General features: G+C 34.4%; 4 protein-coding genes across 4 annotated transcripts; all 4 read left to right on the forward strand.

The window, feature by feature from the left end:
* The first annotated feature begins 6,895 nt into the window (after window positions 1–6,895).
* Window positions 6,896–9,322, forward strand: LOC128210394 (uncharacterized). The gene is made up of 5 exons (XM_052914736.1): window positions 6,896–7,505; window positions 7,693–7,770; window positions 8,126–8,239; window positions 8,554–8,616; window positions 8,749–9,322. Exons 1-5 carry the CDS (start codon window positions 6,902–6,904, stop codon window positions 9,021–9,023), a joined length of 1,134 nt encoding a protein of 377 aa, XP_052770696.1. The 5' UTR covers window positions 6,896–6,901; the 3' UTR covers window positions 9,024–9,322.
* Window positions 9,323–9,549: 227 nt separating this feature from the next.
* LOC128210393 (protein mono-ADP-ribosyltransferase PARP12-like) lies at window positions 9,550–79,304 on the forward strand. The gene is made up of 14 exons (XM_052914735.1): window positions 9,550–9,752; window positions 19,304–19,365; window positions 26,946–27,063; window positions 27,840–27,998; window positions 30,314–30,474; window positions 31,163–31,256; window positions 32,957–33,105; window positions 33,806–33,860; window positions 34,507–34,623; window positions 35,203–35,402; window positions 36,333–36,545; window positions 76,436–76,650; window positions 77,577–77,801; window positions 78,124–79,304. The coding sequence occupies exons 1-14, from the start codon at window positions 9,689–9,691 to the stop codon at window positions 78,551–78,553; spliced, it is 2,262 nt and encodes a 753-aa protein (XP_052770695.1). The 5' UTR covers window positions 9,550–9,688; the 3' UTR covers window positions 78,554–79,304.
* Window positions 79,305–83,917: 4,613 nt separating this feature from the next.
* Window positions 83,918–93,382, forward strand: LOC128211902 (uncharacterized). The gene is made up of 3 exons (XM_052917020.1): window positions 83,918–85,944; window positions 91,466–91,753; window positions 92,423–93,382. Exons 1-3 carry the CDS (start codon window positions 84,720–84,722, stop codon window positions 92,755–92,757), a joined length of 1,848 nt encoding a protein of 615 aa, XP_052772980.1. The 5' UTR covers window positions 83,918–84,719; the 3' UTR covers window positions 92,758–93,382.
* A 15,921-nt stretch (window positions 93,383–109,303) lies between these two features.
* LOC128211166 (bis(5'-adenosyl)-triphosphatase enpp4-like) lies at window positions 109,304–120,129 on the forward strand. Its single transcript, XM_052915622.1, has 4 exons — window positions 109,304–109,752; window positions 111,170–111,903; window positions 112,480–112,584; window positions 119,512–120,129. Exons 1-4 carry the CDS (start codon window positions 109,521–109,523, stop codon window positions 119,719–119,721), a joined length of 1,281 nt encoding a protein of 426 aa, XP_052771582.1. The 5' UTR covers window positions 109,304–109,520; the 3' UTR covers window positions 119,722–120,129.
* The last annotated feature ends 5,234 nt before the right edge of the window (window positions 120,130–125,363 follow it).

The raw sequence follows: 125,363 nt of genomic DNA on the forward strand, positions 1-125,363 counted from the left end.
CCGCAAAACTGGTCTCAACCTCCGCACGTGTTGAGTAATCTTCAACACCAGGGACCGCATTGTACGGTATTTTGGCGCCATGTTGATCCTATAGAAGAATACCGGAAACGCACCATAGGTCTTTTCGGGTCCCTTCTGTATACGTCCCCCATCTTGTGCGACCGCTCTATGTACATGTCATTCGTGTCAATTTCTAGCTTATTGTCCATGAAATCAAGAACCAGCTGTTTTCCACGCAGCCTTTATGTCAACCCATACACTACTCATTATTCCTCATGCTTCGTGCTCCTGCATCAATTGATTTGTATTTTATTACCTTTAACCTTCATTGTTTATCTGTGTTTTACAAGGTTCCTCCATACGTTTCATTTGCAAATCCGTCTCCTGGTAACTTTTGTTTACGATTTGCAGGTCGGAACTACATGCTGCTTGTTTTACTTCAACATCACTTATCTTGTCATAATTCTGGTGAACTTGTTCATATATACACACCAGCTTGAAATCCAATGTCATACTGACAAATGGATAACAGATCAACTAATTTTCTTCTTTCTTTTCCTGCTTATTATTTCAAATCCCGTGCGTCCGCCATCTTGCCTTAGTTTGTATACCTGTTCTCGGTAGAAACGAGGTAATCAACCACCATTTCTTTGTCCCCCTCTTCCTGACTGAAATCCAAGACCCATCGATCCTCCCCAGAATTACATTTATTAGTCATTGTTTACAAATAATACACTGCTATCTTCCCGCTGTGGCATTACATTCCTGAAAATAATATACTTGTATGACCACTGACATAGTAGGAAATAAAAGAAGGTCTTGTGATGGGTACGGCAATATGACAACGTATTATTGACCAGATATTTAAGGGCATATCCGGAACCAACTGCATACTGGAAGACATGATTATCACACGCAAAACAGAATAAACAAAGGTTGAGCAAGTACAATCTGCACGCATGATTGGATAATCCCGATTTTTTTATGGAAAATGGTACCCATTAATTACAAGAGAAGATTAACACAATTGTGACCGCTCCAAGGTAACGGAATATAACACAGCTACGAGTATGGCTCGGAATGGCAATCTATTATGGAAAAGTTGTCAAGGACATGGCTACAAGCTTTTACACAAGAATGTGACGTTTAAATGTACAAATCAAGCTCAGAGTGCATTTGACAAAATCCAATTGCTTGGAATAGTTCAGTTTACGAGCTAGGTTCCGTCCTCTCGCACATCAAGCCTGACTACATATTCGGACAAATGTTCACATTTGTAACGAATAATCAAGCGGTTTCAACTATCTTCGGTCGTCGAAAAGGCATACATGTGACCACGCACCACGTTTGCAACAGTCCGCTATAGCGTTGCAAGGATGCGACTATGAGTACGAAACATCGAAACAAAATACCAATGCCGAATGATTATCGAGATTTCCATGAAAATAAGATCATAAAACACCAATTGAAGTTGACAGCAAATTGAAATATTGCATATAAACGTAGCAGATGTCCAAAGAAAAACGCTTCATAACATATGGTTATTAAAGGTTCTAGGCTATACGCTGGTTAATGGATATGGTTGTGTAAACAAACCCATATACACATGTCAAGTAAGAAGTGTGCAGGTTATGGCGTAATTAGTCAGATTGTCAGCGACAAGGTGCCCGGATTCAAGAGAAAATATTTTGATCGTTTCTATAACAATAATGAAATTGTTCATAAAATGTCAGCGACGTACAAACCGAGAACTAACAGCCAATCTGAACAGTTTGTCTAAAGTTTCAAAAGTGCTATAAAGTCATCATTCCGCGAGATTGGATCTTTACACCAGAAACTTGCTTCTTTTCTGTTGGCTACAAATAATACAATGCACAACACTACAAACTAAACACAAGCAAAATTGTTTATCCAACGACACTAACTTTATCGTCCGGACCTCGTGAAACCAAATGTGAAAATATGGAAAATCAACAGTTCAAAACATTAAAAAGTCAGAGAAAAACACAAGATTTTGAGCTGATGGAAATGAAAACAAATGGACCATGCGACTATTTAAAATCGCAAGGGACCTTTAATGTACGATGTTAAAATTAGTCAAACCAGAAGTTGGACACGTTACGTTGATCAATTCGTAGGCACGGAAGTACGAAAGAACAACATTGATACGAAAAACGTTTACATCGATAAAAATGTGTCAATCACAATCTTTATTTACTTATAATTTACAGAAAATCGACATGTTTTTGTTTTATATTGAAATTTCATTCTCGTAAAACATTCTTCCGTTTGTTCATGTACATTGGGTTGGTTTAAATATCAAAAATACTCCAAAGAATTTGAAGTTTAATGACAAATGTGTGTTGTTTTTTGTTGTTTTGTTGTTGTTGTTTTTTGTTGCATTTTTACTTTTTTTCGGAATTACATAAAATTTTGACAATGTAAACATATCTTGTCACAACTCATATACAAATTCGGTAATAGACGTAAGGTTATATCAATAATACGATGAAAAACTACAAGGACAACCCATTATTCGAACATTCCAAAAAAAACTGTTTAAGACACAAGGCAAGGGAAACTTATACCATCGGCTTTAAATGCATGCATATATCTTCCACGTTTGGGTAGGCATATTGAGCTTGATTGTAAGAGAGTTTAACAAATCTAAACTCTTTTGAATATTCTTTTACGTACCGTCCAAAATAAGAGCCTGTTTTATCCAGACTTTAAGGACATGAAAATGCTGAAAAGGGCTGGATTATATAAGGCAGAAATGGGCAAATGTCGAGTTGTAAAGAATTCAAACTATATTATTTTGATAATGGAAATGACGATCGAAATTGTGTTTTATTGAAATAGTTTAATGTTTCAACAGTCAAATAATTAAAGTTTGTATGAAACTATAATAATACAAGCTTTTTCACAAAGCAAGATAAAATTATCACAGGTATTGAATGAAATGACGTGAAGGCAATGCGTGCAAAGTTGGGAAAAAGGCTGAAAGAGCGGTCAACATCCAAATCATAAAACTTTATTGCTAAAGTATAACATTAACTGAGGCTCTATTCCCTCTTTTTCAAACGAGGAATTCATGGTCTCAAACATAAGCATTGATCGATACTCAGATAATTATTTATTATTTGCTAAGCTATATTCGGGTACACAATGAACTTGAATGAAGGAGTATTCGGTTCGCAAAAGGGAACTGAAATGAAATCGATTTCCCGTTTTTAATAGTATTGCCGACATACAAACTGCACTTGCCAAATGTAAACAGATGATTTATGAAAGCATACACAATTTTGAATATCATTGCACAATTTTATGTTTTACAATTATTAAGTTTTGTCGTTAATCTGTCGAAGTTCATGTTTTAAAATTATATTCCAGGCTTCACTTTGTTGTTATCTCATAAGGAAGAAACCGTTCTTAAAACACAAAAAGTTATGACAATGCTTGTAATTTAATTTCTCACAAAATGAAACAAACATTAAAATACGTGATTTTAGAGGAAGTATTTGACATCAACGTTGCACTAAAACAAATACTCACTATGATGTCAGTAAACAGCAACGCATCCGCCATTTTGTGAAATGTACAAAAAACGTTCTTATATGTATTTTTTTTTTACATAAATTGATAAATTAAAGTATGCCAAAAAAATCCAGCGTATCATGAATAAGGCACTGGATATACATCATTGCATAGTCAGCATAAGGGCAATGGCCCGGTACCGGGTAGATCGTCGGCCCAATGTGCCGGACCTGAACCGGTCAGGTACCGGCAAAAGGTGTTAAACATTGCGCCGTTAATGGCCCAATACTTAGTATTGGTTAATCATCACAGACCATCGCCGGTCCACTATCGAAATCAATCAATGGGCCAGCAATGTCCTAGTCGGGCTAGCAATGGCCAGAATTGGCCCATTACTGGTAAATCATTGGGCCATTGCTGGTTGCCCTTACCGGGGCAGTACAGGCATCCGGTACGTACCCTGTACCGGGATTGAATAATTTTGTCTCAATTTGCATTGTTCTGCAACTTATGTCTACGATACAGTATGGCTTTACATTCCAAATAGTTCATGTATTTGACAGAAAAAGTCATAAAAGTGTTTTGTTAATTTAAAAATGCATTCGGAATGCGAATCGAAATATAAAAAAACAAATATATTTTTGTGAAGTCTTGCTTGCATCACACGACGCATTTTTAAGATTGAAGTCGTACATCAATGCCTTCAAAACATTATTTTCGTTCTTTACCTTAGAGCAGCAACAAGCGACGATAGCCCATAAGTAAATTTACTGTTTTTATCAGTACTTTTGTTTTTGATAACTTAAATAATGGCGAAAAAATCAAAGACCAAATTCCTGTGACTCACCTGAAAGACAACATAGCATAATAGCTTTTATATTAATGACGTTCTGTAAATATTTTATAACAGTTTTGTTCTTGAAAAATATCTTATTTATGGCTTCCATAACTTTAATGTAGGTATTTTTTGTTTACTACACATGAAAGTTATGGCTTAACCCCCGTATCAAAGTCAACCAATGTCAACTGACTACGGTGGTCCTTTAAAATGAGACATACAAAGTAAGAAAGTACATCACATTCAACACACAAGCATAAATAAGTGACTGTCCTACTATAAAATAATAACATTAATTTAATCAACACTTTTTTGAGTAGATTGTCAGCATTTCCTTTGATTTTCAGGACCCAGACTCTACTATCACTGACGAACTTTAGGATCGGAATCACTTTGTTTATTTAAATGAAACCCCGATGTTGTTAGATTGAAAAGAGTTTTAATAAATAAAACAATTAATATATTACAAATCTGTTATCTGTTAGATTTCTTAGCATTCAAAGTAGAAAAATAACAACCAAAAAACTTATAATGAACTAATAATTTTGCGGTCAAATATAGGTCAGGTGGTTTTTTTCTGAAATCTTGCTATTACGTGATTAATTTTGAACGCAGCTATGATCTAAATAAGGAATGATTATACTCGGATTCATCATAAGGTAAACATATACTTGTTTAGCGTTCTTTTGTTTGTTTTGAATATGTGTTTTTGAACTACATTTACTTCATTTACATAAAAGTACTTTCATTTTGTCTGTTCAATGTATACATGTGGACTAATAGTGTGACATAAAATGTCACAAATTCTGTCTGGGTTTGGAACCGGTGGTCTCTTCAACGAACACGTCCTAAAACGTTATATATTACAGGTTCGCTGAACTGTTCTAGCTTAACACATATATGTATTAAAATGTACATGAACATTATGCATTTATTCATTATTATCCATGATAAATATGTGATAAAATTCGTATACAAATCATTCACACAAACATCTAGTAGATATCAATGGAGCTAGAAGATTAAAGTGCACATAATGCTTATTCAATTATTATGTTTGCATGAAAAGCGAAATGATATTTAATGAAGTAGTAGAGTTCAAGGGAAGTAACCCGTAAATGAGGACACACTAGGTGGTTGGGAATTACAAACTGTGCTGTCCGGATACGTTTTAATTAAAAAATACTATTATCTCATTCCTAAATATAATATTTTTTAAACATATTAAATTTGCTAAGCTTGAATGAACGTCATCGTTCTTAATCAGGGATTTAAATCTGACATATTTTTCACCTCCATTTCCATTCTTTAAATGAACTGCCTGTTGGCAAATGCGAATATTTTCCGATGAACGCAACATCTTCGGATATGTTCGGACCGCGAATCATCGCTTATTAACATAAATGAAAATTGAAAATTGGTGATCTTGTTGTTGTTTGTTTTGTGTCAGCAGGCGACGAAAACTTAAATCAACAAATTGTGAAGTGTTTATTTATGTAATAGATAGATAACATTAAGTAACTTTTTAATGAAGGTCACGATCATATTTCAAGTCAATACTGCGTACATATTATAGCAATAGTTCATGCCACAGTCATATACTAAAATAAATGTTAATCGAATAAAGTTCCACATACGTGTAGAGAACCATGGGAAGGAAAGTGTCGAGTCAAAAAATCAGTATCTTATATCAAAGGTTAATATCACACTTGGATGTTTATATACCATTTGGATCTCGTAAAATCATCCGTGTCTCAGGAATGCATTCAATTCCAATACCTTTCCATGATGCTCGGCAAATGTGTAGAAATTTTTCACACATTTGTAAATCATCATTCATTGAAAGGTATTTCGCGCACAACATATTGCTCTTATGTCAAAGGTAGAGGTCACACTAAGAGGTCAGTGTGATACAATATGGACTTTATAGCATTAATGTACGTGTCAGTTATATGCCTAACTATTAATGGACATTTAATCCATTTCCACTCATTTGTAGAGCTCTATTGGAACCTTACGCGCATAAAATTCGTTCTCATAAAATGTAGGGTCATTGTCGCATTTCGGGGTCAAAGTTATTCAATATGGATATTGAATTCAAAGAAATAATTCGATTTCGAGCTGTTACTTGGTCACAAAATGAGTGTCAGTATGATATTTGATGAGACATATATATTTACCATTTATATTTTTGCCATGTGATCATCCCATGCTTCAACTGTGATTATTCAATGCTTTATCTGCTAAAACGTTATATGAACATATGAAAACAGCAGTATGTGCATGTATGCTGTCGACAATTTTACAGTAATAGTAATTAAAACACTGTCTTTTTTCCTTTGGCACACTCTGTGGGGCAGAACTATATTTTTAAATAGTCAATTCTTCAATGATCAGTATAGATAAAAAGAACATAAGTAAATGTTCTGTTATTAGACGTTTTAAAAACTCTCAGCAGAACTTAAAACCAGTAATGATACATGAATTCTTAGAGTACCCCGTATTATTTTTTTCAGATTGGACAGTATGGCAGAGGCAGGAAATACGGCGGATGAAAAAAAAGAATACTTTTCCAGAGTAAATCTTGCACTGACCGACTGTGGTAGACGAGTGTTATTACATCTTCTACAAATAAGAGTTAGGGAACTCACACCAAAAGACCATCAGGATCAACACTGGTCACTAGATGAATTTTTGAATCATAACATGGAAGATATATTGATATGCATTGGTAGAGATAAAAGCAAGAAAAATATTCTGTATCCATTCAAACAAGACACAGATTTGACCAAGTGGGATATTCCCCTTTTTGTTTTTGTACTTCTAAATGCATGCGAACTTAACGATCACGAATCTCTTTACTGTCAACTTATACATGACATCCGTAATCTTATTGATTTGAGGAATAAAATGCTACACAAGGGAACGCCAACATTGGACGAGCAAATTTACCGCAAATATTTTGGCCGTATTGTCGGTGCTGTGCAACGAATATGTGACTATATGCAAGAGCCGGACTTGAAAGAATCACTTTCAAAAGAACTTGATAAGTACGAAAGCCTGAAACACGTCTATCCCAACGGTCTTATATCAGAGTTGGGTTGCAAATCAGTTGACATGATGAATGAGGGTGAGTATGCTTTCTTAGTATTCATAAAACAAATGACTTTCAATATATATTTCAATAATGAGTTTTTATAATTTTAAAATACACATTGACCAGTCAATGACATACTTCTGCTAGTGGAGGATTCCACAGCTTTTTTCGTTTTTCGTAAAATTCTGTCTTGATATAAAATAACACCTTCCTGTTTTAGCTGACGCAGCGGTTGTAAACGGTTTGCAGCAAATACAGATGATCATTCAGAAAAAGGGGTTGTCAGTAAATATACCAAGTAATCTACCGTTCCCTAACTAACGTTAAACTTACTAGTATATGCTTTGATATTTTAGGGACCTTCAACACGTTTACCTCAATTAACAAGATTTTTTTCCTGGTTGAAACGTGCACATATGATTTTCAATCCAGCAAGGGTCAAGCACCATGTATTAAAAATTGTTGACTGGTTTAATAAGTATTTATTCATGCATTATGGTAGCGAGATCATTCGAATAGAAGTGTGAAAACAGCTATCTGGTGTTTATTCAAACTGTTCACTGAATTATTGATGCATTTTCGTTGTTTAATATTGTTTTGTACAAACCTCTTTCAAGAATGTATGTTATATGTACAATATTTTACTTTTTAAGTTCTCGATGTCATGGTCATGTTTCGCAACTACAATAAAGAAGACGAACGCGCCATTGCGGAACGACTTCATGGACCATTTTCACAGGCATTAGAGCATGGTGAAGCGATGCCAGGTAAAAGAAACTAATGTATTGAGTATGTTAGCATCTGCGTGAGAAATCAAGCAAAATGTCAAATATGACAAAGGGTCATTGATATTAATGATCTTGAAAACGAGTGATGAGGGAAAATATTAGTAAGTTTGCACATGGGTAACTACATGCAACTTTCACTGCCAGTTCTGTTCTGTATGCAATTTATCAAGCTAAGATATACAGGTTTGCGTCTTGTGTCTAAATCTCATACTCTCGATGTTACAAAAATATGGTCTACAGTTTTAATAAAACGGCATATTTGCATATAGCTTATGCGTCCTTTTTGCTTATAGCTGACCGGAGTTCAAGTGAGCTGGACGTTGAAGTCAAGTCCCTTGTTCGTAAGTTATTTGACGGTAAGTTTGTTCATTTGTCAAAACTGTCTTTGTAGTTTCAATTGTATTTCTGCACTAATTCTCTTCATATTTTAAACCAAAACATATTAGTACATAGTTACTTTAATAAAAAAGTTATTTTTTCTTCTTTAGAAAAAAGAGAGATAACGAAGGTCAGCACGGGTTGTCTCGTTCTATCAATCCAGTGTCACGATATAGGCGCAGTTATTTCTCTAGTACAAGACAACCTTTCGGGAAAGTTTGGGAGTTTATTTGAACCTCTTGAAGAGGTAATGCGGACTTATGACGACCATGCTCTCTTTGAAGTTTATGTTGGTATTACAAGGCAAAGCTGTTGGGCTCTCCTTAACGAAATGTGTAAGTTAAGGAAGAAAAGTATAGATTTCCATTTGTCATTTGCCATATAATTTGAAACTGGGCATCCTCATTTGATAATCGGTTTTTGTATTTTTGCTAGTTTGGATGTTCACATGAACTGATAAGAGTTACTCTAAGAGTCTATTTATTTGTTTGGACACATATTATAATCGCCTAGGCAGTGATCTCTCTTGATGAGCAGATTCAGGAAACCAAGCGCGAACAAATTTGGATTTACGAAAAACATCGTTATTTACACATATCTACATTTACTGTACGGCAAAAATAAGTTTCCGCTGTGTGGAGTTTGACATTGGTATCTAAATATGACCTAGTTTTGGGGATCAGAGTTGGAAATGACAGTATTCTATGCGTTGTCGTAAAATCGCGCCTAGGATATTCATTGGGCAAACTGTAAAATAACAAGAAGTTGCAGCCTGTCAGCAATAACATTATAGTGAAAATTATAGTTGATATAGCAAGGTACTGACTTATTTATAAGTGTATGTTTTATTTATTCATTTAACCTTATTCTAGTCTGTCAAGTGTCCGAAAAATGTGGGAAATGCAGTTACACTGTGGAAAGCACAGTACAAGATGATGGCATTGTCGTTAAAATTCAACGCTTTCTACAAAGTTTCACAGAGAAAGAAAACTTAGAAGAGTCATTTTCCTCGAAAGAAAAACAAGATATATACAAGACTATTGCGGAAAAATGACATTAAATCTTAAACAACCTGGCATGGAAATGGTTGTTTTGTCACCGAAGCACTCTAAAGGTATTAGTTTATTTTGTTATAAAGCTATGTGTTTCTGATGTGCAACGTTTAATTGGCTTCAAGTTTTTGTTTAATTAATAAATAAACGCATTTTGGAATCTACAATGTATACAAATTTTAATATAACTATTAAGTTAGATTATGTTACGACCATCAAACTAAAACATCTTTTCATTTCATAATGTATTTTTTCAATAACACTGTACAATGAAAACAACAGGGACAAACCAATTAATAGCATTTTCAAATAATAACCCCGTTCTGAGGCATAGACGAAACTGAATGAGGGGCACAGACGTCACCAACATTTCACACACGTATCGAAATAGCGAAAACCGGTAAAAATGGGATTATCGCCATTGGACGTTAAGTGAAATTCGAGTTCATTGGAACACGAGTCTACTGGGAGATTTAGACTAGTTTATATGGATATTTAGAAAAGTTTATATGGAGATTTAGACTAGTTTATATGGAGATTTAGAAAAGTTTATATGGAGATTAAGACTAGTTTATATGGAGATAAAGACTAGTTTATACTGAGATTTAGAAAAGTTTATATGGATATTTAGAAAAGTTTATATGGAGATTAAGACTAGTTTATATGGAGATTTAGAAAAGTTTATATGGAGATTTAGACTAGTTTAAATGTAGATTTAGACTAGTTTATATGGAGATTTAGACTAGTTTATATGAAAATTTAGACTAGTTTATATGAAGATTTAGACTAGTTTATATGGGGATTTAAACTGGATTTAAACCTCACACGTGTCTCATAACTGCAAAAAAAAATTAAAAAATATAAGCTTGTTAAACCCAGCATCGACTTAAAAAACAATGAAGCAGAAAATAAAACTAACATATAAAGTTTATAAACTGATAACGTAATTTCAAGAACTCAACGGCTGAATACAACATTACCTGAAAATGAATTACTTAAGCCGGAGCAGAGGTGCTAAATCTTAAAACGTTAAAATTGGATACCAAACTGTGACTTTCCATATCATTTTCAAAGATTTGTTAAAACGATGTTTTGACCAAAACTCTAACCGAAAATTTAAAGCAGCAATATTTTAAACCCGGTCTTATAGTTTGTAATTAACATATGAGCGAGTGAAGCCATCGAGAAAAAATCGAGCAAGAAATGTATCTAGCAACGATTGCGTTGATTAGACAGAATGCTAGGAAATTCCGCTCATATAAGTTATTCAGGGATCTATGTACACAGGACATTCTCCATATAAATATTTAAACGCAAATAACGTTGGGGTTCGGAAAAACGTTGGCGTTTGGTAATTAATAAGGGCTCTAAATCGAGCGAAGCTCGCTAGAGCCCTATTAAGGCTACGCGCGTAGACACTGGGCACTACTTTCTTTCAAAAGTGCAACCATTATGTCCGTGAGAAAAGACGTAAATGTGATAGAAACAGCAATGTTCGGTTCATAAACCATATTGACGCTTGAATGCCGGACACCAAATTTCCTTGGAGCGTGACGAACTTTCGTTCGGTAGTTTTCGTCATCGTTTACTTGGACGTTTCCGTAAACAAATATTTACATTGAAAATGCAGCCACCAGATGCAAATTGTAGGCTTTGGGAGATATATATATATTGTATTCAATTTTTCGTTGAAGATATTCATACGAACGAAAAACGAAGGTCATTATTTAGTTTAAGTTCTTTGGTACGCCTAATTCTTACTTTGGAATTCGGAATATATTTCGGACGATATTTGTCATGTATTTTTCCTGATAATCGATTTAATTTCGACCATTGCCAACATATAGCAAAGCTGTTCACGGAAATATACTGATTGCATATTTTGTAATCCATACTGTCAGTTTGACAGTTGGGATGATCATGAATTTGTTTAACATAATGACGTTCTAATTTTGCATCACTTTGACTAAATGAGTGACTCAGTTAGTGAGACATTTACTCATTTTAACTGAAAAGATGGATTGGTTGATTGCAGGCCACTACCAGACTGAGTGACTATAACGAATAATAATGAAAACACCACAGAATGGCTGATAGATGGATTGAAACTAAGAGTACGTACGGGAATAGTGTGGCGAGATTTCCCACCTACCATGCAACAACGATTCTGAATGAGAGAAAAATTCTAAAAGGTTTAACGGGGAGGGGTGTCCCCTTCCGCCGGGAAGCACCGTGTCTTGTTTGAGAGATTGTAACAAATGTAGCACCTCACTCCAATTCGCATTTTATACACTAAGCCAATCGTATGTTTATAAAGTCAAAACAAGTACGTCCGGTGATATAAGTGTTATTGTTAGCAGTTATTTATTTCTTAGTAAACAGTTTTGTTCTATTTAACGAGAGTAAAGCTGACTCTCAGATCTTAACACGGTCCGTAGACCTCATATTTTAACCCAATTACATTATTCCAGATTTTAACCACTTTGCAAAAATGATCCAAGACTCAATTTGACTGACTCACTCTAAACTTTGTAGCTTCGGATTTGTGTTTTATACTTCCCAATTGACCTCAATTGCAGTTCACCATTAAGGAAGTATTTCTTAATTCACCTTAATAGTTTGATGACTTCATCGGATACCTTTAACTTCAAGTGACAATAATGAAAGGGTTTAAATGGCTATCGCCACAATCAGGAGCTGGTCAATCAATAGTTACAGTGATATCAAGTTAAGCTGGGCCCTTTGTGACAGAAATTTAGTGATCAGGGTAATTCATTTTGTTCATGGACAGTACTTAAATTAGCTATTTGCGGTTGATCTAGGGTTGAAGTCGATTGGTCTTCGATGGTACCAAGTAAGATATGAGTCTAGCAAAAGGCAGGTTCTTTGATAATTATTATTTAAGTCTTCTAGCCATCCTTAACATATGCTTAATCGTTTGACTGTTCCATCTTTTCTTAGAATATCTAATCGACACCTGCCGGTAACGGTAATGGAACTCATATGAAAATGGTTTGACCACTTAGTAAGTAAAGATATGAATGATGACATAAACAGTAACTTAATATTGGCGAGGGCCATTGTGTTACACTAACAAGGTGGACGTGTAGTCTTGGGAGCGGCATGTAAGGATTGGCAGCCGGGTGCTTGGTTGGTTGGGGCATGGTGCTTGCGTTCTGGTGTTCATGGGTTCATACCCCATACCGGGCACACACTTCCTATCAGGTTTACTTTAACGGGGAGGGTGTCCCCTCTTGCCATGTAAGACCGTGTTTGTGTGACAGATTGTAACTTAAAGTTTGAAAGGGAGGTGCGGTAGAGGTCTCCCCTCCCGCAATGCAAAACCATGGCTTAGTGAGAATTTATGACAGCAATACAATGGATGCTTCATAGCATGCGGGCCGACACTTTGGCTGTTGAGTTATTGTGACATACTCATAGATGATAAACAAATAGATGTGTCAACATCTGTCAACTAACAGCATGGCTGATTAAAAGATTGAAACTGAAACAGCGGGAGGTTTGTTCAAGTGTTTGCCGCATCATTGAGGCCAAACGTAGCTTCTGCCAGTTATAATGTATAAAATAGAGGAGCACCAATGCAATCACATCACCCACAAACCTCCTGATTGAGATTATACCATATAAACTTTCGTAAAAGAGCTCTTGTACAAAAACGGTCATTCAATTTTTAATATCCAAACAAAATTGGTCTCCTTTTTTATCTAAACCCGGCGAATAAGATTAAGCTATGGCACGATTTGTCTTTTGACAGATGCATTCGCGCTTCATAGATTAACAAAGTCCCCCTAGGTGTAAATACTATTAATTATAGACCTGTGAGTTTCAAGATGCCTTTATTATTTATAAAGTAGGAGTCAATTTCCTTGGAGGCCTGTCAATGGGCCTTGTCAAATGATTAATTCCCAGACAAGTGTAACTTTCGTGAACATTTTCACATAATTGGCTTCGCAGAATTTATACCATTATCAAATTGTTTGCTTCAATTTTCATTTTCAAGACTTGCACACAGTAAAACGCTTCAACCGATACCCGAGCATTGGCATTTTAATGACATTCCATGTTCAACCAGTTCTTAGTCCAGGGAAAATAAAAAAAGGAGGAAAAATATGCACTGAAATATTTTTGGAGGATTTGTGTCATATCAGGCAGCACATTTGATTAACTAAATGGATAGAACAATTACATCGTGCAAATTGTGATTTGGGTGGTAAATTGTTGGAAAAATAAACAAAAGCGAGAATTTCCGGAATTTGCCAATGACTGTCTCTAATTTTGCAATACCATTACCAGACTTACTATATTTAATAGATATCATATTACATTATAATATACCTTATAAGTATAGAAACACCGTATTTTGTAAATTATGATTTTTGGGATAAAATGTTTGTAAAAGTAAACGAAAATGAGAATTTCTAGAATTTTCAAAACTCTTTGTCAGCTTTACAAAGCTTACACAAAGCTGACTCCTTTGCATGCGGAGGAAGCCTTACATAATCAAGTCCAACGTTCTTGCAGCTTCATGCTACTGTATGGTAGCTAGTTTGACAAATGCACCGAACAACATTCATAATGTGAGCATGAGCTGGTGCTCTTTCAGTTGTCACTTGATATAGTTAGTTGTTACTTACTAGTTCCCAACACCATTCTAGCGGGTTCAAAACAGTGAGTGTGTCCTTTCCAGACCCGATCTTGTAGAAATACCCGCTAATTGTAGTTTTTAACACAAAGTTTTGACCCTAGAATTGTCATTCATTAGCACCACAGCGTCTTTCACTCTAAACATGAATTCTCTCATAGTTTTGCAAACCACTGTAGCTACAACATTTTCACCAATCAATGTTTAAAGCGGTAAAGTATAAGACATTTTCAATGGTATACCTTTTGTTTCAATAGGGAAGCTAAACCGAATACTAAAGGAGTTTATTATTTTAAAGATAGATAATAGTGAACATGGATTTCAGAGAAGCAGGCGGATCTTTGGTCCATTATTTTGAACTGAAGACAAATTATTAGATGTAGTGAATTAAAACACCAATGGAAATATTTCAGTTAAGATGAAAATAAATTAAATTCCATGCAAAGAATATCGTATACATTATGTATTTAGGTAATAGTTAATTAATTACAAATTAAATAAATTTGTTCAAAGGAGCAACAGCAACTGCTGGAATAGTAACGTTGTTGAATTTGTATTTGTTTCGCTCACTCCGCCCATTCTTAGCATTAAAACTTTACTTCATGTCATCTAGGTTCATGTCATAAATGAGCTTTTAACGCTCGAACACGTCTTTTTGTTTTGTTTTACTCCCGGTCTACATTTTTGCAATGCATGGCATGTAGCTTGTTAATAACATATTGCTTTGGGGTTTTCGGCTCATCAAAAGCGCAGTTGAAAGAGTTGGTCTTTATATTATTTCACAGGCAAAAGCATATAATAAAAAAATCATATCGCCTCGGTCAATAAGAATTTTTAGTCAATATGACAGCATAGTTCACAGTTAATAAGTAACTAAATGAATATGAGTGAACAATTAACCACCAATCATCTTCTAATATTTTGTAAATATTTTCACTCAATAATTGAATAGTTAGTACTGAAGGTATTTCCCTAATGAACTTAAAAGCCCATTAGCTGAAGTATTCACTATTGATCTAATTATAATTTATGTAAAAAATATCTGAATATTTTGAAAAAGAAAAAAGACAATTGTTTATGTTTTAAGTTTTGTAGAATGGTTGATTTGAACGAAGTAGTCCTTTTGGCGATAGGTTTAGTCAGAAAAATGTTATTAAAAAGTTTGTCAACCAATATACATGGCAACGAGTCATTTATTTCTTAAGTTGCTTGCAAACATGGTAAGATACTCAGGTCAAAATAAATTGTGGGCTTTTAAGCCTTTATAATTATGCATCCTAAATTGCGTAAAGCCTTTGCACTTTTAGTAATTATAAACTGTGTAACATTATTTTCTTGGGTCTTTCAAGTAATTTTATACTGTGTAAAACCATTGAATTGCGTATTTGTCCGGTGTTATGTAATAATAAAGGTCTGTGACAATTTAATATTTTTTAATAAAAACATGTCAAATTGAAGTCAGCCAATTTGCTGTTCCAGAGTTATCTCGTAAAGTAAATCTCTCCAATGGTTTAACATTTAAGTGTTATGTTATTTATATCAGGATTGTTAGGATGTCAATTGTCAAGGTAACTAATGCAATATTTGGACAAGAATTCCATTACAGAATTGAAACCATGCAGTGCAAGCATGTATTTGTTAATACTAAAGTAGGGCAGCTGCTGATTTAAGCAAAAGAACTCTGTTCAATGTTTCTAAACACCATTTGAGAAATGAGAAGTCTTCATGTCATTTGAGATATTTGAAAAACGGGTAGCCTTCATGCCATTTAAACTAATAAAGCAATGGTTTGTCTTCACGTCATTTAAAATATTTAAGAAATGGGTCTTCTTAACTTCATTTGTAAGCCTTTTCAGAAACATTGTATGCATGTAAATGATGTGTTTGGATCAAAATATTCATTTTCAATACATATCTTTTACAGGTTACAAGCACACGAGTTGCTGGATGCAACAAGACCTTTCCCCTACTTTTTGAGATTAAGAACCGTTTCCACACTGATGAAGATAAATTATGGAAATGTTTCTGATAATTTCACAATTTGTTCATCAAGGAGACTCACTCAATTATGTTGGTTCAGCAATCATTTCTTCAAACTTTGTTCAAATTGAGTTTTGTTATTTTATTTATGAAGAAAACCTCAGAAAGCACTGATAGATGTTCATTTTAATAGAATTTGGTAAATCAAAGCCTAAAATAATTAAGTAGTGTTACTAACGCTTCTCGGGCCATTTCTTTAGATACACAATATCAACAAAATTAGTTTCCCTGATAACTTTTGATAATTTTTTTATCATAAATATAGTCTGAAACACAAAACCTTGAATGAACAAGTCCCTCTAAAATGGCACTGTAAACAAGAAAACAAACTGGACACGATATTATTTGAATGAAATATATATATTAAAAAAAGTGTTGTATGTATTTAAGTCCGTTTCTTAACCCTGTCAAGCATACACAGTTTCTGAATTTGTGTTATGAAAATTACATACTGCGCTACTCATTAAACAAAAAAGTAAATTTAATTCCTTCAATAGAATTTAAACATAAGAAGATTGCAATATTCAATGTACAATCTACTAATGCTTATTTTCACATTGTTTTAACATGTTTGAAAAATAAATGATTATAATGAAATTAATTTTTATTATGATTTTCCTGCTCTGCTATGAATCATCTTTGGTTGTAGTTGTTTTATTGCAAATAAAAGGCATACCCTTGGTATTATCAAAACCTTGACCTTGGTTTTAACTCGAAATTTAAGTTATAACAATTCAGATATACACAGGTTACCAGTAACAATTATTCAGAGCTGTAGTAAGGCTCATATTTTTCAATTGTTGTGGAGTTACGCCCTTTGATTGTTTGCAAACAACTGTTATTTTCAACTAACCTCACACCTAGTACTCCTTTATTCAAGTATTTAAATGAAGCATCGTAATAATGTTACCAGTGACCATAACCATGCGAGTACGAGTTGTGACCAGTATGAATTAGAGTAACGAACAAGTCAAATTCGTTGAAAATATGTATACATCCGGTTGCATTACTTTGAGAGCACGCCTTATTTTATGTTAGATTTACGAATAGAAAAAATCGAGAATATTGTCAAAATTAAATTGTAAAGGCTATTGAAAATATTTAGAAAAATTGGGGTATTATTTAAACTATCGGACATCAATTTATGAGCATATTACCTGGATTGGCACAACATCATGTAACACGTGTAAGAGCGTATTTTCTTAAGCGCCTATTTGCTTTAAAACTTAAACTTAATTGACATTAAGCTTAGCAACAAAACTTAATTTGAATAGGCATTAATTGTTATTTTTTAATAAATGTACGTAAAAATAGGACATTCTCAAGCCTTTTAGGTGTATAAGGTATGTTTTTTTATACAAACTCTGTAATCGATAAACAAAATATAAATAAACATACAGTCGAAGGCCGTTAAGTCGAACTCTGTATTCTAGATTTTCAGGTTATGTCAATGTTTGTTGGATGTTGCAAGTTTTTTGTATTTCGGCTATGTCGAGTGTTCTTTTGAAGTATTTATCATGGTCCCGACGACTTCGATATGACGATTTTCGACTGTATCGAGTGTTTTCGATTGTATTTGAAAGTAGATTTAAGAAGAAATCCGATAAGAATCGCAATAAAACCTGCGAAATTTTAATACAATTAGCTTCGTTAACTGTGAAGATGTACACGTTTAATTAATATGTTATGTTCGTGACGTCATCAAGAGAGAAAGGGGATCATTTTTTTATAAGCCAACTTAACAGATAGACATTGTGTTATGAAAAAGAAAAAACGTATGAATTGCAAAAATGGTACAATTAAGCAATTACTTTTTCCAATTCAATTATTCAGAAACATGCAAAGTTGTATTTCATCTAACAGAATCGAGCCAGCGTTATATAAGACATGTGTTTATTTTTTACAACAATAATTGTATTTAACCAAAACCATAGCAAATCTGTTTTCGGACCGACCTAAACTTGACATCCGACCTTATTTTTATTAAGGCTTCCAGCCCTTTTTCTTTTTTCTTTTATGTACAATGTATATATATATTTGTTATTTTTTGAAGCGGCATCACGCGTTAATACACAAAATATCAGCATTACCGCAAAATCATGCACTTAAGTAAGATTGTATACACACGGGGGTAACGAAAGTAATTTCTAAAAAAGACTCATGACCCATAAGCCGTTAAATAACGCTAACTGAACAAACTATATTGGATAAATGTTTGATATATTTAACACTACGTAAATTTGTAACTCTCATTCTGAATCATTTACTTTGTTCGGAGTTGAACTGTTAACCTACATTGACATTCTTTTGCATTATGCTTGTCGCATCAGGTGTGATTATTCTATTCATCGTTTTTAATATTATTCGACAGCAGCCGGTCATCAAACCAAATTGAGTCGTTTTATGTACGCAATGCTCTTAATTACACTTATATCAACCCACTCTTATTCTTATTCTTCAGCAAAAGAAAACTGCATGAAACTTCCACGTAAACAAAAAGTTTAAAAAAACAACACAATTGCCCAGATTATACTAATATTAAGAGCACAAGACGACGTTAAGAAACAGATGCAAAATATATAACATTTAGCTATAATAGGTTCATGAACAGTATATTTTAATTAAAAACACGGTTTCAAGCCACGCAATTTTCTATTTTCACTTTGTAAACAAACAATCGTTCAGCTTATACATTTAATAACTTTTTTGTTAATGCCTCTAGAAACATAGGTTAAAATACTTCTGACCCCTTGGAAGGCGTATTTATATTGCGATAAATATCCTTCGAACAATCCAATATACTCAAAGAATTGTGCTCCGCCTTGAGTATGTCCCTCACTTAAAATTTCTTAAAATGTTTTACGTTGGACCCCCTGCTAACGCTTTTTTGTATTTCTTATACTTTTGCAGAAAAATTGCAAAGGGTGGCACAAAGAAGCAAGGTTCAAATCGAAGAGATGGACTCTGATTTGGTATGTCAACCATTTCAAATAGCCCGTTTCTTTACTAAGTTAATATAAAAGAAGTATATACACCATACATTGAAATAACACTCATCTTATTGTAATAATATTGCCCTTTACGTATTTAACCTTTGGGTTGTCGTCAGATATATATATTCAATATATATATTATAATTATAATTTAAGACAAGTAGCACTACTTAGTGAACAATATGCAGAGGGTAAAACGCAAAACAGGATGCAAAAGGTAAAAGAAAGACAGCTGAAGTAAGCAAACAAATGTGTAAAGTCTGCGAAGTCTGGCAGGATAAAACAGATTAAGGATATTGAATAGTTTAGAATGGGCAGTACGTTTTACCATGAAACCAGTAATAAATATTTATATGCCAAACAACAATGTGTTCCCGAAAACTCTTATACAACCGTTTTTGGGCTTTGTTGACAATGTTTTCTTCATCAAGTCAGGCAATGACTTAAGTTTAAGGTAAAACAAAATGTTTAAATACATTTTTGGATTTTGTTAAATATTTTTGCATTACGATATTGATGATAATCAATTTAATGATTTATATATCGCAAACTATACATTCATTCGACAAGATAGATACAATCAAACATGTGGTGGAAGTCCCATCTGTATGAAAGATCACTTGCCTTTCAAGCACATATAACTGATAAATGAAAGTGTAGATTCGTTATGGATCGAAATCTTATACAAATTTTTAACATTGTTTTTTCAACATCGTTTATCGCCGACCAGGTTCTACACACATCGGATCACCTCGGCCTTCTTTTATCGAAAACAACCTCAGATGTTATGGACGAATTCAGAATTATTTACAGTTAACAGTTCTACAATTTCAATTTAGCAGTTAGCAGCTAAAGGACTTAATTGTTTATGCTATTATACACTTAAGTGAAAATCAAGTAAATGTAAATACTACAAATACTACACTTGATATTATTTTTATTATTCGAACTACTTTTACTAATGCACCGGCATTCGTCCGGGGATTTTGTCGATGGAAAATGGCCGAGGTGTTCCGATTGGCAGTACACAGGAATGGATTGACACATGAAAAAATATAGCTCAGCCTATTTAACATTTCAGAACTCAAACACCAAAATATCTGCGATTTCCATATTTTTTTACGTGTTTTTTATTATTATTTTGGTTTTATGTGATTTTATTTATATTTACTATGTTAACATAAGAGTCCTACAAGTCACATATCGCTTGTGACATTTTTCGTATTAATCTGGTTGCATTTTAAATGCTTTTATTTTTTAGGGGTCAGACAAATTGCCGTGGACTGCGTGTTGATTAAATTCCCCTTTAGCTCCTTATTTATATAAGATGTTATTTGCTCTACAAGAAATACATTACTTCTTGAATCACTCAAAGAAATATTTTGTCCCGTATGAGGAAAATATTAGAGTTCTTTCGGGAAAATGGACACTTTGTAGCAAGGGGAAACGACCTTTAGAAGGCGGTTAATAAGACCAAGAAAAATCACGGACTTGTAATGCAAATCACAATTTCAGATCATGGAGATTCTACCAAATAAATTTAGGAAACATTAAAATACTATTGTTTTAACATGTTTTTTGTTAACATGATATCAACTTTATGTTTATAACTTCAACTTGGCCGATAAAACCAGAAGTGAATTATCGCCTGCTTGGAGCGCCACCTTTTTGAAATGTATTAAATAAAAATTAATAATAAATTTGACTGACGTAAATGAAATACCCCAGTTAAAGCTGCACTCTCACATATATACCGTTTTTATATTTTTTGTCTTCGAAAGAGCAAATTCTGGAGTGAATATCTGCAAACCAATGATATAAGATTGCTGACAAAATATTAGATCGTAGATTTTCATTAGTTTTATGGCTTAAACTAACGGTTTACGTAAAATGCATTAAACATCAATTTATGAACTTAAATATAATTTTTGTCAGCAGTCTTATATAACTAATTTCATGGATTTTTGCAAAAATTGGCTCGTTCCAAGGCAAAAAATAAAAAAAGTTGTCAAAACGTTCAATCTGGGAGAGTGCAGCTTTAAAAAGCAGACAATGTGAATTTAGTCAACATTTGAGAGTTGAATGTATTACTCTGGGGTCTATAGTGTGATTTTCAAGCTGTAAATTCGAAATTTAATGCCCATAAACAAAGTTATCAAAGTCGGTTAAAATTGGATGAGAAATGCTCAAGTAAGAGATTTGGTATACATCTATAATATTAGAAATGAGAATAGGCTGTTTATCGTACTCAGTCGAGAAAATATTCAAAACAAACATTTTGACAGCATTTGGTAAGAATTAATAATACATGCCAGTTGAAGAGCGGCCATGAACGTTTGATGTCGCCAACAACGACGACGCAAGAATAACGACATTGGAAAACATAATTTCCATAGATATTAACAGTATGTAAGATAATAACGTGTGTTTTACCGTACAGCGGATATAATAGCCCTAGTTAGACGTTAACATTGCAATTAGGCAGTACAATTCATTTATGAAACGTAACAGCTCGCTCAAAATTTTCATAATGTCTCTGAATTGAAGTTAATTTGTACAATGACATCAATGTTTGAACTCTACAAATACTTTATTTTCACAAAAGTTAGTTATATGCCAAATTTTGTCCGTGAAAACTTGTTCCTTATTAAGATACAGCCTTGATATGTTCACATTATATAAACTGGTTATAGTGTTTTGTGTACTAGGTATAGCCGTTTATTAGAAAATGGTGTACTGTGGATAACAGTATACTTATTGTGTTATATATATTTACACCTCAACTTCCATTCCTTAAATGAACTGCCTTTCGGCAATTGGGTTCATCAATCGATGAACGCAGCATCTTCGGATATGTTCGGATCGCAATTCATCTCATAACAATATACATGAAAACTATTGTTCTTGTTATTGTTTGTATTGTGTCAGCAGATCCCGTAAAATATAAATCAACAGTTTAGACAGTGCGAAGTTATTATATTTTAAACTTTTTGTTGCCAAAAGTGTTTCAGTTTTACGTTTAAAAGTGATTTCAAGTGGTTGATCTTTTCCCGCGTTATTGTGACGTCATTTGAAAAAAAAATGTTTCAGGTAACAGTCGGGTCGTCCTATTAACAGAATGAGTTAGAAAGGATTACTGAAAGGTAATCCGAAATGAAATTAAGTATTTTTTAACGTTTCTTGAATAAAATAATGGTGTAAATATAAGGAATGAATTGCGGGGTTGATGTCATTATCGGGGATATGAACATCAACCCCGCAATTCATTCCTTAAATGGTCGTAATTATAAAAGCATTCACACATTGCTAATTTAATAAATTTTAGGATCTAGAGGTCTATAAAATTTAAACCTCATTTGACAAATAGTGAAATATTTGATTTCTTTTCATATCAAGTATTTTAAGCCTCAAATGGGGGCAAATATATATTGCTTTGTTGATTTAAGGCTGTTAGCTGTTAGCCGCAGACCTACATACTTAAGTACCTCAAATCGAAATCAGGTAGTTTATGATCTATTTTTTACATGATATGCTTAAATTATTATATCGGCGGGGTTACAAAATGGGACGTACGGTGTTTTGCGGTTTAAAATCATAGTGCAAACTAAACAACACTTTATTTAAATACGTTCATAAATTTGCAACGCGAAGGTGAATTTGAAAGCAAGCCAAATTATCTTAAATTAATATTGGTGAGGAACCGAGGGGAAAAGATATTTATAAATAATTACGCAGAAAATGGAAATGTGTTGACAAAAGACCATGCCTTTTTTACGTACTTCAAAAAGAAAAACCGTCCTCATTCAATATCGGGTTTCATCGGGATTAATTTTACTCTTACAATAAACTTGCAATATGAAAACAATGCTCATATATCCTAGTACATAGTTAAAACAATTAGCTAATTCTGTTAAAAAATCGTGATGATTGTGTCACAATACTTTTCTGCTTATTACATAATTACAAACCAAAGTGATCACAAAACACGGTGTAAATGCAATAAATGGCATAGTTACCTATACTTATGCAAAAAGTAGGTTTACCTAATTGCAAAATCCTTAACAGTTAAAGGGATTCGCTCATTTTAGATTAGTTATCCCACTTATACGTATGAAAACACTTATTTTATCATTATTTTACTATGTGATATCGAAACTATAATACGAAATACAATTATAGTACAAAAAATATTTCGTTTAGTGACTGCAAACCAACGCTGGTATAATCAAAAACCGACCCTTTAACAACAAGGCCACCACGACTTATACAGACGTGAGAGATACTTCGACCTTTTAACAATGCATTGATATTATCATGTGATAATTTCAATCAACTAATCACACACCAGAAAATATTGGTCTTCAAAGACGATATTTGAGCAAATATCAAAACTTTTGCTGATGGAGTCCAGCTTTTTGTATTTTAGTTTTAACGCTCCTAATTATTTGCACCACTTTATTTGATCATACCAAAAGTGCCTGAAAAAACATGAGCGAGTCCCTTCAACAAAAATAACTTTTAAAAGGTATAAGTACTACAATGGCTCATTCCTAGACATAAAAAATAATAAAACATTCAAAACGGTAAATCTGTGAGAGTGCAGCTTTAATGGTATATATGTTAATGTTTATAATGTAGGATCAGGTTAATACAACACATTTAGAAAAAAAAAACAATATCAACAGCAAACAAACACAGTTTTAATGCAATATATGTGATATTTACCTACAAGTATGTAACACTTTTATTTGCCTTATTGCGAAAATAATAACAATCATCAGAATCAGAAAGCAGTTTTAATTTATATAATACCGTTTCAAATTTAAATACAACGTTATTTTCAATACCCATTTAAGTATTTATTGTAAACGTCAACTCATGAATACGGCTATTGGTTTGGCTGTGTATAGGCAATCGATGAGTTTGAAGTAGGTTATCATTATTATTGTTACGGGAAGCGATATCGAAACTATATTGAATACATGCACATTTTTTTTGAAAATGATGCACTGTTTACATGCACCTGTAATAAGCACAAGACACGGTATAAAATTACAAAGAAACGGTTTTTAAGTGGCATAGCTTGTATATATGTGAAAAAAAAACTTACTAAACACACTATTTAGTAGGTTTAGTATATTTTTGTTTGTAAAATATGTATATGTTATAGCTAATCAAAATCAAGAAAGTACAATGTTTACAGTAAATGTAGTATATTGTATAGAATGAAGATTTCTAGTCATTATTTCAAAACACAATTTATCAGACATTTTATCACTCAGTGTAACTAGTTTAAACTAAAATAGGTTTGTTAAAATGCTTATACGACCATACCCCCAGCAGATCTATTGAAAAAGTGTCTTCTTACGGTTGTAAGCAGACCGTGCACGAGAATTTCGAGTTATCCCACTAGCAGATGCATTTTATTTAGAAATGCCGTGATAATAATCTAATGTTTATCTTTCGAAAATAATATTTCTATTCATCTATTTATAAATCTGTATTCATTTATTTATTAATGCATTTATTTGCTCTCTAATATGTATGCAATACACTTATCGTCATATAAGTCGGATACAATTACTCATTTTAACTTAAAAAGTGTCCTTTTACGGACGTAAGAAACCGTTTCGCTAGGACGAACACCAATTTTAGCCTCGGCTTCGCCTCGTATTGTATCTGTTACATACGTTAAATAGATTTAGATCGTTTACGGGCAGCATTCAAATCCTAAAGCAGTTGTTACACGACATGTTTAAATCAAAAGCAGATTGCACAATTTGCTTTTTAATGGTTTGTTTTTTGTTTGTTGTTGTAGCCACAGTATGCGTTTGGATCGTTATTATAACATATACATGAAGATACACAAGTTATAAAAAAAGAACATGTAAAGAATGGACGAGAATACTCTGGAAATATTCCAACCACAGTGGAGATGTGGTCAACTGATAGATGCAACAGAGAAGGTTATTCTGTGTGTGTCGCAAACCAAAGAAGCAAATTTTCCTCTATGTTATTCATTTGATTTCAGTCTTTTTGCAAAGAAATTTGAAGAAAGTATTGTTTTGTGGATTTCAAAGTTGACACTGTACCTTGAATTGTTCATATAAATTTTGAAATTAAGATTTTGAAGCGATAAATCGATTTTGATGTGGAATTTTCTCCAATTTAATTACATTTCAAACCGATTCAACAAATCAATAAAAACTAAACGACATAACTAAATCAGATATCCTTGAAGTTTAGAAGTAGCTGGGTTTTTTCGACCAAATGTATTTTCCAAAACCTGAAGGTTGGCCATGACCCGAAAATAGTTCACATTACCGTTCAAGGGATTCAAATGAAACAAATGCAGATGTATATCAAGGCCCATAAGTTACATTTATTCTTGTCCAGTTAAGCCTCTTTTACGAAAACACGAAGAACCGTATGACCTTCGATCCGGGGCGCTTTTGTTTAGTTTCACTATTCAGAATGGAACCTGAATTTTCAATGAAATTGTGATATTATTTGAATTAAGAAAAATAAAAACTTTTTTAAACATCAAAAACCTTAGTTATACATTATTTAAACAAAAATTGTTGTTGCTTTTATTACTGTACATTAAGTCCACTGGTCTTAGAATAATATCAAAAATCTTTAGTATCTATATTTAGATTTAAACATTACGATGGAAAGGCGACATGGAATATACACATATTTTAAGCCAATTGGTAACACACAATGGTAAAGTGTTATTCGGGTACGTGAAGGGGTAAATCAACGATAAACATACCAAGGAAATGGCATACCAGTTCACGTTTATGTATGATAAGTATGCTATATCGCATATACAGGAAAATATATCTTGGATATAAAAGTATTCGTATTATCATTTGTCTTATTTTTCAGTATTGAATCGCTCCATTTTAGTCGTTAACATGTCCATATTGACATATTGACAAACAGTCTATAACATGAAATGTTGTGCACACCTTTATGAACGAAACCTTCATATTTTGATTGATAAAATTTTTGATTGTTTTGTTGATGAGTTTGTCGATACGTTCAAGTGATATGTGTAACAAACAATTCAAATTTTACAACCACAATGAAGCTTTTTCGCATAAGTATTTATCTTACAAAAAAAACAGACCTCGTGTGCAACACATTTGGAAGGATTTCGATTGTTTGTCATTTGGTCGTCGCACGTTAACTTTCTGATTTTATATAAAATAACTTTTTTACCCCCAAATTACTTATGCTTATTTAGGCAAGTGTTTCAAACATTGGATATTTCTACAAAAGATTTTTTATATATATATATTGTATTTTGTTTTGTTTTGTTTCGTTTTTGCAGTATCTGCATTTTACTCTTTTCAAAGACACTAAATTGGGTTTTTTCAAAAAAAATGTTTGTGTCTTATATATAAACGCATGAACATCATAAACCAAACCATGAAAATAGTATCAGTTTTATTAACAAGTGAAATCTCTTTCACATATAACAAAGATGATATCCGTATAAGTACAGTTATCAATTAAGTGTAACCTTATTTTTTTAAATAATATATTTTAAGACAAACAAGGAGGCGATACAGGAGATGATAAAGGACTATGAACATGACCAGGAAAAACAATGCTCACGGGGCAAGAGCTTGTTGGAACAAGTGGACCAGATCTTGGAGAAGGAAGAAAGTAAGAGTAGTGCAATTTCTATGATAATAGAGAAATATAAGAGTAATATGATAAATGCCATGATTACAGGAAGAAAGTAGCAGTCATGCAACACATTTCCTTTATTATAGGAATAAACCAGGAGTAATGTAATGCAATTCTTTGAATATCTGAAGAACGATCACATTCCATTATGAAAGAAACAAAATATCATTCAGTGAAATCATATGATCATAGAAGAAAATGAGCGTTATGCAATGAAATTCCATTATTGGAAAGAGTAAGAAAAAAGCAGTAAATTTCTTTGATCACAGCAGAAAGTAAAAGCGTACAATTATGGCATCACATGATCATAGACAAAACAGTAGTAATGCAATTAAATTACCTAATCATAGGAAGCCAGTTAGAGAGAAGCAACGATTCGTCATTATAATTTCAGTCAAATCAGTAAAACATAATCATGCATTAACATAAATACGTTTATTTTGTTAATCTATCTCGAGGATTTGAACCTTTAAAACGAGACAGTATAAGTGTCGCTATATACATATCTAATATCGGGGTGCAATTATAATAATCGAATCTATATTATTAATGTTATCAAATGAATGTCATTCCACTGTGCAAATTCAAATGGTTTACCGTGTCGGCACGATCAGAACAAAATAATACATAGTGAAAAGACCGAACTGAAAAAACTATGTTCTTTCGTTTTCAATTGGCATATATTCGGAACAACGCTGTTTTGGATGAGTCAGGAATCGTAGACTTATTACACAGCATGAACGTTGCTGCAGACTATCCCCATGTTGGTCGCTTTGACATTGGCGTCGCACCTGACAAAGAAAAAAAGGAGAAGAAACGTCATCGATGGCACATTGAACTGCACACCGACGTCAGGCGGAGGCATCCCATCGTAAAATCTGAACCAAGACACGCCCATTTAAGTGTTTCAGGTAGTGTCAATCTTATTGTATCTTCGTAGATGGGAACGCTTATATAAATTCATGAATAATCATTAAGAATTTATGATCATCTTAGAAGTTTAAAGTCAGTATATTTTACGTCCATTGGTCGTTAGGTTATCATGTCGAGAAAAACTTTTCCGATCCATGGTTATTATCATGAGTCGAGTAACATATATTGGTATGACAGTTGTGAGTAAAATGAAACAAACTAGACAAACGGACACTGGCTTTATCAAACCTACCCAGGTATTATTAGATAGATAGTTTGATTTATTTCTGTACACAATATGAAGCATTATAAATGAAATAAAACAACAAGCATAAGTTAGAGAATGTCACAATACACAAAGGTTGTCACAAAACAGAAATTGCTTATCCCTTATTTCCATTGTGGTTTTTGTTGGAAAAATAGTTTGACATACAGTTAAATATATATTACAGTAGCAAAGAAAAACATTTATTAAAAAGGAAATCATCAATCTATATATTTTATCATTGCACGGACAGATGAAATAATCACAGATACTAAACATTGAAGTGTTATGCTGAAGGTGTAAAATTGCAAAAAAAATCTAACTTATTAAACCTAACACAGTTTTACCACAGAAAGTGTGTAACAAATAATTCCTACGATAAAAACACTAAAACTCTATGAAAAGAAACCAAATTAAAGCAAATATAATGAAAAAAAGAATTGATTTATTCCAACATTGCGTTTTAACAGAGGACTTTTACTATATATGGACTTATTATTACTCGTATATTGCGGTAACTCCCTCTACAATGAACAACCACGATAGGCAAAGGACTTTTTGCCAAAACCCTTGACCTTTGGGTAGGAAAATCGACCACTTTATCAATGTATCATTTACACAAGTTGATCTGGTCTCTCTAAACCTAGTGCTACAATCATGAACTGAAGTTGCAACGTCTTTTATAAGGAGCTGTTTTCAATGATACATTATACCATGACAGAGAGCAATACAAACAAAGGACTTGACACAGGTAGCCAATTTAGATATTAAGTGAAAAGCTCCATAAATTTTAAAACAAATCCAATAAGTTGATTTTGGGTAACTTGCAGCTTGTTTTTTAATCCTTGAGTAATAGAATAAAACTGAACAATTGAAACATGGTCAAAAGGACTGTGAACAGAGGACATAATCAGACATTGCATGGTATGTTTTGTAAGGAAATCACGTTTTCTATACAGAATATTTAAGCTTGATAACATGCATAACCATAACATAAAGCCATAAACTCTTACCAAATGTTGTACCTGAGTATTTAACCGAATCATTGGACTAGTTTGTTTCTGATGAGCCACTCACTAACAATTAACAGCTCAAAGCGTTGACTCTATCTCATTTTAATGCTTGCCGGATCCTGAAGTAGTAGAATCATCTGCATATAGGAGCCAATTGTGCTTAACAAAAGCTGTCCTATAAAATACATATGAGAAGAAATGAGATCATATGGCCACAAACAGTCAACATATGTAACAAGTATTATATATAAACCGTTATAATAGACATCCAACTCCAGCATCAAACATACTAAACGGCCATTTCGGCCAGTTCGGCCATTTTTGCCATCATCGGGTTGTATATAAATACAGGATATCACATTCACATTATTTTACACCGAATAATACAATGAAAACGTCACGGACAAGCCCAGTAGTCAAAACATCAAATATAAACGCTTCTTAGAAGCACATGACAATGATCCTTAAGACATTGATATAAATACACAAACCATAACTCACTTCCAAATATAAAACATGAGCACACAAAGTGAATCCACTAAAATTGGAAAGAAACGTGTAAATAAGGTAGTACTCATACAACATTTTAAGTTATTTCATAACATAAGTCGATCTCATAGTCAAATTAAAAAAGTAAAGATATTTTCAATATAATAATATGTATTTTCAATTAATTCAACGAAAATGAACTATTTAATAGATCGTTATATCATTTGACCAGTGAGATATTACAGGAAAAATAGCTCAAATTAGGAGTTGCCCTGATATATTTTATGAAAATCTGTCCAGTCCTGCTACAGGAGGAGAGTTTTTACCTACCCTTCAATGTAAACTGCAGGAACAAGCTTAGGTGCAAACATTTACAAAGGTCAAAGGCTAAGAGACAATCAACGATAGATACGAAATAAAACTGTAGTCAGTAAATATGTTTTGGTTACCGCTATGGAACGGTCTACATCTGAATCAATTATATGAAACACGTTGAGGCACATGATTGTTGTACAACAAGTTAGTTTTAACATTCTGTATTTGTCAGACCTGGCGGCAATCTTAAGGGAGGAAACCTCTGGAACCACGACAGAATTTGTCCCCGTTACTGGATTATACACGTCAGTAAAGAATGGGGTGCTTCAAAATGAAAACGTATCGTATCAGTGCATTACAATGATGGAAGACTATAAAGAATTCTCCTTAGAGGTGTGTATAAACACTTATTCATTGAGCTTATCGTAGTTTATGAGCTGTTGTTACGCCCCCCCCCCACACACACACACACTCTCTTCACTTCGAAGAAGCGGCGGGTATTTTGCTTTGCACATGTTGGTCCGTCTGATACCTAGAAAACGCTTTGGACTAAGGTTTTCAAATTTGGCAAGGTAAGATGATTGCCTTTCAGTTGACCCAATTAATTTAGAGAGCATTTTGCGAAAGATAACATTCGCACTGAATTTGAACACAAAAAAGCTTGTACACATCATATTTAGAATAAAGCCAACCGTCCTCAAACGTTTAAGGGTGGTTGGTCATGACAAGCAGATGGACCATATTTATTGAGGTCAGTAGATCAAAGATCACGGCCACAGTGACCTTCAACACAAAAGCTTGTCCTATGAAAACTAGAGTATCCTCAGTCACGTGACTCTAACAGCTTTTTCATTTGTTTTTGCTCATATGGAGTTATCTTTTAAAGGATAAAACTTAAAGTGTATTGGGTTATTTTAAGATATTTATTATTAGAGATTGAAAAAAGAAGTTGCTCTGCAATGGTTTGCTGCTCAAATTGCCACAAAAGTGAGCATTTGAGAGGGTAAACATACCATTCTTGTATCTGACAGGTGTTTGTTGACTTGTCTTTAGCTGTATACACTCTAATGTATTTTTACAGGAATTGCGATCCGAGGATTACTTGTTTAACAGAGGGAAACCAAGGCCTCCAATGGGAATAGAAACGTCGTTAATTAAAAGGCTCCACGAAGGACGTGAGTTTTGTCAATCTTAAGCTAATTTCATAGAGACATAGTAAGATATTGCAAATGTTCATTAAAGGGACTCGTTTACGTTTTAAAGGGTCGGACATTGATAAAAATAAGTCCATGTGGAATGTGAAAAGATGATTGTAACACACAATATGCCTTTTTGCCGATAAGCGTTAATAACGCTGATACAAATTGAATGAATTGATGCTTTGATTTACAAAATTATGTTCAAATTAGTATTTGTCCGTTGCTGTGTGGTATATGTTTATAAAAGGAAATTATCTAAATCGATTCGAACATATAAGCCAGTTTCTAACATTATATATTTGAACGAGTCCCTTTACTATTAAAAACCTAGTTATTTTTCCAGAGCAGTAAATATTATAGGGTCCTCGAGTGCCGATCTTGCTATAACAATTGCATCATGATATCAACCGTTACCTTCAAGTTTAGACAGTCTGAGCTCAATATATATATCGCGATCAATTTAGAATGAATCTCATTTGGCTGACGATTATTTATGTGTTTAAATTATACTGTTTGTGGAGTTTTGGGCTGTTCTTCCATCTTTCTTGTTTGTGATTTTATGTTCTATGTCTTTGGCGTTTACCCAGTGCCATTAAACCGGGTTTATGTTTAAACGTTTTGCTACTGAGCTTGTTTCTGTAGCTTTCAACATTTTAACATGCACTAGCAAAAACCTGCTGGGAAATGCAGAAATAATGTTCTATTTAGTAAAAGTAATAGGTAAGTGTACACACAACTAATTTTAGCCTTTAAAATGAAAATAAATTGTTTGCTCTTATTCAATCTTTAAGTTCTTTTTAAAATTTAAACTACAACAAGTCCTAGTCACCCGAGCGACTTATGTTAATGTTTTTGTAAGAGTTTGTGTACCACCTCAAATATTTTCAAAGTCCATTAACATACGTCTTTGAAACTTTGCACACTTGTTCACCATCATGCCCCCAACCTGTACACAGGAGGTGGTAACTCTATCAAGCATTTTGACAGATTTATGCTCCTTTTTCGACTTAGAATTTACGTTAAAGTTTGCGTACCACCTAAAATAATTTTGAAGTCAATAGACATCTGGCTTTGAAACTTTGCACACTTGTTCACCATCATGATCAGAACCTGTGAGACTTTTAACACAATGGTATTCAACCACCCAGCCTTATTGAATAACCAAGTTAGATGACTGTATTTTGCAAATAATGGCCCTTTATTATTAGAATTAAAATTCTTGCTAAAATTTTGCATGTTATCAATTTATGTTAATATCTCAGCACATCATGTATTGCATTGAAATCTAATCTAAGAGGGATCCATGCATGTTACGCCAACATTTTTCAATCCTTACACTGAAAAGCGGCGGAATAGTCGAGCGCGCTGTCTCTGTGACAGCTCATTTTTCAATGGCATGCAACTTTTTAAGTAATTCGTGAATATAAACATTATTTTCTTAAATAAATACTGCTGCTAAGAAACAAGTAGCTGTTTCATTGTTTTAGTGCTTGTACATGAGAGTTTATGATAATAGGCAAGAATAATGTTACTGCCAATCCATCTCTTATAATTATTAAATAACATGGTTGTGTACATATTAATCATATAGTATTGAACAGTATCTACATGTTTGAGACGTAAGTACATTTTTACATAACTTCATTCTATGAAACATCGAGTTGCTAACATTTCAGGCATAACACTGAGACGTTTCCCAGAAGTTGTGAAATTTGATCCACTTACTGGCCAGGACACTTTAGTTAAAAATGGACTAACACAGACCGTCAACACACTACATAACTGTATCACCGCCATGGCGGAGTACACACACACAAGTTTAGAGGTAACACATATATAACTTGATTAAAGATACATTTATAACAACCATTATAGCAGTTTATTTTGACGAACATTTTGTTTTTTTCAAAATATGCAAGAATATTCTTAGTTATTCAAAAACACCGCTTAATTGTTTTTAAATTAAAATATCCCTAAGCTCAAATGAGCGCATGTTGCACAGACGCTGTTTTTTTATATTTGAGTGATCAAAGTCACAAGAAAATGTGTTTAAATGCAATATGTGGCATAAGATAGAAATTACTGCAATACCCAGTCAAATACAGATATTAAAAGACTTGAAAAAGAAGACAGAGAGACAAGATATCCTAGGCGATACGCTAGCCCTTTGCGAAGGACCTCATTGTTCTTTAGCTTGTTTTGTGTATAACTCCGATACACTGGATACAACTTTCCTGGGTTTGACCAGTACTGTGTTAACCATAACCAAGAACTAGCCTTTTTATGCCGAGCGCTGTTCTAGTGGGCTACTGGTTCCATATTTTAACGTTTTTCGTTTTTGACGCGACCGGGACTCCCACTCTCAGCACTCGAAGCAAACACTCTTCCAATAAGCTATCTGGGCGGTATACACTGACGCTGTAGGATATGTTTTATCTTTTAAGGGCATATATATTTGAGATTTTTGAGTTACTGGTAGGCATTTGTAGGCATTTCTCGTGTAATTTTGAAACATCGCAATTCAGGAGCTGAGAGTCAAAGATTATGAGCGATGGCTAGGTAACGAATATCTTCCGCAAGGTAATATTTGAATTTCATATTCAAACGAACGTCTTATTTTATCGCCATCAGTGATACGAAAACATTACATTAATATCTGTTCGCTTGATTTGGCTATCCCTTGTGCAATAACAAAACTAATTTTAAGTCCTCTTTTTGACGCACACGTCTGACTGTATATCTCTATCAAATGGATATTAGCATGTATTTATAAAACCCTATATTGTATGAATCGTTTTAGGGATAAATCAAACTAAAAACTTCGTAAGATTTGAACTGTCTTTGAAATATATACGCGGATCATTTATAATAATATTTATTTGAATGACATTATTCTGGTCAGTCTATATATAAGTAAAGGGCCCAATTACTTGAAAAGGTTCAAGCGAAACAAGCTTTTAGTCTCTTAAAGTGATATAATTAAGCCAGAAATTTTATAATTTGTAAAATAATAAAAAATACTTTATCTAAAACAACTATAAAATATTTTCTATTAAACGTCTTAACACATTTTAGAATAAGAAAATTACAGAAAGCATTAGTAAACCAAAACAAAATTATTTGGCTTAACTTAATCCTATCTTAAGTCACTTAAACTTGTTCGGTAATTGAGCCAATGTGCATTTTTTTTTCAAATTTAAAAGTAAAATTACTCAATTTATTTTAGAAGAGGAGATAAGGCCTCGAACTGAAACTAAAATGGCAACCGACACAGAATTTTTGCCGGAGACGTCGACATCAGTGGCTGCATCGATGATACATTACGGAAAATCAGGGAAACGTGGTTTGTTTATATTTGATCATCCTTGTACTCTACATAACAAGTGCCAATACCGTTAAAAGTAAAGGTTGCAAAGCATTATGCGTATGTATACTTGAACATGTGTGAACTTTTATGCCACTACGTCACCCAGGTATGTGCACTTTGTACTAGCTTAGTATATCATGTATGAGTACACTTGTCCAACATATGCAAGTACTGGAAAAAAACGCAAATGCATCTTAAACTTAACTGCAACTTTTACCTGTACGTGCTATTTCTCGTACGCGTAATTCAGTCTTGATTAGAATCAAATTATCCCCTGGCATGCCTTTGAATTCTCCACTTATTAACGTATCACTTATTTTGTATGCATAACATATGAAAAATATTAGAATATTACTGAAAATTAACGATGTAGTGTAATACATGCAATACAAATATTGTACTGAAAGGGGATTAAATCACATGTACTACAAATATATGAAGATACAATTTTAAGACTGTATTAACAGTATCAATTCCACCTAAGGATCAGCTTTAAACTGGTTGTAATTTTCAAACTGTAATATATGAATAAACAATAAATGTTTTTTTCTGTAGATGGCGCGGAAACCATTTGCACACAATATCTTGAAGATCGCTGTAAGGACCAAAACTGCCAATTTCTTCATCCGGATCAGAAATTGCCGTATGTGTGGCAAATAAATTTGGCAGATAAAAGTTGGGCTAGTTTGCCCATGAATGTGAAAATCGAGGACAAATTTTGTGCCAGTGCAGATAGCACGGAAATATACAATATCGTGAGTAGAACGTTTTCATATTCTGGATCCATACTTTGTATTCAATGCAAGTACAATTCAAAGTTTGGCTTATCAAATTAAATAAGTGAATTCGAGTACAAATCATATTTTGGCTAATCAAATTAAATAAGTAAATTCAAGCACAATTCATTGTTTTTCGAAATCAAATTTTAGGGCTACATATTGTAAATTAGCCATTATAGGTTTAAATAAGTATGCTATCTGGCCCTGTTTCTTTTCTATTCGGCGTAAGGCACACGATGTAAAAATCAGCTTGACATTTTATGAGACGTGGAGTAAATAATAAATTCTGATGCCTGGTGACCCCTTATATTTTATTTTTCATATGAAAGGATATTGGTTGCTGAGGACACAAGGCATTTAAATCTTAAATTATTTTGCATCGAATACCCTAAAACCCCAATCATAGGATAAAACTACGCTTTCTATATTTGTTTTGGTATCATTGTGTCTTATTCCTACTTTTGTAAACGTCTGGACTTTATATGGAATAAAACGTTATGTTAATCGCAATCAACTCATTTTTTTTAATTAAGAAAATCACGATTAAGTAACAATTAAACTTAAAATTGCTACTTGTTGGAGCCAATTTTACAAAAGAAGTTACAGTCTTTTATTACATTAAGTCAAAATACTCAAACAAAATATAATTTAAACAAATACTCAACAGTTTATTGTCACTAAGGTCAAATTTATTTAAAATATTAAAATTGAGAATGTTACACATGTTCCACTGGAACAAAAATTGTGAGGTAGCAGGGGTTTAAGTATACGGAAACACATTGTTTTCCTTCAAATTTGACTTTGGTAATTTCTGAAGAACGACTTAATTTTAGGGATGACTCATATGTATACAGGCACAATTTTGATGATAAACAATTGATCAACCAATTTATATTTTTTTTTCAGAATGTATTGAACAAGGAAGTAGTGTTCCAGATTCAATTTAAAGCGAACCTCTATGCCGTTCAGGCTGGGTCAAGCCAGCCGGTGGCTGTTCGTCGTTTGTCAACACCAGCTTACACACTTGAAAAGGACGTTTGGGAAGCTCCAATAAAATTTGATACACAATGGAGATGGTTTTGGCAAGACGACGAGGAAGAATGGAATAAGTTTACACCTGTACGTTTACAAAAGATGCATTTTATATAATCGCTTAACGAAGGAAGTCGTCTGGGTCTTGCTGTAAAGTTTAATTCAGAGCGACATGTTTTCTTCGTAGAAAAAAAACCCAATTCAAATGATGAATACTATTGTTGAGCACATTTGGTCTGGCAACAGTGTGGTAATGATATCGGTGACAATGAGGTAGTTTACAAAGTCTACATAAATATTCCTCTGATTGAATTATGAATATGACGGTAAAGTTGTAAGGTAGTTGAGGAATCGAATATCCAACTACCTACTAGTTAGATGTAAGTTATTTGAATATACAGCAATTGCCAGTTGAGGAATCGAAAAAGGTTGATATTGATGTTTAGCTACTCGTCCCTTTTCAGTAATTTGCCAGTATCCAACTATCAACCAGTTGGTATTGTTGGTATTTGGAAATTGAGATTTGTCATATTTTATGGTTGCACGGTACACATGTGAAGAAACTACACGCCAAATGTATTTCATGCATGTACACAGATGGATATTCGTGTGAAACACTGTTTTATTTGAATATTTTTTCTGCATTCGCCAGTTGGATATTCAACAATTGCCGGTTGGTCATATGCTAATATCCAACTAATTTTCAATAAACCAACTGGCAATTGTACGAAAAACAGGATGTGTAATAAAAAAAACATACGTGTACATGGGTAAATAGACAAAATACGTGATATTTCTTTACAACCTTTGACTTAAGAATAAGGTGAAGTCTGAATCTCCAACGACATACTTTTTAATAGTCGAATAACCAGCTGGCAGGTGTTTGTTTCGAATATAAAATGCATTTTGGTATGTTTCTTCACATGTTTATTCATAGACAAGATATAAATGCCAATTTTCATGGAATGAATGTTCCTATTGTTCATATTTGATGAATTTAAAATTGAGTTGCACACAAATCTTTGCAGGACTCGTTACAGCAAACGTTAGAGATAAGATACCGAACTCAACAAACTGAACAACGATACTATAGCTTCTTTCTTGAAGATGGGACCTACTTATATGATGTGGACTTGCAGCAGATGACACAAACAAATATTGTCACTAGCAAGACACGCGAACTTCGAAGACGTCCTTTGCTCGTTATGCCTAACGACATTATTTATCAAACTGGGTATGTATTATTGATCAAATGTTTGAAAAATCATATTTTATTTCAGCGTGTAATTTGTTTAACACTTTTTAGCTGTTGTAACTCATAAAGTATTCCGAGTTTATTATTCCATTTTTGCGTGTTTATTTTATTTATTAGTTTGTTTCATTTCAAAAACACTATATAATCCAACTATATTAAGTTCCTTGTAGTATTATCGATCAACGTACATATGGGCGTAATAACCAATAGCGCAAATAGTGTTAAAGAATTGTTTTCTAAATTTAAATACATTTTTGTAAACATAGTGTTCATACCTCAGCCACTTTCACTACTTGAACCCTAATCATGCTTATTTCAGACCTAAGCCACTTCCACTACTTGATCCCCTAACATGCTTATTTCTGAACTGAGGGTTTTCCACTACTTGATCCCCTACACATGCTTATTTCTGACCTGGGCCTTTTCCACTACTTGATCCCCATAATCATGCTTATTTTTACGCTTTGCCTTTTCCACTACTTGATCCCCATAATCATGCTTATTTCTGACCTGGGCCATTTCCACTACTTGATCCCCTAATCATGCTTATTTCTGAACTGAGCCTTTTCCACTACTTGATCCCCAAAGCATGCTTATTTCTGACCTGGGCCATTTCCACTACTTGATCCGCATAATCATGCTTATTTATGAGCTGGGCCTTGTCCACTTCTTGATCCCCATAATCATGTTTATTTCTGACCTGAGCCATTTCCGCTACTTAATCTCCTAATCATGCTTATTTTTGACCTGAGCCATTTCCACTAATTAATCTCCTAATCATGCTTATGTTTGACCTGAGCCATTACCACTGTTTGATCTCCTAATCATGCTTATTTCTGACCTGGGCCTTTTCCACTACTTGATCTTCTAATCATGCTTATTTTTGACCTGTGCCACGTATACTACTTGATTGCCTTATAATGCTCATTTCAGACCTGAGCCATTTCCACTACTTAATCTCCTAATCATGCTTATTTCTCACCTGATCCATTTCCACTACTTAATCTCCTAATCATGCTTATTTTTGACCTGAGCCATTTCCACTATTTGATCTCTAAATCATGCTTATTTCTGTCCTGAGCCATTTCCACTATTTGATCTCATAATCATGCTTATTTCTGACCTGGGCCTTTTCAAATACTTGATCTCCTAATCATGCTTATTTCTGACCTTGGCCTTTTCCACTACTTGATATCCTAATCATGCTTATTTCTGACCTGGGCATTTTCCACTACTTGATTTCCTAATCATGCTTATTTTGACCTGAGCCATTTCCACTACTTGATCCCTTAAGCATGCTTATTTCTGACCTGGGCCTTTTTCACTACTTGATCCCCTAATCATACTTATTTCTGACCTGAGCCACGTCCACTACTTGATTACCTTAAAATGCTCATTTCTGACCTAAGCTGCTTCGCTACTTGATCCCCTAGTTATGCGTATGTCAGACCTAAGCCACTTCGCTACTTGATCCTCTAGTTATGCGTATGTCAGACCTAAGCCACTTCGCTACTTGATCCCTAAGCACGCTGATTTCAGACCTAGGCCAATATCACAACTTGGAACTCTTGATCTTGCGTATTTCAGACCCGAGTCACTTTCACTTATTGAACCGATGCAGGCAGATATTGAAACACCGCACCACTGGTCACCACAGGACAGTATCCACTCCTTTGAGCTTGTAAGAGTGTCCCTAGGTCAAGAATACACAACTGTGGCAGACAAGTTCTTTGAAACTATGTCATGGGATGACATACATAACCCTGCAATCTATAGAGTTCAAAATCTTGACCTATGGGGTCAATACATTAGGTCAGTTGGGTTTTATCTTTTTTAAAGATTCTGATAGAAGATGAATTGTCTTCATATTTGGTAGCATGCATTTTTGTAAATCTCAAATTATCATATTTCGGCGTTAAATGTGTTTTGTTTATAAATCTTATAATTGTTATTTTACAATTTCATAATTAGTATGTTTACGTATCATGTTCTAATCAGCTTGAAGCTAAAAACGTTTTACTCGTTGAATTTCCTGACTGACTACCATTGTTTCTATCAATTGTATCAGTTTTCCTGTATAACATTATCATTATTATATTAAACCGTGTGATTTCTTGCGTAGCAAACGAAAAAGTATGCAGATCAAGGCAAAACGACTTGGAAGAGATAAAGATCTTGAAATACGAGAGCTGTTTCACGGAACGGACACTTTAGAAGCAGCAAGAGGAATATGCATCCATAACATTGACCCCCGCGTTTCAGGAAAACACGGCACTGCTTTCGGACACGGTGCCTACTTTGCCAGAGACGCTTCTTACAGTGACAGATACACAACGGGAGGGTCAAGATTTGTGTTTCTAACGTCAGTTCTCGTCGGAGATTACACAAGAGGAAATAATGACCACAGAAGGCCACCGAGCAAACCAGGAACCATGCATGATCTTTTTGATACATGTGTTGATTCTATTACTGACCCTGCTGTCTTTGTTGCGTTTGACAGAGCGCAGTATTATCCGGGGTATCTAATTGTGTACAAACATTGGCGATGAATTTAAATTACTTGAATTTGTATTTCCAACTCGAACATTTGGAGCAACTTAGGACTGAATGTGATACAAACACTTTTACCGCTTGAACAATAATGTATAATTATTATTATATTATGTTTATTTGTTATGTTTCTGATTTTGAGTGGCATCCTTTGTTTGATCTGATAACATTTAAATGGTATCTTTTCGGATATGTTAGTATCTGGTTTAGTAAAGTACTCACAATGGGTGAATGCAGTGTCGCATCTCAACAGGAATTTTTATTTTGACAAGTAACATTTTGCAGCAGGATGTTTCTATATAAATGTAAAGGTAAATGCTGCTGACCCATAGTTTCAAGGATTCCACATAGTTGATGACCCGAGATGACCCAAATTCACACTGGTCCTAAATATTATGATGAGAAACAAACTGAATTAATTTCCTGAAGATTGGAAAAAAACATTGTTGAATTTGTAATAGAATTAAAAAAAACTTGAACACAAGTTTTTTTTTCTAATATTTGACCTAAAGACCTAGTTTTTGACCAAAGAATACCTATATTTACATTGCCCTTAAACATCATATTGAAAAATATTCTGCCTAGGTTTCATGAAGATTGAATAAATGCTGAAGAATATATGAAAGCATTTATGTTTACCTTGTAGTTTTTTACCTGTCTTGAGATGAAACATATAAACACTGGATCTTAATGCGTCCAAAAAATATCAAAGAAACAAAATCAAAATATTTCTTTACCTCTTAAAGGATATGGAGAAATCTGAGAAATCTGTTTTTGTGGATTCATAAATGAATAGATATAAGTGTTCTTTTCAAGAACTTGCTCACTTATAAAATAATTTGTAATTTAATATTTATATTTTTGTGTAGTTTTTCAATAACTATCTTGTGGAAAAAATTCCATCAGAACTGACATGTTGTAAATATGTTATAATTATGTGATTCTGATTATAGTGCGAATGCATATAATAAATCGACATATCTAGGTACATAACATAAATTTCGAATAATGCGGTATACTAAATAGCATTTGATTACAGCTCCGACAATGAACATGGACGCCGTTGGAAATAAGAATTAAATATAAAAATTCATCTAAACTAATTCATATTCTAGTAGTATGTTTTAATTTATGTTAACTTTCTGTGATATAAGTCATACAACTGCAAACTGGTATTTGGTTGTTTTGTTGTAAAATGTACTGTTATACTATGATGTAATGACATTGCATGCGTAAATCTACTAACTTCTTATGCTAAACTGTTATCATTTACAAGGTTGGTGCCTCATGGATACAATTAAGTCGGCCGAACACGAGATGTTCCATTTAAAGGGGCGCAAAATAGGTTGACGCTAACATTTGTTTTTGATTTTCATGCAGTAGTATGTAGTACTCCTTTGACTGTTATGATCAGAACCATGACAAGTTTATGATTTGTACAAAGATAAAAATATCTGTCAAAGATGTAGCTGTAAAAGATATCAAAGAAGTACACAAATCATATGTTTTGTGTGTTTGTTTTTGTTTTGAACATTGAAGTGAAATATGTTTAACATGATTAATTCATTAAAATAAAAAAATAAAGGTTTTATCAAACTTTATTATGACTCTTCAATTGAGCATCTGTGAAACATCAAAAGGCAGTTAAGTTAAAACTCTGGGTACCGTTGCAATCCAAATTTGTATCTGTTTAAGGCTGCACAGATATACCATTTTTACAACTTCTTTATTTTTTTGTCTTGGAAACAGAATTTTTTGGCGTAAATATCTGCAAACCAATGATATAAGATTGCTGACAAAAAATCAGATCGTAGATTTCATTTTTATGTTCGAAAATTAATGTTTAATGGCTTAAACCGTTACTAACGGTTTAGAAAAAAAATGCATAAACATCATGTTTTTTAAATTAAATTTAAAAAGCTGCGATCTAAAGTTTTGTCAACAGTCTTATATAACTGGTTTCCATGGAAATTCTCAAAAATTGGCTCGTTCAAAGACAAAAAATAAAAAAGTTGTCAAACGTTCAATCTTTGAGAGTGCAGGTTTAAAGAAGTTATTATAAAATAAATGTTTTCAATAACAACACTCATTCATTACTCGATACATGTTATTATGGAAAGTATTGAAGAACAGTTAATGATTAAACATTCGTCGAAAATTATAAAATGCTAGTTATTACTACAAGTTTGCTTTTTAATGTTATTACTAACGGTCGATTACTTGGGCCTGTTATTCCCTTTCTCTTTTGAATCTTACCACATAGATGTCGTATAGAAATTAAGCAATTACATGGTTTACTTTAACATGCCGTTGAAAGTGGAAACATTTTGTGTATATTATATGCTAGTGCCGTCCGGTTTAAATCCATAGTTTAAAATATGTTTTCTTCAAGAACTTTTTCTGCTGTACAAATGATGAGATGAGGTATGGAAATATGAATACTTTTAATTTATATTATTTTATTGGTGTATACGTTACATAGGGAATCGAGACACCTTAAGACTGGTCCCGACCTCCCCGCATTCGTGGTTCCGCTGATATCTCCGACATTACCTCCCCATTATAAGGTATGGCAGAACCGGCTGAAAAGTAACGTTTTGGACGCACTTTGCGGCCTTAGAAACCGGTGACCGAATCCAAGGCACGCCGAATGTAGCGTAACGTAGGTTTTAGTGTACCGTAAAACTGGTCCCAACATTCGCACGGGTTGAGTAATCTTCGACACAAGGGACCGCATTGTACGGTATTTTGTCGCCATGTTGACGCTATAGAAGAAACCGGTACGGGAACGGAAACGCACCATAGGTCTTTTCCGGTCCCTTCTGTATATGTCCCCCATCTGGTGCGCCCGCTATATGTACATGTTATTCATGTCGATTTCTAGCTTATTATCCATGAAATCAAGACCCAGCTGTTTTCCACGCAGCTTTTATGTCAAACCATACGCTACTCATTATTCCTCACGCTTCGTGTTCCTGCATCAATTGAGCTCCATTGTTAATCTGTGTTTTACAAGGTTCCTCCATACGTTTCATTTGCAAATCCGGCTCCTGGTAATTTTTGTTTACGATTTGCAGGTCGGCACTACATGCTGCCTGTTTTGCTTCAACATCACTTATCTTGTCATAATTCTGGTTAACTTGTTCATATATACACACCAGCTTGAAATCCAATGTCATACTGACAAATGGATAACAGATCAACTACTTTTCTTCTTTCTTTTTCTGCTGATAATTTCAAATCCCGTGTGTCCGCCATCTTGCCTTTGTTAATATCTGTTCTCGGTAGAAACGAGGTAATCAAACACCATTTCTTTGTCCCTTTCTTCCTGACTGAAATCAAAAACCCATCGATCCTCCCCAGAATTACATTTACTAGTCATTGTTTACAAATAATACACTGATATCTTCCCGCTGTGACACTACATTCCTGAAAAAAATACTTGTATGACCATTGGCATTGACCTTAGCCATAGTGGGAAATAAAAGAAGAACGGTCTTGTGATGGGTACGGCAATATGACAACGTATTATTGACCAGATATTGAAGTCATATCCGGAACCAGCTGCATACTGGAAGACATGATTATCACACGCAAAACAGATGACAAACACCTTTCTTGAATAAACAAAGGTTGAGCAAGTACAATCTGCACGCATGATTGGATAATTGCCGATTTTTTGAGAAGCAGATAACATTCAATGGACACTTTTTTATGGAAAATGGTACCCATTAATTACAAGAGAAGATTAACGCAATTGTGACCGCTCCAAGATCACAGAATATAACACAGCTACGAGTATGGCTCGGAATGGCCAACTATTATGGAACATTTGTCAAGGACATGGCTACAAGCTTTTACACAAGAATGTGATGTTTAAATGTACAAATCAAGCTCAGAGTGCATTTGACAAAATCCAATTGCTTGCGATAGTTCAGATTACGAGCTAGGTTCCGTCCTCTCGCACATCAAGCCTGATTACATATTCGGACAAATGTTCACATTTGTAACGAATAATCAAGCGGTTTTAACTATCTTCGGTCGTCGAAAAGGCATACATGTGACCAAGCACCACGTTTGCAACAGTCCGCTATAGCGTTGCAAGGATGCGACTATGAGTACAAAACATCGAAAAAAAATACCAATGCCGACTGATTATCGAGATTTCCATGAAAATAAGATCATAAAACACCAATTGAAGTTGACAGCAAATTAAAATATTGCATATAATCGTAGCAGATGTCCAAAGAAAAACGTTTCATAACATATGGTTATTAAAGGTTCTAGGCTATACGCTGGTTGATGGATATGGTTGTATAAACAAACCCATATACACATGTCAAGTTTTTTGCCGTACTGCACTCAAAGAAACGGACAGTTTAGTAAAATAATAGTAAAAAAAGGAGATTACGTTGAAATGATGAATCCTACAGCTAACGAGAGCACCGTTGCTGTGTTACGTAAGTAGTGTGCAGGTTATGGCGTAATTAGTCAGATTGTCAGCGACAAGGTGCCCGGATTCAAGAGAAAATATTTTGATCGTTTCGATAACAATAATGAAATTGTTCATAAAATGTCAGCGACGTACAAACCGAGAACTAACAGCCAATCTGAACAGTTTGTCTAAAGTTTCAAAAGTGCTATACAGTCATCACCCCGCGAGAATGGATCTTTACACCAGAAACTTGCTTCTTTTCTGTTGGCTTCTAATAATACAATGCACAACACTACAAACTAATCACAGGCAAAATTGTTTATCGGACGACACTAACGTTATCTTCCGGACCTCGTGAAACCAAATGTGAAAATAAGGAAAATCAGTTCAAAACATCAAAAAGTCAAAGAAAAACACGAGATTTTGAGCTGATGGAAATGGAAACAAATGGACCATGCGACTATTTAAAATCGCAAGGGACCTTTAATGTACGATGTTAAAATTAGTCAAACCAGAAGTTGGACACGTTACGTTGAGCCTTTTCCTCTACTTGATCCCCTAATCATGCTTATTTCTGACCTAAGCCGTTTCCACTACTTGATACACCTAATCATGCTTATTTTTGACCTGAGCCTTTTCCACTACTTGATCCCCTAATCATGCTTATTTTGACCTAAGCCAATTCCACTACTTGATACACCTAATCATGCTTATATTGACCTGAGCCTTTTCCACTACTTGATCCCCTAATCATGCTTATTTCTTACCTGGGCCTTTTCCACTACTTGATCTCAAAATTATGCTTATTTCTGACCTGGGCCTTTTCCACTACTTGGTCACCTAATCATGCTTATTTCTGACCTGAGCCACGTCCACTACTTGATCCCCTAATCATGCTTATTTCTGACCTGGGCCTTTTTAACTACGTGATCCCCTAATCATATTTCTGACCTGAGCCACGTCCACTACTTGATTCTCTTATCGTGCTTATTTCAAACCTCAGCCTCTTTCACTACTTGGTCCCCTAATCATGATTATTTATGACATGAGCCGCGTCCACTACTTAATTCCCTTATAATGCTTTTTTCAAACCTAAGCCACTTCCACTACTTGATTCCCTTATCATGCTTATTTCAAATCTCAGCCTCTTTCACTACTTGATCCCTTAATCCTGTTTATTTATGACCTGAGCCGCGTCCACTACTTAATTCCCTATCATGCATATTTCAGTATTGAATCACTTTTACTACTTGATCCCTAAGCACGTTGATTTCAGACCTAGGCCAATGTCACAACTTGGAACTCCTGATCTTGCTTATTTCAGACCCGAGTCACTTTCACTTATTGAACCGATGCAGGCAGATATTGAAACACCGCACCACTGGTCACCACAGGACAGTATCCACTCCTTTGAGCTTGTAAGAGTGTCCCTAGGACACGAATACACAACTGTGGCAACCAAATTCTTTGAAACTATGTCAATGGATGATATAGATAACCCTGATATCTACAGAGTTCGAAATCTTGACCTATGGAGTGAATACATTAGGTCAGTTTGGTTTTATCTTTTTTTAAAGATTCTGATAGAAGATTAAATTTCTTCATATTTGGTATCATGTTTTTTGTAAATCTGAAATTATCATATTTCTGCGTAAAAAGTGTTTTGTTTATAAATCTTATAATTGTTATTTTACAATTTCATAATTATCATTTTTAAGTATCATGTCAGTTTAAAGCTGAAAACGTATTACCCGTTGAATTCCCTGACTGATTTCCATAGTTTCCATCAATTGTATCATTTTTGCTGTATTACATTATTATTATTATATTAAACCGTTTGATTTCTTGCGTAGCAAACGAAAAAGTATGCAGATCAAGTCAAAACGACGTGGAAGAACTAACGATCTTGAAATACGAGAGCTGTTTCATGGAACTGACACTTTAGAAGCAGCAAGAGGAATATGCATCCATAACATTGACCCCCGTGTATCAGGAAAACACGGCACTGCTTTTGGACATGGTGCCTACTTTGCCAGAGACGCTTGCTACAGTGACAGATACACAACGGGTGGGTCAAGATTCGTGTTTCTAACGTCAGTTCTCGTCGGAGAATACACACGAGGAAATAAGGACTACAGAAGGCCACCGAGTAAGCCAGGAACCATGCATGGAGATATTTTTGATACATGCGTTGATTCTATTACTGATCCCGCTGTCTTTGTTGCGTTTGACAGAGCGCAGTATTATCCGGGATATCTTATTGTGTACAAAAATCGGCGATTAATTTAAATTACTTTAATTTGTATTTCCAACTCGAACGCTTTGAACAGCTAAGGACTGAATGTGATACAAACACTTTTACCGGTTGAACAATACTGTATATTATATAATGTTTATTTGGTATATTTCGATTTTTGAGTGGCATCCTTCGTTTGATCTAATAACATTTAAATGGTACCTTTCATATATATGAGCATCCAAACTGGTTAGTAAAGTACTCACACGGGGCGAATGCAGTTTCGCATCTCAACCGGATTTTTCAATTCGACAATTACTATTTTGCAGCAGGATATATGTATATAGATGTAAAGGTAAATGCTGCTGACCCATATTTACAATGATCCTACAAAATTATGACCCGAAATGACACAAATTCACACTGGTCCTAAATATCATAATGAGAAATATACTGAATGAATTTCCTGACGATTGGATAAACATTGTTGAATTCATAAAGGAATAAAAAAAAACTTGAACACCAAGTTTTTTTCTTAATATTTGACCTAAAGATCTAGCTTTCCTACTGACACTTCAATTGAGCATCTGTGAAGCATCAAAAGGCTGGCCATGAACACATAACTCTGCGTAACGTTGCAATCCAAAATTATTTTCTGTTTAAAAGAAGTTTTAACAGAACAAATATTTTCATTAACAACAATCATTCATTACTCGATATATGTTATGGAAAGTATTGAAGAACAGGTTATGATTAATCATACGTAGAAAATTTTAAATATCTAGTTATTGCAAATAGTCAATTACTTAAGCCTGTGATTCCTTTCCACTCTTAAATCTTACACCACAGATGTCGCAAGGTAATTAAGCAATTACATGTTTTAATTTAACATGCCGTTGTAACTCAAAAATATTTTGTGTATCTTATATCGCAATGCACACTTTGTCCCTTGTTTAAAGTATATAATGTTGTGTAACCAGTAACTTCAACTAGCATAACAGTGAGATTGTTCATATTTGGATGCATAACCTTATCCTGATGAGTCTGATTCTGTTTTGCTGGTGCCGTCCAGTTTATATGCGTAGTTTGAAATATTTTTTCTTCAACAACACTTTCTGCTGTACAAATGGTCCAATTGTGTTTAATCGGGTATCGGCCGTAGTGTCAACTATTTCAGATATATATAGTAATGTCAGTTTTTGAATATCGGTCATGACTTGATCGATGACAAACTATCTTAAAAATTAAAATAGGTCAATACATGTCATGAGAAATATTCCTACCAAGTTCGAAGACTATGATTTAAAGTTTTATACAAAGTCATATATTAAATGTCACTACGTCTTTGACCTTGGACAAGGTTATCATAATAATCAATAAGGGCAACATTCTAGTCATGGTCAATTATCATATAAAATTCAAACATCTTAGATATGTTCATTCAAAACAAAGTTTACCACGTCAGTGACCTTTGACCCACTGACCCCAAATTCAGTTACAGTTAGAGCACTCCACAACAAATCGTTCCAAAATTATTAATTTCATGGTGAAGGTCACCATGACCTTATCTTTTGGCATACTGATCATTAGTGATCACCTACTGACCATAACAAATGAGCCTTCAAGTGAGGCCGTACATGTCGTACATGTCATCGCCATGTGTTTGCCATGCTTCGCAGACGATGCAAAGACCTTGATTACAAATCAAATATGGCGCGTAGCAGTATGATAAATCGGCGTTGTGCGCAGAAATAACGCGTTGATATAAGTCACCGTAACTTCCTATTAAGAATGGCACATGAGGAAAGCTATAACAATACAAGTGTTGTATATATCGCAAATGCGAATTATATCCGTACTTTTATAATAGAAAGCCGAACGGGTAAAGATGGTAGTTACTTTGAGTGAAAGTAAGTGAAATAACACTGTATATTTCGGATTCGGATTTCGGAGCGCCCCAAATTGTTCGTGTAAAGATTACTATGACCTTGACCTACAACATTTGTTTCAAAGGTAAATGAATTAGAAACGCCATGAATGTTTCAAGTATAGGTCACCAGGGTCTTGGCCATTAACCTATTGGCCCCGAATCTAAAGGGGTGATATGCTAATCATGGGCAATGTGCATACCAAATAGTTTTAAATTTATTAATTGCCAGCGAAAATTTGACTCCAACGGCGAGGACAACACCTCTGGACAAAGCAACCCAATATATATGTGTTTGCAATGCTTCAAGGGAGACACAATAAGTAAAATCACAGCAACGGATAAATCCTCTTTGTATGCAACTGAAGATAACGTCGTTACTAATTGGACACAAGGTTATTGGACATTTCTAAAATATCGAATATTTCTCATGTTTTAAATCGAAACAAATCATTTTTGTTGTGTGGTTTTTATACAAAAAACATATTTACATATACTTTTTATAGGCCTGGTATAGCTATAAGTTGAGATATTTAGACCATATAAAATCGTTTTAGTGATAAAACAACATTGCGTGAAATTGGACAGTTTTAAAACATTACATTTCTTAATAAAACCAGTAAACTTATTATATTCAAATGCAAAATATACCCGCTAATCTATTAGAAAAATGTGAAAAAAGATTCAATGGGAACAATGGAACTACAAGAAAGCTATTATACTTATGAGGTATTTGAGATAAACAGACGAAAAAAATAACATATAATACACTTAACGGTTGAAAATGATGTCATGTGTTTCTTGGCGTCTGCCGAGAAAAGAGACGTAATTTCAACTTGAATATTGCTATTTCTGTTTTTTTACGACGTTTTTTTTCTGTATTTTTGTCGCATGTGCATGGTTCACAACACCTTCGTTTTTTATGGAAAATATGCATCAAAACAATAAATAAAGGGTCGTTCAAAAAATGTATTTGAGACACATGGCTGAATGAGCATTTTATTACTTATCGATTTTTTACGTAATCCACTCAGCTGAGAAAAGTAGTGATTAAAAATGCGATATTTAACACAACTATGTTGGACGCCTGACCTATTGACGTTACGCTGAACCCAGAACATAAAAAAGCAGTAGAACAAAGCAAATATATATCAAATGTTAAATGGTTAACATTTTTAAAGAGCTTGGTTTAACCAGTATTTATTGAAGAAAATATTGAACAAAGTAAATATGCATTTGAGCTACAGAAGTGTATAATATACATACCAAATATATAAAGGAGTGATAAAATGCATAAACAGTGAGTAAATTACAGAATTAAGAATAAACCATAATTGGTTTTACTAAGTCTTTCTTCTGTTTTAATTTTCGAGATATTGTGAGTACAAATAATAATAAAAAATCAGGAATTGTTTGATACACTACTTTGGTACGAAGTGATATAAATATACAACAATAACTGGTACAATATGAGTATTACGCCATGTTATGGTAGGATGCTATATTTATAGAAATATAATTTTTAACAAAAGTGGGTTGAGAAATACACGTGGTTAGGGGGAGCGGGGATGATAGTAATGATAGAAAAGAGGAAAGGAGGGGAGAAGGAGGGAGGTGTAGTCACCCGCAGTACTCTGAGATTGTGGGAATGCTCGTAATCGGTATGTGTTAGCGCTTAAAGCGTTTTGTAATAGATATGTATGTGTGTAAATGTTAGAAAATAGTCTTGTTTACATCTGATGGGGCATTTTTATCGCCAAATAACAACAGTTGCAAGTGACGTTATATTGTGGTCTTAGGCTAGTAAGCAAAGCAATTCTCTGGTCGACATATGGAGGACAAGTTAAAAAATAGTGATATGAATCTTCGATTTCTCCACAGACACATAAAGGACTGTCAATGATATTCTTTGAAAACAGATGTTCATGTAAAGAACTACAGTGTATGCGAAGTCGTGCGTGTTGAATGGATATATCTCTGGTTCCAACATAAAATGGAACGACCGGGTTATTTTTATTGAGTGTATGCTTAAAAGAACAAAGCGATTTTGATTATCTAGTTGAATCGGACAGAGAATTCCATAACGATATGGTTGAAGGAAGAAAGGATTAGGCAAATTGTTGAGATTTACATTGAATATTGCGTATATTGCGAGCGTTTCTTTATCTGTATGTCGTTACATCACCAACAAATGATGGCAACATGTCGTTTAAATAAGAAGGTGCAAGTGAATGGTGCATTTTAAAAAGTAGGCAAAGTTTATGTTTTTAGCGTCTATATGTAAGGGATTCGAGACCAGTTTCCCTGTAAAGATTGTTTAGCGACACCAACTGCAGTGCTCCTGATATTATTCCAGCTGCTTCAGTTTGGAGTCAGTGTAGATCTTCAGTTTTGGCCTGAGTTATGGTGTTCCACACAGTGTCGGCATATTCCAGAATGGGCTCGATAAATGTTTTGTAAATAATTTCCAATGATTTTCGATCGTGTGTAAACTTGACTTGCCTCTTGATATTGGTTCGTTGCCATTTCTTCTTTTTGATGGTGTTTATGTGTTCATGTTAGGTTGCTTTTGATGATGTGATTCCAAGGTGCTTATGATTTTCGACTTCCTCAATCGGGACGTTGTTCATAAAGGAAGGTTGGTGATATGGCCTGTTATGTTTTCGTGAGATGAGAAGTGATTCGTTTTTTGATGGATTGAAAGTGACAAGCCAAAGTTTAGCCCATTTCGTTGATTTTGTGCAGGTCGGAATTAAGAGTGATAACAGCTGCTCTAGGATCGTCAACAGCATTATATAAGGTAGTATCATCAGCAAAAAGCTTAATAGTGGATTTGATATCTTTGACAATGTCGTTAATATAGACGAGAAATAAAGGTGGCCCCAAAATCGATCCTTGGGGAACACCAGCAGTAATTGAAACAGTGTCGGATTGAACACTGACAACACATTGTTTTCTATTAGAAAGATAATCATGAAACCGATTAAGAAGGCGTCCAGAAATACCATTTTGTTGGAGTTTTGATAGAAGGCCTTGATGCCAAACTCTATCAAAGGCTTTCGATATATCACAGAAAATGGATCTCATTTCTTTGCCTTGATCGAGGGCTTGACAAAATGAATGATAGACAGATGTAAGTTGTTTGACAGTGGAGTCGTTTAGGATGAATCCAGATTGAAATGACGTAATAACATTGTTTTGCCAAAGGAATTTAAACACGTGTTTATGGATAATTCTTTGTAGAACTTTACTAATGACACTTAGCAAAGATATAGGTCTGTAGTTTCCAACATCCTGGGGGTCATTTTTCTTAAAGATTGCACAAACATGTGCGAGTTTCCATTGTCGAATGATTGAACAACCATGCTAAGGGAGTTGAGAGCTCTTTGGAAACATCTTTAAGAATTGTACCGTTTACAAGATCTGGTCCAGAGGCTTTACCGTTCTTAAGAATATGAAGACGTCAGACACTTCCTGTGTAGTAGTAACGATATCAGATAATAAGGCAGTGTCTCCTTGTTATCGATATTAGGAAGGTTTGCATTGGAGCTGTCGAGGTTACTTTGAGATTGAAAATACGTGTAAAGGATATTTGCTTTGTCATAGTTGTCATCATATATTTGACTATTGTGTATCAAGGTAGGGATATTTTGTTTTGCGTTCGTAGGCTGCGTAAAGTGCTTGGTAAGTTTCCAAAATATCAGTGTTCTGATGTTGTTCCTTTAATGCAGATGCTAATTTGTTTAAATGAGAGTGCTTTGCTGAGCGAATTAGATGATTTGCTTCATTGCGTAACTGCTTATAAGTTGCCAGATGTGCCGGGCCCTTGGTTGTCTTGGCTCTCTTGTATGCCCTTTTACGACGACGGATAGATGTACGAATTTCCTTGTGAAACCAGGGAGGGTGTGATGTTCAAATAGTGACAGTTTTGTTTGGGATACGAAATTCACAGACGAACAAGAGTTGTTTAGTGAAATTTGTTGCATGGAAATCAATATCCTGATGAAAGCATGTATTCCAGTCAAATAAAGAAATCTTATTACGAAGAAGTTCATAGTTTCCATCCGAATATTTCCATATTGTTCGCTTTAACGAGGTGTTAACTACTTTATTGTATCTAAGATAACAATAGATTGGACATTGATAACGTATTGACTGGCCAAGAAACGGTTCACCAAGTCCAGATGTTGGAATAAGCTCAGGTGAGTAGACTTAAATGAGGTATATGGTGATTGAGATTTTTTTGTGAAGTGAGTGACTTCATGAATAACTTGAGAAAGACCATATTTCAAGGAAATGTCGTTGATCTTCTGTTTGGTTGATTTTTTTTAATTGATCAAGATTAAATTCACCAGTAACAAGAATATCTTTAATTCCAGTATCAAACGCGAGACCAATTGACTGGTTGATGAGTTTCAAAACCATTGCGTTTGCATAAGGTGGTCGATAAAATAAACCAAGAAGTATATATTTTTTTCTAACTATGATTTCAAGCCAAATAACTTCGATATCACCTAGTTCAAGATCAGTTCGACGAAATGCTGTTATGCTGTCCTTGACATAAATTAAGACCCCGCCATGGCTTTCTGAAGGACGATCTCGCCTGAAGGGAATACTGTAGTTAGGAAAATGTATGTCATGAGATGCAAAACTGTCGTTCAATCATGTTTGAGTAAATGCCAGTGAACCATGGATAGATTTGAGTCTGATAACTGGTAGTTCGACGAGCATGTCGAGGAGGAGAATGAGGGACCCGAATTTTCGTGAATATCGCCATAGAGGATTAATAGCATACTTAACCATGTCAACAGTTCGAAAGAGTTTACGAATTTTAGACCTTTAGTTCGTGATTGATAGTATTCGAACAATCCCACCCGTAGCCTATATATGTGCAAATATCGAATTCATGTTATTGCCGTGTGAAAAAGAATATATACAGTGGTATCCCTGTGTACTGAGTGACAAAGGAGGGTTCGGATAAGAAAGAAAAAGTGGTAATGGAGGTCGGAGGAAGAGTAGTGCACATTTTAAGATGTGTTATAATAAGGGGATAAAAGGTTACTCGGTGGAGAAAAATTGATTGGATGTTGAATTTAAAATTAGCTGTCTTTAAATCTAAGAAGTAATTAAATTAAAACTGGAGATAATTGAAGTAACAATTTACAAATTTTAGGCCACTCCTTTTTTATGTTTTGGTTATCAAGAATTTTTGGAAAATATGTCCACCGGGTGGTGGGAAAAAAAGGGAAAAAAGTCACAAAACAAACTCTTAAAGGGTGAAAATCAGAGAACAACATTAAAAATTTATATCATTTACTTGACATTTTAAATTCTTAAACTGCTATTAATGCATGTTTTAATACACTTAAAGTTTCAAAGTTCTAATTAAACACACAGTTTTAATCTTACATACTGTGCATATAAAACATCAATGAAAATTGACCATAAAACATGTACACATGTATAAACTACATTTTTTATCAAAGATACATTGAATTTCACTCAGCAAGACATTTGTTTAGATTTAAGGGTATGCTAAAGCAAAAGTGAATGCAGAACACTTAAAAACTGACCAACTTTAAATTAAAAAACAAAGAGATGGCGCATTTTACGCAATAAAATACACAAAAATTGCACTGTATTAAAACAACACATTACATTTTCTAAACATTGTCTTAGTTATTTCAATATTGGAAAATGTCAATAAAGTGAAATAATAACCAATTTTGTAAACAAGAGGTAACATTTTATGAAGACATTTGAGCTTTTATATTGTGAAAACAATTCCTGAAAACTAAAAGCCAAACTAGACCTAGATTTGAGTTTTAACCCTTACCATGCGGGGTCCGAATATATATTCGGACCTAGTTGTGTGTAACCCGATCCATGCTTAGTCCGGATATTTTCGGACCGGGATATTTACAATGGGATGTTCACCAAATCCATTTCAAATTCAAATCTTGCAGCAAATTACCACATCAGTACATAAAAATCACATAGCAAAATAAGAAATCTAGCATGTGACTTAACTTTATGTACCAATTATAGTAAACTGACAGAGAAATCCATAATTATATATCGGATATTTTCATTTTCTCCCAACTCCGCCATTTTGTGTATATATGCGTTCACAGGGCATCTACATTTTGTATACTTCATGTTTGTTTATTTTTCATTTTAAAGAGTATTCCTTGATTACAACAACAAATCTCATGTATAGTAAAATATCAAGTTCATTACAAATTGAAATGGACTTATTCAAAATAGTTTTCCGTGTTGTTTTATCTAAATGTTTTGCACAGTTACAACTCCCAGCATCAGTAAATGTCATTGACACATGTGTTCAACTCGTTCATTGTTTTTACTCTACTATTATTCCAAACATGAATAAACATTTAATCTAGAATAAACACAAGCTTTACATTGACTCAATGACAAGTATTTCAAACCATTTTGTGATTTAAAATCCATAAACACCACCAACCGAACTTGAGATTAAATTGTGAAACTAGGTCACCGGTGTCAACTTAGAAATTTTACTTTCGATTTCACCACTCACACTTGTGCACTGTTATTTGATATTTAACTATAAAACGTGATAAAATGTTTTTCTTACACATAATTTATAGATATTTGTGTCTACTAATTCGATGGCAGCTGCTGACACTTTTATTTTTTATCTATAAACAACACTATTTTCATGACCTAAATTGGCGGGGAAAAACAGCAATCACGTGACAGTTACTGTTTGTGTCAGCTGTTACATTTGTCAATGCGTATAGCTATTGTTATTTTAACAACTCCTTCATATTTTAATTATTTTTTTCATACAAAGAATGATATGACTGCTATCGTTAATTCCATCATTGCCAACGGCGCTGCCATATCAGTTCACTGGCTCACATGCTATCACTATAAATTAGCGAATACGGCTACGGAACAACAAACTAGTCGAGATCTACTGCATTCGTACTTTTATCTGTTCTCTTTTTTTTTCGTTTCGCACCAAAATCAGTACGGTTGGGAATTTTTTTTTTTTTTAAATAGTGAAATTCATTTTTATTTTTTTTGTGCTTTTCGGAAAATTAGACCCGCCGGTTTTGTAAACCAATTTATATAAAAGTAGTGGCCTTAAATGTAAACCAATTAATCTCAAGGGGATATAAGTATATACTGATATCATAAAAACTACTGATGGTTTCAATCGCAGCAAAATCGGCCACACGCGCCGGTGATTGATAGGTGTCATTAGCTTTTTGGTCAGGGAGTGCAGACAGCGAGCAGACAGGGGTCAAGGCTAAGAAGTGGAGCATGCGATAATAAATAGTTATTACTTAAATGATTGGAATATTTCCTAAGAAGAAGGTAAGTGTATTTTTATGATTATTATAAGTGTTGAATATTTGATTTAATAATTTAATTTAATAATTTATTCGATAACATAGACATGCTCTTAAATTTGGGGTATTTTTACTTATAAAAAATAATGTAATATGTTAAAAGATCATTTTTGAAAATGTACAATAATTCACATGAAACAGCTTAAAAGAAAAAAGAAGTCTTGAGTTTTGAAGCAAATTAAAAGGTTGAGGAACATAACATAATCTTTAAAAGATAAAGACTCACAGTTCCATTTCGAGACAATAAAAGAAATATTTGCGTCAAGTACAGAAACAGGGAATTTTTATGCCACAAGAGGTAACAAAAACTACTTATGATTTTACTCTATCATATGCTACATGTACATTATATGTATTTTATTATATAATTAAATTATTATATGCAAATATATATGTGCAAACTAATTTTAAAAGAATAAGCAATAATAGTCATAGATGATAGAGTACTTTTTGGCAAGTTCTTCTGATTTCGATACTTGTGAAACAATATCACAGACACAAAACTAGCCATGAATTTAATACTAAACAGAGTAAAAAAAAGTAAAAAAATATTGCCACATTTCTAATATATTCTGATCTGAGAAAACCGACAGGGCTAGCTATAGGTACAGATAAAACATGTTGGAAATAAACATTTAAGTACAGACAAATCAAACATGTTAATTTTTTAAATTAGTTATATTTAGATAGATATACTGTTTACATCTATGTGAAAATCAGATACTAGCCAATATCACAATATATCACAAGAAGCAAATATAACAAGTAGGATTCAATCTTTATAATGCCATGATTAAAGTGTTACTCAATTTAAATGTCTTAAATGTAACTGAAATATAAAGCAACAACAACAACAAATGTTCAAGTTCTAAACTGGACTGTTTAATCTTCAGTGAGAAAAGTTTCAGAGATTAAAGGGACATGTAGGCACATAGCTGTAAGAGGTCAGCTACATGGGATGATATATGGTCTTGCTATAGACATGTATACATATGTGAGACGAGCCTACACTGATTCAAATATGATGTATATGTATTACAAACAAGGAAATGTGGATATAACATATATGTTAATCGTGCTGTACTGATTCAAGTATGATGTACCTATATTATAAACAAAGAACTATGGACTAAACAAGATAAAACATGTAATAAATAGATGATATATGATCTTGCTTTAAACATGTATATGTGAAACAAGCCTATACTGATCTAAATATGATGTACATGTATTACAAACAAGGAAATGTGGATTAAACATGTATATGCGAAACAAGCTGTGCTGATTTAGCTATTGTGTACGTAATTATAACACACTAGGGGATATATATATATATGTTATATATATATAGATATAGATAAAATAAGATAATACAATGACATGTATGTAAATGTGAGTGATTTTTTTAAGGATACTATTTATGAATTGTATTTATCTTAGGCAATGCACTGTAGATAAAATGTATGTCTCCATGTACGTGTATGTGAGTCAAGAGTACTTGTTTAAATTTGGTACATTTCTAACAAGTTGATGGAAATATAGATAAGGCAAAATTTACATGTTTGGGTAATTTAAGAAAATATAAGTATTTGTATGTCTAACAAGGGTAATGATTATGTATGGTATATCTTAGACAATGAAATATAGATAAGACAAGATCGTACATGTATCTATATGTGAATCAAGGGAACATATGATTCATGGTTTACAGTATCTTAGACAAGGAAATATAGATAATTCAAGATATATAAAAATAAATATTGCACATAGTCATGTACAGTATGTATATGTGCCTCAAGGGTTATGATTACATATGATATTTTTATGCCCCCCCCCCCTTCGAAGAAGAGGGGTATATTGCTTTGCACCTGTCGGTAGGTCGGTCGGTCGGTCCGTCGGTAGACAAAAGCTTATCCGAGTGATAACTCAACAATTCTTTGACGTATGTTCATCAAACTTGACATGAAGGTTGAGCCTGACCAGTTGATGACCTCTATCGATTAAAGGGCTCATCGGGTAAAAGGTCAAGGTCAAAGTGACCTTTATGGTAAATGGATTTTAAAGCTTGTCCAAGTGATAAATCAACAATGCCTAGACCTTTGGTCATCAAAGTTGACATGGAGGCTGGGTCTGATCAGTAGAGGACTCCTATTGATTTTGGGGGTTATCAAGCCAAAGGTCAAGGTCACATTGACCTTGAATGATAAAAGGTTGTCCGAGAGATAAATTGCCAATTTCTGGAATTTCTGGTCATCAAACTTGACTTGGACGTTGGACCTGACCAGTAGCAAAGAGCTTGTCTGTGTGATAACTTGACAATGTCTGCACTCATGGCCCTCAAACTTGACATTTAGGTTGGAGGTGACAAGTTGATGACCCCTATGGATTTTGAAGTCATAGTGTCAAAGGTCATGGTCACAGCTAATTTTCATCATTAAAATTTCGTCATATTTACTTATTCCCTGCCGCTAAGAGGATGTATTTTTTATGCAAATATTAGTCGTCATCTGAACATGATTAAAAACTGTACCTACTGTCCTTACCCTTTGAATGGTCATAATCTTAAAACTGCCTCAAAGGCGCCCAATGTCAATGACAAATCAGCTGTCATTTCGGTCCATGCATATTTCATTCAATTGTCCAAATAATCTTGACGACATAGTGCTTAGGGGTGCATAATGTTTGACAGACATCTCTTGTTAAACAATGAAATGAAAGTAAGCTAAACATGCATTTATATACATGTAAATCAAGGCAAATGCTTAAAAGAGCTTAATGGTCAATATAAGTTTTGTCCATTGAGACGGCAGTCTCATACAATTTTGACAATACATTTATTTCTGTAAATCAGTAAAAAATGAATTATCAAACCGTTATTTTTGTAAGCACATACTAACAATCTTTAACCATTATATAATAAAGTTTTCTTAAACAATAATTAGTCAAAACAACATGTTTGCTACCGAGCTTGTTTCTGTAGCTTTTCTTACTTTATAAGTATTTCTAAAAAAGGAATAAACATGAAATTTCACTTAATGAAAACAGGAGAAAAAATAGAGTTAATTATTTTGAAAACAACAGTGTGTACGAATTAAGATCAGACAAACACAGTTTTAATGCAATAAATGTGATAGTTACCGTCAAATCAAACGTATCGGCGATGACGGACATGTAATTTCTAGTGTTAGTGAAAATCTTCAATTATGATGTTGTAAAATAAATTTGTGTCATGGAAATGGAGATAAAGGATAGTATAGAAATCGATTTTATTGTAACCCTCCATCTCCATTTCCTACACATTATCTCTTGACATTGTTTTAAAAACAATACCATGTTTCATATTCTAAGCGAGATTTCTTCCTTCTTCTTTCTTTTCCTCCTGTTCTCAACTTTGCATTTTATTCGCTTCATGATAGTGTGTGGGTACATACCAGTGACATTTAATGTCGTCAATCTCAAGTTACCGGCGGTCATTTTGTTCTTGTTTCTTATTCACTCTATTTCATGAAAACATCTTGTAATATGACCCCGGCCGCCGGTTTGGCACAACTAAACGTCAGTGGAAGTTGGAAAAACAGTATCATGTTTATATTTTCAATTCCAATCCAGTGCGGCGTATTAGATATGATTTCTCTTAAATCATACCATGCTCCTCACAGCCCCGGTTCAATTTCATTTACATCAGAGTCAAGCTCTGAGTTATCCAAACTTCTCTTGCCACAACCTCATGTTTCATGCATCCATTACAATGTGCAAAGCCTACAAAGCAAATTATATATACTTTTCTCGAAACTGAGTGGGTTTGATATCATAATTTTTACTGAAACATGGCATGATATATCCTTCATTGGTTATCACACGGTTGAGAGACGCGATAGACAAGGAGACAGTCATGGTGGTGTTTGTGTTTTCGTCAAAGATTCTATTCATTTCTCGTGTCGTCCTGATTTAGAGCTACAATGTCTCGAATGCGTTGAGATTACACTAAAGTACCATAAAATGTTATTATTTGGTACATTTTACAGACCCCCTAACTCCTCCGCCTCATTTTGCGATTCTATAGAGGATTTTGTGGGACTTGCATTTGGTACAGAAATAAGTGATATAATCATCACTGGTGACTTTAACTACAACACCAGTAATATAAGTTACTCAAGACGTGTTCAAACTTTATGTTCATGACTCTCTTTCTGATTTGTATATCAATATATACACTTACAATATTTCCAATGCCATTTTGACGCAAGAAGATGTATCCCGACTAAAACAGTCGTTATTCGGCCAAATGACGTACCCTGGATGACTTTACATGTAAAAAATCGTACTCGCAAACGTAAACGATACTATAGTAAGGCTAAAGATACAAACTCAACCCAACTATGGGGTAAATTTTGTAAACTTCGGAGTGAAACAACTTTGGCTATTCGTGACGCAAAATAAACATAATATTCTAAACTCTCAGACAAAAATTGCTCTGGGTCTTCTCAGTCTAAAGGGTGGTGGACGGTTCTGAAGTGGTTTGTTAATCCTCAACCGAGGCCAATCATTAATGCAATCCAAGATCCCTCTGATGGCGAACTCTGCCTAGATGACGCTAGTAAAGCTGAAATTCTCAATACTCACTTTAAAAATCAATCATTATTAGGTGATAGCGGCCACATTGTTCCGCCAGCTAGTAATCATTACAGAAACCGCAAATTTGACAATGCTACCAAGTGATATCACTGACATTATATGACCACTGCCTTTAAAAAAAGCTTTAGGACCAGATGGCATAAGCAATCGAATCCTAAAAGAATGTTCTCACTCGTTAGCTCACCCGTTGTGTTTCCTATTTAATATGTCTCTTTCAATCGGTATATTTCCAAAACCGTGGAAAGATGCTAATGTGTGTGCAGTTTTCAAAAAGTGTGATTCCATTATTCCTGTTAACTATCGTCCTATCTCCCTATTTAATACAATGGAAAATGTGTTTGAAAGGGCCTGAAATGAACTTTCACAGAATGTGCGGGATTGCCGTTCAATTGCATCCTTTAAGTATGCACTTCGTAGTCGATTGCCAGTCTGCCCGTTTTAGTATTTTAACGGTAACCGCCGATTCCAAGCACTTCACACTCAAGTGCGTACTAGTTGCAGTGGTCTTTACTATCACCATTATTCTAAAACTATTATCAGCTCTCCTCTTTGCGAGTGTGTTGAAATTGAAAGTAGTACCCACTATTTTATGCATTGTCCTTTATATACCAACTCTCGACAAACTTTCTTTCGTGATATGTCAATTATCACAGAAATTAACATTGGTTTCATTCTCTATGGCAACCCAACCCTTAGCAATGAGAACAACTCCAAAATATTTGATACTGTTCGTAAATAAATAAAAGACTCGAAACGTTTCTGATCATTAACTGACTGGTAAAGTTTCCCCAATATGGTATGTCCCCAATTTCTATTCTTCCTAAATATCTGTCCACACCCTATTTATATATCCTTTATATAATTCGTGTTTGAACTATCGAACCTATATCTACGGAGAAAAATTCTATAAGCTATGCTTTCGTTCCAAGCCATTTCAATATTAAAGACAACTTGTGTGTGTGTGCATATTTTGTGTAGTTTGTTTGTATATGTTGAATAAAATATGTTTAAATTATAGTTATCTACAATAATGTAACAATTATATTTGCCTTATTGCAAAATCCTTTTCACTTTACACGAATAACTATAAAAAGTATAAGTACAACACTTGTTTCTAAGTTGTTTAAACTATAGTGTACATATAACATATTATGGGGGTTAAGTTGTAATGAATCAGAATAAGAAAGCCGTTTAAAGGCATATGATACCATTTCAAACTTAAATACAACATGCATTAATGCCCCTGTCGGTATTAATACTTAAAAGGTAGTAATACATCTACATAAGAATGGTATGGCTGTGTATGGGCAATCGATATTTTCTGAAAACGATTCACTGTTAACAAACACTTGTAACGGGAACAAAACGGGGCAAAGAAAGATACTGTTTGAAGTAGTATGGCATGTATATATGTGAAAAGGATAAACGAACTAAACAAACTATCTATTAGGTCAGTTTATTATTTTGTTTGTTATAAATGTATAATTATGCGACTCGTTATCAGAATCAAGAAAGTACAATGTTTAAAGTAATGTTAGTATATTGTTCAGAATCACGTTTCGCAATAACTATTAACTTATTGTATTAACAAACATTTTTTTCATTTTTATAACTATCTATTTTAAACTGAAATAGGTTTGTTAGTGTGCATCGTTATAAACTAGAACCATATCAACACAGATATCATCATAATTTTACAAGGGGATAGTAAAAAAAAAGTTGGTATTTACGTCGTTTACAGAGAGCATTTAAACACTATAGTAGGTGCTTCGCGACAGGTTTAAATCAAATTACACAATTTGCTTTTCAATGGTTTGTTTTTGTTGCGTTGTTGTAGACACAGTATGCGTTTGGATCGTCATTAGAAGATAGACATGAAGATGCACAAGTAATAAAAGACAAACAAGTAAAGAATGGCCGAGCAGACTCTGGAAGGATTGCAACCACAATGGAGAGATGGTCAAGGGATAAGTGCAACAGAGGAGGTCAGTTATTGTGTGTGTTGCAAACCACAGAAGCAAGTTTTCCTCTATATTTCTTTTGATTTCGTTTTTTTTGCAATAAATTTTGAGTAAAATATTATTTTGTGGATTTCAAAGTTAACACTGTACATTGAATTGTTGTTATAAAATTTGGAATTAGATTTTGAAGCGAGAAATCGATTTTGATGTGGATTTATTTTCTTATTTAAGAACCTTTTAAAACTGATTGTTCAAGAGATAAAAACTAAACGACATAACTAATTGATACATCCTGAAAATATAAAAGTAGCCAGAGGCAATGACAATACTCACGTGTATAGCAAGGCCTATAACTCTAACTTTAAAATGTGTTGAATATTGCACTCTTTCCGGTCAATTTTATTTGCAAAATATTGAACGTTGGCCATAACTCGAAAATAGTTCACGAAACCGTTCAAGGAATTCAAATGAAAGTCATTATTCACATGAATAGCAAGGCCCATAAGTCTGACTTATCCTTGTACAGTTAAGCCCCTTTTTTCGACAAAACGAGGAGATCATTTAGCCTTCGATACGCGGCGCTTTTTTTACTATTCAAAATAGAACCTGAATACTTTAAATGAAAATTGTAATAACATTTGAATGAAAAGAAAACAATCATCAAAACCATGGTTCTACGTTATTTAAAACAAACAGTAGTTGTTGTTATTGTAAGTGTACATGCAGTCAAGTTACCTACTGATAAGATCTAGACTCTATAATATCTTTATGTAGATGTATACATGCCAATGAACAGAAAACATGGACTAAACACATAAGCCAATTGGTAACAAGAAATAGTAAAGTGTTATGCATGTACATTCAGAAGTAAGTAAACGATAATCATACCAAGGTAATGGTATACGAGTACACGTTTGTGGATAATAAATATGCTTTATTGCATATGCAGGAAATTAAATCATGAAGATTAAAAGTATTCGTATTATCATAAGTCTTGTTATTCTGTATTAAAACGTAACATTTTATGCGGTTTGCATGTCGACTGATTGACACATAGTCTATAACATGAAATATTGTGCACACCTTTATGAACAAAACCTTACTACTTTGATTGATAATAGCTGTTTTGATTGTTTTGTTGATACGTTTGTCGATACGTTCAAGTGATATGTGTAACAAACAAATCAGATTTTACAACCACTATGAAGTTTTATCTAACAAAAAATAGACCTAATGTGTAACACATTTGTTAAGATTTTGAATTTTAGTCATTTAGTCATCGTTAAAATTCTGATTTTATATTAAAGAACTTTTTATCCCTAAATTCTAATGCTCATTTGGGCAACCATTTGAATATTTGTTAAAAATCAATACATCCGTACACAGAGGAAGAAGAGTGCTTCTGCAAGATAAAAATATATACAGGCAAACCTCCTTGAAGTTTTTTGTTTTGGTTCGTTTTTGCAGTACCTGCATTTTACTCTTTTAAAAGATACTTAATTGGTTTTGTTTTCAAAACTAATGTCTGTGTCTGTATTTATACGCTCGAACATCTTAAACCAACTATTACAAATAGTATCAGTTTTATTAAAAGGTGTACTACTTTCACGTATAACAACGATAATATCCGTACAAGTCAATTAATCAATTACGTGCAACCTTATTGTTTTAAAATAATATATTTTTAGACAAACGAGGAGGCGATACAGGACTACGGGCATGACCAGGGCAGGAACTCGTTTGAACCGGTGGCCCAGACCTTGGAGAACGAAGAAAGTAAGAGTAGTGCATTGTTTATGAAGTTACCTGATAATAGAGAATATTTTGAGTAATCCAATACGATATCATGATTATAGGAAGAAAGTAGCAGTCAACTTTTTCTTGATTATAGGAATAAAGCAGGAGTAATGTAATGCAACCACAAACCAATAAAATTATATTATCATAGAAGAAAATGAGCGTTATGCAATAACATTCATTATTATAGACGAATGATTTATGCAATGAAATAATATGAATATAGAACGAACGTATAAATGATGCAATGAAATCAACAAATTATAGGAAAAGGTAACAGTAATGCAGTGAATTTCTTTGATAACAGAAGAAAGTAAGGTAAATTTAAGAACATTCAATGATTATAGACAAAAAAGGTAGGAGAGTTGCAATGACATTCCGTAATAATTGGAAGACAGAGTAATGCAATAACATTATCATAGTAAGCAAGTAAGAGAGATGTAGCGAAGAGTTGTCATTATAGTTAGAAAGTAAGAGTAATGCAACGAAACGCCATGGTCATAGCACGAAATGTAATGAAATTCAAATATTATGTAGAATTCAATGATAAGAGTGTACCCCCCCCCCCCCCTCCCCACACCGGTTGTGAACTGAATACAACGCACTGACGACTCTGCAGAGCAAACATTGTAGAAGCATGTATGAGGAACATGCGAGAGTCTACTTAACAACATTGTGTTTGATCCTTGTGAACAGTTGAGTTGTATTTTTTTCTGTTTATCGACAAACTGAGCAAGCAATGCAATATGGACCTTTATACCTCATAACATTTACTGACAATGACACAATCAACTTTCTCTTTTTACCTTCAGATTGAAACTAGTTTATCAGATTCTAGTTCTTGATGAAGTGGTGGAATTGAAAATTCTCATACCGTCAAAGTTTTAGAAATATCTTTGAAAATTCAAATATTTATCGATGAGAAATATTAAAAGGTTGCTTTAAGTAGGCAAGATATGGAACTTGTTCGCATACTTTTATTTTTAGACGTATTGATTTAAATGCATTATTTTGTGTAAATCATTTGACTTTAATGATCATAACATAACAAATGTAGCGCTATGTGATTTGCTTAGGATAAAAAAGTCAGTCTTAATAAATGTTTTTTTTTTTAATTAATAGCTACCTGGTAACGAATTCCAAAGCTAAAAAAGCGCCAAAATACTGCTTGTATTTATAACTGTACACAAAACATTGGCTTTTTCACTTCGATCATTTAAGTCAAATGAGTCAAACATAATAATGCATTAGAATCAATACGTGTCTTTTGTGAATCTATTGAGACATTAAACCTTTAAAATGGGACAGTATAAGTGTCGCTATATACATATCTAATATCGTCTTACAAGTATAATAGAAGAATCTTAAATATTAATGTTATCAAATGAATATCGATCCACTGTACTAGCACATATTATACGTAGGCTCAAATTTAATAAATGGTATACCGTATCGGCACGATCAGGACAAAATAATACATGGGGAAAAGGCCGAATGTTCTTTCGTTTTCAATTGGCAGGTATTCGGAGCAACGCTGTTTTGGATGAGTCAGGCTTCGTTGACTTATTACACAACATGAACGTTAGCTTTGACATTGGCGTCGCACCTGACAAAGAACAAAAGGAGAAGAGACATCATCGACCACATTTTGAACAGTATAACGACAAGAGGCGGCATTTCATCTTAAAATCGAAACCAAAACATTTTCGATTAAGTGTTTCAGGTAGTGTCAATCTTATTGTATCTTCGTCGGAGAACGCTTTTGTAAATTCATGAATAATCGTTCAGAGGTTTTAATCATTTGTAAAGTTCTAAGTCAATACATTTTGCATCCCTGGGTCGTAGGGTTATCATGTCGACAAAAACATTTTTGATCCATATAGATTGTCATGAACAGAGTATAATATCTTTGTATGACAATTATGAAGAAAATGAAACAGACTTGATAAACTCCGTTACCGGGCAGTGGCTTTAATAACCCTGCCAGTTACTGAGACCATAAACAGTTACCAACTCTAATACAAATACAAATACTAGATAACGACAGTTATAATTAAACTTCAACATAAAACTTGCAAATCAGTAAGATTACATTAAACATCTTAATTCATTTCCTCACCTAAGTCGATTTTATTGTCAAATTAAAAGAAGTCCTTGAGTTCCCTATCATAATAGGTATAAAGTCAATGAAAAAAAGCATTTCAGAAATCGGTTATATTTAGGGGAAGTAACTCAAGTTAGGAGATGCCTTGAGATATTTTATAAATACCGGTCCAGGCCTGCTACAACAGGAGCGCTTCTTACTTACCCTTCAATGTAAACTGCAGGAACAAGCTCAATTGCAAACATGCACGAGGATCAAAGGCTTACGGACAATCATCAATGGAAACGATATAAAGCTGTAGTCAATACATAATGTTAGTTCATAAGTCGACACTTATTTAAAGATGAAAAACATAGATGGAAATTGCCAGTAATTCGATGACTCAAGTACAAGGTACATGTACATGCCTCTTCTGGGCACCTATTTTTAGTTTTCCGAGTACTCAAGTACCGATTTTACTACTCGTTGCGATCCCTTTTTAAAATTATTTGGGTTGCCGCTGTGGAGAGGTCTCGTCTGAACCTCCTTTTCGAAAAACTTTGAGGCACTTAACTGTTGTACAAAAAGTAAGTTTGAACATTCCCTTTTTGTCAGACCGGTCGGCAATATCAAAGGAGGAAACCTCTGGAACCACGACAAAGTTTGTCCCAGTTATTAAATTATACCCGTCAGTGAAGAATGGGGTGCTTCAAAATGAAAACGTATCGTATCATTGCATTACAATGATGGAAAAATATAAAGAGTTCTCCCTAGAGGTATGTATAAAACATATATATTTTAGCTAATCGTAGCTTATGAGCTTATAAAATGTTGTTAACACCCAACCCCCACCCCACCCCTACACTTCGAATAAGCGGCGGGTATTTTGCTTTGCACATGTGGATCCGTCTGATACCTAGAAAACGCCGCTCGGGACTACGGTCGTAAAATTCGACAGAGTAGTGTGGTTGATCATGCCCTTCAGATGACCGAACTGATTTAGAGGTCAGTATGTGAAAGATAACGTTCGCAGTGAACTTGAACATAAAACACTACATTACAAGAATATGCTATTGTCTACAGTCCTCAAACATGTGGTTGGTCATGACAAGCAGATGGACCCTATAAGTTTGAGGTCAGTAGATCAAATGTCACGGTCGCAGTGACCATGAACACAAAAAGCGTGTCCGATGAAATTTAGAGTATCCTTTGCCCTAAGATCCTCAAACGTGGTAGAGACGTTTAACAGACGTTGTTCATGATAAGCAGGTGACCCTAAGTGCTATTCCGATCAGTAGGTCAATGGTCATGGCCATGGTGACCCTGAACACTAAAGTTTTTCCGGTTGATAACTAGAGTAAGCTTGAAACCAAGGTCCTCGAAGATTGGTCATGACCAGAAGTTGACCCTAATTGATTGTGGGAAAAGAAGAATATGACACTAAACTAAACACTCAACAAATGCAAAGAGTACACTCTGACCTACTTTCCTCAAACTTGTTAAAAATTGGTTGCCACTTCAGTTGTCCTTGAAGCAGCTATCTGTGTATATGTATAACTTGCATTGCCTATATTCTCAACTTCACTACTGTCAACAGGACGCATACATCTTTTATTGGAGCCTATAACTCATCAACTCCTATAACAACATAAATAACTGGTCAATACCTGAACCTACTATTCTTAAACCTCCAGGGACGTTATAAAATTACACCACATACTGCAATGCGAAGAGACATATTAGCTGCCATTGGAGGTGCATGTATGTTTTTATGCTCAAATAATGGCTGTCTGTCCGACAAGGCTCAGTCACGTGACTCTGACAGCTTTTTCATTTGTTTTTGCTGATATGGAGTTATGGTTTCATAGATAAAACTTATATAAGAGTTGACTATTTTTAGAGAAAATTTAATAAGAGATTAAAAAAAGAAACAGCTCTGCAATGGTTTGCTGCTCACATTGCCACAAAAGTTAGCTTTTGAGAGCGTAAACATACCAATCTTGTATCTGGCAGGTGTTGGTTGATGTGTCTTTAGTTGTATATACATAAATGTTTTTGTTACAGGAATTGCGAGACGAAGATTACTTGTTTAACAGAGGGAAACTAAAGCCGCCGAAGGAAAGAGAAGGACGTGAGTTTTGTCAATCTTAACCTAATTTCATAGAGACATATAATAAAATATTTCAAATGTTCATTAAAGGGACTCGTTTCCGTTTAAAAGGGTCGGACATGGATACATGGAAGTTCATGTGAAATGTGAAAAAAATGGTTGTATCAATAAAGAAGTTAAAATAAGCCTGATCGTTTAAATTAAATGTACGTACTTATATAGCAAAAATCATTTATTGCTTTGAGGAAATTGTAAATGTACCTTTTATTGATTCTAGAATGTATTTAAATAATTATAATGTCCATGATATTATATTTTATGCTTGATCCGGCAACATTACAAGTTAACATGTGTATTAAAAATATTGAACAAGGTTTAAGAACGCAGAGAGATATTGATATATTATGGATGGTGTGATATTGTTAAATCAAACATATATAATACAATTCGCTACAGAGTCATAAACGGTGGTTCTAGTAAGAGACGGTTTAAAAGTAAGCCTTGATGGAGTGACGAGTTAAATAATATGTGTTCTAATAATAACTAAGGCTGAGAGAAGATGGATTAAGGGTTAAAGTAAAGCAGCAAAAATAGTTTTAAGCATTTGTATGTACTATTAAGAAAGCAGTTATGATAGAGCTATGCAACGATATAAACGTCTGTATTAGTATGAGGTTCAAACAAATTTAGTGAATGAATTGAATGCAAATGATGAACTCATTCTGGTAAATTTTGCATTGTAAATGAGCGTAGGAAGCCAAACCCAATACAGGTTGTATTAGAAGATAGTTTTTAAAATATAATATGACTTTTCTTTCTAAGTGGAAGTATGACTAATTACTATTGCTATTATTACTGATTATCTTAATAGTTGCATAGAGATTTCTTCCCTAATTGTATTATATAACATCTACATTAATTATTTAGCTCTACTTATAAAGAGCTGCAATAAAGATGTGTATATTGAGGGAGACCTTTTACTGTATGCTGATTATTCAGTTTGAAAAGCGGAAACTGAGGAAGATTTACAATACATGTTGCATTTATTGTGCAATACGTGTCGTACAAATAGAACGGTTGTAAATATTGATAAAATAAAATAGGTGTATTTTAGAATACCATCAATACCAAAATGTAGCTCAAAGTATACGTTTACGTAACGATTCTCAAGCAAATGTTGTAATTCAATATATGTATATAGGACACTTAAATAAACTAAACATTTAGGTTAACAAAACTCATTGCAAAAAAATAACAGATTTTGGTGATTACACTTCAATGTGTAAAAGAAGTTGTATTATACTTATGTTTTACCTGACATTTTCGTTTGAGCGTCGGTTTTTATCATATATTTGTATTAACGCATTCCATAATAGAGCAATGAGGTGTATTTCCCATGAAACTGGTGAATACACGCTACATGTAGCTGTAACTATCCATTGTGAGACTGGCTCGATATCATTTATAGTTGATCAATGGAAATCTGTATGCAATCACTTCAAAAGGTGTTTGAGTATGAATCTAAATATAATTAATAAGAAACTCTTTAACTTGGCACTAGATAGCAAGTCCACAAATTGTAAAAACTGGTGCTAATATGTGCAAAACAAACTATTGTGTTTAACTCTGACTATGAATATAAGCAATCACATGCCACCGTAAAATATTCAGGATGATGTAACTAACGCTCTGGATGGTTCTCAAATAAATCAGTAGAAAACGGTCTTAAATAGGGACCGCAGTGATAGTGGGAAAGGGCGCAATAGGTAACGATCATACGGGCTTTTAACAAAAGCTATGAAGTGGAAATACATTGATCTCTACACCGCTAATTTTGCATATGTTTGCTATGGCCAAATTTAGATGCGGAGTTTCACCATTACGTACGGAAACTATGTAAATCTGAGCCTTTGCCGAAACAAAGAAGAATTTGTCCGCTTTGTTAAGGTACAGTGGAAACAGACTCCAGAGGTTATTTTACATAATTTATCCTGTTTATGATAGTATACGAAAACCATTATGTGATCATGCTCAACGTATATTTGCTTCATTTTAATGGTATGCAAGATATGTCTATTTGAGTTTTATTTTGTTCACCCAGCAACCAATGTAATAAGATTTACACCATGCACATACAAAAACCTGCTATGAACTACTTAAATGCAGAAATAGTGTTCTATTTAGTGAAAGGTAATAGGTACGTGTTACACTCAACTTTAAGATAAGCCTTTTTAGATAATAATTAGTTTGCTCTTATTTAATGTTTCAGTCTTTTAAATTTTATCTACATCAAAAAAAAATATCAGCACTTTTTTGTAAGTCATTTGTAAATGTAAACATTATGGTCTTACATTAAAAAAATATTGCTTCTAACAAATTAGTAACTGTTTCATTTATTTAGTGTTTGAACATATATAAATGTGAATTTATGATAATAGGCAATAATAATAGTATAGCTTATCCGTCACTCATGATTCTTAAATAGAATGGTTGTGTACATATAAATTTGTTAAAACATGACCTGTAGCTACATTTTTGAGATATAAACATTTATATATATGTGCATAACTTCATTCCAGGAAAAATCGATTTGCTTACCTTTCAGACATAACAATGAGACGTTTCTCAGAAATAAAATTTAATCCACAATTCAGCCTGGACACTACAGTTAAAAATGGAAAAACACATACCGTCGACGCACTACCTTACTGTGTCGTCGCCATGGCGAAGTACACTAACACAAGTTTAGGGGTAACACATTTATAACTTGATTAAAGATACATGTATATCAACAATTATTGCAATTTATTTTGACGAACATTTTGTTTTTTTCAAAATATGCAAGAATATTCTTAGTTATTTAAAAAGTATTCCGTTGATTACTAATACTTACATATCGACACCGCTTAATTGTTTTAGATTAAAGTTTCCTAGGCCCAAACGAGCGGATGATAAATGCAAGTTACACTAACGCTATGTTTGTTTATTTGAGTAATCAAAGTCACAAGAAAATGTGTTTAAATGCAATTAGTCACATGAAATAGAAATTACTGCAATACCCTGTCAAATCCAGATATTAAAAGACTTAAAAAGGCGGACAGAGAAGCAAGAGATCCTGGTGTGTTACGCTAGCTCTTTGCGAAGAGGCCTCTTGGTTCTTAAGCTTGCTTGGTGTATAACACCGATACACGACATATAACTTTCCTTGGCTTAACCATTACCAAATACTAGCCGTTTAATGCCGAGCACTGGGAAACTGAGCTACTGGTTCTATATTCTAACGTTTTTTTTTTGGTTTCGGCGCGGCCAGGGTTTAAACCTCCGACCCTCCGCACCCCAAGCGAACGCTTTGCCATTGGGCTAACGGGTAGGAATTCACTGACGCAGTAGGATAGGTCTTTGCTTTTTAGACGATATATAATTTTGTGATAGTTCAGTTAATATCATGCATTTGTAGGGAATGTTCGTGTAATTTTGAAACATCACAATTCAGGAGCCGAAAGTCAAAGATTATGAGCGATGGCTACGTCAACCCTATAACGCCTCTTTTAACGCCTTTCTTTCACAAGGTAACATTTTGAAATTGATATTCGTACGTCTTTTTTGATCCCCCATCAACTTATTAAAAAATACGGGGTATGTAGTGACATCAACGAAACACATTAATTTGTATTCAATCTTAACACATTTTAAATAGAAAAAAATACAGACATTCTACCGAAACTAAACTCGTTCGAGACTTTGAGCCCATGTGCAAGCAATTTGCTTTTTAAGTCAAATAGCTTACCTTATTTTAGAAGAGGAGGTAAGGCGACGAACTGGTATGGAAACCGACCCAGAATTTTTGTCGGAGACGACTACAACAGTGGCAGCATCGATGATACATCATGGAAATACACAGCAACGTGGTGTTTATTAATATTTGCTTATCCTTTTACAAGTATTGATACTGTTAAGTAGTAGAGGTTGCGACACATAATGCGTATGGCTACATGTACGTGTGTAAACTCATTTTTGTGCACTGCGTCAGGCTGGTATATGTACATTGTACAAGTGTAGTATATCATGCATAAATAAAAACAAAACAATGCCACCAAATACAAGTTTAATGATAAGTTTCATGATGCATTTTAAACTAAACTGCAATTTTTACCTGTACGTGCAGCTACTTGGAAGCGTACAAGTACAGTCGTGATAAGAATCAAATTATCATCTGGCTTGCATTTTAATTCTTTACTAAGTAGCGCGTCACTTTTTTGTATACGTCATATATTTCATAAAACTGTACCATTTAACCGCATGAAAAATGAAAAAAAATGTTTACACTAAAATTTAACGATGAAGTGGAATACATGCAATGCAGTTGATGTACTGAAAGGTGATTAATTGAACGCACACGATACTACAAAATATATGAAGATATAATTTTAAGACTGTATCAACAGTGCCAATGCCGCCTAAGGACCAGCTTTAAGCTGGTAGTTGTTTTCTATGTACAATGAATAAATAATGAATGTTTTTTCTGTAGATGGCGCGGAAACCATTTGCACAAAATATCTTGAAGATCGCTGTAAGGACCCAACCTGCCAATTTCTTCATCCGGATCAGAAATTGCCGTATATGTGGCAAATAAATTTGGCAGATAAAAGTTGGGCTAGTTTGCCCATGAATGTGAAAATCGAGGACAAATTTTGTGCCAGTGCAGATAGAACGGAAATATATAATATCGTGAGTAGAACGTTTTCATATTCTGCATCCCTACTTTGTATTTCATTCAAGTACAATTTAAAATTTTGCTAATGAAATTAAACAAGTAAATTCGAGTACAAATCATATTTAGGCTAATGAAGTTAAGTAAGTAAATTCAAGCACAATTCATTTTTGCTTATGTAATTATGTGCACAGTGCAAAAGTGGATGGGGAAGGTCAAAAATAAGAATGTTTCAAAAAGTCATGTTTTGTTTCTGTTTTGAGGAACGATCTTTATTGGAGAATAAAACATGCATTCTTGGTGACATGTTTTGATGTGTAAGGAGTTGAACAAATTTTACCACATTTTGGATAAAAAAGCATCCACACTCTTTCGGAAAAGTCGGTTGACATTATTACTTTGATTTTGTGTCAAAAGCCCCTCAACGACCTAATCATCAATGTCCGGAGAGTTCTTGATGATGTCTTTTCAAATAAGAAAGTTATTTAAAAGTAATGAAAAATAGTGGATGAAATTCATTTCCGGGTAATAAAAATGCAAAATAAAAAAATAGCTGCTAAATATTGATATTTATATGAAAAACTACAGAAACAAACTCAGTAGCCAAACGTTTAAAATAAACCCCGTTTAATGGCATAGGGTAAACGCCAAAGACATAGAACACACACAAAAAATAATAATCACGAACAAGAAACATGGAACAACAGCACAAAACTCAAACAACACAGTGCTTATATACTTTATTGAATCTTAAAACTAAATAAAAAAAAATTATAAACAATTTAAATTTTGGTCCTTCAAATGACGTTTGCATTGTGACCAATAAACAATAACAGTTGACGCATTTGTTGTTGTTTTTATTTTTATCCATTAGTTTTATATTTAATTAAACAATTGATATTATTTGAGATTAAATATCCAAAGAGGAAAGTCCAAGAAACAAAAAGGCAAACACAAAATTTTGGTTAACATATTGTTAATCATCCCTAACAGGTTTAAAATAAAGTATGATATATGGCCCCGTTTCTTTTCTAATCGTCGTAAGGTACTCGATGTACAAATAAGCCTGGCATTTTATGAGACGTGGAGTTAATGATAAATTCTGATGCCAGGTGACCCCATATATTTTAGCTTTCGTATGAAAGGATATTGGTTGCTGTTATCTGTTTAGAATAAATCTTTGAAAATACATGAAAAACACGGTATTGCAGTTTGTATTTTTGTTTTATTTCAACTGAAATTTGACAATAAGCGACCTTTTTTGTGATCATACGGGATCATGCCCTTTTGTAATGCTTGTACCGCTGAAGTTCAACACATTCTCTCTTTACATTTTAAACCCTTTCAAATGATACCAACATACTATAGGGTCACAAGGCATCATAATTTCAAATCATTTTGCATCAGATACCTTTAAACCTAAATAACAGGATAAAGCTAAGCTTTCTCTTATTGTTTTAGTGCAATTTGTAAAAATCCTACTTTTGTAAGATTCAGGACATTATACGGAAAAAAATCGTTATAATGATCACAATTTACACATTTTTTAATTCAAAAATTCAAGATTAAGTAACAAATTTATCTAAATTAAATAAGCTACTAATTGGGGCCAATTTTACAAAAAGGTTACATTCTATTATTTCATTAGGTCGAACTACTTACATCAAATGTACTTTACACAAATACAAAATGTGTAGTTTCACGAAAGTCAAATTGATAAAAAAATATGAGAATTAAGAATATTCACATGTTATGCCGGAGCAAACATTGTGAGCTTAGCAGGAGTTTAAATCTTTAGAAACTCAATATTTTTCTTCAAATTTGACTTTGGCAATTTCAGGAGAACGACATAATTTCAGAAGGCTTATAATGTATACAGGCACATATGATAGACAAGTTCAACCAATTTACGCTTTTTTCAGTATGTATTGAACAAGGAAGTAGTGTTCCAGATTCAATTCAAGGCGAACCTCTATGCCGTTCAGGGTGGGTCTAACCAGCCGGTGGCTGTTCGTCGTTTGTCAACACCAGCTTACACACTTAAAAAGGACGTTTGGGAAGCTCCAAACACATTTGCTACACAATGGAGATGGTTTTGGCAGGACGACGAGGACGGCTGGAATAAGTTTACGCCGGTAGGTTTTACAGAAGATGCATTTTAATATAATCGGTTGACGAAGGAAGTCATTTCGGCCTCGCTGTTAAGTCAGTTTTTTTGTAAAGCGACATGTTTTTAAATTAGTGTTGGTTTTTCGCGAATATCCAACTACCGACCTGGACAAAGATTGGGATTTAGATTGTTTATATTTATATGTTATAAAGGATACCATATGAAGAAATCACTCTCTCAATTAAGGCGTATGCAAAAACATATATGTATCTTCCTGACAAACACTGTTTCAATTAATTTTTGTTCGTGTATTTTGTAGTTGGTTATTCGAACATTTCCAGTTTGATATTCACGAATAACCAACTGGAAATGTTCAATAAACCAAATGGCAAATGAACGAAAATCAGGTCGTGTATTAGAGATTATGTATCGTGATAAAAAGAAAAAATACGTGATATTTGTTTCATTTACAAATTTTGACTTAAGAATAAAGTATAACCTAAATCCCCAACGATTCACTTGGTAATAGTCGAATAACCAGCTGGAGAATGCACGAAAAATAGTGATATAATCCTAGTTTGTTACAAAGATTCATATATGTATATGCATAAAAATACATTTAACGTGTACTTCTTCACGTGTGTATTATATAAATAGACATAAAATAATTCATCGTAGAAATATATATATATCAACTTTGGGGAATGAATGATCCTATTGTTCATGTTTGATGAATTTAAAATTTAGTTGCACACAAATCTTTGCAGGACTCGTTACAGCAGACGTTAGAGATAAGATATCGAACCCAAAAAACTGAACAAAATGAACAACGATACTATAGCTTCTTTCTTGAAGATGGGACCTACTTATATGATGTGGACTTGCAGCAGATGACACAGACAAATATTGTCACTAGCAAGACACGCGAACTTCGAAGACGTCCTTTGCTCGTTATGCCAAACGACATTATCTATCAAAAGGGGTATGTTTTGTTGATCAAAAGTTTGAAACGTAATATTTTATTTTAGCGTGTTCTTTGTTGAACACATTTTAGCTATTGTTACTCATAACTTATTCAGAGTTTATGAGTTCTATTTTTGCTTGCTTATTAGTTTGTTTTATTTCAATAACAATATATTTTCCAAATATATGAAGTTCTTTGTAGTATTTCCCATCACTGTGCATATGGTCGTAAAAAAGCAAATACGCAAATAAGACACTTGTGCTAAAGAATTGTTGTTGTTGTTTTTTTTAATTCATGGACTTTTTTGTAAACATAGTGATCATACCTTAGCCACTTTCACTACTTGAACCCTAATCATGCTAATTTCAGACCTTAGGGTTAGCATGGTTATTTCCGACATGAGCCACGTCCACTACTTGATCCCCTAACATGCTTATTTCAGACCTAAGCCATACCTACTACTTGATCCCCTAAGCAATAAAATATTATGTTATATTAATCATGCTTATTTCTGACCTAAGCCACTTTCGCTAACAGATCCCCTAATGATGCTTATGTCAGTCTTGAACCCCTTTCACTTCTTGATCCCCTAAGCACGCTGATTTCAGACCTAAGCCACTTCCACTACTTGATCTTCAATGATGCTTATTTCTGACCTGAGTCACGTCGACTACTTGAACCCATAATCGTGCTTATTTCAGGCCTTGTGTGGTGTTCAATATTGGTCTTAACTGAATCTAAGAACGATGTACCTAATCGGATTGCTCGATATAAAAACGGACCTATACGTTCAATAGAGTCAATGATGTATGACCATAGGATTGACTTCAGTTGCATATTGAATACCTCGCTTGAGCCACTTCCACTACTTGATCCCCTAAGCATGCTTATTTCAGACCTAAGCCACTTCCACTACTTGGAACTCCTGATCTTGCTTATTTCAGACCCGAGTCACTTTCACTTGTTGAACCGATGCAGGCAGATATTGAAACACCGCAACACTGGTCACCACAGGACAGTATTCACTCCTTTGAGCTTGTAAGAGTGTCCCTAGGTCAAGAATACATTACTGTGGTAACCAAGTTCTTTGAAACTATGTCAAGGGATGATATAGATAACCCTGCTATCTACAGAGTTCAAAATCTTGACCTATGGAGTCAATACATTAGGTCAGTTGGGTTTTGTTTTTTTTAAAGATTCTGATAGAAGATTATATTTCTTCATATTAGCTATCATGTTTGTTTTGTAAATCTGAAATTATCATATTTCTGCGTAAAACGTGTTTTGTTTACAAACCTTATAATTGTTATTTTACAATTTTATAATTATTCTGTTTAAGTATCATGTTCTTATCAGCTTTAAGCTGAGAATGATAACGTATTCCCCGTTGAATTCCCTGACTGACTTCGATAGTTTCCATCAATTGTATCATTGTTGCTGTATTACATTATTATTATTATTATTATATTAAACCGTTGGTTTCTTGCGTAGCAAAAGAAAAAGTATGCAGATCAAGGCAAAACGACTTGGAAGAGATAAAGATCTTGAAATACGAGAGCTGTTTCACGGAACGGACACTTTAGAAGCAGCAAGAGGAATATGCATCCATACCATTGACCCCCGGGTTTCAGGAAAACACGGCACTGCTTTCGGACACGGTGCCTACTTTGCCAGAGACGCTTGCTACAGTGACAGATACACAACGGGAGGGTCAAGATTTGTGTTTCTAACGTCAGTTCTGGTCGGAGAATACACAAAAGGAAATAAGGACTACAGAAGGCCACCAAGTAAACCAGGAACCATGCATGGAGATCTTTTTGATACATGCGTTGATTCTATTACTGATCCCGCTGTCTTTGTTGCGTTTGACAGAGCGCAGTATTATCCGGGGTATCTGATTGTGTACAAAAATCGGCGATGAATTTAAATTACTTGAATTTGTATTTCCAACTCGAACGTTTTGAACAGATGAGGACTGTATGTGATACAAACACTTTTACCGGTTGAACATTACTGTATATTATATAATTGTTATTTGTCATGTTTATTATTTGAGTGGCATCCTTTGTTTGATCTGATAACATTTAAATGGTATCTGTTCGTTTATATAAGTCTTCAAACTGGTTAGTTAAGTACTAACAGAAATGAAGAATGCAGTGAATGCAACTGGTGAATGCAGTTTCGCATCTCAACCGGATTTTTCAATTCGACAATTACTATTTTGCAGCAGGATATATGTATATAGATGTAAAGGTAAATGCTGCTGACCCATATTTACAATGATCCTACATAGTTTATGACCCGAAATGACACAAATTCACACTGGTCCTAAATATCATAATGAGAAATATACTGAATGAATTTCCTGACGATTGGATAAACATTGTTGAAATTATTATAGAAAAAAAAAACTTGAACACAAAGTTTTTTCCTTCATATTTGACCTAAAGACCTAGTTTTTGACCAAAGATAACCCATATTCACATTGGTCGTAAATATCAAATTGAAAAATATTCTGACTGAGTTTCGTGGAGATTGGATACATGCTGAAGAATAATTGAACGCATTTATTTTTACCTAGTAACCTAGTTCTTTTACCTAAGATGAACCATATGAACACTGGACCTTAATGCTTCCAAATATATCAAAGAAGCAAAATCAAAATATTTTTTTTAAGAAAATAGTGAAAACTTACCTCTTAAAGGAAATGGAGAAATCTGAGAAATTTGTGTTTTGTGTATTCACAAATTTAAGTTATTATATGAATATAAGCGTGCTTTTCAAGAAGTTGCATATTTATAAAATAATTTGTTATTGTTTAGATTGTTTTAAGTGCTTCAACAACTATATTTTTAACAGAACTGACATGTTGTAACTATTTTATAATTATTTGATACCGATAAAAGTGTATTTGCGAATGCATATAATATTTCGACATATCTGGGTACATAATATAAGTTTCGAATAGCTCGGTACACGATATAGTATTCGATTACTTGTTTAATACTTAACGGGTTATCCTGCGCAAATGATATCAAAATTGTTAAAATGAATTTGTTACTTAATTATATAGTTTTATCTGAAGTAATTCATATTCTAGTATTATGATTTAATTTATGTTAACTTTCTGTGATATAATTCATCATAATTCTAAATGTCATACATTCACAATTGCAAACTGTAATATTTGGTTGTATTGTTGTAACATGTACTGTAATACTATGAAATAATGACATTGCAAGAATAGAACAACTAACTACAACTTTTCTTGTGTTATCATCTATCAGATCGGTGCCTCGTGGAAACAGGTTAAGCCGGCCGAACAAGAGCTATTCCCTTAAAAGGAACACAAAATAGGTTCGTGCCCACATATTTATTTAATGCAATATTATGTTCAACTCCTTTGACTGTTATTATCGAACCCATAAAAGTACATGATTTATGTACAGGTCTGTATAAATGATTTAATTGTGTTCAGTCGGATATCGGCCGTATTATCAAGTATTTTGGATATATACTGTATAGCAATGCCAGTTTGTTTTTTATTTAATCCTGCCTTGATCGTTGACCAACTATCTTTAAAATCGAAATAGCATGACAAATATTCCTACTTAATTTGAAGACTGTATGATTCAAAGTTCTATATATATATATATATATATATATTTAAGGTCACTTCGTCTTTGACCTTGGAGCAAGTTATCTTAAAATCAATAGGACTCACCTAAAAGTCATGGTCAATAATCATATCAAGCAATGTACGGTCAAACATATTGGATATTTTCAATGGAAATAAAGCTTACCACTGCACCTTTTCAGTTGTCGGGAGCAGACAACATATACAAATATCGGTGGTAGCAGACAGCTTTTTGTTGTCTATGTGTTGACGCTGTAACTCCATGCAGAGTTACTTCCTCTTTCATTGTTATAACATTATAATGCCAACAAACTATGTCAGGTGAGGTGGTATCTACACCATTCGTATCGATTAAAAACATAATTAAATTATTTGTCTTGACAAATTTCACTTCTAATGGACGTTTCCATAGCCACCATATTTAAACATAGTTTCCAAGTTTCCAAGTTTATTTTTAACATCACTCATGTCATAAGTACATGACAAAAAAAGCATGGGTACATTTACAATACAACATAATTACAAAATATATTGGACATAATAATACAGATTTTCTAAATGTGAATATTGTTTATGTAATTGAAACTTTAATATCAAACATATATAAATATATGTGGAGGAGAACATAGTGTTACATTCTTATACTAAATTTGTTAACAATACACTTGAGGAATTTACATAATTTTATGAATTTAATATCATCATTGGGATTGATATTCATAATATCCTTAAATTTCAAAACATTAGGATATCGGTATAATTGTCTGTCAATAAATCTTATTCTATATTCGGCAAAATAGCTGTGGACAGGCTATTTACACTCTGACAGAGCGATGATTGACCATTACAATCATACATAGAATTAAAAATGAAAACGTTGAAACGCTGAAGGTGCGACAAACGTAGTTTTACTTGTATACAATTCCGCCCACAGGTAATTAAAATCGAATACAAAAGTGACTAAAACCTATTATCTGGCTTTAACATTTGTAACGATTTTGCAGCAAGGGTTTTATACAGTATACTACCTTTAGATAAAGCATCTGCTTTGGAGTAATCTGCCCTTAAGATTGTGACTTAAAAATATGCTAATTTCGTGGGCGTAGCTTCCTATTGGCCATGTAGGCTGCGGCCTACGCTTTTCGTGAATGAATCGTGGAAATGCCACACGTATACTTTTACGGTTATTTATGAAACGTAAAGAAATCGGGGTACTTGTAGATACATTTACCTGTACGAAATATACGCCAAAATGTAGCTCCAACAATCTTGCTTAAAAAGCAACCCTGAACCCACATTGAAATTGGCCTACATATGATTTTAAGCAAAACTAAGCGCTGATTTTCAAACACCCATGGTACGTTTGCCATTCACATTCTGGTCACCGGTGAGAGTGCAAAATTTCGACAAAAGTATCCCGTGTAGTGCATTCTGAAAACTTTTTCTTTCCACCTGAGAGCAAAGTATTTATAAAAAGTATGAAACTGCAGTCTCGGTTTTGATCGAAGCTATTTGTTGACAGTGATATAAGGATCTCTAACAAAAACTCGGGTCGAAACAATCTACGGAAATTGCCTAAAAGTTGCACACAGAAGAGCGGATGCTTCCGGAGCGGATACCGTACGGTATCTCTTTTTAGGAATTCGCTTATTACCGCTAATAAAAGTGGTATTTTATTTAAAAGAGTCATCAAAGGGGCTCTACACCGTATGATGAAATAGCGGGGAAAAGGAAATATTCGAAAACTGACTTAAACTTGTATTTTCCCCATTAAAAAAGATTACTAGGTATGTATACCTAGTAGAATTCATCCTTATGCGTGATTGGTAAGTCGATGTTATCACGTGATATTACCAAGTTAGGTATATCGCTTAAATATTCCAATGGATTAGGGTAAGGATAGGTGTGCGGTGGTTGAACTGTCACTCTGAGACCCTTCGATGTGCTCCCGCCGGGACCCGGAGTATAAACTACTAACACCACCACCGGTTTAGGGTTAGCCTTCGTAGCACAGTGGATACATCACTGGGCTGCAATTTTGGCGACGACGGTTCGAACCCGATCTCCGACTCGATTTTTTTTACATTTTGGTATTTTTCTACAATTATGGTATCAAAGAGTAAAACACTTTATTAAATAATTGTTCCGAGATTCGTTTAAAAAAACTGTTTTTGGTGCCAACCCCTTTAAGACATGGGTATTCAATAGTATCAGGTTCACTGAGGACGAATGGCTATTTCACATTATTAGGATTGTAGCACTGTTATTACGGGCAATTTAAATTACAGTGTGATAAGGTTCGGCAGACAGTGATTGACAGAATAAGGCTTTATGCTTGCTAGACCCCGCGGTTCTATAGTTCAATTGAGTGATTGACATACTAAGGTTTTATACTTGCTAAACCCCACGGTTCTAGAGTTCCAGGGTATTGTTGTGATATTTGATTAATCCAGTGTGCTTTAAATTGTATTATTATTTCAATTCAGTTATCAGCTATCATATGCCATTCACCAATAAGATGATGGATCCGTATCTATCAGAAATAGATAATCTGATAAAACTTGGCATTTATAGTTAAAGGTCTGATGACTGGTTAAAGCTGCACTCTCACAGATTTACCGTGTTTACAACTTTTTATTTTTTTGTCTTGGAATAAGCAAATTTTTGCGAAAATATCTGCAAAATAGTGATAAAAGACTGCTGATAAAAAATCAGACCGCAGAATTTTATGATTTCGTTCCAAAATTACTGTTTTTTGACTAAAACCGTTACTAAAAATGCATAGAACATCATTTTTTGAAGTTAAGAATAAAAATTTACGATCTTTTTTTTTCATCCGTCTTATATGACGGTTTAGATGTAATTTCGCTTAAATTGGCTCGTTCCAAGACACAAAATAAAAAAGGTTGTCAAAACGTCCAATCTGTGAGAGTGCAGCTTTAACCAATTATACTCTAATCAATTCATTATTGGTAATCGCTAGTATAAGCTCGTATAGTACAATTATCATTACATTCTTATATCTTATTCATTCAGTTTTGACAAGACTTCAGACGGTCCGTCGCATTTAAACATCTTAATCTCAAAGGACGTGAATTCAAATAGAATACGTATTTACCGCTGAACTACGAACAAATTAATGTAAACACTACACCTAAAATAACGCAAATGTCAAAACTCACTAATATCAATTTCAACTAGAAAAAAGAAGATTTTAAAAGACATTTAAACAGCTAAAAGAGGATATAAGTTGATAACCATTCAAGTTTTCCTTATAAGAGTTATGTCAATATAAAAGTCAAGTTTAATGAAATATTGATATTTTCTCCTTCGATGATAAATGACATGAAATATGAATATGAAGTCACTAAGCTGAAATCAAATATTTTGATAACAACGAATGTGTTATTTTCTTTGTTACTTTCAGTGTAAACGAGATTGAAAAGAGAATGTGAAGAAATATGTTACAAATATAATTCATTTCATATATAGTAGAAGAGAATATAATGGGATGGCGCGAAGGTCTGAGCACAAGTTACAACCCGATGGTCAGGTGAACAAGTTGCCAAATTACCAATCTCTTGTGCCTACCACAAAAGATAAGCTTATAATTACAACAACGTTCAATATTTGCTGTCAATTTCAGGCTATTGATTTTAAATCTTAAACATTTATACGCGGTTGAAGATGAAGATTTTGTTCAGTGGAATATTTGATGCATTAAAGGATATTTTTCATTCGAACGTTTTGATAAGTACAAATATTTATAGCTGGCGTGACTAAGTCTTTCAGAAAAGAACTAAGTATTGATAAAAGTTTCAGTTTGAGTTTTAAACAGGTTAAGATCAATATTTTTCACATGATTTTAGCTAATGTTACGATGAACTATCGAGGACTTATCAGTCAATAGTTAGTTTACGATAAATAAGAAGCTTAGTTATAAATATTAAATAGGAAAAAAAGTGATGCGTGGAAAAATTACGTGGCTGACGTATCTGGTGAAATAACGATTTGATCTCTAAAGCGTGGTAATCACAGGTAGAAACATCTGGTTTAAATATCGAACTTATAATTTATCAACCGAATGGGTCATTTATGTTTACATTCAAGGTCTTATTGACAAAGACTCTTGTTCAGGTTTAATATTGAGAGAGACATGATTTAGTGTCGAGGAAGGAAAATTAAACATTTAAAGATACACTTCAATACGCTATCCAGGGCGTTTATATGATATTCTTCATAAACTTAAAGGAGGGTATTTAAAACTGAAACCAGAACTGTTTAATTGAGTTACATGGACGATCAATGTAGAAATTCGGAGGATATTAAAACGTCAATTCATGATACAAATACAGCCGCAGTAATGAAACTTAAATTTTTGAAACAGATGAGCTGATTTTGAAAATCAATATTTTCGTTCAAATAAACAGTTGATAATTAAACAAAAAAAATGAATTTCTCCAAATTTCGCCAGACTGGGGAATTGTCGGATATAACAGTGGTTGTCGACGATACGGAATTCAAGCTTCATAAATTTCCACTCTACGCAAAATCGGACTTTTTCTGTGCTTTGGCAAAGAGTCCGGGTACTGACTGCAATCGCGTTGAGTTGAAAGAATTTCCCGGAGGACCTGAGGCATTCGCAGTCGTAGCGGACTTCTGTTACAACATGAAAGTTGACTTGACGAAAGCCAATGTTGTCCATATCCGGTGCGCATCGGAAGTTCTACAGATGACTGGTGCGGGGAATTTAGCTGAGGTTTCAGATAAGTTTTTGCAGGACACCATCACTTCCGCGAAAATGAGCCGCTCGACGTCCGCCATTGCATCTCTGTTGATCTCGTGTATGACTGCATCAGCAGTCGCTGAGAAAGCTGATATCGTTGCTATGTGTAGCGATGCTCTAGTGGACTGTTGGTCGAAGCCTCCAACTAAATTTAGTACACCTTCGATGTCGAAAAAATCATCTGGAGACAAAACGGAGGAAAACATTAGAATTTTGCTTGGTCTACCAGTACCATGGCTTATTAAGCTTCTCTCTCTAACAAAGTCCAAAGGTGTTAAGAATAATGTTACAGCAGAGCTAGTTACAAAATACCTTCACAACTACATAGACAAGATTGACATTGAAGAAAAAGGACCTGAACAAAAGAAAGGTGATACTGGTGACGCTAAATCAATGAAACTAGCCAGGTCCGCTCATCATGATCTTGATCTTGTGAAAGACACTAAAACAGGCCTTAAATCTAAGAAAAAGAACGACTCCGGTAAAGTAGTAGACGCTATCATCAATGAAATACCAGAGGACGCATTTACTGAAGAAAGCATTACGACTGATTGGATTACAAAGGTGCTGAAGTTCGCAACTGCACACGGCTGTAAATGCCGACCAACGCTGGTCAGAATCGCGGGTGAGCGTCTTAACAGCCTATCTGCCGACGACCTTTGTATAATATCCCCTTCTGTCCTTAAGGACATCGTAGCAGAGTCATGCAACGGTGATGCAACGCAAGGACAAAGGGCCTGTCAGCTTATGGAGAATTATATGAACGAAATGGCTCGTAAAGGCGTGCTGACAGCGGAGACGTACAAAACGTTGGTGACCTCGGGCCCTCTAGACACAAGAAAGTCACACGACTCGCTGTACGGGATCCTTGAATATGTGCTCACAGCAGGTAATTATTTCACAATGATCGGTAATGTTTTGTAGAACGCCCCTTAAGAGAGAAATACACGTAGAATCGATATGTGGTACTTGGGCAACTTCAAATCTTGACTTAGTTTCACTATAATTGAATCAAATGGATATCGGAAATGTGAATGAAATTTTAAGCGTGCTTTGCATACAATACCAGGCTTTGATATATGATTAGTAGATGTTTAGGTGTGCATTTTTGTCAAATTTGAGTTATCAAATGTTCGATTTACCCAGAATACCATATACTTGATTATTTAGTATTCAATTTGCACTGGTAAACTACAAAATCCTTTGATAAAAATTATAACGATAGTAAGTTTGCATGTATTTTAATTCTGCATGCCGCTAGTATTGTAGAAATATAGATTCTCCGCGTATTGATTTGGGCTCTGCTTATTTGCATTTTCCACACATAACAAACAGTAGGTTTAGCTTGTTATCTGAATGGGACATGTATGTAAACAAGAACTCTATACCTCTATACATGTTAAATATTTTGTTTTAGGAGATTTTTACATTTTATTGTGGGCCCATGGTACGTCTACATTAATTAAATTGTTTGTGTTTATTACTCCAGTAGCATAGAAAATACTGTTTTACCTCTAAACAGTGTCTTGTATATTTGGGAAAGTGTGGTATCTTCATTATTCTATTTCAGATCTGCCTGGTATTGTTAGTTTATCTTTCTTAAAGTGGTGCTTAGGCATTTAACACAACTGACTATGAATATAGAAATTTAAATAAAATATATGTTTTAATAACTGTCTACATAATTGGCATTTGGTACCTAAAAATTTGTTTCATTCTCCACCCACCCCTCTCTGTGGCTGTGATAATCAATAATCAATCTATAATCAATACACATCACAAGTTGTGAATGTATTAACCGGATATGTACGTGTGGTTGTAATCAACAATAGTTAAATACTACAACATTGTATAACTTTAGTGGTTAGCATTATATGTTGTCCAAGGACTAAGCAGTATACTTCAAATTTGCCTATACATTTATTACAGTAAATCAGCAGTCAACTGTCATTGGTTATAATCAGGTGAACCGGTAGATATTAAAGTCGCTGGCCCACTTAATGGGTAGTTTACATAATAGAATGTAGACCACTAAAAAGGTTGAAGGTTGTTAGTATGTACAGTGCGTCGCATCAAACCATTCGTGAGTGTTAGTATATACTTACAATTTTTAACCATTACTTATTTCGTCATGTATCAAAGTTATAATGGTAATTTAAGGTATTTTGTTCAAACTGTAGTAGTTACTTAATATTGTTTTCTTCTCGTTATTGATTTAAAAGACAAAAACAACAAAACATTAAATTTCAAAATCAATATCTTGCTATAAGTCAACATATTGTGAGAATGCAAACATATAGTGTTCGCAGTTAAGTATATTGACCATTAGATCACTGTAAAATAAAAGAAAAGGTGTGTTAATTGTCATCAATCATCAGGAATCATTGATCCTGTAATGGCAATGCTTTATGGAAAAAGGTTTGGAAGCAATAGAAACACATTTAAAATTTCTTTGTTTTGGGCATTTTTTATCAGTGATTTCTTCATTTATGTGGCCCAAAATCGCGCAATGTGTCTTCAGTAAAAAAGAAAACACATTGCACGAACGAGATGATCTACTAGACTTGAGATTTGGTACGATCTTTTCATTATACGCCTATAATCCATTTCATACTCTCTCATTGACAGCCTGAAAATAGGCCAAATATTTCGCAATTTACTCTTTTATCAAATATTATTGATAACCAATAAATATTCAAAATAAATCTGGCATTGGCAAAATGTTAAAAAGTCAAAATTAGATCATAATTGTTAATTAATCCTTGACTTAGCTATGATTTGTGGGTAAATAGAAGATTTATAACTAAAGAAAACAATCACTTTTATAAATAATATTAGTTCTGTGAGAACAACTCGAACGTTAAAATGACGAGAGAATTGCTTATCATGTTATGATAGTGTGCTTTCAAATGTATTCAGGTGTTATAACTTTTATTAAAGACATGAAATAGCAGCGGAATGCCAAAAGGGTGAATAATCATGTTATGTTTTACTATATAATTCACCTTGACGTTCAGAATGTTTGGAAAATTGTTCCTTTAATATTGAATTTTTCCAAATGTTCCTAACGGAGGGGACAACACAAACGGCCCAGAGCGTACCTTGGGTATTTTGAACTGTGCACCAGGTGCTAGGTGTCAATACATGAAAGTATTTTGTTACTTAGGTCACAGTTTGTTATATGGAATGGAAGCGAAAGGGGTTTCCCCTGATTTGTTTTTGAAGAATACAGTTACAAAGAAACCATTTTCAAATATTCCGAACCCTAATATTCAGTAAACTTACGCTTAACATTCACCAGTGAAATAATGTATAAGAAATATACTGTATACACAGTAAACACCCCTTAGCCTTCTATTGTAACTTTTGATTTCGAGTTTAAAGCATTTGTCATTTCGATGGAACCTAATTTCCTTGTCCGCCCTGGCGTTCTGGAGTATGCCTAGCTACGCACCTGACCGCTCCTATTACATATAAAATATTGAGGATAATTTACATATTCAAACCTCGCTCAAATGCACTGGCGCTCTGTTCAAAGTCATGTACGCCCCTGATGGAATGCCATAGGGTTGGTCTTTTGAGAAAACAAATTATGATGAAATTGTCTAACTAAGGTGTGCTAAGGCCAAAAAAAAAAAATATTTGTTTGTTTAGGGTAACCTTCCCAAAATTTCTAGGTAGGGTAGGTAGGGATTTTTTTTTTTTCAAAATCTGTCGTAAGTTCAGAATGTTTTCTTGGACATGGCAGTCTTTCCTACATTACTGTCATTGCCTGACTTTGTTTTAGCATATAAACAATAATTCTGATTAAAATCTGCATTTATCCGCCCTTCGTTACTCTCTATTCGTTATTTTTATTTTTATTTTGCTCAGGAACGAAAAAAATAGTTAGGCTCGGCGCATTTTTATAGGTAGGGTCGGGTTACCCGAAACAGACATATTTTTTTAGGCCTTATAAGAAATAAATAATACAAGCTGAACAGCTGAACAAACAAAATGATACTAGTATATTCTAAGAGGCTAGACACAAGCCTATTACATTAAGCCTAAGACTTAAATGACTTTTGAAGTTGAAATGTCTGGTATAAAAGCTTGTTAGTCATATCATTTAACGCTGGTGAAAACATTTTCCGAATAGTTAAAACTTTTGTTCCTGAAAATGATGACTATAGATAGCCGACTATTTGAAAGAACAATGGTTTTGATTTTTTTTTATATCGTTACAAGTTTGCAACAGGCATGTAATGAGTTCCATATTGTGTTTTTATGCCTTTTAAATAGTCTAGCGGATGTACCTTTAGAGCTGCATTCTCACAGATTTTGACAGTTTTGACCTTTCTTCTCTTTTTTTGGTCTCAGAACCCGCAGATTTTTTCATCAATGCCTTCAATTCAGTCAAATAGGATTACTCGCAATATACCAGATCTTATTTGTTTCGAAAACTGCCGAACATTTCATATTTCTAAAAGCTTTTAGCCGTTGAACATCCATTTTATATCGTAAATATGAAAAACACGTTCTTTTATCGACAGTCTTATATCACTGGACATGGACATATAGGCAAAATCGGCTCGTTCCAAAATAAAAAAATAAAAAAGGGTTTTAAAACAGTTAAACTGAGAGAGTGCAGCTTTAAGTAACTCATGCGCGTTAAATAGCTTATGCTCTTATGTCTGGGTAAAGCAGAAAATATCGATTAGGAACTAATTTATTTAGTATATTATTATTGCACCATGATTGTATTAAATCAAAAAATGTTTTGTTTTCTGGCGTACTGGTATAGACGCGTTGGACAGCTAAATCATTTAAAGAGAATGTCTGTCGATGAGGCCTGATATAATATGGCTTATGAATAGATGATGCGTCTCTCATTGTATTGTAGTGGATAGCAATAATGAAGCCATTCACCGAAAATCTTAAGTAAAAATCGCACACAAATGAATCATTACTGTATGTCATAAAATGTCCCTAAAGGGACTCGTTCACAGGTAAAATTTGGTAACTTTTTTTCAAACTTTGTTAAAGATACACTCTTACTCCCAAATAAGATATATCACAATTAATACAATTGATTTAATTTATCAAAAAGGTGAATACATATGGGAAACAATGGTTTGTATATAGGATATCTTTTATAATTGATAGACGATATTAGACGATATTTGCTCACTGTAAATATCTTTAGACCGACCTGTCATTTAATATGTGGGTGTTATACACGTGTATGTATTAATTTTAAATACAAGTGTCATTTTAAAATTGATAAAATTTGACAAAATGTTATTATTATCCAAAACCAAAAAGGAACTGGACTATACTCGCTCTTGTTAAAATCATTCACTTTTCTTGAGTTTAGCTAACGCTTTTCGGCATTTTAATACCTTATCATAATCGAGTTCTTATTTGAACTTTGATAACGTTTTATCATTGTTACGAGTATTGTTGTCACATTTCAAACGATAATAATGTTTGACCCAATAAAACTTGATCAGGTCCCTTTAAATCATATAACTTGAAATTACCAATTTTCCGCTCCATAGCAAGATATTTTCGAACATTTAAACAAATCGTTCAATTTCTATCATATAGTTTTGTTTTGTTCATATATTGTATACTGTTTCTTATTAATTATTGTCTATGGCTCGCAAAAACTTTGTATCCCATTTAAATACCAACCAAGTTTGTGCCAGTTCCTAATTAACTCACGAGACCATTTTTGGCGTATTCATTCTGATACATGAAAAGACCAGATACATAAACCAATTTTGGCTTTAAATAGAGCACACCCGGAGCTATCTTTATTATTTCATGATCAGTATTAGTTGATAAATATAATCGCGAACTCAGCAATTTACCGCACAAATTCCAACTGTCATCAAGTCATTGTTTTGTGTACGGTTAACAATGGATTTGTGGGGCATTATCGGTACTAATGTTTAAATGTTGAGACAGTAATCTGTGACAAATCAGAATGTTTGTGCGAATATGGCAGAAACTATTCAATACTTGGTCTGTCAAAATTATAATCTGTATTTTATATAACGATAATACATTGTATATGCATGTATGCATGCACAGGCGAAACCCTTTAGCTCGATATCCCAGTGACCTGCCAAAATACTTCGAGCCTCGCGATTATTGAGCCAAACGGAAATGCTTACATACAGTAAATAAATTGGTTCTTAACATCAAGTTCGAGCCAACGAGATAATCGAGCCAAGCGATATCGAGCCAATTGGTTTCGACTGTACTGAAATTACAAATGAAATATGGGTCAAATATAAGTACTGTAGTTGATGTAAATATTCCTTATACCATATATTATTATCATGATTAGCCAACAAATAATCCAATAATATTATCTTTAAATCCACACATTTTCTTATAAATATGATAAATATGTATTTCAGAGAAGGACAAGCTTACACAGGATCAACGAAATGAACTCATCGAAACAGTGGACTTCTCATTGCTCGGCGAGGCGACGCTTAAACGGGCCTTTGAGACCCAAGTGGTTCCGGCAACCATGGTGGCAAAAGGAGCACTAGCTCTTTGCTCTAAACTTAAAACTGAATTGGAGTCAGCCAAGAACACTATTTGCAAACAGGAAGACGAACTACAGCGCATGCGCAGAGTGAAGACCGTCACACCGCAGATGACGTCATCACCAAAGAAAGAAGCGGAATCGAACCATTCAAGTAGGTCTGATAGCTAGTTAAACATGACCAACAAGCTTTACTCAAGGGGAATAACACTGATGTAGTCTTCACATCCATTTAATATGGACGTTCCCGCCCCTTATAATAACAATATTACATTCTAATCCCTTAATACTTGATTTATCAACTAAATTAGATTTGATCTGTTTTTTTTTTATCAAAAAAGTCTCGTATTTTTCTTCAGAAAAGATAGAAACAGCAACAGTTTTCAATTAAATCACGACTCCAACATAAATGACACAATGCCATTGGTCAAGCGGTGACCTAAAAAAATATCCAAAATATCCATATTGGGTCACCAAACTTATATCGTACCAAAATGGCGTCTACCTTTACGATTCCGATGAAAAAATGAAACATTTAAACATGTTAACAGGTTATCGACGTGATATATACGTTACGGGGTTAGTATTACCACCCGATATGGGATATACAGGGCGCAGGAAACCATTTTCGGGCTCGAGCTTCGTTCTCACCTGATATGGTTTCCTTGGCCCCGTATATTCCATACCGGGTAGCTTACTAACCCCGTAACTTATAAAATAACATGGAATGTGTGATATGCACACATATCCAATAAAAGTGAATAAGATTACTGTTTTAATGAAGTTTTTTTTTCATTCACAATTGAATTGTTTTCGCTTCCAGGTTTTACAGAGCTACCAGTACGTGACACAATCGGGAACGGAAGCACAAACCACGTGACGGATGCAGTCAGTGACGCCCGTTCCGCCCTCAGTCCGTCCTCCCAAACTACAGAAGACGTCCTTATGGCCGCGCGCAACAAGCTCGCTACGTCAGTAGCGGCTTACAACACCTTTCGACCTCTATCCGCGGATAGGGAATCGGAATTTTCTTACGACGACGACATTTCCCTAGACTTTAAGTATGACCGCCACGTGCGCTCTTATGATAACGCCCGAACTAAGAGTGCACGAGGATCGTCTTTCAGGTCGTCTTATCTCTACCCGCACCGGATGTGATTTAACCAGGATTATTTAATCGTTGGTATTATTTCGTTAGACGTTTAAAATGTGATTTTATGATTATTTTATATTGTATTTATTATAATTATTACGTTATTAGACTAAACAGATTGTGTTATTGTTATTCTGAAAAACAACACCATGCAATGTTCAAAGCCAACCTTGAATAGCCCCTGCCATAGAATAGATTGCGGGTAATTATTTAATTATTTCTTTTGTTCTTTTTTTTCCTTCTGACTTTAAATGTTACCTTCTATCCATATTACTAAACATGAAATATGTATCGATCTTGCAAAAATGTTTCGAAAGTTTCGAAATGTTGAACCTTTCTGTTGTATTGGTGATACTGGCAGTAGATTGTGTGTTATATACATAGCAATATAACTCCTATGATTTGATAAAAAAAATATTTCAAATGTTAAACATCTATGGTAAAGATGTGACTTTTTAGAAATTAAGGGATGCATGTTAAATACGTGATATGTATAGGGGTGTATAAACATTTTAAACATGTGTTAATCTTAGGCAAAATGTTGATTTCTCTTTCTTTGTGTTGATAAGGTTATAGAATCAGTGTTACTATTTTAGATATCTGTTTTATATTACCTCCTCTGTGATATAGTTGAAGAATTCAGAAATATAAAATAAATAATTATACGCTTTCTTTTATAACTATTTTAACGTCAATGAACGTCTTCACATTTTAATGTTGCCTTTTGTTTGTTTTGTTTATTTGCGATTATCAAGGTCTGCCCGCGCATTGGCTGCATTATGCCTTGACCCCGCCGTTACGCCATCACGACTTAAATTGTGTTTAAATGCCATAAGTGACATGATATAAAAGTGACAGCAATTCGCAGTCAAATCCAGACAACTGGAAGTTGGAAGAAACAGAGTGAGATACAAGAGATCCGGGTGTGATACCCTGGCTCTTTGTGAAGAGACCTCTTTGTTATTTAACGTGCTCTGTGTAAAGCACCGATACACGGGATATACTTAATGTTGCCTGCGTAGCGTGTCGGATATATAGAGATCATTTTGTCTGACGTCGTCCTCCGGGTCGCGGTCCGCAACGTCACACTCTGACTTAAGTTTTCGTTATCCAATATCTACCAAACTTGAAAATAATGTTTATTGGCATGATATCACCACTGAGTTTTAACAACAACCATATCGAACTTAATTTGACCTAATGTACTGGCCGCTTGAGAAAAAATAGTATTCAGTTTTTACTAAATTTGGTTACACTATGGTAATGCAGTTCAATCAGTCGTGGATTGGTTAATATTTGACTAAATTAACCCAAGTCTGCTCTCCTACGTGCGCATTTTCATCCAGTAGCTGCAATTGTTAGGGGTACACACGTCCCCGCCCCCTCCCCACCCCCATATTGGCGGGGGACTAATACAATACGCTCATCTTTCACAATTCAATTCTGGGCTAAAAATAATTATATTGTTCGTGTGTTTGAGCCCCCATATCGCAGTGACAGCATTTTAAACTATTTATCTTTAGGTTCTGATGGTTGGGCAAATGTCAAATGTTCCTTCTAACACTAATATTAACATTTAATGAAATTCATCTTCGATGGTGTATTTTTGTAAACGTTTTGATTTAAGATTTTTATCAGGCAAGTCGCACCACGTATCCAGGGAGATGCAGGCACACCCGGATCCTGGATCCGCTCCTCAGTCTTGAGGGACGCGGTACTGTTGAATAGGCAATATTTTTTTGGTTTTTGATTTTATAATGACCGCAATCGCTAAATTCATTACACAGTCAAAAATGGCAGTTTTATAAGATACAATAATTCAAAGTCTAATCACCTTACTATAAGGTTTTTACAGAGTTTTGTTCAGATAAAGACTTGATTAATATGTTTAAACGTAATATTTTAGATTAAAGGCTTGTAACTGTACGTTCTATTCTTTAATAGAAGTATGTGATTTTATTTTTCACAGCACATTTTGAAGTACCCTCGTAAGTTCAAAATATTATGAACAGTTGAATTACCATTGCGAAACGCCGTTAGCGACATGTCTACGCGTATACAATGATAACTTGACTACATTGTTTATGGGCATACCCTCTATCTATTCTCTTAGATCAACAACCATGAATTATGGCCCTTGATTCAGCAAAATATGACCAAATTCGCTTTACTGCTTTCTGAGTTGGAGCATGTGTTATCACATCAGATTGTTGGTCATGATTGCCCAAACTTGTCTAAATTCACTTTCTCCACTTTCTTATCTTTTCATTTCTTCAATCCTACCAAATGTGGTCATGTTAGATGCACATTTTCTTAACTTATTGTTCATAAACAACATTATTATTCTTTTAATTTAGCCCTTTTATTGCCAAAAGCTGACAAAAAAGTTTTTGTGTGCTTCCTCACTCAGTCATTCCCTCAAATCGTACTGCATTTAAACCAAACGTTTATCAATGTTTATAGATACGTTTATTGGCCGGGAGAAGTCGCTTTGGAGCTAAAGAAGCAAGGAATATTTAAAAAAAAACGTTAGAACCAGCCGCTTTGTTTTCAATAAAGCAAATATCGTGCTAAGCAGAAGGAAACAAATTGTAAGCCGTGAATACATTTTGTCATTGTACAATTAAATGATTTCGTTTTGAATAATCCTGGAGCTGAGAGACATGTTTACCTTAAAAGACCACGTTATACTCGAAAAAAAAGATTATTCGTAAAATATCCTTATTAGAACTGTATAAATTGTTAAAGTACCAAGCTCACTATTTGTTCTCGCATTACACTAATCTTTTTATTGTAAAAATCACATTTGAAACTGACGTTAATTCTTGTTAATGGCGGAATTTCCTGTTTAAGAAAATCGAATCAAATAAAAAATAAGCAAATATCCCCATGCAATATCAATAAACATATTAACTGTCAATAAGTTTAATCGTTATCTTATTTTTTAACAACAATTTGGAATTTAGGCAGCATTAATAATGTCGTTGGCACGGTTGTGGTCTAATATTGTGGGGTAGACCAGAAAAGAGGAACAAAACCGCATTTCAAGTTAACAAAAAGTAATAGCATTTTGATCAAACATATATTTGTGTTTCACCAACATGCCAAGATCTGATGTAATCCAGCGAAACCTAGCATCAACGATGCTTGCTCGGGCTGACAACGAGAATAACATTTTAGCCTGCTTTTACGATTCGGACAAACCGAGGTTGTCTTTTATCACCACATATCAGACAGTCTGCAAGCTACGAACGCAATTACAGGCATGCTTGATAACGTTAACACATCTAAGATATCGCTTAAAAACGTGTCTTGCACGGAAATACTGCACGGTTTCAGTTAGTCGGACCGTTTTGCATCGACATACACAACACCTAACATGCATATTCGTCCATAGACCGTATGTGAAATGAGTATGTTGAAGTGGAATGGGGCTGCATAATTGAAGTAGGCTCAGACCATTTGCGCTGCCGGCGTGGGCAGTGGGCTCGGATTCTATTTTCAGACCATTCAATCTTCAATCTACGTGATTATGATCTCCAGATTCGATTTCTGAAGAAGAAGAGAGCAGTTTAGAATTTAACTGATTAATTGACTAGGATTGATTCAGATAGAGCGTGTGTTGGTTAGGGATGGGATCATGAGGGGACCTTGTTGCTGTCAATGGTACCCTTATTTTCCTTATTTTACCAGGTTCTGTGGTTACCGTTTCAATTCATGCAACACTACAGAACAGCCTTTTTGATGTAACAACAATTTCTAAAATCGCACGGCGTCAACAAGTTGCCTTGGCCCACCCTCTTGCAAGATATACGTTCGGTCCATGCACTGCCGTATCGTCGCTTACACTACCAGAAGGTTCGTCACACAATTTATTTAACAAAAATCACATTCAAAACTGCAAACAAACATGAACGATTCAGACAACATGTTAATTACGCGGAAATATGTAATAATCGTTTAAGCGACTTTAAAATGCATTGCACTCCATTGCCATGTAAATTCCCATTCTTAAAACATTACAGATGCACTATTAATCACACAAAAGATTGACCGCTTTTAATACAATTGTTTTGATAAACCATAAAGAATGACTACATGTCAAAAACATTTGTTCTATTGAAGGATACCGAAATTAATTTGAAAGAAAGGTGCAGAAAACATGTTTCTTCCTTATGATACTAAAGTAGATCACATTAAATCTTTAAGCACTAACCAATCATTTGATATTTTTGCGTTTTCAGCAATAAAATACACTGTTACAATCTTGTTATCAGTTAATAATATTTCCATAAATGCATTATTTATTAAGAAGTTAAAGGTGAATCATTCAAAATTTATATTTGTTATACATGTGTTATATATGTTGATTTGAATAAGAGTATCACTTTAAGCACAAGTTATAAGTCATTTAAATTGTTTTCAATAAAATCTACAAATTAAATTTACGTTCCCGAAAGTTGTTTTGTCTAAAGTATGTGTTACACAAAACAAATATTTCCTATGCGAATATGGATTTACGTTTACTGTCGAAAAAACGCCCCATGTTAATGTCAGGCCTTGCTTGCGGCGTTCTATCCAACGTTTCCGGGCCTCTGTCAAGGACCTCCATCTCTTGGTCTTGCATGTGTGTTGCATCGGAGACTTTTCTCGTATGTCTGTCACTCTTACGCTTTGACGCTTTTCCTTTAGTCTTCTGATGCCAAGAAAAAATGTCCGATGCAATCGGCAAAACCAAAACCGTGATTATGACGAGAAGTGCGAATATGCCCGCTGATACTGGAAATGTTCTTTGCTCGTACCTACTGGTGTATTTTTGTCTGTGCTTCAATGTTGACTTCTTTGGTATCGTTAGATTTTGGACAAGCTGCGCAACTTTCTCTTGTAATTCTATGTGGCTGATATAATGGTTGGTTTTATTTTTGTGGTGTCTATTCGATGCTGTATTTTTTTCCTCGACCATTTTTATACCACAACCGTCTTTAATACCAAAATATATATTATTACTAGGACGTGTTTGGATTTCTTGTTGTTCGGAAGATGTTTGTGCTGTAAAGCTCATTTTGCAAGTGCCGTTTCCTTCAAAAAACTGAAATGCGACGCAACCGTGATCTTCATAGCAGCTTTGCTTACAAAAGGATAGATTCGGTGAGCCTAAATACGTAAAATCCGATGATGTGGTCAAATACGTGTACGTAAGAGATAGATTGTCGTATGTAGAAATGTACAATTGGAATTGGACCTCCTCATTTGTTCTATTAACGCATACAAAATTGTGCTCTTCTTTGCACGGCCTTGTTTGAACGTCAACCGTAGGATCCTGGCTTATAACATAACATAGAATATCTGACCACAGTGTCCAATGCCTGTCATCTTCTGTATTGATGTCACTAATGTTTCCAATCTGTTGCAACCAGTTGTTTGCTTTTCTTCCATCACCATTGTTGTTCCAACTGATTTGACCATCCCAAAATGTTATATTACTTGGTACATTTTTGGAGAGTGCATACTGGTATATGTAACTCCACATTCCGGATGCATTATTAGATGATATAAGTCCGTCCATATAGCCATGGTCTATACACTTTTGATCGGCGTTGAATCTGTTAAACTTGTCATGCGAAAACACACCAAGGGTGTATGCATCTTTACCAAAGCAAGGAACAATGTCAAAATTGCTCACAAATTTCATCAAGCATAAACATAGAAAGAGAAGGCAAAATGTTTGTTTTGAAAACATTCTCCTAAGTCTGCTGGCTTTTACAGAAATGACATACGAGTTGATAGATGTGAACAGTTTTATAAGCATTCTGCACTCGAAATGATTATTTGTTCGAACAATTAACCTATCACGTCATCCCTTTAAATTGGTGTACACACTACTCAAGTTTCAAGGTTATTATTTATTTTTGCATTAGGCTTATCTTTTTATTGAAATTTAAAAACAAATGCAAAGGAATTTCCAGTTTAAAAATCCAATCAAGTTTTAGGATATCATTTCTTAGGAATGTAAATAATCACAAACAGCGTAAATATCATACTATGAATAAGGGCATGGGAAGAGGATGTCGCCGTAGGTTTCGGTTTACTCTACGCCGTTTATTATAAACATGATAACATTTTCGCACGATTCCGATTTATTTACATACAAATTCATATATCAAAAATTCAATGGCGGCTATAGTTTGGCACAGAGCGAGAGAGAGAGTGAGAGAGAGAGAGAGAGAGAGAGAGAGAGAGAGAGAGAGAGAGAGAGATTCCTGTATATCTTGGAAAAAAAAAACGTTCTTCCTAAAGGTGGGATATTTCTTAACTTAAACACGATGAAACAGTTATCTCACTGGGTCAGAGACCAGTCCGTTTCGCTTGAAGACATGTCGATTTCGTGAAAAAGAGTGAAGATCACGCTAGGTTGTTGACAAAATTTTGAGGCATTGATGGGCAAAAGAAACCGTAAGTTAATCTGTTAATTGTTGTGTGAATTTTCCGGAATGTTCGTATGACGTATTACAACGACAAACAGTTCAAAATGTACGTAAATGAACGATGATATAACATTATATTTATGTTCGAGCAGTTGTTTTTGGCTGTAATATGTTTGGTATAAAAGCAACTGTTCGAACATTCAGCTTCAATGTTCAAGAAAACGTTTGAAAAACGGCATTATGATTTTTTTCGAATAAAAGGTTAGCTGTTTATTTCCGAAATAATCTTTATTTAAGCTTATGTAACCTTTTTTTGAATTTTCAAATATTTGTTTTCTGCATTTTCTGGTGCATAGTGAAGGTTTTTGTTTTGATCAAGGGGAAGTAACTTTTAAAAGTAGCTCTAAAAGGTGATATACTCACTGTTGTTATTTCACTGATAAAACTCTATATATCATCGAAAAGCATGGAAGAAAAAAGACTATTTGCTAGAAAACATCAGCAAAAGTGCATTAAACATTTCACAGTAGAAAGCTAAAAGCAGTCTGAAACCCAATATAATATAAAGTTAAAACATTGCAGACTGGTTTACCACGAAAAGCACATCATCCCCAGAATGACTTTGGTTTTGTGAAATGGTACAAGGATAAAGCTAACTAGCTGTGTAGCAGAGAGTCAAGGAGGACGACATGTCACAGTGTGTGCCAGCTTGCTATGTAGCAGAGAGATAAGGAGGACGACATGTCACAGTGTGGGCCAGATTGCTATGTAGCAGAGAGATAAGGAGGACGACATGTCACAGTGTAGGCCAGCTTGCTATGTAGCAGAGAAATAAGGAGGACGACATGTCACAGTGTAGGCCAGCTTGCTATGTAGCAGAGAGAAAAGGAGGACGACATGTCACAGTGTAGGCCAGCTTGCTATGTAGCAAAGAGATAAGGAGGACGACATGTCACAGTGTTAGCCAGCTTGCTATGTAGCAGAGAGTCCATGAAGACGACAGGTCAAAGTGTAAGCTAGCTAGCTATGTAGCAGACAACGAACGAGGCAGTAATGCCATTGTGTATGCAAGCTATCTATGTAGCGGACATTAAACGAGCCACACGTTCCTTAAGTAAGCAAGATAGTCAAGTAGCAATTAATCATCGATACACAAATGCCATAGTGTAAGCTTGCTAGCAATGTAGCAGACATCAAAGCTACACACATTTTATTGTGTTAGCTAGCTAGCAAAGAGGCAGAATATCAACGAGAAACACATGTGTAACAAAGTGTAATCTAGCTAGTTATGTTGCGGAAATCAACGAGACAGGTTACATACAATTTAGAGTGTCTAGCTATGTGACAAACACTCGACACGGCTGACATGTTGCAGTGTTAGCTAGCTAGCTATGTGGCAGACAATCAAAGAAACACAAATATCATAGTATAAGCTAGTTAACTATGTAGCAGACAATCAGCTATGCTAACATGTCACAGTGTAAGCTAGATAGCTATATAGCAGAAAATAAACGAGGCCGACATTTCACAGCGTGAAGCTAGCTATATGGCAGACAGTCAACGAGACCAACATTTCACAAAGTAAGCTAGCTAGCTGTGTAGTGGTCATTCAACGAGCCACACGTGTCACAGTGTACGCAAGCTAGCTATGTATCAAGCAACGAACGAGACACAAATGTCGAAGTGTAAGCTTGCTAGCAATGTAACAGACATCAACGATACACACATTTCATTGTGTTCGCTAGCTAGTAGTGTAGCAGAATATCAACGAGAAACACGTGTATCAGAGTAATCTAGCTAGTTATGTAGCGGAAATCAACAAGACACGATATTTACAATTTAGAGTATATAGCTATATAGCAAACACTCAACAAGGCCGACATATCACAGTGTTAGCTAGCTAGCTTTGTAGCAGACAATCAGAGAGACACACATGTCATAGTGTAAGCTAGCTAGTTATGTAGCAGACAATCAGCTAGAACGTCATGTAACAAAGTAGGCCAGTTAGCCATGTAGCAGACAATAAACGAGGCCGACATTTCACAGCGTGAAGCTAGCTATATAGCAGACATTCATTGAGCCCGACATTAATCAGTATAAGCTAACAAGCTATGTAGCAGACAGTCAACGAGACCGACATTCCACAAAGTAAGCTAGCTAGCTATGTAGTTGTCAATCAACGAGCCACACGTGTCACAGTGTACGCAAGCTAGGTATGTATCAAGCAATGAACGAGACACAAATGTCGAAGTTTAAGCTAGCTAGCAATGTAGCAGACATCAACGACACACACATTTTATTGTGTTAGCTAGCTAGTAGTGTAGCAGAATATCAACGAGAAGCACGCGTGTAACAAAGTGTAATCTAGCTGGTTGTGTAGCGGAAATCAACAAGACACGATAGTACAATTTAGAGTATATAGCTATGTAGCAAACACCCAACAAGGCCGACATGTCACAGTGTAAGCTAGCTAGCGAGATAGCAGACAATCAGAGAGACACACATGTTAGCTAGCTAGCTAAGTAGCAGACAATCAGCTAGACCGTCATGTAACAAAGTAGGCCAGATAGCTATGTAGCAGACAATAAACGAGGCCGACATTTCACAGAGAAGGCTAGCTACAAAGCAGGCAGTCACAGGCCAAGAATAAGACATAATGCCAAGTATGACAGTACTATTAAACTTTTACACACATGTATATTACGTAACATCATAAGAAAGGTATGTTGCCTGTTTATACATATTTAACTGAGAAGGCCTACAGTGAGCATTTGTTGTCATCTTGCAATCATATATACAAAACGATCCTTGTTCATGGCACAAAAGCAAACTACAAATATTATTAAGAAACCCAACCACATATTCAAATAAATGTGCATGTAGAATACGTTACTTTGAAAAAATATGTTACAGACAATTGTATAGCAAACTTTACTAGATTTAGTGACTCAACACTTTTCTCATCACATCTCTATTCTGTTATACAAGTTTTCATTGCAAAAATGAAGGACTCTTACTGTTCAGGATATATTACAAAAAATACCAATCTGCATATAAAAAACGTTACTTAAAATTTCAATAACACAACACTCCTAAATGTTTTATGTCAATGGACAAGAAATCTCAATAACATTCTTAAACGGATAAAATATTGCATCTATAAATTGTAGTTTACGTAAACACTGTTAACAAGAATATTATTGATCATGCACCTTTAATATATATTTGTAATTGTACAAATTATATTAAAAACACAGACTAGAAATGTGCTGTACACCCTCGAAAAGTAATATTTTCGTTTACATGTAGTTCTCTTACATTACTTTAAAAAATGACATTTGCAGATGCACTTTTGTTCAAAATCAACAGATACACTTGTATAACAAACTTTTGAATTATAAACATTGAACTTCCTACTGAATAATGCATTTTTGAAAAACATTAATTACTGATAACACGATTGAAACTGTGTATTTAATAGATGAATACGCAAAAATATCAAAGGATTGGTGAGTGCTAAAAGATTTACTGTGATTTACTATGTCTCATAAGGTAGAAATACCTTGTTTTCTGCAACCTTATTTCAAATTAAACTCGGTATCCTTTAAAAGAACCATTGTTTTCGACATTTCATCCTTTTAGGTATATTTAAACAATTGTATTAAATGTGTTAAATCTTATTTGGGAGTAAGAGTGCATCTTTAACATTATGTGTCGTATACGTGACGTATTGCATTGCTCATACATCTTACCAATCATGCATAATTTACATTTGAACATATGTTTATACGTGTATATAATAATACATTTTATTCAAATTTAAAAAAAAAGCAATCTTCAATGAAGTAAAGTAACCTCATTTAATCTCTCGTAACACTTTCAAGCCGAAATGCTCACAATATAGAAACATCCTGCTCTAGTCTGTATCAGATTCGTCAAAATGATGTCAATTATATTATATAATAACAAGCTCAATTTCGTCATCGTCTTTTTCCGAGTCACTGTTATTTACTTCTTTACTAGTAAACAAAATTTCAATAATGTGAAACAATGTTAAAACTTGTCCATCCGTTTTCGATACCAGTTGGCCCTTTTCCCAACTTCTACATTCAATAGCTCAAAGTCGTAGTGGGGAGTTTTTATGGGAGTGAAGCCAGACGTACACGTGATTGTTGACCCGGTTATCATGCATTTCAAGGGATGCCCTACATGGTGACAGTTAACTCATGTTGATACCGTTATATGAGTCTAGAGAGTAACCTTGATCTTGGTTCTTTTTGCAGAATGTGTCATAAACTCAATTTCTTCACCTGTGTATATTTTGATTTACTATTCAGCAGACAACGCGTTCGATTCCTTCAAGAAGGTGGCCAAGTTTAGACAGTGAAGCTATATTGTATTGGTATAAGTTCTTTTCTATGATTTAAAGCATCACAACTTGTGAAGACATGGATGTCTAGTACTACTGAATTAATATATTCTTCTTTGTTTTTAGCAATCTCTTTAACATTGAAAAGTCGCAGCTTGAAACCTACACCACTATGAAAACAACTGGAATACTTCGCTCGCAGCACTAGGACATCTGTGTCTGCATATCTAACATTGACCTTGTTTATGTCTGCCTCTTGTTAGGATCAAAACTGTAACACATTTCTCTTATAACAACAGCGGTCTCAAAGCTTTTCCGCAAAGTTGTAAATTTTCCACTGATCGACAAGTAGACATAGCAGTTAAATTGTGTCATTGTTGCCCATAAAAGCCTTCCAGTCCTTATGAGCTCTTGTACTGTGACCTGTTAATAAGGATTTTGGCTTAGTTCTTCTTTTGCATTCAAATGACTTGAATGAATCAGGGTAATCAGCCAGCTCTACGATTGTATCATGTACTCATGGTAGGCTTTGAAGTGTTGCATTGCCGTCATACATGAGTGCAACATCCTCACATGGTTTTAAAGGGCATTCAATCAGCGTACTACGGACCATGGAACTGGTTCAAGGGAAAAGGACAATTTTTTTGTTGACAGTTTGATTGTGTATCAACTTTACCATAGCTGCCTGGTCCGTTCCAAAAGCACTATTTTAAAATCTAATTTTTTACAGAATCTGTTTGTCTACTTATTTATCAAGTTATATTTATGTTTGTAAACTGGCACTTAATAATTTTTACGCTGTTTGGGGTATGAATTAAATATATCGTTTTTATGCCATTTTACCATCCTGTTGAACAAATACTTATATTATTTTATTATTGTCTTTTAACATTTAGTTGTTTGCAATTCCATTTGATCTAACCTATTTTCTACATTAAATTTTTAACATGCAAACCTTTTGTCTATGTAACGAAATTATGGTAACGTAGGTTATATCACTGTTTCAGATTAGAAATAAAACCAGAATCTAAAGTGTGTATAACTAAAGTGTTAAATTTTGTAAAATGTATTAATCATTTACCAGCATCAATCGGTATTGTGTAAAATATAACTGAAAGTTAAGTAAATTACAAACGCGTTATCTGCACAATCATAAGAAAGTTCAGGGTTTTATTGATGAAATCGTCTTATAAGTATTAAAAATATGGCATACCTCTTTTACCAGGCGTAATGACATGACTTTATTTGTTGAATCTGTGTAACATATTATTTTTGTAAAAAACGTTGTTTTTCATTTTAAAAGTAACGTAGTGTATACCATTTCGTGCGGTTTGAATTATTTGAAAACCATCACAGAACTTAAGGACGATGATTTACCAACTTTTTACCTCATAAACGATCATTATACGTGGAAGAAATAATAATGATACAACTATAATGATCTACTTAGCGTAACGTAGCTTAAATGTGCGTTACTCACTTATACTCCCTCCCTCAGGGTGTAAACATATCTCATTTTGTGGCGTTTTGCTTAAGCTTTGGGAAAATCATAACCTTCGAAACCTTCAATAACCTTTACAATTGCTCCAGGGGTTGGGTGGGAGCAGGGTCAATTTGATACTTAAGGTCTATATCGTTTACCAGCCATACTCGTGGTAAGAATTCGCTCAGTCACCTGTGATATGTATTAGTTTCTTTGCTTTACGCAGGTAATACCTCATTTGGCTGACTGACGCTTAGCTTAACGTATGTTACTTAATGAAAGAATTGCGGGATTGATGTCATTATCGGGATATGAACGCAATTGGGCTGGTCAAAGTGTGTGGAGTCCGAATGACTCCACGCGTACTTTGACCAGCCCAATTGCGTTCATATCCCCAATAATACTTGTTATTTCAGTAGGAAATAACAACATTTATTTTGCGAGCTTGGTTTTTTCAGGGGGGGGGGGGGTAATAATTGTAGAAACTTATGGGAGGTTACCTCTATCGGTAATGTGAATTAAGCTTTAAGAGTTATCCTACTGGCAAAAGTAATACGTCATTTAAGTGACGTCATGGACTAGTGTTTATCACGTGACCCCGTACTTCCTTTTCAATACCGATTCAAGCCGAACAAGAAGCAAACTATTTTTCTCGGGAATTGACACTGTATATTGACAATAAGAACAACGTGCCCCCCTGATATTCTCGAGCATTCAGGACGAGTCCGGTAATCGTCAACCACACACAGACTTGGAACGGAACGCAACAAATACACCTAATATTTTGCTCGGAAAGTGAATTCGTTAGCAACATTCCCTCCATAGGTCCTAGGATGTGACTATTGTGACGTTAAAACCCTGTAGTAGTGAGCCTCATTGGCTATGTGTTAAAATTGTTGTGACTTTTGTCGGTATAATGCGACGTTATATCACATGGCCTGTAAACGCCAGCTGCACCACTGTACGGTGGTGCAAAGAAAAAGAGCTGTCGACACTTCCGTGGTGGAGCTGTGCCCTATGTTTACATGAACAAACGTGAGTACGATTTATATTTTATTTGATAATTTCATTTAACGGACATATTTCGGAAATCGGAGAATGTGGTACCGTGTAAGAACACTTCTACTGTAGGCTGGTTACTATTTCGTTTCAATATTGTGCAAACTGTGGTGCCAGGAGCTTTTCTCCCGAATCAGACTTGTGCATATTTTGAGATCTGATTGCATAGCAAGTACATTTCGGTGCTTACACACCCCGTAAGAACATTCTCACGCATGCAAACATAACTGTTATGCATTGTACCTAAGCCGGAACACAACCAAACCTAATAAGCACTTCTTAAAAAAGAAAAATGCACATATTTATAAAAGTGGTGGCGCTGTTGCCCTAGTGGTGGCGCTGTCGAGTAGTGGTGGCGCTATCGAGTATGTTTTGCGTATGAAATAATATAAAAAGTTAAAGCTTTTGGAATAAATACTTAAGTTGCTATGTTTATCATTCATTGAACATTATGCTGGTTATGCATACTACTTGCGGAAACGAAACTCTTTGCGAATTATCTTAACCTTACCTAAAACTTTTTCGAAAACAAACGCTTAGGTGCTGTTAATTTTACCATAGAACTATAAGTATCTACCATGTGTGTCCGGTATGGATCCGACCCGAGTGCACGCTCGTAAGCCGGTAACGAGGCTTGCCGAGTTACAGGCCACGCAGCGTGACCGAAGGACGGATTTTTCGGTCCGGACCGGAAAAACATGATTGATATTTTTCCTTGCAATTCTAAAATTATCAGTTTGTGTAAGAATTGACGTAGAAAACGCACTTTTGTACATTAACCAAAAAGCGCGTGAAGCCTTGTTTACTGACGTCATAAAGTGCAGTAATTTTAAATCACTATTGATGTCAAATAGTAACTATTTAAATCGCGTTTTTACGATTATTCATTATCTGTTTTAATTAATTGCATACTTATTTATTTGATTGCGCTTTATTGAAATGAAATAATGTACGTTTCATAAACCATACAATAAAAGAAATAAGAAGAAGCGCGTTGTTGCGCGTAACTCATCTTACATGGGGGGTGTAAGATGCGTTTTTCCAGCACTGGACAAATGACCGGAAACTAGGATAGATACTTATAGTTCTATGTTAAAAATTAACAGCACCTAGCAGTTTGTTTCGAAATAGTTTTAAGTAAGGTTAAGGTAGCTCGCGGAGAGTTTTGTTTCCGCAAGTAGTATGCATACCAGCATTATGTTCAATGAATGATAAACATAGCAACTTTTGTATTCATTCCAAAAGCGTTAACTTTTTATAATATTTCAAGAGCAAAACATACTCGATAGCGCCATCACTACTCGACAGCGCCACCACTAGGGTAACAGCGCCACCACTTTTATAAATATGTGCATTTTTCCTTTTTAAGAAGTACTTGTTAGTTTTGTTGTGTTCCGGCATAGGTACTATACATAACAGTTATGTTTGCATGCGTGAGAATGTTCTTACGGGATGTGTAAGCACCGAAATGTACTTGCTATGCAATCAGATCTCAAAATATGCACAAGTCTGATTCGGGTGAAAAGCTCCTGGCACCACAGTTTGCACAATATTGAAACGACATAGTAACCAGCCTTCAGTAGAAGTGATCTTACACGGTACCACATTCTCCAATTTTCGAAATATGTCCGTTAAATGAAATTATCAAATAAAATATAAGTCATACTCACGTTTGTTCATGTAAACATAGGACACAGCTCCACCACGGAAGTGTCGACAGCTCTTTTTCTTTGCACCACCGTAAAGTGGTGGAGCTGGCGTTTACAGGCCGTGTATCAGGCATGCCGCGTACAATGACATTATATGTACATATTGTTTTATATGCCCTCATATCATAATATCCAAATAGTTCAATTTCATTTTAGATTCATTATATGATTAAGAAAAATTTCATTTAACATTGTTTTTTGTAATATTTGTCGCTTTGGCGGAAATTCTAGCAGCCGGACGGATTGGTCCCAAATAAAACACATTTTCTCTCTACAAAAGTCCTTACTTTAGGAAAACTAGAGAGAGAAAAATGAATTGTATCTAGGCTATGGAATAAATCGCTGCTTCCTAAATTCAAAATCTAATGTAACAATTTAGGGGCCAGGGTCTCGCTCGTAAAGTCTATGTACTAGGTGAGTCCCGTGTATCCCTTAAATGTTTGGCTATTATTTGGCTGTAAGTGGTTGTGGCACTTATGTGGTTGTGCTAATATAGGTGGTTCTATTAATGCAGTTGTGGTATTTGTTTGGTTGGTGGTACTTGTGTGGTTTGTGGTACTTGTGTGGTTTGTGGTAATATGTGGTTGTGGTAATTACGTGGTTGTGGTAATAATGTGTTGGTAATACGAACATAAAAAGTTATAGCAGCGAACAGTTAACTATATAATATATTGGATCAATCAGGGGCTGGTGGAATTTCCGTAGGGTTCAAATACAGCCTCAATGGGAACTTATCGAACCCTTAAAAGCGGCCAATAATCTGCATGATATAAGTCTTTAGAATAGTGCTGAATAAATTTTCGTTACAATTATGTATTTATTTTTTTCGAAGTCTAGGTTTTCTGAAGCGAGTCAATTAAATAATGACATCAATCCCGCAATTCATTACTTATATTTACACCAATAGTGCATTATTTCATTCAAGAACTGTTTAAAAAGTACTTTTTTTCATTTCAGAAAACCTTTCAGTAATCCTTTCTGTAAATAGAACGACCCGACTGTAATCGGAAACATCTTATCAAATGGTGTCACGATAACGCGGGAAAAGATCAACCACATGAAATCACTTTTAAACGTAAAATTGAAACACTTATGGCAACGATACATTTAACATATCATAATTTAACACTTTCTAAAATTTTAATTTATATTTTGCCGCACCTGCTGACATAATATAAACAATAACAAGATAAAAAATAAACACATATATATTGTTATGCGATGAATTGCGATCCGAACATCGATGATGCGTTCATCGATTGATAAACGCAATTGCCGAAAGGCAGTTCATTTAGTGAATGGAAGTTGAGGTGTAAATATTAACATGTATTGCAGTTGTATCTACGTCTGTATAACCCCTGTCACACATCCGGGACACACATTAGACAACCTACACAGACTGTATCATTGGGCTTCAATGGAGTTGGAAACGTGAAGTTGAAATCGATCAGTTGGAAACTCACCACGGGTCTTTCATACAATTAATACCACTGTGTGCACCAAACGTATTCATCTCGCTAATACCCAGTTGATTCATACTTGAAATGCGAACTCATTCAACTAAATCACGTTAAATACAAAATCGGATCGCCTTTAAAACTTGTAAACTAGGACGCGCTGTTAAGTACTTGATCAATTCTACCTTGAATCACCGTTTTTTTTCTGTATGTGTTTTTAGATATCAGAAGTAAAGTGTTAAATAGGGCACATCATTTGGTTCCTGATGGAGTCTATCTTTACACTATATATCTGTGCCTGTGTGGCGTTCTGGGGTCCAGGACTTGTTACCGGAAGTAAAGTGCTCCTGGTATCCATGGATGGTTTTCGATGGGACTACATTGAGCGTGCAAGGACACCAAACTTTACGGAGTTCGCCAAAATGGGCAGCCGGGCGGAATACCTTACCGGCGTTTTCTCTTCTAAAACATTCCCCAGTCATTACACCATTGCTACTGGTAAAGATTTTCCAACTGTATACTAGTATATTATGTTTATGTATATAGCTACTACAAAAAGGGATTGCGAAAGCGATTGGCGAAGTTCGTAAATGGTTTCTCGCTTATATAACGGTGTTCCATTAGAGCCATCGTATCTTTGCCGTAACACGATGGGCGTAGACGCAAAAGGATGACGGCAAAGGCACAAAAGTAAGAAGGCACGAAGGTTGGGGAGGGGGGGGGGGGCGGGGGCGGAGTTGCCAAGGAACGTTGGCAAAGGAGCGAAGACATGATGGCCTTACCGAAGCAACGTAACCTAAGAAACCAGCTTATTGACTTAGTCAATTCATTTATTGGACTGTGAAGTATAATCTCACTTCCTCTCATCCTCTTTCGTGCAGTGATGTTCATATTTTGCAATTCAATTAAATCGTGTTGACACTAAGTTGTAAAAGATGTACACAGCGCAAACCGTTAATGATACATAGCTCGAACCATTTGGTGTCTAGAATAGCAAGAAATGACGAGAGAATCATATGCATGAAAACCATTATTTAAATAAATGTTTCGATACCCGATACAGTAACTCATAAAAAAACTACAATGAATGATGTCTAATCAAGGGTATGCTTTAAAGTGACACTCAAATTCAAAATCAATACATATATACATGTATAGCAAACATATATTTAGGTTGATACAACTTCTTACTAAATAATGCATTTAGGGGAATTTGTTTACTGGTAACAAGATTGTAACCGTGTATCCCATAGAGGAAAACGCACAAATATTAAATGATTGGTAAGAGCTAAAAAATTACAGTGATCAATTTTGGTCACATAATGTAGAATTACCGTGCTTTAGGCACCTTTCTTTCAAATTTAACACGGTATCCTTAACTAGAACCATTGTTTTCGATAATATTCATCCTTTTAAGAATGCATCTTTAATTAAAGAGAACAATTGTCCTACATGTACCTTAAGTACTTTATTAATGTTATTTCTCATAATATCAATACTACGTACAATGCAAATCTGCTGTGTTTCTTGTCCCCCCCCCCCCCCCCAACACATCCTATTTTCATACATCACAATGATTCTAGTTGCAGTGTATGAAATACATTGTATACTTAAAATGTTATTAAAACAATACAGAAGTGGGTTAGATATCTGTTATATTTAACAGATGATATATAAACATCGCTAATTATGATATCGTATACCCATGTACATATCCTACTAATCAGGAAAAGTATTAAAACTTTTCCAAAAACAAACAAAATATATTCTTTGCATAATATCAAAGTTACTACATTAAATGCATGATATTCGCAATCAATAAATGTCACACATTACACAGACATGTTTGGGTGCAGACAAAAATACTGTGTCATGCTAGCGTCCAATGTCCATAAGTTCAAACTTTGTTTTCCAGGCTTATACGAGGAGAACCATGGTATCGTTGGCAACTACATGTACGACCCGACAACCCAACGTACTTTTTCGCCCCGGAACGCAAAGGAGAACGAGTGGTGGGGCGGGGAGCCGATCTGGGTTACGGCGAGAAGACAAAGCCTCAAGACCGCGGTTTACAATTGGGCTGGGAGCGAAGCGGAAATCATGGGATACCGGCCGAATTTCTATACGGCTTACAACAAGTCCATCCCGTTTTCGGAACGTCTGGATACGGTGATCGAGTGGTTGACGAATACTTCATTTGCGGTAGAATTGGTACTGCTGCACTTTCAAGAGCCAGATAGCACGGGGCATGATTTCGGGCCTTATGGAGCTGAGACGCTTGCAAAGGTGGAAGAGATGGACGGAGTCCTGGAAGACCTCGTTTCAAGGTTTGACGCCGCCAATCTCTGGTCGTCCGTCAATGTGATTGTCACCAGTGACCACGGTATGGCCAACACATCGGACCAGCGTATGGTAGACATACTTGATTATGTCGATCACAATGCAATAAAGGAGACGCCGACGCTTGGCGCCGTGGTGAATCTTCTGGTTATGCCGGATATGCGAGATGAAGTGTACCGGAACCTCTCCAAGGCGCCCCACATGTCTGTGTACATGAGAGAGGACGTCCCAACTCGGTTTCACTTCTCAAACAACCCCCGCATACTCGACATAGTGGCCATTGCGGATGAAGGATGGACTATTGTCATGGTACCTAAGTACTTAAAATACATCGTATATTTACCATCCCCAATTTCACGAAACATCTTAAGATTAACAAGCGTATGTATCTTATTTTAATGAGCACAATGACATATTTTAACTTTTTTTTTTACAAAAAAAGAAATAGTTGCCTTTGTATGTCCTAGATAATTAAAATTGGTACGTTCCATCCAAAACAAAACAAAAATAGTGAGCTTATATTGGTCCTGTTATAAGAATGTTTTAAATATTGAGGCCAGGGGTATACAACACTGGTCTTTGGTGTATCAAAGAACGATGTAGCTAATCGGATTGCTCAATATATGTAACACGGGTCTATCCAGTAAATGAAGTCGATGGTGTAAGGCCATAAGATTCTTTAGACTTGGTTCAAAATTCAGATTTATTAAAGATTTAAAGGTGGACCACAGTACGTGTTTTATGATACTTTGTTGAAATCTAAACTACTCATGTTATCCTTGTTCACATTATTATGCATACTTTTGACTTAGGTTTCAATTATGTAATAGTATCATAACCATTCGTGTTGACAAAATGTATATCCAAATGATACATATCCGACAGAATGCCTCCGAGTACTGGTACGCCTCCGACCAGGGTGGACACGGGTACGATAATGAGCTAATGTCCATGAAGCCGATCTTCTACGCCCGGGGTCCGGACATTAAGGTAACAAATAGAAATACAATTCAAGATAGCACTCAATTTTAAATGGTTTTATTTCTAAACCTTGATTTCTAAACAGTGATATAAATGGGCTAGAAACCAGATGATACAATTGCAAGAATTTTAAAAAAAAAAGTCAAAAACTGAACTGGGAAACCATTATGCGCTGTTTTTGAACTCAGCTGAGACAGCGAAAAAATACTCTTCTAATTATGTAAAAAAATGTAGTATCGGCCTACTATAAACTGGTATTGACAAGTATAGGCTTGTCTTGTGGAAATATTGTATTTGCCGATTTAGGGACCATCTGGTGTCTAACCCCTTACCTTAGTGTTGATGACAATTTAAGGTTAGAATTGGCAATACTTTATAGACCACGAATATAATATAGCTGTTATAGCCTTGAAAGGTTCGGTATACATGTAGACACAAATCTGAAACATAAAAGATAGTCAGTGAAACAGTGATTTTTAGCCGAAATCGATGGTAAAGAAAGATTGCAGATATTCTAAAGAATATAAGTGTCAGCCCATTCCCCCATCACCCCCCGACCCCTTTACCCCTCCCCACATTGGAATTCTGAATACCTTTATATTCGGAATAGCGATTAATGGAGCTGCAAACCGGAACACCATTTAGTATATATATTGATAAAAAAATCCATTAATGCTTGATTTTCTTTTATATTCAATTATATTTTGTATATCAAAACTCAATTGTAAAACCCCTAGCGAGCCGTACATACATATGTAGGCACGGTATCCCGGAGCTTTTTCTGAAATAATGAGTATAGTAATTGAATTCCTGGTAGTGAATGCCTATGTTGTACTTTAGCCCAACGCAAGCTAAAATTATTATTATTGCATGGTAATTACACCTTTAATAAGCAATGATGTAAATAAGAAGCGACATTGTATTAATTGCAAGCTAGACCATTTAGGATATTCGGAAAACAACCTCATATGTAAAGGGCGCTTTACAATGTCGAAAAAAATGTATGTTGAGGTCGTTTCTAGTACTCAGAGTTGAAAGTTCATTAATTAGTACATGTTTTTAATGTTAAGACTGGGAGTACATTATTCGTTTCCGGTTTAAAAACACAGTGTATGTTTACACAACATTGCTTGATCTTCTTTTTAACACCTCGATCATTATAAAATATAACCTCGGTATAATCATTTATCCCGAAACTCGCCGGTGATTGACCGAATTGTTACGATTGGCAGTGAAAATATAATTATAGAGCGAAAAGGTTTGTTATTTATTATTCTTTTTACGATAATTAAGAACATATATTGTATAAATACTGATTTATCAATTATATTACTTTCAATTTGTAATTTAATTTTATTAGTTGAAATATTATCTTTTAGAAAAATGAATTTAACAGTCTCGTATGATTTTCATTCAATAGTAATCTTACTATTTAGTGTTCTCGTACAGCCATTTGGTCGCAGCCGTTTAGGAAGTTTTCAATGCAGTAAGACTGTAAAATATGTTCGCTGTTTGTAAATTTGCTGCAAGTATACATGTACAATGTCAACCATGCAAATGGGCTGGTCAAGAAATAGTATAACGGTGTTAATGCAATTTCCCTCACAGTTTGAGTAAGATATTGATTGAATGTTTTACTGGTTTTACAAATGATTAAATTAGTATTTGGCAATATTTCATGACAGTAAACATTAGTGTTGTCGTTGTTACAGTTTTTGGGATATGTAGTGTGTGGATAAAAACTAGCAGTCCGGGTTGGGCTCAATTCGTTAGAGCGTCGTTTTTGTGTTCTTGTGGCGTGGGTTCGAGCCACTCACCAGGCGCACTTTTTCCCACATGGTTACTGTAATTGTGGCAGCGATAAATGACATGCATATGAGTGTCTTCGTCGGTCTCAAGGGTAAATAAGGGAGGTGTGTAGTATGTTTGGCAAGAACCGGCCATCAAGAAAGCTCAGTTGGTTAAAGCACAGTGCTAGTGTTAATGTGGCCCACACTTTTTTTTCTCTTAGATTTACATTAGATATATGTTAGTACTGTATACATTATGATTTATTCATGTGTTCTGTACATACTATACAAAACAGGTTTTCATTTGATTACACGTTGTAGCTTAGAGTAGCATTAAGGTGAAGGTGTGAGGAAAAATACCTTTTTTAATAATATATATGCAAAAAGCTACAGAAATATGCTCAGTAGCAAAAAGTTTAAACATAAACCCGGTTTAGTGGCAATGGGCAAACGCCAAAGACATAGAACACAAAATCACAAACAAGAAACATAGAACAGCACAAAACTCTACAAACAGCACAGTGCATAAATACTATATATATATAAATAAATGGTATGTTTATCAAGCATTGTTAGATACCGCCTTGGAACGGTCAGTAAAATGTAAATTTACTGGGGGTTTAATCCAGTTTATGTGCACAAACCTCACTCTTATCCCAACAATTCTTAAAAGATAAAACGCAAAAGGTAAATCTTATTCCTGTTGCACCAACAGAGAAAATGCTCACCAAGAGGACAATGCTGATTCATATAATTACTTCAAGTTTATTATTATTTATAATCCCTTATTAATAAATTTGTATAAATGCTTGCAATGTCATTACCTGTATTATTGAAATGCTCTTTGTTCTTAAAAATGAACTTGGAAATTCCGTGTTTTGGCATGACTGGTGGAGAGTGGCATGTATTCTGATCAAAATGGATAGTTGTGCAAAACAAGGTTTAATGGTAGTTTGCGTCAATGACACAGTAGCACTTGTCTTAGTTAACAATTAATAATTATATGTAAAGTTACGCTATTAAATTGTAAATACAACCATCACACTTTCATAATAAATTAGCTGAAGGAGTTCTATTAAATTTTAAATAGCTTGAAAACTTCTAATTTGATACAGGACTATTAGTCCAGTCATATTTTGACAAATTTTACCAAACTGTGCACTTTTGGTTAAAAATGAAACATGCATTTTAAGGTAAAAAAAGTTCAGGACCAACCTTAAGTTCGTCCAAGATGGTCGCCATTATCCAAGAAAGCCGCCATCACCCTTAATATTATAAAGAGGAACTGTCATAAATAAATATTAGTTTTATTCTTTCTGGTATTTCAACATGTATACAACTACGCATTTTAAAATCAAGGTCAAAATCATTTGAATGTCAAAATGCAAATATGACAATCATCGACAGCGCTATTACTTATATCTTCGTTTTATTTGAAAACGTCATAACATTTGATAACAAAATCAAACAGTTTTTATCATAGTTCGTCTCTTTTTTTATATCAAAAGTCAAGTCAACCATTCAATGACCAGGTACTTTAGCGCATCCAGGGGTCCAAACAATTTACATGTAAAATATTTTTGTGAGTTTCATGTGAGCCAATTCAGCCGGAAGTATCACCTTTTAACTCCAACTTGTGTTTTTTCCAACCTAATGTGCTAATATTCTAGTACCAAATAAAGCAATAAACATTTCTCTCCAGGTCGAAATAGTATTTTGAAAAACAAAACGTGTTTTTATAAGTCCACTGAATTCCTTAAACCCCATACGGGCGCAATTTTAATTTGTCTCTTGTAAACACAATAGGTCACAATAGGTATCCAGCAACGTTTTGTATCCAAATTGTGGTTACAGTAAAGCCGACTTATTATCAAACAAGCCCGAGACGGGCTCTTCAAAAGTCCACCCAGAAAAGTCCAAATTATGGCTACCATGCATAGCCAAATAAACCCATGTGCTTCTCACATGAGACATTTTTAGAGCCAAATACTGCAAATCTGGGCAACTATAGAGCCAGTTCAAAAGCAACTAAATAGATGTGCAGCTCTATCACTAGACAACTACTGAATCAGTGTGTGTATACCACGTGATAAATTGTGTCATAAATGCTACGTCGGAAGGCAATATTTTGATTTGAAAAAAGATAACTTCACTTTTTCTTTATCATTTCAAATGAAACATAGCGCAGTCTACGCCGCTTACGGAGCCCAACCTTCGGTCTTTTACCAGAATTTGATTGCGAGTTTAGTTTCTTAAAACACTTCGACAAACCCTTTTCACAATACGGCCGTCTGACAGAGCACTGTCAAAACATTATTTTGGAAACAGGTTTGTCGAAGTGTTTGATGAAACTAATGACCTCATCAAATTTCGGAAAAAAGTACAAATGCGGGGCTCTTTAAGCGCCAAAGACTGCCCTTTGTTTCATTTAAAATGGTGTTGTTAATGAAAAGTTATCTTTGATTTAAGTGTTCATTTTAAGCAAACTTTTGCCTTCCGACGTAGCATATATGACGTAATTCATCACGTGGTATACACACACTGTTAATGCCATGTGTATGCCATACCGGATTTGGCGTACATATTCGGTATATCCTGAGAGGGTCCATATCCTAATGATAACAGGTTAGTTAGGTTAATATTGTTAAAGATTCCATAAAAAGTCATATTCAATTTACATGTATGACATCCAAAATTGGATATAAACAAATTGGATATAAACAAATTGGATATAAACAAATTTCTATAAGCGTAATACAAGAACATTAAACAGGAAATCACATTTTTTGGCATCTTTGTTACTTTAACCTTGAAATGGCCTTGACTGTGGAGTAGTAAATTCAGCATGCTAATTTAAGGTACTTTGGGGACATGAGCAATATACGTCTCTATTTGTTTAAATGTGTGACTTATCTAGAGAAATTAAATTATCTTAGATATGAATGGATGCCAATGCTTTGAAATAAGCACAAACTTGTGAAAATATAGGGTTCTTGGTCCTGAAAATCGATAAATAAATCTTGATTTAGGGAAATTATTGTTTCCAGGGCAACATAAATCCTGTTTCTGAGGATTATTTGTATGAAATTTGAAATAGGTTTCTTTCAACATCTTTATATCATTTAACATCACTAAACAAGGCAGTAATCATGGTCACACTAAATACCACAACTATATATTAACCTTAATACGGTAATGGCGGCCATCTTGAACTTAGCGACCAAATTGGAATAATTCAGACTGGGTCCTGAGCTTTTGTCAATCATATTTATATTTTCTGCAAGTGTAACAATTTTCAAAATTTTAACCAATTGTGCATATATCTTTTCACAATATCACCCGACTACAGTTCTTGTGCAAATTTATTGCGTAATGTACATGTATAAGTCTGTATAAGATTTGGTTTGACTGTAAAATTAATAAAACCGTTAATGAGTCTGTAACATACTGTCATGTTGAATGTTAAACATATGTAGCACTATAAATGAACCTCAAATTCTTCAATTTTGAGATTAAAAATCCTTGGCTTGTGCTGACTATTTGTAAATAATTTAGTTAATACACTAGATAAATGTTAAATGCAACATACTTCTTTGCAGATTTCCCCCATCAAAAAAGCCTTTGAAAAATCAAGTAGACCATAACCTAGTCTGTTGAAGGTCAAAGTTGTTGCCTGTGGAAACATGGTATATTTTGAGAGCCAAGTTGACTTTCAGTGATGGCAATTATATCATCTTGGCAAAGGTCTATGATGAGACTAAATTTAGCAAGTTAAAAGTTGTTCGCTCTCTACCACCTAGAGACTTTATTTGGAAGACTGATTCCTCATTCTCCAAAATAATCCAAAGTCATTGTAACAGCTCACTGTTTACCTCAACAGCACATGCACCTTTGACAGGCCATTGTTCACCATCTAAAGCTGCCCATGCCCCCCTCAAGGTGGCTTTTAAGTCGCACCAGAAAACAATGGTGTCTGTTGCTTGCAAAATCACCAAGGTATGGATTCTTTCATATTTTATACATTTTCAAAATGCATTTACCCAAATAAATACCGCTATATTTTAAATTAAACGAATGAAATGACATCTAAATACTAACTTGTTCATATCAGATTACTCAACGCCTTATTCAAGGTTTAAATTTATTGATAATTGTTTGAACATTTGCAGAAAGTCTAAGCACTCCTTGCAAAAAAGAACAAGAGAGTATCGAGGTTATTGACGTCGGCTAGGAGGATGGCTGGGTGGAGATTATTTTGGCTGATAACACAATGCTGACGATCATCATAGAACTGGATTTGCGTCCTTGTTCTAGATTGACAAATGTTGTTCAACTGACAGCAGAAGGAAATGTTTATTTTCATAATAAACGAAACAGCTCTGATGTCACCAAATTTGTCAAAATATATATGAACAGCTTCGCATGGCACCAACTTTCTTCATTAAAACATGATATGTGCTTGGATATTAAGTTCTGAACAGCTTAGTTCTTGTCTGTACCATTTCCTCATTTCTTAAACATTACAAGACAGGTCTGAAACTTCAAAGACAAGCATACTATTTACTGTGAAATTTAAAAACCACAAACTCCTCTGTACTTATTTATTCTACTATAACGTAATTTTGTACTATACGCCAACAATCATATTTATTTGCGATATGTTTACTCAGTATTAATTTTCCCATACTTTGTTCGCATACTTTCATTTTGTGTTGCCATGCTAGTGTCTACTGAGTAACAGATAATCTAGTTGACATTGTTTTTATATATCTACCACTGTGTCGTTTATCAATACAAATAACAATAACTCACAACAAATTGTGAACTTATTTCAGAGATTCTTAAACTGTAAATAAATTGCTTTCAGACAAGGCTAGATGAAAAAATAGGACTTTCGACAATCATATCAAGTCTTCTTTGATGCAAAATATTGCCCTCCGACATAGCATTTAAGACGTAATTTATCACGTCGTTTTTTATGGAATCAGAATTAGAATATTAACAGCATACTTAGCCTCGGTATCCGGAATTCCATCCAAATAGTCCTGAATCCACCGTACCAAAAGGCGGAGAATGGGGGGGAGGGGTTACACACTCATTCGAATGAATGTTTATAACACTGACTGAGATTGTATATATGTTTAAGGTTGGCTACACCTCAGCAACTTTCAACCTTGTGGACATCTACCCGCTCGTCTGTGAACTGCTCAACGTGACGGCAGCGCCTAATAATGGCTCATTGGACGTCGCCGCAACCATCCTAAACAGACCAGTATCAGAAGCTGTTCAAGAACGATCCAACTATGTTTTTTGGCTTCTAGTACTCTTTGTTTCATCATTTTGCAATATGCATTGACTTCATGATTAATAATAACATTAACATTTACTTTCAAACCGCCTTGAGTGCATCCTTTGGAACTTTTCACAACCCTGATTCCGGAGCAAGGATCTGAGAGTCCAAAGGGTTACTTTGTGTATATTAATTATGTGGATGAACACATATAGAAATAATGTATTCGCATAGAAACAATGAGTATAGGACTTATAATGCGAAAGAGAAATATATATATATATATTTCGTTATAACAACTAATTCTAAAATGACATGTATCCAGAGTTTAATTTGATATTTTAATGTGTTTTTGGTTCTAACATAAGCTATACAATAAATATTAAAGTCAGAGTTATGGGCCTTGCTCAACATGAGCTTGTTGGCTCTCGAAACATGTGTACAAAGTTTATTCGAATAAATTGACCGAGTGTTCGGTTCTTACATTATATAACATCACATAAGGTCAAAAATGAAAATAATAGTGATATGGTATATAAAACAATATAATACATTAAATCGCGTAAAACGTTTTTTTTCAATGACACATCTAAGACTTTTAAATTTCAAAATATCTTAAAAATTAGAAATTGAGAATACATTTAAACAAGGGTTTAATCAAAGTCGTTTCTTTATACAAATGTTTTTGATAAATGATTAGGTATATCAGTGAAACATTGCTCAGTTGGGCTTAACAGCAACTGAAAGAATACATCTTAACAAATATTTCTATTTATACAGTGTTTTCTAGGTACACAACTACTAAGTTCGTTGAACAAAGGGCATATTAACATCAAATGGATAGAGGGAATTTGTTTAATCAAGTGTTAGACCGATATTTTTGTATCGTTAATTATTCACTCGTTTTATACGCAAACATTTAATGAACAGAAATCAATGAAATTTAATTAAAGCACTTTAAATTAAACCGCATGAATACATGACCAATATACCACGCCGCCATTTATTGAATTAAAGTTCGAAAGGTCGAATGTGTAAGCTAAACAATTGTGGATTTTCATTTGATTAAAAGCAGAGTCTTAGTTTTAAAGTCTGTTTCATGCTACATGTGTATTCAGTCAACCATCACTGTCGGAGATAATTCTGATTCGCTTAAGACAGGTCGTTTGCCAGGTAAAGAGTGAAGACCACGCTATGTTGTTGACACATTTTGAGGCGAGGGTGGGGTAAAACTCGTCAGGTTATCTGTTAAATGTTGTGTTAATGTTTTGGGAAGTTCGTATTACATATCAACGACAATCAGTTCAAAAATGTATTTGAACGATGATATGACATCGTATTTATGTTCGAGCGTTTTTATTTCGTATGTAAGTTGTATTGTATGAAAGCCAATGTTCGATCATTCATCTTTAAAGTTGAAGAAGATGATCTTTATAAGCTTTAAGCTTATTGATCTTTTTTCCGATCAAATTCTCAAATATTTAGAATGAAATACATGTTGTCACTTGCATATTTTAATGAATAAATATGTTTAAAAGAAAGTTGAAGAACACGTTTGAAAAACAGGGTTAGCAGTCTTTTTAATAAACGGCTTTGTTTTTTTTATTTCCAAATATATGTGTATTTAGACTTATGCAATCTTTTTTTAAATTTAAAATTATTGTTTTGGAAACACTTTTGGGGTTCAAAAATGACGTGTTTAGTTTTGACCAATGGATATTAAAAGCAGTTCTTTAAATTGATATATTTCCTCCGAGGTTTGCTGTGAAAGTTACAAATTCATATTTTCGCTGTGTTGTTTCATTGATAGTATTGAAATAAACACAAAACAGACTAGTAAAACGAATGTAGGTACCCGTATTAGATGTAACGCCATTTCGTATTTGGCCATCTATGCATACAAACCCTTAAAACATCCGACCATTTATTTGTTATAGATTACATAAATGTACATAATCAAAGTTGCATAAAATAAACCGGATAGCCAGACAGCCGGATAGACAGATAGCCGGATAAACAGTTAGCTGGATAGCCAGGCAGTCGAATAGTGAAACGTATGGGCAGCCATTTACAAAAAAACAGACAGCCGGATAGCCAGTTGGCCGGATAGACAGGCAGTCAGATAACAGCAGGATAGCCAGTTGGACTGATAGCCAGAAAGCCGGATATCAAGACAGCATGATAGCCAAAAAGCCGGATATCCAGTTAGACAGATATCCAGATAGCCGGATTTCCAGACAGCATGATAGCCAGACAGCCTGATAGCCAGTTGGACGGATAGCCAGACAGCCGGATTTCCAGACAGCATGATAGCCAAACAACCGGATCGCCAGTTGGACGGATTGCCAGACAGCCGGATTTCCAGACAGCATGATAGCCAGACAGCCGGATAGCCAGTTGCACGGATAGCCAGACAGCCGGATTTCCAGACAGCATGATAGCCAAACAGCCGGATTTACAGACAGCATGATAGCCAAACAGCCGGATTTCCAGACAGCGTGATAGCCATACAGCCAGATAGCTAGTTGGAGGGATAGCCAGACAGCCGGTTAGTCTTATAATTCGACCGGGATTTGGTCAGTAATTATCCAGTAGCGGACGTAAAATCTTAAATTTCACTCGGATAGCGTTACGAATAGTGGTAAGGTCAGCGTTATGGATAAGGTAAATTAGGGTAAGGATCGCAAGCTGCCGCCTAATTTTAATATTAGTGTTAGTAGACGTGCCATTTTCTCCTTCTAAGGTTTATGTTGGTCTTGTTTAACGAGGAACTCACCAAAGGGAGGTGGGCGGAGTACCACTGAGTAAATGGTGTGTGGGGCATGCCTACCTACCACCTAATATAGGTCAAGACTCTGGGAAAACTCGTTATCTCGTTTAAAGCAATTAATAAACTTGTTTACGGCTATATTTGTGTTTGCCTTTGATCTAAATAAATTTATTAGAATACTAACCTGTACTTTTTGTTTACATACCAGATTTGTTGTATTGCCATGATTTTTATGAATTTGACATCCTTAATTGTTGTTCACTTGTTATAACATTGTCATGTTACTATCTCTATTTCACTTTAACGATGATTGCATTATACGAGCTCTAAACCGAAGCTCGTTAAAGCCCTATTAAGGCTTCATGTATGCGCGTATACAAGTAGCACTACTTTCCATCGTATAGATGGCCATATTGAGAGATAAAACGGTAGTTGTTAATTAATTCATTTATCGTAATTGAAATTATTTAACGATGTTTACATATCAGTTATTTTCAATATATTATGTATTTATTTTTACCTGAAAATATTAATTTAAGTGATAATAACACGTTTGTTTAAATCAGTTTATAACCGCAAATGGATAAATATATATGTAACACATATTTTCGTCATTTCTATTAGTATGGCATAACAAAATAGAATTTGATTCGTGTAAGAATTATATAGAAATAGATTTAAAGTTTTTTATTAGTTCATTGCAAACTTTTGAGAAATACAGTGAAGTGAAAGTGGCTACAGAGTTATATAAGGAAAATATGGTTACACAATTATCACGAATAAGTATTTCAATATATCGACTTAATTAATTAAAAAGGACCTAAAATTTGTTTTGCTATTTGAAGTTTTTTTAGACATCTGCTCTCTTAGCTTCATGCGGATTACGATGCAGATTATTTTTTCTGTAGTTCCAATGCACTATTCGAATATGTGTTGGTTATTTTTGAACATTTATGTAAAATTGGTAGGTAATCCTTGCCCATGAACTGTGTATTCTATACGATATAGGTTGTATTGCAACTCCCGCGCATGATCTACGCGGGGAAGGAATGATACATCAGCAAGGTAATGGCACAGTTTTGAATTTTCTTATTTAAACGTTACTATTTCAAGTTGAATTGGCAATAAATATGGGCTATGAAACATAATGAATAAGGGTATGGAAACATAATAGTGTGCGTATAGATCTGGCCCCAATTTCTCGAAACTTCTTAAGCTTAACAGGATTAAGCCGCTTATTTCATTTAACAAAAATACATACTTAAATTAGATTTTGATTAATAAAAAATGGTTGATAGTAAAAATCATAATGATAATTCCTATCTAAAGCGTAAAAAAACTTAAAAAAGTAAATATTACACAAGATATTAAAAGACAAAAATAGTGAGCTTAGCTTAATCCTGTTATAAGGGACTTAAGAAGTTCAAGAAAATGGGCCCTACATCTAGTCAACATGCTCATAAGAAATGCTTATAATTCGTAATTGTATACTTTTAAATTTCTGGGATTTAACGTTGTCTCAACATTAATGAAAGTTTAACTCATTGCGTATAAGACCGGTACTTAATGATTGGAAGAGCCTATTTTATTTTGTTATTTTTTTTTCTGTCCCTTTTCTGACATTTCACACCCAAATTTATTTTACACCTCTATGAAATAAAATAATAAAAAGTTATAATAAGGTGTTAAAATGGCCTCAATAAAATATCCTTAGAAATGATCAATTATGGAACTCCAACATTAAATAACATAACATAACATAACATATCATAAAGTGTATTCAGATGTAAGCATGAACAGAAAAGAATAGAGTTTATTCGACTTAAACCATCACGGTTTCACATCATAAAGACATAAAAAGTAGATAAATACAATTGTTAAACAATAAGCAATACACGAGTATGAGTTGCTTCTTATGGCATATCAACAAAGTGGTACTTAAATATAAGCAATGCATGAGTTCATAAAGATGAAAACAAGAGAACAAATCCTTATATTACATCTCATCGTGAATATATAATGCAAAGATATAATACAGTGTTGTTTAATATGTTATTTTTAACTCTATATTCATATCTTATATAGGTGGCAAGATTATTAAGTTCCTCCGTATCCTTTTAGAATTAAGCAGTGAAATCTTTTTGAAAACACTTGGATTTCTCCAATAGTATGTAAGCATGTACAGCTTAATATCAATCACACATAATGATACGAACATAGAATGCAAAACAATAAGTGAATTTTGACATGAGATTGTAAAATACAAAAGGTAATATATCACACAGGAATGTTGATTGCAGAGTTTCTTCCCTTAATGAAATAAGTTGCTATTGTGTGTAGAAAGTGTTCTTTCGTTGTATTCAGCATGTTTACAAAGTTGGGCATATTCGGTCTTCTCCGATAATACAAAGGAATATATTGCTCACGTAATTTCCTATATGATACAGAACGAAATGAAATTCGTCTTCTATGTCATTATTTCCACAAATAATGCACTTCCGATCACTTGTTGCAATGTTCTTATTTCGTCCTTGTTCTACGAATGGTTTGTGTGAAGCCAATTTAAGTTTACATAACTCTTCTCCCTTTTTTAACATTTGCTATAACTAACAGTGATAGTGCAGACGACGCTTGAGCTCCCTCTTGTCAGTGCATAATGTAGAAGTCCTTAAATCTGAGTTTAAATTGTTCAAATTTTTCAAAAGACAAGGGCTAACTTTGTCTGGTCATTGAATAGTTATTGGACCGTTTTACATACTTGGGTATTAAGTTTATCTACAATGGTTCTTTCAATGATGCTGTAAAAATGATTAATGAACAAGCCTTAAAGGCATATAATTATCTTTTATCCATATTTAGCAGAGTTAAGTTAGATGTTAAGACGAAATTATTACTTTAGTTCTGCCTATTATCACGTATGGTTGTGAAGTCTGGGGAA

This window comes from Mya arenaria, chromosome 12 (genome assembly GCF_026914265.1).
Source record: "Mya arenaria isolate MELC-2E11 chromosome 12, ASM2691426v1".
Taxonomy (NCBI): Eukaryota; Metazoa; Mollusca; class Bivalvia; order Myida; family Myidae; genus Mya; species Mya arenaria.

What these genes read in the sequence shown, in the direction of transcription:
- LOC128210394 (XM_052914736.1), top strand. Translation starts at nt 6,902, where the DNA reads ATGGCAGAGGCAGGAAATACGGCGGATGAAAAAAAAGAATACTTTTCC. An exon ending in GTTGTCAGTAAATATACCAA is followed by an intron (nt 7,771 to 8,125) that starts GTAATCTACCGT and finishes TTACTTTTTAAG; the next exon opens with TTCTCGATGTCATGGTCATG. An exon ending in GCATGGTGAAGCGATGCCAG is followed by an intron (nt 8,240 to 8,553) that starts GTAAAAGAAACT and finishes TTTTGCTTATAG; the next exon opens with CTGACCGGAGTTCAAGTGAG.
- LOC128210393 (XM_052914735.1), top strand. Translation starts at nt 9,689, where the DNA reads ATGACATTAAATCTTAAACAACCTGGCATGGAAATGGTTGTTTTGTCA. An exon ending in ATAAAGAATTCTCCTTAGAG is followed by an intron (nt 30,475 to 31,162) that starts GTGTGTATAAAC and finishes GTATTTTTACAG; the next exon opens with GAATTGCGATCCGAGGATTA. An exon ending in AATGGAATAAGTTTACACCT is followed by an intron (nt 36,546 to 76,435) that starts GTACGTTTACAA and finishes AAATCTTTGCAG; the next exon opens with GACTCGTTACAGCAGACGTT.
- LOC128211902 (XM_052917020.1), top strand. Translation starts at nt 84,720, where the DNA reads ATGAATTTCTCCAAATTTCGCCAGACTGGGGAATTGTCGGATATAACA. An exon ending in TGAATATGTGCTCACAGCAG is followed by an intron (nt 85,945 to 91,465) that starts GTAATTATTTCA and finishes TATGTATTTCAG; the next exon opens with AGAAGGACAAGCTTACACAG. An exon ending in AGCGGAATCGAACCATTCAA is followed by an intron (nt 91,754 to 92,422) that starts GTAGGTCTGATA and finishes TTTCGCTTCCAG; the next exon opens with GTTTTACAGAGCTACCAGTA.
- LOC128211166 (XM_052915622.1), top strand. Translation starts at nt 109,521, where the DNA reads ATGGAGTCTATCTTTACACTATATATCTGTGCCTGTGTGGCGTTCTGG. An exon ending in AAGGATGGACTATTGTCATG is followed by an intron (nt 111,904 to 112,479) that starts GTACCTAAGTAC and finishes CATATCCGACAG; the next exon opens with AATGCCTCCGAGTACTGGTA. An exon ending in CCCGGGGTCCGGACATTAAG is followed by an intron (nt 112,585 to 119,511) that starts GTAACAAATAGA and finishes TATATGTTTAAG; the next exon opens with GTTGGCTACACCTCAGCAAC.